We start from the raw sequence: 101204 nt of genomic DNA on the forward strand, positions 1-101204 counted from the left end.
AAAGTTATATGTGCCTCATTTGCATAAATACACCGGGTTCATTTGTGTAAATATGAATAAGTTAACTAACCTAAAGGGGGGAAATAGGGCTTAAGCCACCAGAAACTTGGTCTGTCTAGGCCTACCTGCACTCACAAGCACTGTCTCAACTGCCTCATTAATTACCGTTACTGTCACGTTGCATTATTCAACAAGTGTGTCAATAGCAGGATACCCTCAGATGAAAAACCAACAGGCTTGGCTCTAGACTACACCTATCTAAACATACTTTACATTGTTTGCAAGATCAGACATAATGCTACTATAATCTGAGTGTTCATTTTAGGAAGTTGCTTTCATTTCAGCGCATCTAATTTGTAAACATTTCAACTCCATTAAATTATGACTTTTTTTAATTGCACAAAAAATGGCCACCAAAATAAAGTGATCTTTCTTCTCTTTCTTGTGATGTAAGTGTAGAGACGGTGCATTAAAACCCCGATCAAGCTTTACTGTTCTTATATAGATGCAACGGAAAGACAATGAATTCCATTGAGCCCATTTTAGCCATTACCAGTGTGTATGACAGGTCATTACCAACGTTTCTGCGATCGTAACGTTAACGGGAAAAAACAAATGGCACAAGGAAGAGTGGGAAAGAATTTCCAGAGTAAAATGAAAGCAATCAATCCAGCAAGATATAAGTGACAAGTAGATTTTACAACACAGGAAATAAATGGCTGACAAAGACAGATCCTCAGGTGGGCGGGGCATTGCTATATGTAGTAGTAATAGCTTGATCTTGGTGGAATAGATCAAAGCACACACACCAAAGACTGACTCCGCTAGACTGACTCTGCCACCCTATTGGCTGTTGCAGGTGATGGAGGCGGAGACGGCGAGGACTCGTAGCGAATTAGAGCACAGAAAGACGGCGAACCACTACAACGCCTGCATCAGTCATATGAGACAGCTGGAGAATAAACTCAAACGCACCATCAACAAGTCCAGGTGTGTGTGTGTGTACGTATAAGGCTGTGTGTGTGTGTGTGTGTGTGTGTGTGTGTGTGTGTGTGTGTGTGTGTGTGTGTGTGTGTGTGTGTGTGTGTGTGTGTGTGTGTGTGTGTGTGTGTGTGTGTGTGTACGTATAAGGCTGTGTGTGTGTGTGTGTGTGTGTGTGTGTGTGTGTGTGTGTGTGTGTGTGTGTGCGTGTAAGGCTGTGTGTGTACGTATAAGGCTGTGTGTGTGTGTGTGTGTGTGTCTGTGTGTGTCTGTGTGTGTGTGTGTGTGTGTGTGTGTGTGTGTGTGTGTGTGCGCGTGTAAGGCTGTGTGTGTACGTATAAGGCTGTGTGTGTGTGTGTGTGTTTTGGTCCTGTTAATGTGACTGACACACTCAGCCGCCCCTATCTTGGGCCTCTTGTTGCTGAATGTGAGGACGTGCAGATGTTGGCCGGGTAAGCCTGTGCCTGCTGTGTATGAGTTTGGGCGTAGTGAAGGTATGTGTGTGTGTGATTGTATGTGTGTGAGTTTTGGAGTAGCGTGTGTGTGTGTATGTGTGAGTTTGGGTGAAGTGTGTGTTTCCCCTGAGGGCCTGTGGAATGTGGCAGCTGTTGGAGGTGGAGTGTTATTTTTCCAGAGGTTCATGGTTGCTCTGACGACTATACAGCGCCCTGAAAGAACTACTGACTCAAATCTCTCTCTCTCTCGCCTTCTCTCTTCCCCGCTCTCTCTCTCTCCACCTGCAGGCCATATTTTGAACTGAAGGCAAAATACTACCTACAACTTGAGGTATGTACAGTGTTTATTGTTGCCATAGATACACAATAACATGTTTGTGTGTTGTAACACCCTGTGTGTGTAACGTCCCTACTTTCTTCTCTCTCTCAGCAACTAAGACGACACGTAGACAAGTTTCAGGCCAAGCTGACCGTTACCAAGGCAGACTATCGCACAACGCTGCGTAACCTGGAGACCATCTCCGAGGAGATCCACTCCCGGCGACACTCCATCACCATGGGAACCAGAGGGAGGGGCGTGGGGGCTGAGGGGGAGGGGGGAAATGAGGACATCACCAACTTCAAGATGGAGTCAGACGGACTGTCCAGTGAGTGTCACACACACATACGTGCACAGAGCCAGGTTTTAATGTGTATATCTTTGTGTGTATGTTAATTTGTGTGTGTTTTCCAGTGGCATCTGTGACGTTTGATGAAGGCGGTAACAGTGGTGGATCAGAGGAAGAGACAAAAACACACTCCACTTCCGCTCCCCTCGATATGCCCTCCTCCCATAATCCCTCCTCTTCCTCCTCCTCTTCTCTCCATCCCTACCCCTCCACCCCTCTGGACCTGCCCTGCTCCTACCCCTCCTCCTCATTCTCAACCCCCTCTGCCTACCTCTCCCCCTGCCCATCCCTCATGTCCTCGTCCTGTCCCAGTGCCATGGAGGGACCCAGTCCTGGTGGCTGGCTAAGCCCAGAGTCGAGGTGTGGTTCTCCTCTCCTCGGGCCCCGCTCCCAGTGCAGTGGAGCCTCCTCCCCAGACTGCGACCAGGAAAGAGGTGTGTGTGTATGTGTGTTCCGGTGACTTTGTGTCTATAAATGTGATAATTGTTTGGATTATTGTTGGGCTACTGTTTATAGGATTGTATGTTAGAAAACAAGTTTATTCACCTTTAACTCTGCTTTTATGTGTGTGTGTGTGTGTGTGTGTGTGTGTGTGTGTGTGTGTGTGTGTGTGTGTGTGTGTGTGTGTGTGTGTGTGTGTGTGTGTGTGTGTGTGTGTGTGTGTAGGGGACAGAGCAGAGGGTGCGGAGCAGAAGTTGGAGGCAGGTCTGAGTAAGCTGACCCTGACAATAACACACCCACTGCATCCTGGGAACGACGACCCCAAGGATGACCCCAAGACGACCTCCAGCTCCGCCACTACAACCCATATTCCCAACCTTACCATCCTCCAGACCAACAGCGCCTAACAGACAGACAACTTCACCTCTTACCCATGACCCTTGACTCATGACCTTTAAGCCTGAACTCTAACTCTGAGCCTTTCTATGAATTTCAGTAACATTACAATGTGTTTTATTCACTCCAGTGACAAATCTGAAATCACACCCTATTCCATGCATAGGAAATAAGGAATAGTGGCAATAGGGTGCCATTTTGGATCTTGCCCAGAACTGATCTGGAATAACCTGGAAGGGGAAATAAACTTGGGGATTGTGGGGGATCATAGCCAGGCAAGTCTATTGTCAACACCTTAAAACACTGTGAACGAAGGAAGGGTGTGAAAGAGACATCGCTATGGCCCGATTCTCCAAAAAGGGTGGACTATGTCATGGATTTAAAAGCAATGGATTGGTCTAAGCTGGCGGGAGTTTCCACTATTGTGACATGTTGGAATGACCCTGGAGAGAAATATGTAAATATGGCTGATGGGCCAACGGCCTGTGTGAGGGGCAGAGGTTACTGCAGTCTCAGCACGTGCGTGTGTGTGTGTGTGTGTGTGTGTGTGTGTGTGTGTGTGTGTGTGTGTGCGTGCGTGCGTGCGTGTCAGAGGAACAGCATGTTACTGCGGTTTTTCTCCCTCACATAGACTGACTGGGGTTGTTACTGCGGATATTCACCCTCACATAGACTGACTGGGGTTGTTACTGCGGTTTTTCTCCCTCACATAGACTGACTGGGGTTGTTACTGCGGTTTTTCTCCCTCACATAGACTGACTGGGGTTGTTACTGCGGTTTTTCTCCCTCACATAGACTGACTGGGGTTGTTACTGCGGTTTTTCTCCCTCACATAGACTGACTGGGGTTGTTACTGCGGTTTTTCTCCCTCACATAGACTGACTGGGGTTGTTACTGCGGTTTTTCTCCCTCACATAGACTGACTGGGGTTGTTACTGCGGTTTTTCTCCCTCACATAGACTGACTGGGGTTGTTACTGCGGTTTTTCTCCCTCACATAGACTGACTGGGGTTGTTACTGCGGTTTTTCTCCCTCACATAGACTGACTGGGGTTGTTTGCAATTACTATGTGTTGTAGGTGTTTGTGTGTGTCGCTATGCATGGTAGGTAGGGCGACAGCGTGTGTAGAGACTGTTTCAGTGCAGTTGTAGTGTTGGTGTATTACTCCTGTATGGTGTATGGTGAGAGTACAGCCTGACTCCAGTACAGAGACATTCTATATTTATGCTCTGTGTCTCTGACCTACACTGTATCTGTTCTTAGAATAAAACACATCTGACTCTTCATTGTGTGTGTCTGTGTGTGTCTGACACTGACGCATTGTAGCCTCACAAACAGGAACCTGCCCCCCAACACACTCACACACTTTAACCCCAAAGTCACCCAAAGTCACTCCCTCAATGCTAGTGGATGTAAACAAACCTGACACACAAACGCTGGCAAGAGTGTTTTCTTCCTGCTACTCTCTCAGCTGGTGTAGTGTTATCTCATGACTTGAGTCAGAGCTCTGAGACTTCCTGTCGGTGTGTGTGCACTTTTCTGGGCCGGAATCCAACCTGGATCTGCCTATCCCAAATCAGTCAGTTATTCCCTGTCCCAGTCCTAAAAGGCCTGATAGAGGCTGCACAACCTAATCAACAGGCTAGCCACAGCTAGGAACTATATCTCAACCTAGGCGATAAGGGCCTTAGCGGGCAATCCCCAGAGCCTAGTGCCTATGCTGCCTAACTCCTTCTCAACCTAACATGCTTCCTGCTGTTCAGGTCAGAGCTTTCACCTTAGACATTATAAGGATAATCTCTCCTGTCTGACAAGGCCTAGATGAAATCCTTCACAGACTCCTACCAATGTTCTAGTACTATAGTCTGGTGCTAGGTCCTTTATTCCAGAATGTACGATTCCCATTTAATTAACCAGATTCTCAAAATCCTCAATTGATCTAATTAATTAGAAGTTAGACAACAACATGTACTTGTATGACTCTTTGACGACTCCAGGTTTGGAACATCAAAGCAAAGTTTATTCAAGTTCTAGTTTATTATAAAAATTCATGCCAACATTATAAATGTAAATTCAAGATACCCTCAGGGCTTTCACCTAAACTTCCTTATGAAAAATGCTTTTAATAACAAGAAAAGTAGTCTTACCTTCTAAAACAATACAATAGTTTCTAAAGGTTTCTAAAAGGTGAAAAATGTAATAAATACAAATATATATATATATATATATATATATACACTGCTCCAAAAAATAAAGGGAACACTTAAACAACACAATGTAACTCCAAGTCAATCACACTTCTGTGAAATCAAACTGTCCACTTAGGAAGCAACACTGATTGACAATAAATTTCACATGCTGTTGTGCAAATGAAATAGACAACAGGTGGAAATTATAGGCAATTAGCAAGACACCCCCAATAAAGGAGTGGTTCTGCAGGTGGGGACCACAGACCACTTCTCAGTTCCTATGCTTCCTGGCTGATGTTTTGGTCACTTTTGAATGCTGGCGGTGCTTTCACTCTAGTGGTAGCATGAGACGGAGTCTATAACCCACACAAGTGGCTCAGGTAGTGCAGCTCATCCAGGATGGCACATCAATGCGAGCTGTGGCAAGAAGTTTTGCTGTGTCTGTCAGCGTAGTGTCCAGAGCATGGAGGCGCTACCAGGAGACAGGCGAGTACATCAGGAGATGTGGAGGAGGCCGTAGGAGGGCAACAACCCAGCAGCAGGACCGCTACCTCCGCCTTTGTGCAAGGAGGAGCAGGAGGAGCACTGCCAGAGCCCTGCAAAATGACCTCCAGCAGGCCACAAATGTGCATGTGTCTGCTCAAACGGTCAGAAACAGACTCCATGAGGGTGGTATGAGGGCCCGACGTCCACAGGTGGGGGTTGTGCTTACAGCCCAACACCGTGCAGGACGTTTGGCATTTGCCAGAGAACACCAAGATTGGCAAATTCGCCACTGGCGCCCTGTGCTCTTCACAGATGAAAGCAGGTTCACACTGAGCACGTGACAGACGTGACAGAGTCTGGAGACGCCGTGGAGAACGTTCTGCTGCCTGCAACATCCTCCAGCATGACCGGTTTGGCGGTGGGTCAGTCATGGTGTGGGGTGGCATTTCTTTGGGGGGCCGCACAGCCCTCCATGTGCTCGCCAGAGGTAGCCTGACTGCCATTAGGTACCGAGATGAGATCCTCAGACCCCTTGTGAGACCATATGCTGGTGCGGTTGGCCCTGGGTTCCTCCTAATGCAAGACAATGCTAGACCTCATGTGGCTGGAGTGTGTCAGTAGTTCCTGCAAGAGGAAGGCATTGATGCTATGGACTGGCCCGCCCGTTCCCCAGACCTGAATCCAATTGAGCACATCTGGGACATCATGTCTCGCTCCATCCACCAACGCCACGTTGCACCACAGACTGTCCAGGAGTTGGCGGATGCTTTAGTCCAGGTCTGGGAGGAGATCCCTCAGGAGACCATCCGCCACCTCATCAGGAGCATGCCCAGGCGTTGTAGGGAGGTCATACAGGCACGTGGAGGCCACACACACTACTGAGCCTCATTTTGACTTGTTTTAAGGACATTACATCAAAGTTGGATCAGCCTGTAGTGTGGTTTTCCACTTTAATTTTGAGTGTGACTCCAAATCCAGACCTCCATGGGTTGATAAATTGGATTTCCATTGATTATTTTCGTGTGATTTTGTTGTCAGCACATTCAACTATGTAAAGAAAAAAGTATTTAATAAGATTATTTCATTCATTCAGATGTAGGATGTGTTGTATAAGTGTTCCCTTTATTTTTTTGAGCAGTATATATATATATATGTATATATGTTTAAAATATACTCTAATCATACAACTACAATAATACAAAAATAATGGTTAAAAAAGCAGTCTTCAATAACAGCAAATTATTCCTATCCCCAACTGAACATCAATACCCCTACTAAACTCCTCTACTCAGTACATACCCCAACTTCACCAAATATATATTTTTTTGCTCTCATCGTATTTTCCATAACATGTTTATTTCATCAACCCAGTCATAGTTTATTCATTTTCAACAACACTCTCTGCATGTTCTTTTATTTCATCAATACAGTCATAGTTCCACCCATTTCATCAACACTTCTCAATTCCTTTCTGTCCCCATCAACTACCCAACCACTCTGTACTGTGATCGTGTATTTTTCTAAGTGTGTCTGTCCTTGTAATATCTGGGCCCAAGCTGGTGTGTATTTAGGCTCTGGAAGACCTTATAAGGACTTCCCATGAATGAATGTTTGTGTGTGCGTGTGAATGTAATTCTGTGGGTGTATACGTACTGCGTGGGTGTGTAGCCATTAGCCTGTGTGTGTGTTGTGCCAGCTGTGACCTTGAGTTTGTGTGTGTGCGTGTGAGTGAATGTGCACGTGGTATTGTCTGTGTGTGTGTATGTAAAACTGTTAGCGAATGGAGAGTGTGTTGTGAACTGCTGTAACCCTAAGGATGAGGAGAGATGACAAAGGTACAAATGTTGAAAATTTGGACAGTGACCATTGAACTCGTTGAACTCATCGGTCCTCTATAATAAGTCAGAAGTTCCTGGGCACTGGTCATTCAGCCATGTCCCTCCGTGTCCTCCTGACAGTGGTGGTTTCTGTTCTCTATCTGTCCCCGGTAATGTTAACCCGGGCTGGGGACAGGACAGAGGGGACTCCCGGTCCATCTTACGTGGCAGCAGTCTACGAGCACCGGGTGATTTTGAACCCAGAGCCGCACGTGCCTCTGTCTCGGGCCGCGGCGCTCGAGCACATGATGAGGAACTTGAAGGTCTATGAGGAGCAGGCCGCGCGGGCAGCAGAACAGGTAGGTACACCTGTGGGAGGGACCGGGAGATGGTCTTCTCTTTCAGCTAATATAACTAGATTTGTTAATGCAGGGCTGGAACAAAGCCCGCACACCCTGCAGATAAGTTCTTGAGGACTGGATAAGACTTGCCTTTGGCAAGGAGGATAAACATCAATCTGAAGTTCTTGAGTTAATAGCTTTACAGCTCCATTTACCCCTTTCTATCACCTGTTACTGTTCCATCACAACACGCATAGAGAAACAACCTCCACATCTCTCTCTCTCTCTCTCTCTCTCTCTCTCTCTCTCTCTCTCTCTCTCTCTCTCTCTCTCTCTCTCTCTCTCTCTCTAATTCATAAGGCTTTATTGGCATGGAAAGTGTTGTACATTGCCAAAGCAAACATAGACACTCTGACTCTTTCCTCCAGGGGGCTCAGATCATTGTATTTCCAGAGGACGGTATCCATGGGTTCAACTTCAGTCGTCTGTCCATCTCTGGTTACCTTGAGACCATCCCTGACCCACTGACTGAGGACTGGAACCCCTGTACACAGCCTGACAGACACAATCACACTGAGGTATACGCACGCACGTGCACACACACCTTTACTTACCACTGTGGATCCATGTCTAATGTCATCAAATGTCTGTTAATGTGTGTTCTGCCCTGTTCTCTGTCAGGTCCTCCAGAGTTTGAGCTGCATGGCTCGACGTCACCAACTATACCTGGTGGCCAACATGCCTGACCTCCAGCCCTGCCCTCTGACCTCTCATCCCCACCTTGACCCCTCTCAAACCCCCTGCCCCCCCGATGGGCGCTGGCAGTTCAACACTGATGTAGTCTTCAGGTTGGTGATAAATGGGTTGTTTCGGTTTTAAACACGTTTCTTGATCCTGTGAGAAAATAATTTATTGTACAGGGAGCACTACAGGTATTCTAAACCTCCAGAGGTTCTCTTGGAATAGGGGAATTGATTTTCATTGATTTCCAAAACCTTTTTAGTTATACAGGAGGGACTTGGAATTATGTTTTTGCTTTTCATCCTAAGCGCACCCTACCAGCAACCATTTTCTACAGGAATTTATTTTATTTGTATAATAATTGTATTACTTTTACAAGGATTTGGGTTATATAGATGAAAATACATTTGGTTTTCTCATTCACTGCAGGTCTGATGGTTCCCTGGCGGCTCGCTACCACAAACAAAACCTGTACTTCGAGAAGGAATTCGATACCCCGCCCAGACTAGAGGTGGTGACCTTTGACACGCCGTTCGCCGGACGGTTTGGAGTGTTCACCTGCTTTGACATCCTGTTTCATGACCCTACTGTCAGACTACTGGAGAAGGTACACAAAGTCGCACAATGTTTCATTATGGATGCAAATGAATTCATCAAAAGTCTTAATGTTTATCTGCATCTCTCTCAGGGTATAAGACAGATGATCTTCCCCACAGCCTGGATGAATCTGCTTCCTCTACTAACAGCGATTCAGATCCAGAGAGCGGTCAGTCTGGGAGCTAACGTCACTCTGCTGGCGGCTAACCTCAGGCATGACAGCAAGGCTATGACGGGCAGCGGCATCTTCACCCCTAGTACTTCCATCTATCACCACGCCTTCCACCACCCTGGGGGGCCAGAGGAGGGGAAGCTGCTGGTGTTGAGGATACCTGTACTGGACAGTGACTGGCTGGCAACACAGAAGCAGGCAAAGAGGCAGGGGGAGAAAGGAGGAAAGGGTGAGGCAAAGGAGCAGATAGGAGAAGAGGGTGAGGCAAAGGGGCAGGGGGAGACAGGAGGAGAGGGTGACAGTGAACCTCTCTCTGCTTCTCTTCCTACTCGCTCTCCCAATCCCTCCCCATCCCCCTCTCACTTCATCTCCTCTATGATGTGTGACCCGTTCTCCTTCGTCCTGCTGCATGGTTCAGAGGGCCAGCTGACTGTGTGTGACGGTCCTCTCTGCTGCCACCTGCAGTACCGACGGTCCCCACAGGGTGGCAATACGGAGCTCTATGCTCTAGGGGCATTCGCTGGCAATCACACGGCTGAAGGACACTTCGCCATGCAGGTAGGGAGAAACATTTACATTACACGCATGCATTACAACCAGGGTTAGGTTCAATTCCATTTAAATTCCAGTCAATTCAGGAAGTACACTGAAATTCAAATTCCAATTTTCTTCAATGCTTCTTAATGAGGAAAATTCAGAATTTGGTTTACTTTCTGAATTGACTGGAATTGAAAGGGAATTGACCCCAACTCTGATTACAGCTTACATTTGGAACTGGTAGGGATCCTGCCTTGTGCATACTTGCAATGTTTTACATTTTTTATTTAAGTCTACAAGTTCCTTTCAGTTTTAGTCATTTAGCAGATGCTCTTATCCAGAGCTACTTACAGATGCAATTAGCAATTAGTGCGTTGCTCAAGGGCACATTGACAGATTTTTCTCGTAGTCGTCTCATGGTATCAATGATTACCCCCCTCCCCCTCCAGGTGTGTGCGTTGGTCCGGTGCTCGGGGTCAGAGGTCAGCTCCTGTGGAAAGGAAGTGGAGGAGGCAGAGTCTAGAGTGGACTTCCGGTTGGAGGGGAAGTTCGGAACGCGTTATGTTTACCCGTCGTTGCTAGGTAGCGGCATGGTTGTAGATAAACCCGACCGGATCGAGAAGACCACCGATGGTCGAGTGACCATGGAACACTCAGGGATGTCTGTCGGACTGGTGACTGCATGTCTCTACGGCAGGGTGTACGACCAGGACTAGGGTGTGTGTGTGTGAGTGTAAGTGTGAGAGAGAGAGCGAGAGCGAGAGAGAGAGAGAAAGAGAGAAAATAAAGTAAATAAATGTTCTCCAATCTCTTTGTTCTCTGTACCGTTTCTGTATCATCTAAAGCAGCTATTCCCAAACTGGGGTATAGGGGTACGCCAAATAAAAATGTGATTCACTTAAAAAAAAATATATATATATATATACACTGCTCAAAAAAATAAAGGGAACACTTAAACAACACAATGTAACTCCAAGTCAATCACACTTCTGTGAAATCAAACTGTCCACTTAGGAAGCAACACTGATTGACAATACATTTCACATGCTGTTGTGCAAATGGAATAAACAACAGGTGGAAATTATAGGCAATTAGCAAGACACCCCCAATAAAGGAGTGGTTCTGCAGGTGGGGACCACAGACCACTTCTCAGTTCTTATGCTTCCTGGCTGATGTTTTGGTCACTTTTGAATGCTGGCGGGGCTTTTACTCTAGTGGTAGCATGAGACAGAGTCTACAACCCACACAAGTGGCTCAGGTAGTGCAGCTCATCCAGGATGGCACATCAATGTGAGCTGTGGCAAGAAGGTTTGCTGTGTCTGTCAGCGTAGTGTCCAGAGCATTGAGGTGCTACCAGGAGACAGGCCAGTACATCAGGAGACGTGGAGGTGGCCGTAGGAGGGCAACAACCCAGCAGCAGGACCACTACCTCTGCCTTTGTGCAAGGAGGAGCAGGAGAAGCACTGCCAGAGCCCTGCAAAATGACCTCCAGCAGGCCACAAATGTGCATGTGTCTGCTCAAACGGTCAGAAACAGACTCCATGACGGTGGTATGAGGGCCCGACGTCCACAGGTGGGGGTTGTGCTTACAGCTCAACACCGTGCAGGACGTTTGGCATTTGCCAGAGAACACCAAGATTGGCAAATTCGCCACTGGCACCCTGTGCTCTTCACAGATGAAAGCAGGTTCACACTGAGAAAGCAGGTTCAGACGTGACAGAGTCTGGAGACGCCGTGGAGAACGTTCTGCTGCCTGCAACATCCTCCAGCATGACCGGTTTGGCGGTGGGTCAGTCATGGTGTGGGGTGGCATTTCTTTGGGGGGCCACACAGCCCTCCATGTGCTCGCCAGAGGTAGCCTGACTGCCATTAGGTACCGAGATGAGATCCTCAGACCCCTTGTGAGACCATATGCTGGTGCGGTTGGCCCTGGGTTCCTCCTAATGCAAGACAATGCTAGACCTCATGTGGCTGGAGTGTGTCAGCAGTTCCTGCAAGAGGAAGGCATTGATGCTATGGACTGGCCCGCCCGTTCCCCAGACCTGAATCCAATTGAGCACATCTGGGACATCATGTCTCGCTCCATCCAATAACGCCACGTTGCACCGCAGACTGTCTCGGAGTTGGCGGATGCTTAAGTCCAGGTCCGGGAGGAAATCCCTCAGGAGACCATCCGCCACCTCATCAGGAGCATGCCCAGGCGTTGTAGGGAGGTCATACAGGCACGTGGAGGCCACACACACTACTGAGCCTCATTTTGACTTGTTTTAAGGACATTACATCAAAGTTGGATCAGCCTGTAGTGTGGTTTTCCACTTTAATTTTGAGTGTGACTCCAAATCCAGACCTCCATGGGTTGATAAATTGGATTTCCATTGATTATTTTTGTGTGATTTTGTTGTCAGCACATTCAACTATGTAAAGAAAAAAGTATTTAATAAGATTATTTCTTTCATTCAGATCTAGGACGTGTTGTTTAAGTGTTCCCTTTATTTTTTTGAGCAGTATATATACAGTGGGGGGAAAAAAGTATTTGATCCCCTGCTGATTTTGTATGTTTGCCCACTTACAAAGAAATTATCAGTCTATAATTTTAATGGTAGGTTTATTTGAACAGTGAGAGACAGAATAACAACAAAAAAATCCAGAAAAACACGTCAAAAATGTTATAAAATGATTTGCATTTTAATGAGGGAAATAAGTATTTGACCCCTCTGCAAAACATGACTTAGTACTTGGTGGCAAAACCCTTGTTGGCAATCACAGAGGTCAGACGTTTCTTGTAGTTGGCCACCAGGTTTGCACACATCTCAGGAGGGATTTTGTCCCACTCCTCTTTGCAGATCTTCTCCAAGTCATTAAGGTTTCGAGGCTGACGTTTGGCAACTCGAACCTTCAGCTCCCTCCACAGATTATCTATGGGATTAAGGTCTGGAGACTGGCTAGGCCACTCCAGGACCTTAATGTGCTTCTTCTTGAGCCACTCCTTTGTTGCCTTGGCCGTGTGTTTTGGGTCATTGTCATGCTGGAATACCCATCCACGACCAATTTTCAATGCCCTGGCTGAGGGAAGTAGGTTCTCACCCAAGATTTGACAGTACATGGCCCCGTCAAATGATGCGGTGAAGTTGTCCTGTCCCCTTAGCAGAAAAACACCCCCAAAGCATAATGTTTCCACCTCCATGTTTGACGGTGGAGATGATGTTCTTGGGGTCATAGGCAGCATTCCTCCTCCTCCAAACACGGCGAGTTGAGTTGATGCCAAAGTGCTCCATTTTGGTCTCATCTGACCACAACACTTTCACCAGTTGTCCTCTGAATCATTCAGATGTTCATTGGCAAACTTCAGACGGCATGTATATGTGTATTCTTGAGCAGGGGGACCTTGCGGGCGCTGCAGGATTTCAGTCCTTCACGGCGTAGTGTGTTACCAATTGTTTTCTTGGTGACTATGGTCCCAGCTGCCTTGAGATCATTGACAAGATCCTCCCGTGTAGTTCTGGGCTGATTCCTTACCGTTCTCATGATCATTGCAACCCCACGAGGTGAGATCTTGCATGGAGCCCCAGGCCGAGGGATATTGACAGTTCTTTTGTGTTTCTTCCATTTGCAAATAATCGCAACAAATGTTGTCACCTTCTCACCAAGCTGCTTGGCGATGGTCTTGTAGTGTAGGTCTATAATCTTGTCCCTGACATCCTTGGAGAGCTCTTTGGTCTTGGCCATGGTGGAGAGTTTGGAATCTGATTGATTGATTGCTTCTGTGGACAGGTGTCTTTTTTACAGGTAACAAGCTGCGGTTAGGAGCACTCCCTTTAAGAGTGTGCTCCTAATCTCAGCTCGTTACCTGTATAAAATACACCTGGGAGCCAGAAATCTTTCTGATTGAGAGGGGGTCAAATACTTATTTCCCTCATTAAAATGCAAATCAATTTCTAACATTTTTGACATGCGTTTTTCTGGTTATTTTTGTTGTTATTCTGTCTCTCACTGTTCAAATAAACCTACCATTATAGACTGATCCTTTCTTTATCAGTTTTCCCCAACTGTATATATATATATATATATATATATATATATATATATATATATATATATATATATATATATATAGTTGAAGTCGGAAGTTTACATACACTTAGGTTGGAGTAATTAAAACTATTTTTTCAACCACTCCAAACATTTCTTGTTAACAATTGTTTACAGACAGATTATTTCACTTATAACTCAACTGTATCACAATTCCAGTGGGTCAGAAGTTTACATACACTAAGTTGATTGTACCTTTAAACATCTTGGAAAATTCCAGAAAATTATGTCATGGCTTTAGAAGCTTCTGATAGGCTAATTGACATCATTTGAGTCAATTGGAGGTGTACCTGTGGATGTATTTCAAGGCCTACCTTCAAACTCAGTGCCTCTTTGCTTGACATCATGGGAAAATCCGAAGAAATCAGCCAAGACCTCAGATTTTTTTTTTTTGACTTCCACAAGTCTGGTTCATCCTTGGGAGCAATTTCCAAACGCCTGAAGGTACCACGTTCATGTGTACAAACAATAGTACGCAAGTATAAACCCCATGGGACCACGCAGCCGTCATACCGCTCAGGAAGGAGACGCGTTCTGTCTCACTAAAACCAACCACCCTTCCTCCCTCCCTCCCTCCAAACCACCCACCAAGGCATTTATAAAAATAAGTTAAATAGGAAAGAAGAACAGAAACAAACAGTAATAGAAACAAAAACAATGGGAAAAAAAGTTCAATAAACATTCTTATCAGCACAAATGGCCACTAGAACAGACATGACTGCTTACCAAACTATGCAAGTTACACTAAGTAAAAGACAGGCTCTCCACATGTTGTATTAATTAATGGGGACCAGGTTAAGTCTAACTTTTGTCGGGACCCATGCACAGTGTACCTAACCTTCTCCAGAGGCAGGCTCGAGTGGAAATGTAGGCTCAAGTGGAAATGAAGGGAAATGATTTTGGGCAAAGCTGCGAGTTTGCAGGTATCTAAAAAAGTGGGTATTGTGAATATTATGGTCAACCCTCAGAGTATCAAATGAGACTAATGTGTTATCAACAAATAGGTCACAAAAAAACACTAGACCGTTCCTATGCCAGAACTGGAATGCCATGTCAATCTGTGACGCTGGGAAGAGATGATTAGATGTTAATGGAGAGAAGCCGCTTGCTTGTTTAAGGCTAAAGTGACTTCGGAATTGGGACCAGATTTGAAGGGAGTTCTTAACAATGGGGTTCAACACATGGTTGCCAAGGTTCATGGACATTGGAGAGCACAGGAGCGAAATCGGAGAAGTTGGAAGGCTTGACTGTAACTCCATGATGGCCCAAGTTTGGGCCATCCTTGTTTTCAAATGTAGAAACCCAATATACACATTTAGACATATTTGCTGACCAGTAATAGTGTAAAAAACTGGGAAGGCCCAGCCCGCCTGCGGGCTTAGGTCTCTCTAGATATACCTTTCCAATTCGTGGATTTGACTTATTCCAAATGAAGTTGGAAATGTAGCTGTCCAGTTGTTTGAACATCAACTTTGGCAGAAAAATGGGAATAGTTTGGAATAAATACAAAGACCTAGGTAGTACAGTGATCTTAACAGAATTAATGCGACCTGCTCTTGAAATGGGAAGAGACGACCACCTTATGAAATCCTGCTTGGTGCGCTCCAGGAGTGCTTTGGAGTTATGTTTAAACAGAGCCTTAAATGAGCATGTGACCTTTATCCCCAAATCAGTAAAGACCTGATGCTCCACCTTAAATGGGAAATTGGCTTACCCAATTCCTTCTGCCAACTGATTAATGGGGAGTAGCACACTTTTTGTTAGTTTTAACTTATAACCAGAGAATGTCCCAAAATCTTGTTTCATGTCCAAGAGATAGGGAATAGACTCCACAGGGTTAGAGATGTATAAAATAAGATTGTCTGCATATAAAGACACCTTGTGAGTTATGTTGCCCCTTAATATTCCCTCAATCCTCTCCTCCGCCCGCAGGGCGATAGCAAGAGGTTCAATAGCCATATCAAATAGGAAAGGGAATAAACAGCAATAATATGCGCCGGCTATTTAATGTTCTTCATTCTGCCCACTCAACTCTACAGCCAGAGGACGTCATCTCTCTTGATGCTGAAAAGGCTTTAGAAGCTTCTGATAGGCTAATTGACATCATTTGAGTCCATTGGAGGTGTACCTGTGGATGTATTTCAAGGCCTACCTTCAAACTCAGTGCCTCTTTGCTTGACATCATGGGAAAATCAGAAGAAATCAGCCAAGACCTCAGAATAAAAATTGTAGACCTCCACAAGTCTGGTTCATCCTTGGGAGCAATTTCCAAACTCCTGAAGGTATCACGTTCATGTGTACAAACAATAGTACGCAAGTATAAACACCATGGGACCACGCAGCTGTCATACCGCTCAGGAAGGAGACGCGTTCTGTCTCCTAGAGATTAACGTAATTTCATGTGAAAAGTGCAAATCAATCCCAGAACAACAGCAAAGGACCGTGTGAAGATGCTGTAGGAAACAGGTACAAAAGTATCTATATCCACAGTAAAACGAGTCCTATATCGACATAACCTGAAAGGCCGCTCAGCAAGGAAGAAGCCACTGCTCCAAAACCACCATAAAAAAGCCAGGCTACGGTTTGGGGACAAAAATTTTACTTTTTGGAGAAATGTCCTCTGGTCTGATGAAACAAAAATAGAACAGTTTGGCCATAATGACCATCGTGTCACGACTTCTGCCGAAGTCGATGCCCCTCCTTGTTCGGGTGGTGCTCGGCGATCGACGTCACCGGCCTTCTAGCCACCATTGATCAGTTTTTAATTTTCCATTGGTTTTGTCTGGTCTCCTTACACACCTGTTTCTTATCCCAGTAATTACATGTTGTGTATTTAACCCTCTGTTTCCCCTCATATCCTTGTCGGTGATTGTTTGTTATGTTATGTACATGTTGTTTATGTATCGGTGTGCGACGGGTTATTGTTTACCCGGATTATTTACTACGTTGGTTTTGGAGTTAGTTTAAAAAAAAAAAAATACTCAATTTTTTACCACTTTGGTTTCTCCTGCGCCTGACTTCCCTGCCACCTACACACACGGATAATGACACATTGTTATGTTTGGAGGAAAAAGAGGGAGGCTTCCAAGCCGAAGAACACCATCCCAACCGTGAAGCACGGGGGTGGCAGCATCATGTTGTGGGGGTGCTTTGCTGCAGGAGGGACTGGTGCACTTCACAAAATGGATGGCATCATGAGGCAGGAAAATGATGTGGATATATTGAAGCAACATCTCAAGACATCAGTCAGGAAGTTAAAGCTTGGTCACAAATGGGTCTTCCTAATGGACAATGACCCCAAGCATACTTCCAAAGTTGTGGCAAAATGGCTTAAGGACAACAAAGTCAAGGTATTGGAGTGGCCATCACAAAGCCCTGACCTCAATCCTATAGAAAATGTGTGGGCAGGACTGAAAAAGTGTGTGCGAGCAAGGAGGCCTATAAAACCAAAATCAGTTACACCAGCTCTGTCAGGAGGAATGGGCCAAAATTCACCCAACTTATTGTGGGAAGCTTGTGGAAGGCTACCCAAAATGTTTGACCCAAGTTAAAAAATGTAAAGGCAACGCTACCAAATACTAATTGAGTGTATGTAAACTTCTGACCCACTGGGAATGTGATGAAAGAAATAAAAGCTGAAATAAATCATTCTCTCTACTATTATTCTGACATTTCACATTCTTAAAATAAAGTGGTGATCCTAACTGACCTAAGACAGGGAATGTATGTATATACACATACATATATACACATACATATACATACATACATACATGCACACATACTCCAAAAACATTTAATTAAATAAGTAAATAGGAAAACAAACCCAGTAAAATTCCCGATTTGTATAAATTTAACCCTCTGTTTTTTCATCCTAACAAGCCAGAACACAGAAAATTTACTGGCAAACGCTTGGTAATTAATACCGGTCCTGCAGAGCTGCAGTATTCTCTCGGCTATATAACCTGCAAACCCGTGCCATCCGCCATCAAGCACCAGGGCGGACCGACCAGTCAAATAGTAAAGAATAATACACATGGTCCTTTGGGAGTATGAACTTGTTCGTATGCAACATGCTCACAGTATGTTAGTAGGGTATCCTATTAAGGCATGGAAAGAGAGCTCAGTGGCTAGCCTTAGGTAGCGACTAGGCTAATTATTACCGCTGCACCTAGCACTGTGTCTGTACATCCGCAGCTAGTTGGTAAAAGCTAATTGCGCCATGTACTGTAAATAAAATAGTATTCAAACTGTGTGTGTGTGTGTGTGTGTGTGTGTGTGTGTGTGTGTGTGTGTGTGTGTGTGTGTGTGTGTGTGTGTGTGTGTGTGTGTGTGTGTGTGTGTGTGTGTGTGTGTGTGTGTGTGTGTGTGTGTGTGTGTGTGTAAGGGACAGAGCAGCGGGCACAAAGCAGAAGTTGATTAAGCTGACCCTGACAATAACACACCCACTGCATCCTGGGAACGACGACCCCAAGGATGACCCCAAGACGACCTCCAGCTCCACCACTACAACCCATATTCCCAACCTTACCATCCTCCAGACCAACAGCGCCTAACAGACAGACAACTTCACCTCTTACCCATGACCCTTGACTCATGACCTTTAAGCCTGAACTCTAACTCTGAGCCTTTCTATGAATTTCAGTAACATTACAATGTGTTTTATTCACTCCAGTGACAAATCTGAAATCACACCCTATTCCATGCATAGGAAATAAGGAATAGTGGCAATAGGGTGCCATTTTGGATCTTGCCCAGAACTGATCTGGAATAACCTGGAAGGGGAAATAAACTTGGGGATTGTGGGGGATCATAGCCAGACAAGTCTATTGTCTACACCTTAAAATACTCTGAACGAAGGAAGGGTGTGAAAGAGACATCGCTATGGCCCGATTCTCCAAAAAGGGTGGACTTGCACACTCTCTGTCATGGATTTAAAAGCAATGGATTGGTCTAAGCTGGCGGGAGTTTCCGCTATTGTGACATGTTGGAATGACCCTGGAGAGAAATATGTAAATATGGCTGATGAGCCCCCGGCTCCCCTGATCCCACAACGTGTGTGAGGGGCAGAGGTTACCCTGGTCTCAGCGAGTGTGTTTGTGTGATAGAGGAACAGCATGTTACGGCAGTTTTTCTCCCCTACATAGACTGACTGGGGTTGTTACTGCGGATATTCACCCTCACATAGACTGACTGGGGTTGTTACTGCGGATATTCACCCTCACATAGACTGACTGGGGTTGTTACTGCGGATTTTCTCCCTCACATAGACTGACTGGGGTTGTTACTGCGGATATTCACCCTCACATAGACTGACTGGGGTTGTTACTGCGGTTTTTCTCCCTCACATAGACTGACTGGGGTTGTTACTGCGGTTTTTCTCCCTCACATAGACTGACTGGGGTTGTTACTGCGGTTTTTCTCCCTCACATAGACTGACTGGGGTTGTTACTGCGGTTTTTCTCCCTCACATAGACTGACTGGGGTTGTTACTGCGGTTTTTCTCCCTCACATAGACTGACTGGGGTTGTTACTGCGGTTTTTCTCCCTCACATAGACTGACTGGGGTTGTTACTGCGGTTTTTCTCCCTCACATAGACTGACTGGGGTTGTTTGCAATTACTATGTGTTGTAGGTGTTTGTGTGTGTCGCTATGCATGGTAGGTAGGGCGACAGCGTGTGTAGAGACTGTTTCAGTGCAGTTGTAGTGTTGGTGTATTACTCCTGTATGGTGTATGGTGAGAGTACAGCCTGACTCCAGTACAGAGACATTCTATATTTATGCTCTGTGTCTCTGACCTACACTGTATCTGTTCTTAGAATAAAACACATCTGAGATGTTTGATTTCTCTAACACTTTGTTTGTGTGTATGTGTGTGTGTCTGACACACTATAGCAGGGATCATCAACTAGATTCAGCCGCGGGCCAATGTTTTCTTGAGCGGATGAAGCCTAAACAGATATAATATTTGACTAAAACATAATAATTTCAAATTTGATTACATTTGGGAACATTGTCCTGCGTATGGTGCCGTCTATTGGATGGGATGTTATTAACAGGTGTCCTGACTCTCTGTGGTCATTCAAAACTCCATGGTGCTGACTGTAAGAGTAGGGGTGTTCACCCCGGTGCCATGGCTAAGTTCCCAACCTGGCCACATTCCATCATGGCTACCTATTTAAACAAAAAAAACGATTGAACCTTTATTTAACTAGGCAAGTCAGTTAAGAACAAATTCTTATTGACAATCACGGCCTAAACCGGCCAAACCCGGACGACGCTGGGCCAATTGTGCGCCGCCTTATGGGACTCCCAATCATGGCCGGTTGTGATACAGCCTGAATTCGAACCAGGGTGCCTATAGTGACGCTAGCGCTGATGGTGGATGAGGTGAGTGTCCCCCTACTATGTAAAGCGCTTTGAGAACCTCAGTTGGTAGGAAAGTGCTATATCCATCCAATCAATTATTATTAATTATTATTATTTGTATACGATCACGCCTCTTTATGCTTCAGAATATTTGGGAACAGATTTCCGAAATTAAAATCATTTGGAGCTGATTTCCTAAAGTTCTTACAGACTTTTATGTCCAACAATGAAATGTGTTATTGTTATTGACATGTGTTTTTGCTCAGATAACTTTGGGCGCCAAATAAAGGGGAACCCTGCACTATAGAAACCGTAACCTGACACCTCCCCTCTCACACAACTTCAACACACTCACACACTTTAACCCCAAAGTCACCATTGTGTCACCCCCCCAATGCTAATGAATCTAAACAAACACTATCTGACACACACACACACACACACACACACACACACACACACACACACACACACACACACACACACACACACACACACACACACACACACACACACACACACACACACAGCTGATGTGTGATTTGACCTGGCATATACAATAAACCATCTCTCTCTCTGTCTGTGCACTTTTCTGGGCCGGAATCCAACCTGGATCTGCCTATCCCAAATCAGTCAGTTATTCCCTGTCCCAGTCCTAAAAGGCCCGATAGAGGCTGCACAACCTAATCAACAGGCTAGCCACAGCTAGGAACTATATCTCAACCTAGGCGATAAGGGCCTTAGCGGGCAATCCCCAGAGCCTAGTGCCTATGCTGCCTAACTCCTTCTCAACCTAACATGCTCACTGGCGATTTTAGTTGAGGCAAACTCAACAAAAACAAAAATTAGATGCATGCCAATAAAGCCATTGCACAACACAACACTAAACAATACATTAATTGGACTAAAACAGTGAAAAACGGTGCCCACAAACTATTAGGGCCTACATAAAGCTGTCCCAACAGCAGATCCAACACCTTACCACCGCTACACCTGGCTATCAGCGGAGCCTTGCCTGGCAGTGAAACAGTTCATTCAGCCTCATTTACTGCCTTTAAAAAAAACATAGCTGATATGGCTGACTTGCTTAAACAAATGTGGTTTCTAATGACAATTGAGATGTACAGTGGGGGAAAAAAGTAATTAGTCAGCCACCAATTGTGCAAGTTCTCCCACTTAAAAAGATGAGAGAGGCCTGTAATTTTCATCATAGGTACACATGAATTTATTTTCAAATTATGGTGGAAAATAAGTATTTGGTCAATAATAAAAGTCTATCTCAATACTTTGTTATATACCCTTTGTTGGCAATGACACAGGTCAAAAGTTTTCTGTAAGTCTTCACAAGGTTTTCACACACTGTTGCTGGTATTTTGGCCCATTCTGCCATGCAGATCTCCTCTAGAGCAGTGATGTTTTGGGGCTGTCGCTGGGCAACACTGACTTTCAACTCCCTCCTAAGATTTTCTATGGGGTTGAGATCTGGAGACTGGCAAGGCCACTCCAGGACCTTGAAATGCTTCTTACGAAGCCACTCCTTTGTTGCCCGGGCGGTGTGTTTGGTTTCATCTTCAATGCCCTTGCTGATGGAAGGAGGTTTTCACTCAAAATTTCACGATACATGGCCCCATTCATTCTTTCCTTTACACGGATCAGTCGTCCTGGTCCCTTTGCAGAAAAACAGCCCCAAAGCATGATGTTTCCACCCCCATGCTTCACAGTAGGTATGGTGTTCTTTGGATGCAACTCAGCATTCTTTGTTCTCCAAACACGACGAGTTGAGATTTTACCAAAAAGTTATATTTTGGTTTCATCTGACCATATGACATTCTCCCAATCCTCTTCTGGATCATCAAAATGTTCTCTAGCAAACTTCAGGCGGGCCTGGACATGTACTGGCTTAAGCAGGGGGACACGTCTGGCACTGCAGGATTTGAGTCCCTGGCGGCGTAGTGTGTTACTGATGGTAGGCTTTGTTACTTTGGTCCCAGCTCTCTGCAGGTCATTCACTAGGTCCCCCCGTGTGGTTCTGGGATTTTTGCTCACCGTTCTTGTGATCATTTTGACCCCACGGGGTGAGATCTTGTGTGGAGCCCCAGATCAAGGGAGATTATCAGTGGTCTTGTATGTCTTCCATTTCCTAATAATTGCTCCCACAGTTGATTTCTTCAAACCAAGCTGCTTACCTATTGCAGATTCAGTCATCCCAGCCTGGTGCAGGTCTACAATTTTGTTTCTGGTGTCCTTTGACAGCTCTTTGGTCTTGGCCATAGTGGAGTTTGGAGTGGGACTGTTTGAGGTTGTGGATAGGTGTCTTTTATACTGATAACAAGTTCAAACAGGTGCCATTAATACAGGTAACGAGTGGAGGACAGAGGAGCCTCTTAAAGAAGAAGTTACAGGTCTGTGAGAGCCAGAAATCTTGCTTGTTTGTAGGTGACCAAATACTTATTTTCCACCATAATTTGCAAATAAATTCATTAAAAATCCTACTATGTAATTTTCTCGATTTTTTTTCTCATTTTGTCTGTCATAGCTGACTTGTACCTATGATGAAAATTACAGGCCTCTCTCATCTTTCTAAGTGGGAGAACTTGCACAATTGGTGGCTGACTAAATACTTTTTTCCCCCACTGTACAAACTATGGTATAAGGGGAACGACGAGCGGATAAGAGGCAATCTGTAATTTCGATTAAGACAATGAGCGAGCTAGGACGGTCGTAGTCAATATGACTATTTGTTCAGCACTTTTGAAATGTACAGTGACAGAATTCAGAGCATGGGCTGTTCTTACCGTATTCTCCCTGTACACCAAGTCAGAACCGTAGGATAAATTAAGGGGCATATAAGAAGACAATGAAAGCTCTTACAATATGGAATGATTACATTTCTTTAAAACAGGTTATAGGCTACATGTGCACCACCAAGTCAGAACAGTAGGCTAAGTTATGAGGGGAAAAGGGACCAAATTATTAGGGTGAGGCACATGCTACTAACAGCTTACTACACAACATACACTATTACATTTTTAGCTACAGTATACATATCTGCCTGGCATATTACATAATTTATGCAGCACCATACAAGACATTTTTGGACTTACCTTGTTGTGCTGTGCTCACTTCAACAGGAAGGTGGCGCGGCAGTCCTTCGTGTGCAAGTTTTGTCATCAAACTTGGTCAAAGTCTGTCATTATCTGGATTTATGGTACTTTCAAGACAACTGGGAATTCTGAAATAAACAAGGTTGAATCATGACGCTTGTGATCCTCAGGTCGGAGCTCTACAGAGAGGCCTGAGTTCCCGACTTGGAATTCCGAGTTGAATGACTGAATGACTGCTACTGATTGCTTTGCAATGCCTGCAGTTAGCCACTGATTCCTTCCAAACCACTCATTGTTGAATTTGAGATTTCCAACTTGTTGTGCAATGTTTATGTCCAATGGCTGATATATTTTATATGACAAGGATTGAAAAGGTTTTGCCAGTAGATTGTCGACTTGATTCATGATGATGACTGCTAGCTTGCAAGCTAAGATTTTGAAGGAATGAGGCCCAATCAAATCTACTGTAGATATAACGTGATTGAATGTCATTTTATCTGTGTCCTATGACCTTGAGCCTTCTTAGATGGGCACTTCTAATGTAACTCTATGGCAGCACTCAAGGGGCTTGAATTTTCTAGCTTTCCCCATAGATTTTGCGGTGACGTAGTGTCCCCATGAGTGACAGAACACTGGGCCAATCACGGCGCAACTAGAGAACATTACCAACCCTTACTCTCTGTATTTTCCACTGGCTGCCTCACCACCACAAAAGGCACTGAGCAAGGCTGAACACCTGCATTTTGGAGCTGCCTTACTCAAGAAAGCAAATAAGAGACCATGTTTGTATGTGGCTTTATTAACTTATTTAAAATTATTATATATATTTTTTTACATTGTTTGCAAACTGATTTATGACATGTATTAATGCAAAAATAACATGCAAAACAGGCAAAAACTGGTGGGGCTCTGCCCCATCTGCCCTGACAGGTCGCCACAGAACATGCTAATTGTATTCCATACAGGTATAAAAATTCATGCCAGCATAATAAATGTAAATTCAAGATACCCTCAGGGCTTTCACCTAAACCCCCTTTATCAGGTTTGAAGATAGGAACCAGGTGCAGACAGTGTCGAAGTAACAAAAGTTTATTAAACAGAACACGGACAGGAAAAGGTACAGGACGGCAGACAGGCTCAAAGTCAGGTCAGGCAGAGGTCAGTAATCCAGAGTAGTGGGAGAGGGATCTATCAGACGACAGGCAGACTCAGACTCGGCAGGCAGAGAGGTCAAAACCGAGAGAACTAGAAAAACAGGAACTATAGACAAGACAGGAGCAAGGGGAAAACCTCTGGTAGGTTTGATGAACAAAACGAACTGGCAACAGACAAACAGAGAACACAGGTATAAATACACAGAGGATAATGGGGAAGATGGGTGACACCTGGAGGGGGGTGAAGACAATCACAAAGACAGGTGAAACAGATCAGGGTGTGACACAATTAGGGCTTCACTATGTCTATTATATAATTTTATGAGAAACACTTTTAATAACAAGAAAAGTAGTTTTACCTTCATAAAACAATACAATAGTTTCTAAAGGTTTCTAAAAGGTGAAAAATGTAATAAATACAAATATATATGTTTTAAAAAAACTCTAATCATACAACTACAATAATACAAAAATAATGGTTAAAAAAGCAGTCTTCAATAACAGCAAATTATTCCTATCCCCAACTGAACATCAATACCCCTACTAAACTCCTCTACTCAGTACATACCCCAACTTCACCAAATATATATTTTTTTGCTCTCATCGTATTTTCCATAACATGTTTATTTCATCAACCCAGTCATAGTTTATTCATTTTCAACAACACTCTCTGCATGTTCTTTTATTTCATCAATACAGTCATAGTTCCACCCATTTCATCAACACTTCTCAATTCCTTTCTGTCCCCATCAACTACCCAACCACTCTGTACTGTGATCGTGTCTGTGCCCAAGCTTGTATGTATTTAGGCTCTGGACGACCTTATAAGGACTTCTCATGAAGTAATGTTTACGTGTGTGTGAATGTGCACATGTAATTCTGTGTGTGTGTGTGGGTATTTGCAGGCTAAAACAAAAACAACTCAACTCAAATCTGCCTATCCAATAGCAGTCAGTTATTCCTAGTCATTAATCTCTCAGATCTGATAGATCCCTCTCTGCCTTACCACTCAGCTAGTTTACAGCTAGGGACTGTTCCTCAAACTCAACAATAATGGCCTTTACAATAAAGTGTGCTATCCTCAGAGCCTAGTGTCGTGACGTTGTATTAGTTAATGTGACGACTGTTGCTCATCGAATGATTAATATTTTTGGTCTATTACAATTTTATGAAAAGCCCAGAATTTAATAATAATAAAAACAATCTCTTACCTTCTACAACTATAAACAGTCTTTTGATATCCCCGAAGATGATCAGTCCCTCAGTTGGTGATTCAAAACTGTAATAGCTACTTAAAACTTCTATCAATAAGGTAACCTTAAGGATTCCTTCTAGAAGTTTACTTTAACACTAAGAATAAAACCAAGTATAGTAAAAAATAAAAATATTTATAAGCTAAAAAGCTACAGCAAAATTATTCTTCAGCAGACAAAGGTTCTTTTAGCGAGCCAAAGGAGACTTGTACCAACTAAACATTCCTGCCTCTTTTATGTCCTAATCCTTGTCCTAATGACGCCTCGCCTAAAAAACTCTTATGGTTTTGCTGACACCTCTACAAAATCTTGCACCTGCATCTGCAAACCCGCTCCTGACCCTTGAATGGGCTTTTTCAGCTAACCACTAACCACACATTTTTCCGTTAACCTAGGCTTTCTAAAACCACGGGCTCCTCCCCGCCCCAGGATCAAGTGAGTCGTGATGCAAGTAACCACTAACCCCCCAAGAAAGGTGCAGGTTATTGTAGGTCAAGATGGAACCCTTTGGCTTAACATCATCACCACTACTAGTTTTAAACATGAACACTTCCTTTTCCCTTCAAACCAACTGTCATGACTTCCCCCCCTCTCTCCCACCAGAGAGGAAGGGGGAGAAGTGGGCTGGAAGAAGCCACCGCTCCAAAACCACCATAAAAAAGTCAGACTACGGTTTGCAACTGCACATGGGGACAAAGATTGTACTTTTTGGAGAAATGTCCTCTCGTCTGATGAAACAAAAATATAACTATTTGGCCATAATGACCATCATTATGTTTGGAGGAAAAAGGGGGAAACTTGCAAGCCGAAGAACACCATCCCAACCGTGAAGCACGGGGGTGGCAGCATCATGTTGTTGGGGTGCTTTGCTGCAGGAGAGACTGGTGCACTTCACAAAATGGATGGCATCATGAGGCAGGAAAATGATGTGGATATATTGAAGCAACATCTCAAGACATCAGTCAGGAAGTTAAAGCTTGGTCACAAATGGGTCTTCCAAATGGACAATGACCCCAAGCATACTTCCAAAGTTGTGGCAAAATGGCTTAAGGACAACAAAGTCAATGTATTGGAGTGGCTATCACGAAGCACTGACCTCAATCCTATAGAAAATTTGTGGGCAGAACTGAAAAAGTGTGTGCGAGCAAGGAGGCCTATAAAAACCAAAATCAGTTACACCAGCTCTGTCAGGAGGAATGGGCCAAAATTCACCCAACTTATTGTGGGAAGCTTGTGGAAGGCTACCCAAAACGTTTGACCCAAGTTTAACACTTTAAAGGCAATGCTACCAAATACTAATTGAGTGTATGTAAACTTCTGACCCACTGGGAATGTGATGAAAGAAATAAATGCTGAAATAAATCATTCTCTCTACTATTATTCTGACATTTCACATTCTTAAAATAAAGTGGTGATCCTAACTGACCTAAAACAGGGAATTTTTACTAGGATTAAATGTCAGGAATTGTGAAAAACTGAGTTTAAATGTATTTGGCTAAGGTGTATGTAAACTTCCGACTTCAACTGTATCCAATAATTTTGCAACGTTCAGAATGAGACTGATATGATTAATGGATATGAATAAAGATTAATGGATGACTGGTATGATAACGATATATTCTGATATATTCTTGAGTTAATTGGGAATGGTAACTCATTAAACAATTTTTTTCTGTGGTGCTCCAAGTTACTAAGGAGTTAATTGTTACATTATTAATTTAATCACGTAATAATTAAACATAGTTAATTGATTTGATAAAATAGCCGTCATCACTTTAATGGTAGTCATGTCACGACACAACCTTTAATATTCTAATTTCACTCAATTCTTATTTCACTCTAGCCTAACTTATTACTCCAGTGACATCTTAAACATTCAACATCCCATCATCATCCTATTATTTCAACATTATAACATTTCACTATCAATCTTGTCATGGAAATTCTACACAGGGACTCTCAAAGTCAAGCTTAAATGAATCATTCTTTATGGTCAGTTAACTGGAGAGGTTCCAACAAACTTGATGCACCATAATACACATCTGTCTGGAGGTCCGACGGGGTAGTCCCGTTAGATCTCTTATATGCTGCTTACACAGACAAATTATAGTTGCATGATTTAGCTTATTCATTATTCATAATGAATTCATCATTAATGTTTGGTTTATGCATGTGACCGACCAATACCTCATAAGGCTTCCTCTCTCCAAGCTGAGACCTTAAAACTGAGATATCCCTTTTGTTTTCAAAACAAGGTTCTGGGTGTCGTGACGTTGTATTAGTTAATGTGACGACTGTTGCTCATCGAATGATTAACGGTTTATAATTGCGTGATTAAATGAATTAAGCAATGAATCAAGCAATTATTAACTCATCAACCTGGGGCACCATGGGAACAGTATTTTGATTGAGTTTCTATTTCCCAAATTAACTCAAATGATATCAGAATATCGATTTTACAACAGTCGCTAAATTAATCAATTTCCTCTACAGTCTCATTCTGAACGTCGCATAATCCGGGAATCTGCACGGACCCGGGCTTCACCAATGAGTTTACCACACCAATCTTAGTTGATTATTTATTTACTAGCAAGCTAAAATGATGATAAAAATACACATACACAAAACACAGTCTAGCTCTTGATTAGGACTTAGTATAACGGGCCAACACACTATGGCGCGTGTTACCCAAAATGGGGATTTAAAAGAGAGAGAAACCAAGAAAGTACACGAGAGAAATATACATTTGGGTTCATTTGTCAGCCATGCTTATTTAAACCTAGCCTTGCCCCGAACTGCCGCTCTTATGGGTCAGAATATAATGATGTAATTACGTGTTGGAGGTCTCAGGTGGGAAGCTCCGCGTGTGTCGTTTAGGCTTCTCAATGACGCACTTCTCCGGCGCAACTCTCTGGTTGTCCTCACGATGTCAGTGTCCTTCTTGGCTAAGTGGTCTGATCCCTCGCCCTTGATCTGAAAGGGGTCTTCTGAGGACAGACAGCTCTGTAGCTCAGAGCTCACAGCTTCGGACTCGAACGGTGTATATACCACGATTCAATGGAGAGTGGAGGCTGGGTGGTTCGGCTTGAATTCACCCGCTTAGACACAGCTACTCGTCCGTAGCTCGCGTAGAAAAATATTTCTTTGTCTTCAACCTTGTGTTTCATTTTGGGGTTCGTTGACTTTGTTAGACCTTCGCTGCAGCTTGGGGTCAATTAGTCTGATATGTTAATTCTTCACTCTCCTGTCTTATACCCTAGGGTCAGAAGTGGGCGTAACCGCCTTTAGGGCAATTCTCTGGGCGGACCAAGTTAAGGGACAAGGCCTAGATTTTGACTAAAATCCTATTTTCGACACTACCTTCACATCTCATCTTTACCAAAACATTCTCTTTGATTTGGATATTTTCCACACAACGTACAATGTATAAACATCAGGCATATACTGGGAAAACTCTTAAAGGTACAATGTTTTCATAATAACGTCATCTCTTAACCTTTAATAACAATTCAAAAGTTACATACATTTTCATATTCCACCTCTCGTCATGACCACCATTGTGGCTGACGGAAACCATTGTTCCAAAGTCCCTTTATTGCATGTTTTAATGTTCTGAGGCCAGTTCTCCATAGTGAGAGGACAAAGGAATTTCTCAGTGGCCTAAGGTTTATTATGGGCGTGAGGTGTCATAAAACCCCCCACATCTTCAGACCCCTAGATCTCTCCTCTTCTGTTGGGGGTTTGGGAGATAATCTGTAGGGTGGTGGTCTCCTGTACCCTGACCTGATCAGGACAGTCATGACATGGGCATACTGCCAAATTGCTCTACTGATAGTGAGGATTCCTCCCAGGAACATTCAATCAGTCACTTGCATGAACACAGATATGTGTTATTAGAAAAGCACAAACAAAGTTTTACATCACATTCCCTCCTGTTATCATTCACTCTGTGATAATTATCATTACATTTTATTCATTTGGTTATTACTTAAACTATCAAAGAAGTAAGTAAACCAAATCAACGCATAAAACCAGACACTTTCAAACCCTTCATTCTGGGTAGTAAACAAAATAAACACATAAAACCAGACATTTCATCCGTTCAAACCCTTCATTCTGGGTTGTACAATCCATCTTGTAAAACCATTGCAGTAGAATGTTTTAACTTAACCTGTCTGGGCTAGGGGGCAGTATTTTCACGGCCGGATGAAAAACGTACCCAATTTAAACAGGTTACTACTCTGGCCCAGAAACTAGAATATGCATATTATTAGTAGATTTGGATAGAAAACACTTTCAGTTTCTAAAACTGTTTGAATGGTGTCTGAGAGTATAACAGAACTCATATGGCAGGCAAAAACCTGAGAAAAATTCAAGCAGGAAGTGGAAAGTCTGAGAATTGTAGTTCTTCTTTTGATTGTCTATCGAAGCTACAGTGTCTGTGGGGTGACGTTGCACTTCCTAAGGCTTCCATTGGCTGTCTAAAGCCTTCGGAAAGTGGTTTGAGCATTCTCCTGTCACTGGGCAGAGTATAGGAGCTCATTCACTGAGTGGTCTGCCTGGCAACAAAGGGATTGGATATGCGCAGTCACGCGAGCACGCTGTTCCTTCTTTTTCTTCTTGAATGAATATGCTATTGTCCTGTTGGAATATTATCGCAATTTTACGTAAAAAATACCATAAAGATTGATTTTAAACAGCGTTTGACATGCTTCTAAGTACGGTAATGGAACATTTTGACTTTTCGTCTCTCGTTCCGCACTCGCTTTGGATAAGTGATCTGTACGCACGAACAAAACGGAGGTATTTGTACATAAATATGGATTATTTGGAACAAAAACAACATTTCTTGTGGAAGTAGCAGTCCTGGGAGTGCATTCTGACAAAGATCAGCAAAGGTAAGAGAACATTTCTAATACTAATTCTGAGTTTAGGTTGCCCCGAACTTGGCGGGTGTCTGAATAGCTCACCGTGATGGCTGAGCTATGTACTCAGAATATTGAAAAATGTGCTTTCCCCGTAAAGCTATTTTAAAATCTGACACAGCGGTTGCATCCAGGAGTAGTCCATCTATAATTCTTTCAATAATTGTTATATATTTTGTCAACGTTTATGATGAGTATTTTTGTAAATTGATGTGCACATTCACCGGACGTTTTGGTGGGAATACATTTTCTGAACATCACGTGGCAATGTAAAATGTTGTTTTTGGATATAAATATGAACTTTATCGAACAAAACATACATGTATTGTGTAACATAATGTCCTAGGAGTGTCATCTGATGAAGATCGTCAAAGGTTAGTGCTTCATTTAGCTGTGTTTTGGGTTTTATTGACACATGTCCTTGCTTGGAAAATGGCTGTGTGATTATTTTTGTCTATGTACTCTCCTAACATCATCTAATGTTTTGCTTTCGCTGTAAAGCCTTTTTGAAATCGGACAATGTGGTTACATCAAGGAGAAGTGTATTTTTAAAATGGTGTTAACTAGTTGTATGTTTGAGAAAGTTGAATTATGACATTTTGTCGTTTTTGAATTTGCCGCCCTGATATTTCACTGGCTGTGTCCCGTAGCTTGGACGCTAGCGTCCCACCTAGCCCATAGAAGTTAAGACCTTTTCTTCATACAGTTACACATATGCTTTATTACACAATTTCATTTATGGATTCTGCAATGATATTTCAGCTGGAGCTTTTGTCGTGAGTGGCATGTTAATGACAGATCGGTATATCAATCAGTGGAGGCTCCTCAGAGGAGGAAGGAGAGGACCATCCTCCTCAGTTAATTTCATAAAATAAAATGTTTAAAACATTTAAAAAGTTATCCTTTTTAGATAAAACAATGCTAAATATAATCACGTCACCAAATAATTGATTAAAACTCACTATTTTGCAAAGGTTCAACCCCCTCCATAGACTTACACAGTAATTATGACAACTTCCGGAGGACATCCTCCAACCTAATCAGAGCTCTTACAGCATGAACTGACGTTGTCCACCCAATCAAAGGACCAGATAATTAATCTAGTACTGAAAGCATAAGCTACACCTATCTAGCACTGCAATGCATCAAATGTGGTGAGTAGTTGACTCGAAGAGAAAGAAAGAAAATAGTTTAACAGTTTTAAACAAATAATTTTATTCCTAAATGAAGGAGAAACAGAGAGCGATTTTGGCATTTTCTTCACTTTCAGTTTCACTTAGCTAGCAAATGCAGCTAGCTAGTTAATCCTACTGAAACATCCTGCTCAAACAGAGGGATGCTATGTTAGCTAGCTGGCTATCCAACACAACACTGGAACTCTTCCAAGTCAAGGGAAGATTTTGGTTTTACTAATTTATTGCCACCAGGGCCCGCCGATGTAACTGCTAACTGACTGTACACTGTAACGTTACTGCATGATTGTAGCTGGTTTACTAACACATTAGTTCTATTAGCTATGCTAACTATGACTTTACTTTAGCTAATATGGTGACAATGATGTAGGCTGTGTCTCTCTACCTGTGTGCACCTACGTTGTAAACTTTCATTCATAGGCTAGGTTGTAGCAACCTCATGATGGTTATAGGGACAATCTGAGTATCATGTAGTAGCCTAAACCTATCGCTGTTACATTTAACTGGGTGAATGGAATATGAATGACAGTCATTCAATATGCTTTATTAGAAATAAGGCCACGCTCATGATAAAAAAAAATTGTCCTCCCTCATCTGAAACGACACTGATATCAATGAATTTTTGGGTCTAAATTACAATACATTTTGCAGTGTGCAGAACTCCACAATCAAGCAGATACCCCAAATAAACCATTTTGGACAAGTCTGAATCAATTACGGGCATGATTGACCACTCGCACCTCTCTGATTCAGAGGGGTTGTGTTAAATGCGGAAGACACATTTCAGTTGAATACATTCAGTTGTACAACTGACTAGGTATCCCCTTTCTCCCTTTCCATCACAGCACTCATTCTTCTGGCGTTTCTTCATTTTCTTATTCAGATAGTAGTTACGTTTGTCCTCCCAATGGCTCATGTTCAAAGTGGATGGCCCTTGATAATGTCCCGATTTCAATATCTGGGGAATAATCTGATTTACCCAAGCAGACAAATCTCTCACATGAGCCGCCACTGTCCTTTACGGTCTGTTATGTCTTGTCCATTTCCCTACCAGTACACCAGTAGCATGAGAGAAGGTTGGACGGGATCTCTCTCCATGCTCAATCCACATGGACTCATGTTGCACACATGAGAGAAAAGGCAGTTGACAGCTTTGACTGGATGCTGTGTACAGGTTGCTGGCTCGGACTCAGGTCTCTCGGTAGAAGTGGTGAAGGACCATAGTCGCCATTACTTCAGCCAGTTAGAGGGGGTGAGGTTCACACTGTTCTTGGTCAAATTATTCCTTCCTTGCGTTAGATACCATCTGTGTCACCTTCGCCATAACCTCGAGAGAGGACAGACCAGAAAAACTCTTTAGTTTAGGCCATTTCTGATTCAGGAAATCCAGACAAACTATTCACTGTATGACAAATTATTACTTCTACAAATATTCTTAATACAAATGTCTAAGACAAATGCCAAGGAGAATAACAACACACAGTTGAAACCATTTTTGCAAATTGGTTTATACTCCCCTATCATCTTGGCTATCTCACCGTTGAGTTAGAGGGCTAATCCTTAGAGAGAAATCCTGATCATCCAGTAGACCCAATCTGGTGAGATTTGTATTGAAGCAAGACAAAAACAAAACAGCAACAACAATACACTTCTTCATATAAAACTCCTTATCCTCCTTTGGACACATGACTCAGATCGTGATTCATGAGTCTCCAAAAAACAACACTTCCGGTTGAATCAAAATAACAAATCAAATAAAAATGACAACCCTTGATAACTCCATCTTAACATAATTGTATCCCATATTCCTGCTTACAAGTAAAAAGTAAAGCAGGAAGTACCAGTGCCTCGCTCAATACGGAAGTAGTCAGATGACGCAGATGCTAGCATTGTTTTGCTAGCACAGACTGGAATATGTTCCATAATTCATCCATTGACATTGAAGAGTATACCACCTCAGTCACCGGCTTCATCAATAAGTGCATCAACGGAGCGCCAAAGTCTAGGGCCAAAAGGCTCCTTAACAGCTTCTTCCTCAAGCCATAAGATTGCTGAACAATTAATCAAATGGCCACTCGGACTGTTTACATTGACCCCCCCCCTGTTTTTATAATGCTGCTACTCGTTGTTTATTATCTATGCATGGTCACTTTACCCATACCTACATGTACAAATTACCTCACCTAACCTGTGCCCCCTCACATTGACTCGGTACAGGTACCCCCTGTATATAGCCTCGTTATAATTATTTTATTGTGTTACTTTATTATTATTATTTTTACTTTTTATTTTTTGTAAATATTTTCTTAACTCTTTCTTGAACTGCGTTGTTGGTTAAGGGCTTGTAAGTAAGCATTTCACGGTAAAGTCTACACCTGTTGTATTCGGCACATTTGACAAATAACATTTGATTTGATTTGATCAGATGATACGGTGTCCCGTCAAGTGGAATAGGCACCTTCTAAAGTAAACAATCCCAGAGCCCCTCTCTTGTAATCTTATCAATTTTACCTGTTGCATTGACATATGATCTTGTGACATCAACTAGTCAAAATATAAAATCTGCTGTTTAACAAATCTGCTAGAAAATTCTGTGCTGGCTGGCTTATCAGCTCAATATTCGGTACAAAAAACATTTACTTGGATTTACTTCAATTCTGGACACAGTTCCACGTAATGGAAACAGATTGTTTTAGATGACATTACCTTCTTGCTTAAATCCTTGGTGCTACCCAAACTATAGATTTGAGTAATAATAATTGCAAATGGTCAAAATCATCTCTTATTTAATTATTCATACCTCTGTCCCAAATGTTCATACTGTGTCCTTTACAGTCTGTTTGAGTTCATTGAGTACTGGCGGCTATCTATTTGTCCACAGGAATCTTATCTCTAACCCAAACAATGCTCAATCCCTCTGTTCATCATGTGACCTTGTATTAAAACATTTACTTATTCAAGTTACAAAGACATTGCATTATTATGGTGCTATCTGAAAGCCACTAATATTACCATTCACTTTGTTATGTTCACTAGTCTCCATATGTTTCCTTAAACTAGGACTCTTAAGACCCTCTCAATCACTACTGCTAATACACACGGATCACTCTCAAATGTTCTGCTTTCACCCCTATTGTAAGGTTTAAAACAAAACAAACATGATCACTTTTTCCATATTGGAAGGCATTGTTTTCATATTAGTCTACCCTAACAATGTTACTCTTAATATTTCTTATCAATTTCTGTTGGATATTCACTTTCTACTTCACACTTATTAAATGCCTACTATTTTAAGATGAACATATAATGGGCAGATTTATAAAATGCACCGGTCAATTCAGAAGGGAAGAGAAAAAATGTCTGTGATCAACTTTCACTATAACTGGGCTGGCACTGTCTATCAGTCCCCTATAGATGGGGTGGCAGGTAGCCTAGTGGTTAGAGCGTTGGACTTGTTGCAAGATCAAATCCCTGAGCTGACAAGGTAATAATCTGTCATTCTGCCCCTGAACAAGGCAGTTAACCCACTGTTTCTAGGCCGTCATTGAAAATAAGAATTTGTTCTTAACTGACTTGCCTAGTTAAATTAAGGTAAAATAAAAAAATTGATGGCGTGCTCTGCCCACAATAAGTCTCTACCTAGCAACTTAAACTCTAGTACCCATTATACATTCATACATTGTTACTTTATCAAATCTAGTAACCCATTATACTATTAATTTATCTTAATACTTTTTACACCACTTACGTACGTCTATGAGTATCTATATGTGTATGTATATATGCATGTGTATATACAGTGAGGGAAAAAAGTATTTGACCCCTGCTGATTTTGTACATTTGCCCACTGACAAAGAAAGGATCAGTCTATAATTTTAATGGTAGGTTTATTTGAACAGTGAGAGACAGAATAACAACAAAAATATCCAGAAAAACGCATGTCAGAAATGTTATAAATTGATTTGCATTTTAATGAGGGAAATAAGTATTTGACCCCCTCTCAATCAGAAAGATTTCTGGCTCCCATGTGTCTTTTATACAGGTAATGAGCTGAGATTAGGAGCACACTCTTAAAGGGAGTGCTCCTAACCGCAGCTTGTTACCTGTATAAAAAGCACCTGTCCACAGAAGCAATCAATCAATTCCAAACTCCAAATTCCAAACTCTCCACCATGGCCAAGACCAAAGAGCTCTCCAAGGATGTCTGGGACAAGATTGTAGACCTACACAAGGCTGGAATGGGCTACAAGACCATCGCCAAGCAGCTTGGTGAGAAGGTGACAACAGTTGGTGCGATTATTCGCAAATGGAAGAAACACAAAATAACTGTCAAATCTCCCTCGGCCTGGGGCTCCATGCAAGATCTCACCTCATGGAGTTGCAATGATCATGAGAACGGTGAGGAATCAGCCCAGAACTACATGGGAGGATCTTGTCAATTATCTCAAGGCAGCTGGGACCATAGTCACCAAGAAAACAATTGGTAACACACTATGCCGTGAAGGACTGAAATCCTGCAGCGCCCGCAAGGTCCCCCTGCTCAAGAAAGCACATATACATGCCCGTCTGAAGTTTGCCAATGAACATCTGAATGATTCAGAGGACAACTGGGTGAAAGTGTTGTGGTCAGATGATAGCAAAGAGTTCCATTTTGGTCTCAACTCAACTCGCCGTGTTTGGAGGAGGAGGAATGCTGCCTATGACCCCAAGAACACCATCCCCACCGTCAAACATGGAGGTGGAAACATTATGCTTTGGGGGTGTTTTTATGCTAAGGGGACAGGACAACTTCACATCCGCATCAAAGGGACGATGGACTGGGCCATTTACCGTCAAATCTTGAGTGAGAACCTCCTTCCCTCATCCAGGGCATTGAAAATGGGTCGTGGATGGGTATTCCAGCATGACAATGACCCAAAACAAACGGCCAAGTCAACAAAGGAGTGGCTCAAGAAGAAGCACATTAAGGTCCTGGAGTGGAGGGAGCTGAAGGTTCGAGTTGCCAAACGTCAGCCTCGAAACCTTAATGACTTGGAGAAGATCTGCAAAGAGAAGTGGGACAAAATCCCTCCTGAGATGTGTGCAAACCTGGTGGCCAACTACAAGAAACGTCTGACCTCTGTGATTGCCAACAAGGCTTTTGCCACCAAGTACTAAGTCATGTTTGGCAGAGGGGTCAAATACTTATTTCCCTCATTAAAATGCAAATAATTTTAGAACATTTTTTGACATGCGTTTTTCTGATTTTTTTTGTTGTTATTCTGCCTCTCACTGTTCAAATGTACCTACCATTAAAATTATAGACTCATAATTTCTTTGTCAGTGGGCAAACATACAAAATCAGCAGGGGATCAAATACTTTTTTCCCTCACTGTATACATATATACACTACCGTTCAAAAGTTTGGGGTCACTTTGAAATGCATTTTTTTGTCAATTAAAAAACATCAAATTGATCAGAAATATAGTGTAGACATTGTTAATGTTGTAAATGACTATTGTAGCTGGATTTTTTTGCGGTGTTTTGCTGGTACTATTTAATGAAGCTGCCAGTTGAGGACTTGTGAGGCGTCTGTTTCTCAAACTAGACACTCTAATGTACTTGTCTTCTTGCTCAGTTGTGCACTGGGGCCTCCCACTCCTCCTTCTATTCTAATTAGAGCCAGTTTACACTGTTCTGTGAAGGGAGTAGTACACAGCGTTGTACAAGATCTTCAGTTTCTTGGCAATTTCTCGCATGGAATAGCCTTCATTTCTCAGAACAAGAATAGACTGACGAGTTTCAGAATAAATGTTTTTGTTTCTGGCCATTTTGAACCTGTAATCGAATCCATAAATGCTGATGCTCCAGATACTGAACTAGTGAAAAGAAGGCCAGTTATATTGCTTCTTTAATCCGAACAACAGTTTTCAGCTGTGCAAACATAATTGCAAAAGGGTTTTCTAATGATCAATTAGCCTTTTAAAATGAAAAACTTGGATTAGCTAACACAACGTGCCATTGGAACACAGGAGTGATGGTTGCTGGGGTCACGTTCAAGGAGCTCCTTTAGCACCTCAGATTCAGTGACTGCCTGCAGGGAGAAACTTTGTAGCGGGGCAGGGGAAAAAGAGGGAGGAGCGCCGGGGCTAGTCGCATTAAAAGGGGTGGGAGATTAGGAAATGTTGGACGGGCAAGGAGCCATGGCTGAGTCAAATAGGAATCCTGACTTAATGAAGTGGTGATTAAAGAGCTCAGCCATGTGCTTCTTGTCAGTAACAACCACATCATCAAGCTTAAGGGACATAACACAACCGAATATAATACCATATTATAGTAGGCCTATAATGCTACTGTTACACCAAAACACAGGAGGTTGGTGGCATCTAATTGGGGAGAACGGGCTCGTGGTAACAACTGGAGTAGAAAAAGTGGAATGGTAACAGATACAGTGCATTCGTTAAGTATTCAGACTCCTTGACTTTTCCCACATTTTGTTACGTTACAGTCTTATTCTAAATTTGATTAAATTGTTTGAGTGGCTTCCGTCTGGCCACTCTACCATAAAGGCCTGATTGATGGAGTGCTGCTGAGATGGTTGTCCTGGAAGTTTCTCCCATCTCCACAGAGGAACTCTGGAGCTCTGTCTGAGTGACCATCAGGTTCTTGATCACCTCCATGACCAAGGCCCTTCTCCGATGTCTCAGTTTGGCTGGGCAGCCAGCTCTAGGAAGAGTCTTGGTGGTTCCAAACTTCTTCAATTTAAGAATGTGTTCTTGGGGACCTTCAATGCTTTAGAATTGTTTTGGTACCCTTCCCCAGATCTGTGCCTCGACACAATCCTGTCTCGGAGCTCTACGGACAATTCCTTGGTTTTTGCTCTGACATGCACTGTCAATTGTGGGACCTTATATAGACAGGTGTGTGCCTTTCCAAATCATGTCCAATCAATTGAATTTCCCCTCGGTGAACTTCACAATTATCACAACACATACAGTAGGTTGTAATATAAAAAAAAATGTCTGCCATGGCTTCCCCAGTGATTTTACCCACGCAACACTACTGTTTATATAGCATCCAAAATATTTTTTACAATTGAGGAGTGCCAAGATGGGTGCGTGGTGGCTTCAATACAGCGCCCCCTGTCAGTCATCCAGGGTGTATACACATCATTGGTCCCAACCCACGTTTTGACAACTGAATGGGAACTTGCCTGCCTGCCCTCCCTACCATTTGAGTGATGCCAAATACATTTTATTGACAACGAAGATATGTGCTAACTGTGAATAAGTCGTTGAAGTGCAGCATAGCTATCTAGCAAAGTGATTCACATTTCTTGCTAGCTAACAACTGCACTTAACAACTGGGGACTTCTTGTCCATCCTGCTTGGCCGCAGTCTACGAGCATCAGGTGATTCTGAACCCAGAGCCGCACGTGCGTCTGTCCCTAGCCGCGGCGCTCGAGCACATGATGAGAAACCTGAAGGTCTATGAGGAGCAGGCCGCGCAGGCAGCAGAACAGGTAGGTATACCTTGTTCCTTCATAACACACAGAGAAACAACCTCCACATCCCTCTCTCTTGCTCTCTCTCTCTTTGTCTCGGTCTTTCTAATTCAAAAGGCTTTATTGGCATGGAAGGTGTTGTACATTGCCAAAGCAAACATAGACACTCTGACTCTTTCTTCCAGGGGGCTCAGATCATTGTATTTCCAGAGGACGGTATCCATGGGTTCAACTTCAGTCGTCTGTCCATCTCTGGTTACCTTGAGACCATCCCTGACCCACTGACTGAGGACTGGAACCCCTGTACACAGCCTGACAGACACAATCACACTGAGGTATACGCACGCACGTGCACACACACCTTTACTTACCACTGTGGATCCATGTCTAATGTCATCAAATGTCTGTTAATGTGTGTTCTGCCCTGTTCTCTGTCAGGTCCTCCAGAGTTTGAGCTGCATGGCTCGACGTCACCAACTATACCTGGTGGCCAACATGCCTGACCTCCAGCCCTGCCCTCTGACCTCTCATCCCCACCTTGACCCCTCTCAAACCCCCTGCCCCCCCGATGGGCGCTGGCAGTTCAACACTGATGTCTTCAGGTTGGTGATAAATGGGTTGTTTCGGTTTTAAACACGTTTCTTGATCCTGTGAGAAAATAATTTATTGTACAGGGAGCACTACAGGTATTCTAAACCTCCAGAGGTTCTCTTGGAATAGGGGAATTGATTTTCATTGATTTCCAAAACCTTTTTAGTTATACAGGAGGGACTTGGAATTATGTTTTTGCTTTTCATCCTAAGCGCACCCTACCAGCAACCATTTTCTACAGGAATTTATTTTATTTGTATAATAATTGTATTACTTTTACAAGGATTTGGGTTATATAGATGAAAATACATTTGGTTTTCTCATTCACTGCAGGTCTGATGGTTCCCTGGCGGCTCGCTACCACAAACAAAACCTGTACTTCGAGAAGGAATTCGATACCCCGCCCAGACTAGAGGTGGTGACCTTTGACACGCCGTTCGCCGGACGGTTTGGAGTGTTCACCTGCTTTGACATCCTGTTTCATGACCCTACTGTCAGACTACAGGAGAAGGTACACAAAGTCGCACAATGTTTCATTATGGATGCAAATGAATTCATCAAAAGTCTTAATGTTTATCTTCATCTCTCTCAGGGTATAAGACAGATGATCTTCCCCACAGCCTGGATGAATCTGCTTCCTCTACTAACAGCGATTCAGATCCAGAGAGCGGTCAGTCTGGGAGCTAACGTCACTCTGCTGGCGGCTAACCTCAGGCATGACAGCAAGGCTATGACGGGCAGCGGCATCTTCACCCCTAGTACTTCCATCTATCACCAGGGGGAGAAAGGAGGAAAGAGTGAGGCAAAGGGGTAGGGGGAGATAGGAGGAGAGGGTGAACCTCCCTCTGCCGCTGTTCCTTCCCTCTCTCCCACTCCCTCCCCCTTTCAATGCCTCTATGATGGGTGACCTGTTCTTCTTCAGGTTGCTGCTTGATTCAGAGGGCCAGCTGACTTTGTGTGACGGTCTGCTCTGCTGCCACCTGCAATACCAACGGTCCACACAGGGTGGCAATACGGAGCTCTATGCTCTTGGGGTGTTCGCTGGCAATCACACGTTTGCCGGACGCTTCACCTTGCAGGTAGGGAGAAACATTTACATTACATGCATGCATTACAACCAGGGTTAGGGTCAATTCCATTTACATTTCAATCAATTCAGGAAGTACACTGAAATGTAAATTCCAAATCTCTTCAATGCTTCTTAATGAGGAAATGTAGAATTGGAATTTTTACTTTCTGAATGAAATTGACCCCAACCCTGATTACAACTTACATTTGAAACTGGTAGGGATCCTGTGTTTATGTATACATGCAATGTTTTTTTATTTACTACAGCTGTGATCTTACATTTACATTTTAGTCATTTAGCAGATGTTCTTATCCAGAGCGACTTACAGGAGCAATTAGGGTTAAGTGCCTTGCTATCGACAGATTTGTCATCTATTTTTTTTTTTGTTGTCATTTTAGCAGACGCTCTTATCCAGAGCGACTTACAGTAGTGAATGCATACATTTCATTTTCATTTCATAAATTTTTTATTTTTTTTCCTTCTTTTTGTACTTGGCCCCCCATGGGAATCGAACCCACAACCCTGGCGTTGCAAACACCATGCTCTACCAACTGAGCTACGGGGAACTGAGCTAGTTGGCTCATGGCATTAATGAGCTAGTTGGCTCATGGCATTAATGATTACCCCCTCCAGGTGTGTGCATTGGTCCGGTGCTCGGGGTCAGAGGTCAGCTCCTGTGGAAAGGAAGTGGAGGAGGCAGAGTCTAGAGTGGACTTCCGGTTGGAGGAGAAGTTCGGAACGCGTTACGTTTACCCGTCGTTGCTAGGTAGCGGCATGGTTGTAGATAAACCCGACCGGATCGAGAAGACCACCGATGGTCGAGTGACCATGGAACACTCAGGGATGTCTGTCGGACTGGTGACTGCATGTCTCTACGGCAGGGTGTACGACCAGGACTAGGGTGTGTGAGTGCGAGAGAGAACAATAAAATAAATGTTCTCCAACCTCTTTGTTCTCTAGGAGACAGAACGCGTCTCCTTCCTGAGCGGTATGACGGCTGCGTGGTCCCATGGTGTTTATACTTGCGTACTATTGTTTGTACAGATGAACGTGGTACCTTCAGGCGTTTGGAAATTGCTCCCAAGGATGAACCAGAGTTGTCGAGGTCTAAAAAAAAATTCTGAGGTCTTGGCTAATTTCTTTTGATTTTCCCATGATGTCAAGCAAAGAGGCACTAAGTTTGAAGGTAGGCCTTGAAATACATCCACAGGTACACCTCCAATTGACTCAAATTATGTAAATTAGCCTATCAGAAGCTTCTAAAGCCATGACATCATTTTCTGGAATTTTCCAAGCTGTTTAAAGGCACAGTCAACTTAGTGTATGTAAACTTCTAACCCACTGGAATAGTGACACAGTGAATTCTAAGTGAAATCTGTCTGTAAACAATTGTTGGAAAAATTACTTGTGTCATGTACAAAGTAGATGTCCTAACCAACTTGCCAAAACTATAGTTTGTTAACAAGAAATTTGTGGATTGGTTGAAAAACAAGTTAATGACTCCAACCTAAGTGCATGTAAACTTCTGACTTCAAATGTAGTTGAATACATCATGACTGTTCCCTATAATATAGTTGAATACATAATGCCACCTAGTGCTCTACATGACACCCTTGGTCCTGAAGTGTGCACTACTAAAAGCATTGGCTTGGTTTAGGTATTTCCTTACAAATTGTTGAAGGAAAGTGAACAAGTGCACACTTCAGAAGGAGAGATTGGGACGCACCCTCTATTCCTTACATGTGCTTCATCTATTCCCACCATCATTTGGAGAACTCAAGCATTTCAAAATAATCAATCATTGTTTTATTCGTTATCAGTCATTATTAAGAACATTGCACCATATTAAGTCCATATTTTGTCTTGACTTCTCTCCCCTGGAAAAGGCAACATTTCACTCATGTTTCCTTTCTCAGGTAGTGTAGAAACATTCAGGGTGTGAAGTGTTAAGACTGACGATACCTTAGTGACTGAGGCCTTACTAACTCACTACTAACTCCTCTCCTGGAGGAATCAACTCTATGAATCAGACAGTAGTAACTAGTATTATAACTCTTCTGTGAGATTCAGTGACTTGATTCAGTATTGACTCCGCATTAGGTGAACAATGATAAGTTCTGTCTCTGTCCATTATAATAAATTAAACTTAACTAGAATAAAACTAGTCTGGGTACTAGTCTGTTTAGCTATCATTCCACTCCTGTCATGCTAAACAGCTTTGGCATATGACACAGAGTACAAGGAGTGGAATATTCACTAAACACACTGGTACCCAGGCTATAACAGACTGGTACCCAGGCTAGAAGAAAACCCCTAAAGGAAGAGCTCTGGAGATACAGAAGAAATTAGAGATGTAAAGTCTGTTGGTCCGTTTGGCTAGGATTGTCCCTCTGCTCTCTCCATACGTACAGCCCCAGCCCTTTCATTGTCATAGGGCAGATGTTTGGTAACAAGGACCAATCCTAGAGGACCGGAGCTACCCACCCTTGCCACTCAGTCCAGAAGACGCCAGTCCTCATTTTACTTTAGTATTAAACCTCTTCTTGGTAAGGGACGAGAGGACAGAATGTCGTGGAGTGAGTGGTTCAGAGAGTAGAGTCCTAAAATCCTGCCAAAGAGGAGGTGGTATATTCAAGGTAGGCGTGTCTTCAGTAGGTCTCAGAATCAGAGTCGTTAAACTCATTATCGTCGTCGGGGGAAACGCAGAGTAGGCGGTCCTGCCTGCAGTAGGAGGTGTGGTCAGTTCTTAGAGGGGGAGGGGACTCAAATGCTACTCCTTTTGATTGGTGATTGGAGTAGTGATTGACAGATTGTAGCGTTGCCATCGTGACACGAGGGGAAGCAGGACGCGTTGCTATGGAGACCAGGGGAGAGGCAGGCAGCATGGAGTTAAGAATGAGAGCAAGACAGTCGGCTACATCCCTGTTAGGTGCACAGGACAGGGCTGGAGTATAACCTAGGGGGGAGAGAGAGAAAGAGGGCGAGTGTGTGTGAGAGAGGGAATGTGTGTGCATAACACCTCACATAACTCTGCCCCAAAACAATGAAAACTTCCCACCCAGTGGCATATGGGCTATTAAAGTGAGTGCTGATGCAGAGCCATGATAAGCAGTACCCACTTTGCCAAAGGCAGGGGCGCAAAATATGTATCTTGCCCATTGCGTCTCCCCATGGTGCGGTTGGAGATGCTGCGCCAACAATGCTCTGTCAATGTCATCTAACATATCATGTAGGCTCGTCCAGGGTTTCCCAACCCTCTCCTCGGCCCCCCAGACGTTTCACATTTTGGTTTTAACCCTAAACTGGCACACCCGATTCAATTAGTCAAAGCCTTTGATTAGTTGATTAAATGAATCAGGTTTTCCAGTTTAGGGTTAAAACAAAAATGTGAAATGTCTGGAGTGGCCTTAAGAGAAGGTTGGGAAACCCTGGACTAGCCTATACGGTACAAATAACATATAGCCTCGGTGGCCTTTTCTGTAGCTTACAGACAGACCAAATTTATGACAATGTCATGAGAAACTTTAGGCCTACATCATGTGTTTCTCCAATCCAATAGCTAATCATGATAATTAGCGATTTCAAGTTTTTAGCTCTATTCATCAATTTATAAGCTGACCATGGCTGAGAAAAATACAAACCGCATTTTCCAATATAATGCGATGCTTGATAAAGCCGGAACAGTTTCCTTTCAATAATAACGTTTTGTTCCTCAAAATCATTGTCACGTGGTTAATAATACAATGAATAAAAATACAAATCTAAAATTCAACTAATGCGAGAGCACCAGCCTCTGTCATATATATGGACACACTGATACACCGTGAGCTATTGGCGGCTAAAGAAATGAGCACATGGAACTTATAGATTGCCTATAGGTCAATGCAACAGTGCTGTAGGCCTATAACTTTCATTGCCAACTAAGTAAAAATAAGTAAAAATCCTGATGAAAATACAGGTTCTTTCAATCGCATTCAACCCTCTACTCTGCCTGTCAGCCTCCCTTTCTATCGGTCTTGATTTGAGCATTTGCTAGTAAAGTGCAACATTGTATAGAATCAATCAACTGGGTCTGTCCAGAAGGGGTCACTATAGCGAACTCGCAACAACTAGCTGGGCCCTAAGAGTTTCTTGCACCAGTGAGCTTGGGACGGACACAGCTGTTTTTGGGCAAAGGATACGTTTTCAGGTATTTTATGACGTTTCCACTGGATATTTGGGATCCTCCGAGCGTGACATTTTGCTCTTTCACACGGAGGCTTGGTGATTATCGAGGGGGAGAGTGTTGGACATTCTTTTTCATATATTAGAGACCGATTTTCATACGAATATTCTAAAATTTACAAAGGCAAAAGAAATGAGCGCATTTTCCCACCACACAATCGTTTCCATCAAACTGACTTGTTGCGGATAAAAGTGCACCTACAAATACCTTTTGCGGTTAAATTCCCATGTACCGAATAAAACATTAGAAAGTTAAATGGGTTTCCATCACATTTGACTCTACTGATGGTTTACTCACAATACATGTTGTGTTATATAGTGAGTGTGCCCACTCTGGTATTGGCACGTGCACTCTAGCCAACAGCTCACGGACACAGTGCGGGTATAGCCTACATGATGAGATTAGACACAGTGCGGGTATATCCTACATGATGAGATTAGACACAGTGCGGGTATATCCTACATGATGAGATTAGACACAGTGCGGGTATAGCCTACATGATGAGATTAGACACAGTGCGGGTATAGCCTACATGATGCGATTAGACACAGTGCGGGTATATCCTACATGATGAGATTAGACACAGTGCGGGTATATCCTACATGATGAGATTAGACACAGTGCGGGTATAGCCTACATGATGCGATTAGACACAGTGCGGGTATATCCTACATGATGAGATTAGACACAGTGCGGGTATAGCCTACATGATGAGATTAGACACAGTGCGGGTATAGCCTACATGATGCGATTAGACACAGTGCGGGTATATCCTACATGATGAGATTAGACACAGTGCGGGTATGTCCTACATGATGATATTAGATACAGTGCGGGTATAGCCTACATGATGCGATTAGACACAGTGCGGGTATAGCCTACATGATGAGATTAGACACAGTGCGGGTATGTCCTACATGATGATATTAGATACAGTGCGGGTATATCCTACATGATGAGATTAGACACAGTGCGGGTATATCCTACATGATGAGATTAGACACAGTGCGGGTATATCCTACATGATGAGATTAGACACAGTGCGGGTATATCCTACATGATGAGATTAGACACAGTGCGGGTATATCCTACATGATGATATTAGACACAGTGCGGGTATATCCTACATGATGAGATTAGACACAGTGCGGGTATATCCTACATGATGAGATTAGACAGTGCGGTTATAGCCTACATGATTACATTATTATAGACAAAATAACTAAATTATTTTTATTTGTCAAATGGGAGCCAAGCATCGATGATCATGTCACTAGAATAAGACCCTCAATATTTATTGGAAAGGAGCATCAAGCTCATCACCTTGCACTTTCCCCGGCCTATGTGGGAGAACCACACAACCTGTCATCGCGTGACTCCAAGTTTACATCAATATGATGGGTTATTATAACAATATTTGAGTTTCCGCCGATATTTATCACATAATTCATTTTACCGACACAAAAACATCCCACCTTGTCTAGGGCATTTTGTTTTATCGACATTTGGAAAGTTTACTGACATATTTTCTGTTTCCATCGGGCCTGTCTGTGATGTCATTTTTTTATCCAAGATGTACTTTACGCGCATAAAAAGGTTGGCTGGAAACATGATTTGTGAGGAACTATTATCGTTCACAATGGATAAAAAATAAAGACGACTTACTGTGGTGGTGAATTATAGCTGCAATATGTAACTTTTTGGGCAACCACCAAATTCACATAAAGGTGAGTTATAGATCTGTCATTCTTCATTGAAAGCAAGTCTAAGAAGCGGTAGATATTTTCTGTGTGTGCTATTTCTGTGCTTCCCATTCTTAAATTTAGTTTTTGCATCTTTAACTTTCAGTTTTCTACAGCAGCTTCAAACAGCTGAAAATACATATCTTTGGTTATGAAAAACATATTTCACAGCAGTTTAGCGGGTACAATTATTCTTTAGACTATACCTGCTTGTTTTGTCACAAACAGAAATTAGGCAAACTATTTGAATTTTAGCAACAAGGAAACGGCAGAGAAATTCTGCATAGTGCAGCTTTAAGACTAAAAATCTGACATCCCCAAATGGGCACTTTCCTGCAGCAGGCCAGGTAGGGTCAATTCAGAAAACGTGGGACATCATATAAACTGGGACAGCTTAATCTGACATGTTTATTTCTTGTTCTGAAAATCAAAACTATTGTTACTAAGCCTTTGCAGAGAAATCACAATACTTCATTGGTGTGACAGAGGGTGGCAGAGCAATCTTCAACCAGGGAGCTCACCCTCAAAGTACATAGATCAGTCACATAGCCTTTTTCCCTGTTTCGATGTTAAAGTTGTAAAAATGGTGATGTATGTGCATTCTATGTTCTGGTGCATCAAAATAAAATAAGTTGCCAATCTAATGTTTATATTTTGTACATTTCTGAAATCCTCAAGATGTTTCCTAAATCACACAAAATGGAATTATCATTGGGGTACAATTAGGACTGTCCCAGTTTATCTAACCTGCTGTCCTAGTTTATCAAACGCAAACTGAAAATATGGTTTTGGTTCAGCGTACACAAACGGGTGTGTCATGCAGTCTGTAAATATGATAAACATTTGTCATTCTTGTGTGATTAGGAAACATCTTGAGGATTTCAGAAATGTATCATGTGTTGGGCTAATATGTTGGATAGATGTCGAAACATGTTACAGAAGAGGGAAATGCAAAAAGTGTCCCATGTATTCCCAATTCCCCCTATTATGCGTGCTCCGGCATGCGCAATAATTGTCGGGAGACAGGTGAGTACATTCTGGAGAGAGACTCGCCTATATCTTCGCTACACACCCCTCCCCTTCCTCGTCTCAACATTTGACATTTTTATAAAAAAAATGATATTTCAGATCCTTATCACCAACAGCTACAACTCAATGAGCTAGGTCTATTGTCGCGCACGCGGCCCACATTTACGGCCTTTCCAACTCGGCATAGGCTCGCCCGCTGGTGATTTGAAACAATACACAGCAATTTTGTTAAAGAAGCTAATGAGCCTCTGGCTAAGTCATGCTCTCTGGTGAAGTATTTTATTTATTTATGTATAGATGAGTAATTATATCATTTTGGCAAATGTATAAAAATGTACTTTAGGGGAAGTTTAGCGGTAGCTGATTTTCAGAGTTTGAATAGCAAAAATGATTAGTCTTATGTCTGTCAGGTATCAGGACTATAAAGCCAATGCAACTGCATGTTTTACAAATGGTAATAAATGCATGGATGTGCATTCATAAAAGTGCATTGCGGGCCGACACTGAAGGCCAGGGTTCCCCAACTGACGGCCCGGGGGCCGAATTAGACCCGCGGGTGATTTTATTTGGCCCCCCAAGTTTTCTGAGCATTTTTGATTTTGGAAAACTGTTCCAAAGTATAACACATAAGAGAGAGATATGTCATAAACACATGTCAGCAAGGTTTGAAATGATTGTGTCTAATAAAATATATCTGTTTGGGCTTCTTGCGGTCAATTTACAGTTTACAAATTATTAGTAATTATGTTCTGGCCCCCTGACCATCCACTCCAGAAAATAAATCAGGCCACGGCTGAATCTAGTTGATGAACCCTTCTGTAGGCTATAGTCTAGGCTACTATTCTACTTTGCAGGGATACGAGGATGGTTGGAATTTTTTGGTGTCTTGCCTTGCGCAGCATACTGGCCAGGACCGGGCCTGTGTGTGTATGCTTGCGTGTCAGTATGTGTGCTTGTATGAGAGTTTGAGGGTGTGTGTGTGTGACAGTATTATGATACTGACCGTTCTCATCCACCGCTAGAACACTGGCTCCTTTCCCCAGCAGCTCCTGAACTACGACGGTCAGACCATTCCTCGCTGCTACATGGAGGGGCCTGAGAGAGGCCGCGAGAGAGAGAGGAGAAAGAGGGAGAGAGAGACAAACACACACACCTGCAGAGTGAAGTCATACTAGCCTAATAACATGCTCACTAATAACACTATGTTGGGTTGTGGTGTGTTCCATTTCTGAAAATCATTTGGGGTACGTACGTCTGTAGAGAAGTGTTGGTGCAGTTGATAAAGTTTCTGTCTGATATCTTCTCTAGTATCAACAACGCACTGGTCTCATGGCCCTGATGGTGAGAGAGAGATGGAGGAGAGAGGGATAGAGAGAGGGTAAAACATTTAACAAACAGTAATTTGATTAACAATATATGGTGCATGTGTGAGTATTACCTTGCTACAGGCCAGGTGAAGAGCTGTGTTCTTGTTAGTATCCTGTAGTGTGAGGTCTGCCTTAGCACTCCTCACCAACACCTCTATATGAGAGAGACACCAGAAGAGGTAAGGCGTGAGGGATAGGTAGAGGGGAGGAGAAGGGTAGAGAGTGTGTACTGACCCACAGCGTTGGTCTGTCCGTTGTGAGCTGCCATCATCAGCGGCGTGGTCTGTGTGTGTGTGTCGGAGGTGTTCGCCTGAGCTCCGTGACTCAACAACAACGACACACACTCCACGTGGTCCGAGAATGCTGCCGCATGGAGGGGAGACCTACAAAAGGGTGACAATATTCACTGTTACATACACTACCTCACGTTCTGCGAGTCTGTAGGGGTGGACCTCCCAACACCTCCCCAAAAAACTCAGTCGGGTCTCAACTTAGAAGGGCTCGTGCGCATGGGCTCTGACATCCTGGGGGCCCACATTGATTTTATTTACTCTCACTAAGATATCATATTAACATGGTCATGGCAAAATTCATGGCAACATTTGGAAAATTGCAGGAAATTTGCTTTAAACTGCAAAAATGTCTCAACCCTATGGCAAAATGTGTAGAGTTTCATGAAATTAACTATAAAACTGCTTAATGTTCTCTGCCCCATTGCAAAATTTGTAGAATTGCATGAAATTGGAAAAACACAAAAAAAAAAGGGGGGGGGGGCTAACATGTTTTGCCCGTTAGGTACGACATTTCGCTTAGGGCCCCCAAAAGACTAGTGTGTGTGTTTAATAGTGTGTAATAAAACACTACTGGACAGTTTATTAGGTACACCATCCCATTCACAAAAATGGATCGCTCCTACAGACAGTGAGTCACATGGCCTTGGCTTGCTATATAAAGCAGGCAGACAGGCATCCAGTTACTGTTTGATTGAATGTTAGAATTGGGCAAAACAAGTGACTGAAGCGACTTTGAGCGTGGTATGATCGTCGGTGCCAGGCGCACCAGATGCACTACCTCAGCAACAGCTGCGCTCCTAGGCTTTTCATGCACGACAGTGTTTATCGTTTACCGAGAATGGTGCAACCAAAAACATCCAGTCAGCGGCAATCCTGTGGGTGAAAACAGCTCGTTGATAAGAGAGGTCGAAGGAGAATGGCAAGAATTGTGCAAGCTAACAGGAGGGCCACAAACTGACAAATAACAGTGCAGTACAACAGTGGTGTGCAGAACGGCATCTCAGAACAAACTATTTGTCGGTCCTTGTCACAGATGGGCTATTGCAGCAGACGACCACACCGGGTTCCACTCCTATCAGCTAAAAACAACAAGAAACAACTTCAGTTGGCACACAATCACCAACACTGGACAATTAAGGACTGGAAAAACATCGCCTGGTCCGACAAATCCCGGGCCCTGTTGCGTCACGCTGATGGCAGAGTCAGGATTTGTCCATGGCCCCATCCTGCCTAATACAGGCGGGGTGGTGGTGTAATGGTGTTGGTGGTGTAATGGTGTGGGGAATAGTTTCCCGGCACACGTTAGGTCCCTTGATACCAACTGAGCAATGAACGTTTCCGACAACTTGTAGAATCCATGCCCCGAAGAAGTCAGACTGTTCTGGAGGCAAAGGTGGGTCCGAGCCAGTACTAGATGGGTGTACCTAATAAACGGTCCAGTGAGTGTATATATGCGTGTAATAATGTGTCTCACCTGCCCTTGGTGTCTGTAGTGTTGACTATAGCAGAACCCAGAGAGTTGATCAACATCTCAGCAACTCCCTCGTTGTCATTCATACTGAAACAAGCAGAGAGGAAACACTTTCTTTCTCCTTTAGGTGCTAGATCAGCTTTAATATTACAGATAGATTGAGGCTTCTATCAATGTCATTGCCTGGATGATTTCCAATCACACTTTTACACTCATTTAATATTTTATTTACCCGATGTAACACAAATGACACCTTTTTAGTGATCATATATTTATTTAAGTGGTCATACACATACTAGGACCTGTGAATCTCAGCACACGAGTGACTGACTGGGTTCGAACCCTCAAGACTGTGTTAGCACCCTGAGCTTAAGCCTAGACATTAGTTGTGAGAGTTGAGGCTTACACAGCACAGTGCAGAGGGCTGAAGTTGTTTCCCTGTGTCTTCTTGAACACGTCCTGTTCCAACAACAACTCTACACACCCATCATAACCTGGAGCGACAGAGAAACAGTCAAGAGCAAATCACCGTATTGTCTATATATCATTCTAGTTGATCATTCATTCAGATCAGTTAACCAACATTAATCTGATGATTCTCTAACGCTGTGTGTTTACCATTGTAGCAGGCCCAGTGCAGAGGTGTGTATCCGTGGTTGTCGGTAAGAAGTGTGTGTGTGTGCAAAGCATTAGTAGCCTGTAGTAGTGCTCCCAGCACCCCGGTGTGTCCGCAAGCTGCTGCCAGGTGTAGCGGAGAGCGCCCTGCCCGGTCACATACACACACACTCGCCCCGCGCTGCAACAACGCCTCCACACACTCTTCATGACCCGACACCGCCTGGAGAAACAAAACAGATCATTAAAAGTGTGTGTGTGTGTAGTGTGTACGGTGTACAGTGCATTCGGAAGGTATTCCGTTTTTCACTTTGTCATTATGGGGTATTGTGTGAAGATTGATATGGGGGAAAAACGATTTAATCCATTTTAGAATAAGGCTGTAACGTAACTAAATATGGAAAAAGTGAAGGGGTCTGAATAATTTCCAAATGCACTGTATGTGTATATGGTGTGTGTGTGTGTGTGTGTTTCTGCGTTTGTTCTTGTGTGTATGTGAATATATAGTGTGTGTGTGTTTGACTGTATAGGGACTAGGGAGTTTGTGTGTCTCACCCCGCGGTGTAGTGCAGTCCTGCCCCAGAGGTCTTTAGCCTCTACATCAGCTCCTCTACTCAGTAGAGAATACACACTCTCTGTGTGTCCGCTCAGTACCGCCAGCATCAGAGGGGTCCTACACACAATCAATATATTTACCAATCACTCAATCAATCCATCATTGATTAATCAGGCAAATCTAAAAGTTAGCTAGCTCACACAGTCAATACATTAGTCTCTCACACACACTTACTGTCCGTTGGCATCTTGTACGTCTACAGAGTTGTGTGTGTCTGTGTTGTTGATGAGGAGACGGAGACAGTCAGAGTGGCCGTTCATCGCTGCAGGAGACACACACTCAGGGTTAGGGAAAAAGATGGGTATGCAATGTGTGTGCGTGTAGTCATTGCGCGCCTGCTGGCGCTGTGGCGCGCCTGCTGGCGCTGTGGCGCGCCTGCTGGCGCTGTGGCGCGCCTGCTGGCTCTCATATACATATAATACCTGCAGCATGTAAGGCTGTCCTCTTCAGTGTGTAATCCTTGGTGTGTGTGTGAGCTCCATGGTGCAGTAACAGTGACACACACTCCTGGTGGCCCCTGGAGCAGGCTAGGGAGAGCGGGGTCCAGCCCTCAGGGGTCCGAATGTCCACCTCCAACAGACCGGCAGCCAACACCTCCAACACGCCACAGTGACCATGGTACGCCTGGAGAACACACACCAATCAATACAAATCTATATGTTTATCACAGTGCTTCCCAAACTCCCTTGCATTGTGCCCCATGTAAAGCATTTAGGTTTTTCTAGTAACCTACAGACTAACTGGCAGCAGAGTGTGTGTGACTCACCGCGAGGTGAAGGGGGCTGATGAGGGCGTGGTTATCAGAGTCACTCAGGATGTCTGTTCCTGATGTCTCCATCAGCTGAGAGACAGAATGCCTTCGTTATTATTCTCTAAAAAGCTAGAACATTAGAACAAGCAGCAGGGTACTCCTCTCCCGTGTCATCAGACCACTAATGTAGTCCAGCTACTTACCACGTCTAGAGGAGTCTCCCTGGATATCTGAAAAACAACAAGACACCATGTCAAACCCAGTCACTACTTGTAGTGGGAAGTAGGTAATGGTGTCCAGGTAGGTCATGTACGAGCAGGATGTACTAACCAGTTCAAGGCAAAGTGTGTGTCCGTATGCCGATGCATAGTGGACTGGGTTGTAGCCCTGTCGGTCTCTGATCCCTGGGTTGGCATCGCTCCTCAACAGATACTCTACACACCTGACACACACACACACACACACACACACACACACACACACACACACACACACACACACACACACACAGAGGGTCAGACAGGACAGACAGGACAGGCAAGACAGACAGACAGGACAAACAACTACTAACTTTCCCTCTGTGCCAGCAGCAGCATAGTGTAGAGGAGAACAGCCCCTCTCATCCAGCTCGTTGACTCCAGCACCAGACCCCACGAGGGCAAACACACACTGAGATTTACTGTTACAACAGGCATAGTGAAGAGGAGTCCTGGAGAGAAGAGAGTTACTGTCACAACAGGCATGGAGTCCATTTGCTTCCTTTTAAGAAATGTTTTGCAACAGAATCGACATAATGAATACACCCCTGGAGAGAAGAGGAAGAACAATACTTCATCTTCTTTGCATAGAATGGAAAAGTGTCTTTATGCAGGCATGTACGCACACAAACACATAGGCTGAATGTAAAGCTGACTTTTCCACTGACCTTCCAAACCTGTCCTTTCTGTTGAAATCTGCTCCTGTATTCAACAACAGATTCAAACACTCCAGGTTCCTGATGGAGAGAGGGAGACCGAGAGAGAAATGGAAATTGTACAGTAGAACATTGGATAGAACAGCTAACTGCAGAAAGGACTTAAAAATCCAAGAGCAAAGGACAGAGAGAGACTAAAAAAGGGAGGGTTTAAAGAGTTCTTGTTTCACCCTCCTGCAGCTGCAGCATGAAGACATGTCCTTCCAAAGTGGTCAGGAGTGTCTATGTGGAAGTCTGAGGAGAGCAGTTTCCTGCAGCAGTCAGAGAAGCCACTGAGAGCTGCCAGATGGAGGGGGAACATGCCATGGACGCCACGCCTGTAACAAACATCACGTCAGCGGTGCTTAGCCAGGTGTGTGTCACAATGATAGTCTCCACTCCGTCTAGTAAGTGAGTGTAGACTTAGCGGTGTTGTCGCCATGTGTGATAAGTCTGTCTGTGTGTATACATACAGTATATATACAGTACCAGTCAAAAGTTTGGACACACCTACTCATTCAAGGGTTTTTCTTTATTTTTACTATTTTCTACATAGTAGAATAATAGTGAAGACATCAAAACTATGAAATAACATATGGAATCAAGTAGTAACCAAAAAAGTGTTAAACAAATCAAAATGTGTATATTTGAGATTCTTCAAAGTAGCCACCCTTTGCCTTGATGACAACTTTGTCACCTGGAATGCATTTAAATGAACATATGTGCCTTGTTAAAAGTTCATTTGTGGAATTTCTTTCCTTCTTCATGCATTTGAGCCAATCAGTTGTGTTGTGGTGGTATACAGAAGACAGCCCTATTTGGTAAAAGACCAAGTCCATATTATGGCAAGAACAGCCCAAATAAGCAAAAGAGAAATGACAGTCCATCATTACTTTAAGACATGAAGGTCAGTCAATAAGGAACATTTCAAGAACTTTTAAAGTTTATCCAAGTGCAGTCGCAAAAACCATCAGGCACTATGATTTAACTGGCTTTCATGGGGACCGCCTCAGGAAAGGAAGACCCAGAGTTAACTGTAAGTTCATTCGAGTTACCAGCCTCAGAACGTGTAGCCCAAATAAATGCTTCACAGAGTTCAATTATCAGACACATCTCAACATGTTCAGAGGAGACTGCGTGAATCAGGCCTTCATGGTTGAATTGCTGCAAAGAAACCACTACTAAAGGATACCAATACTAAGAAGAGACTTGCTTGGGCCAAGAAACACGAGCAATGGACATTAGACCGGTGGAAACTGGTCCTTTGGTTTGATGAGCCCAAATTTGAGATTTTTGGTTCCAACTGCCGTGTCTTTGTGAGACGCAGAGTAGGTGAAAGGATGATCTCCGCATGTGTGGTTCCCACCATGAAGCATGGAGGTGGTGGTGTGATGGTGCTTTGCTGGTGATACTGTCTGTGATTTATTTAGCATGTTTAGCACAGCATTCTGCAGCGATATGCCATCCCATCTGGTTTGCACTTAGTGGAACAATCATTTGTTTTTCAACAGGACAATGACCCAACACACCTCGGCAGCTGTGTAAGGGCTATTTGACCAAGAAGGAGAGTGATGGAGTGCTGCATCAGATGACCTGGCTTCCACTGTCACCCAATTGAGATGGTTTGGGATGAGTTGGACCGCAGAGTGAAGGAAAAGCAGCCACCATGTGCTCAGTATATGTGGGAACTCCTTCAAGACTGTTGGAAAAGCATTCCAGGTGTAGCTGGTTGAGAGGCAAAGGGTGGCTACTTTGAAGAATCCAAATACAAAATATATTTTGATTTGTTAAATAGTTTTTTGGTTACTACATGATTCCATGTGTGTCATTTCATAGCTTTGATGTCTTCACTATTATGCTACAATGTAGAAAATAGTAAAAATAAAGAAAAACCCAGGAATGAGTAGATTTGTCCAAACTTGAACTACCGTTCAAAATTTTGGGGTCACTTAGAAATGTCCATGTTTTTGAAAGAAAATACAAAAAATTGTATTTTAAAATAACATGAAATTGATCAGAAATACAGTGTAGACATTGTTAATGTTGTAATTGACTATTGTATCTGGAAACGGCTGATTTTTAATGGAATATCTACAGGGCCCATTATCAGCAAACATCACTCCTGTGTTTCAATGGAAAGCTGTGTTAGCTAATCCAAGTTTATCATTTTAAAAAGGCTAATTGATCATTAGAAAACCCTTTTGCAATTATGTTAGCACAGCTGAAAACTGTTGTTCTGATTAAAGCAATAAAACTGGCCTTCTTTAGACTACTTGAGTATCTGGAGCATCAGCATTTATGGGTTCAATTACAGGCTCAAAATGGCCAAAAACAAAGACATTTCTTCTGAAACTTGTCAGTCTATTCTTGTTCTGAGAAATGAAGGCTATTCCGTGCGAGAAATTGCCAAGAAACTGAAGATCTCGTACAACGCTGTGTACTACTCCCTTCACAGAACAGCGCAAACTGGCTCTAACCAAAATAGAAAGAGGAGTGGGAGGCAAGTTCAGCCGTTTCCAGCTACAATAGTAATTTACAGTATTAATGTCTAGACTGTATTTATGATCAATTTTATGTTATTTTAAATATACTTTTTTTTGTGCTTTTCTTTCAAAAACAAGGACATTTCTAAGTGACCCCAAACTTTTGTATGGTAGTGTGTATCCATCCATCTATCGATATACAGTGCATTCGGAAAGTATTCAGACCCCTTACCTTTTTACATTACAGCGTTATTCTAAAATTGATTTTTAAAAGAAATCTCAAACTACACACATAAGGACAAAGCAAAAACAGGTTTATATAAATGTTTGCAAATGTATTAAAAGTAAAAAACAGAAATACCTTATTTCCGTAAGAATTCAGACCCTTTGCTGTGAGACTCAAAATTGAGCTCAGGTGCATCCTGTTTCCATTGGTCATCCTTGAGATGTTTCTACAACTTGATTGGAGTCCACCTGTGGTAAATTCAGTTGATTGGACATGATTTGGAAAGGCATACACCTGTCTATATAAGGTCCCACAGTTGACAGTGCATTTCAGAGCAAAATCCAAGCCACGAGGTAGATGGAATTGTCCGTAGAGCTCCGAGACAGGATTGTGTCGAGGCACAGATCTAAAGAAAGGTACCAAAACATTTCTGAAGGTCCCCAAGAACAGTGGCCTCCATCATTCTTAAATATAAGAAGTTTGGAACCACTAACACTCTTCCTAGAGCTGGACTGAGCAGTCGGGGGAGAAGGGCCTTGGTCAGGGAGGTGACCAAGAACCCGATGGTCACTCCGATAGAGCTCCAGAGTCCCTCTGTGAAGACGGGAGAACCTTCCAGAAGGACAACCATCTCTGCAGCACTCCACCAATCTAGCCTTTATGGTAGAGTGGCCAGACGGAAGCCACTCCTCAGTAAAAAAGGTACATCACAGCCCTCTTGGAGTTTGCCAAAAGGCACCTAAAAGACTCGAAGACCACGAGAAACAAGATTATCTGGTCTGATGAAACCAAAATTGAACTCTTTGGCCTGAATGCCAAGCGTCTAGAGGAAACCTGGCACCATCCCTACAGTGAAGCATGGTGGCAGCATCATGCTGTGGGATGTTTTTCAGCAGAAGGGACTGGGAGACTAGTCAGGATCAAGGGAAAGATGAATGGAGCAAAGTACTGAGTGATCCTTCATGAAAACCTGCTCCAGAGCCCTCAGACTGGGGCGAAGGTTCACCTTTCAACAGGACAACGACCCTATGCACACAGCCAAGACAACGCAGGAGTGGCTTCAGGCCAAGTCTCCAATGTCCTTGAGTGGCCCAGCCAGAGCCCGGACTTGAACTCGATCTAACATATCTGGAGAGACCTGAAAATAGCTGTGCAGCAACGCTCCCCATCCAACCTGACAGAGCTTGAGAGTATCTGTAGAGAAGAATGGGAGAAACTCCCAAATACATGTGTGCCAAGCTTGTAGCGTCATACCCACGAAGACTCGAGGCTGTAATCTCTGCCAAAGGTGTTTCAAAAAAGTATTGAGTAAAGGTTCTGAATACTTATGTAAATGTGATATCATTTTTTATTTTATTTGCTGAAATGTCTAAAAACCTGTTTTTGCTTTGTCATTGTGGGTTATTGTGTGTAGATTGATGAGGGAAAAAAACTTTAATCCATTTTAGAATTAAGGCTGTACCGTAACAAAATGTGGAAAAGGTCAAGGGGTCTGAACACTTTCTGAATGCACTGTATATACACTTAACAGAAAAATAAACACAGAATGCAACAATTTTAATGAGTTACAGTTCATAGAAGCAAATCAGTCAATTGAAATAAAATGTATTAGGCCCTAATCTATGGAATTCACATGACTGGGCAGGGGTGCAGCCATGCGTGGGCCTGGGAGGGCATAGGCTCACCCACTGGAGAGCCAGGCCCAGCCAATCAGAATTTGTTTTTCCTCCCCAAAAAAGGTCTGTATTACAGACAGAAATACTCCTCAGTTTCATCAGTTGTCCGAGTGGCTGGTCTCAAGACAATATCGCAGGTGAAGAAGCCGGATGTGGAGTTCCTGGGCTGGCGTGGTTACACTTGGTCTGCGGTTGTGAGGCCGGTTGGATATACTGCCAGATTCTCTAAAACGGCGTTGAAGGCGGCTTATGGTAGAGAAATTCCCATTAAATTCTCTGGCAACAGTTCTGGTGGTTAATCCTGTAGTCAGCATGCCAATTGTACGCTCCTTCTAAACCTGAGACATCTGTGGCATTGTGTTGTGTGACAAAACGTAACATTTTAAAGTGCAGTTGTGTATTGATCAGGCTGTTAAAACCCTTCCTACAATTGAGGAGTAGAAAAACATTGCCTGTTCCGATGAATCCCGTTTCCTGATGAATCATGCTGACAGGCAGAGTGAGAATTTGGCTTAAGCAGCATGAGTCCATGGACCCATTTGGCCTGGTGTCAACGGTACAGGCTGGTGGTGGTGGTGGTGTAATGGTGTGGGGAATAGTTTCCTGGCACACGTTAGGTCCCTTGATACCAACTGAGCAATGTTTGAACACCACAGTGCATCTGAACATTGTTGCTGACCAGGTTCATCTTTTCATGGCTACAGGGCGGTCCGACACAATAATAGATGGGTGAACCTAATAAACTGACCACTGAGTGTTTATATATGTGTGTGTGTGTGTGTGTCTTACTTGGCGGTGTTGGCTCCGTGTGTGAGCAGAGTGTTGATCAGTAACTGGTGTCCGTAGCGAGCAGCGATGTGAAGAGGAGAGTTCCCATTCTTATCCTCACAGTCCACCTCCGCACCTACACACACACACGCACACGCACACACACGCACAGACAGACAAAGAGCAAATAGTAGGATGTTTGAAATATTAATAGACCAATAGAAGTGAGTGTGTGTGTGTGGTGTTTTGGGGCGGGCCTCACCGTTTTGAATGACAGCCTGAGAACGAGAGAACCTTCCATGGACCGCTGCCATGTGGAGAGGGGTCTTTCCATCCTTACTCTGGAGGGGGGAAAGAGAGAAAGAAAGCAAGACATTTCATTCTGTTTGTCAAAAGAATTAACTATTAGCTGTGATGTCCCCTGTGTTATAAACCTTCCTATTCAGATCAGGACTGGGTGATGTTCCCTGTGTTATAAACCTTCCTATTCAGATCAGGACTGGGTGATGTCCCCTGTGTTATAAACCTTCCTATTCAGATCAGGACTGGGTGATGTTCCCTGTGTTATAAACCTTCCTATTCAGATCAGGACTGGGTGATGTCCCCTGTGTTATAAACCTTCCTATTCAGATCAGGACTGGGTGATGTCCCCTGTGTTATAAACCTTCCTATTCAGATCAGGACTGGGTGATGTTCCCTGTGCTATAAACCTTCCTATTCAGATCAGGACTGGGTGATGTCCCCTGTGTTATAAACCTTCCTATTCAGATCAGGACTGGGTGATGTTCCCTGTGTTATAAACCTTCCTATTCAGATCAGGACTGGGTGATGTCCCCTGTGTTATAAACCTTCCTATTCAGATCAGGACTGGGTGATGTTCCCTGTGTTATAAACCTTCCTATTCAGATCAGGACTGGGTGATGTCCCCTGTGTTATAAACCTTCCTATTCAGATCAGGACTGGGTGATGTTCCCTGTGTTATAAACCTTCCTATTCAGATCAGGACTGGGTGATGTTCCCTGTGTTATAAACCTTCCTATTCACACCCCACACCATATGTCCCACTACTACCCTGTGTGCCTAGGAGCAGTGTGTGTGTGTGTGTGTGTGTGTGTGTACCCTGATGTTGACGTTAGCTCCGTTCCCAAGCAGTAGTTCCAGACACAGCGCCCCCTGGCGGGAACAGGCTGAGAAGTGCAGCGCAGACAGACCCCTCTCATTCACCTGTTAGAGAGAGAGATAAAGTTACAATATACACACCAACACACGTACACACGTACACACACACACACACACACACACACACACACACACACACACACACACACACACACACACACACACACACACACACACACACACACACACACACACACACACACACACACACACACACACACACACACACACACACACACACACGTGTACCTGGTTGATGGAGGCTCCAGCCTCTATGAGTTCGTTGACCACCACATCCTGGCCATTATAACTGGCCATATGGAGAGCAGAGTTACCATAAATATTACCCTGGTTTATCTAGAGAGATGCAGGGAGAGAGCGGGAGGGAGCGGGGAGAGAGAGGGAGCAAGCGCGGGGGGAGAGGGCGGGGGGATAGGGAGCGAGGGCGGGGGAGAGAGGGAGCGAGGGCGGGGGAGAGAGGGAGCGAGGGCGGGGGAGCGAGGGCGGGGGAGAGAGGGAGCGAGGGCGGGGGAGAGAGGGAGCGAGGGCGGGGGAGCGAGGGCGGGGGAGAGAGGGCGGGGGAGAGAGGGCGGGGGAGAGAGGGCGGGGGAGAGAGGGCGGGGGAGAGAGGGCGGGGGAGAGAGGGCGGGGGAGAGAGGGAGCGAGGGCGGGGGGAGAGAGGGAGCGAGGGCGGGGGGAGAGAGAGAGCGAGGGCGGGGGGAGAGAGAGCGAGGGCGGGGGGAGAGAGAGCGAGGGCGGGGGGAGAGGGAGCGAGGGCGGGGAGAGAGGGAGCGAGGGCGGGGAGAGAGGGAGCGAGGGCGGGGAGAGAGGGAGCGAGGGCGGGGGGAGAGGGCGGGGAGAGAGAGGGCGGGAGAGAGAGGGCGGGTGGAGAGGGCGGGGGGAGAGGGCGGGGGCGAGGGAGCGGGGGGAGAGGGCGGGTGGAGAGGGCGGGGGGAGAGGGCGGGGGGAGAGGGAGCGAGGGCGGGGGGAGAGGGAGCGAGGGCGGGGGGAGAGGGAGCGAGGGCGGGGGGAGAGGGAGCGAGGGCGGGGGGAGCGAGAGCGAGGGCGGGGGGAGAGGGAGCGAGGGCGGGGGGAGAGCGAGAGAGGGAGCGAGGGCGGGGGGAGAGCGAGAGAGGGAGCGAGGGCGGGGGGAGAGCGAGAGAGGGAGCGAGGGCGGGGGGAGAGCGAGAGAGGGAGCGAGGGCGGGGGGAGAGCGAGAGAGGGAGCGAGGGCGGGGGGAGAGCGAGAGAGGGAGCGAGGGCGGGGGGAGAGCGAGAGAGGGAGCGAGGGCGGGGGGAGAGCGAGAGCGGGAGAGAGGGCGGGGGGAGAGCGAGAGCGGGAGAGAGGGAGAGGGCGGGGGAGAGAGCGAGAGCGGGGAGAGAGAGAAGCAGTTAGTTTGTGTATCTCAATAAACAAATGTACACCCAGCCCCAGCAGGTATTGGATGATGTGTGTGTACCTGTACACCCAGCCCCAGCAGGTATTGGATGATGTGTGTGTACCTGTACACCCAGCCCCAGCAGGTATTGGATGATGTGTGTGTACCTGTACACCCAGCCCCAGCAGGTATTGGATGATGTGTGTGTACCTGTACACCCAGCCCCAGCAGGTATTGGATGATGTGTGTGTACCTGTACACCCAGCCCCAGCAGGTATTGAATGATGTGTGTGTACCTGTACACCCAGCCCCAGCAGGTATTGAATGATGTGTGTGTACCTGTACACCCAGCCCCAGCAGGTATTGAATGATGTGTGTGTACCTGTACACCCAGCCCCAGCAGGTATTGAATGATGTGTGTGTACCTGTACACCCAGCCCCAGCAGGTATTGAATGATGTGTGTTTACCTGTACACCCAGCCCCAGCAGGTATTGGATGATGTGTGTGTACCTGTACACCCAGCCCCAGCAGGTATTGGATGATGTGTGTGTACCTGTACACCCAGCAGGTATTGGATGATGTGTGTGTACCTGTACACCCAGCCCCAGCAGGTATTGGACAGTGGTAGTCATCCCACTAGAGGCAGCAGCATGTAGAGGAGTATAAGAGTTCTTATCTTTACAGTCTATCTCTGCTCCACTCGACACCAACAACCTCACCACCTCCATATGACCTGGAGGGAGATGTAGAGAGAGAGGAAGAGAACATTTTGTTAGCATACCATTTCATACCATTTTGTTAGCATACCATTTCATAACATTTGTTAGCATACCATTTCATAACATTTGTTAGCATACCATTTCATACCATTTTGTTAGCATACCATTTCATAACATTTGTTAGCATACTATTTCATAACATTTGTTAGCATACCATTTCATAACATTTGTTAGCATACCATTTCATAACATTTGTTAGCATACCATTTCATACCATTTTGTTTCTAGAAAAAAATCTAATCATCAAATCAAAATGTATTGATACAAGCGTTTTAACATTATAATCCCTGTGTAGTCTATATCTCTTACCCATGTAGGCAGCCCAGTGGATGGCTCGCCTGTCTTTCTTATCAAAGGCGTCGATGTTAGCTCCTCTGGAGAGAAGCAGCTTCACCATCTGAGACACACACACACACACACACGTGAAGTCATACTAGCCTCATGAAACGGAAACAAATTTGTCTGTGAATGTGTGTGTGTTACCTCCAGGTGTCTGCTGAAGGCAGCATGGTGCAGGGCTGTGTGAATGTGTGTGTGTTACCTCCAGGTGTCCGCTGAAGGCAGCATGGTGCAGGGCTGTGTGAATGTGTGTGTGTTACCTCCAGGTGTCTGCTGAAGGCAGCATGGTGCAGGGCTGTGTGAATGTGTGTGTGTTACCTCCAGGTGTCCGCTGAAGGCAGCATGGTGCAGGGCTGTGTGAATGTGTGTGTGTTACCTCCAGGTGTCCGCTGAAGGCAGCATGGTGCAGGGCTGTGTGAATGTGTGTGTGTTACCTCCAGGTGTCCGCTGAAGGCAGCATGGTGCAGGGCTGTGTGAATGTGTGTGTGTTACCTCCAGGTGTCCGCTGAAGGCAGCATGGTGCAGGGCTGTGTGAATGTGTGTGTGTTACCTCCAGGTGTCCGCTGAAGGCAGCATGGTGCAGGGCTGTGTGAATGTGTGTGTGTTACCTCCAGGTGTCCGCTGAAGGCAGCATGGTGCAGGGCTGTGTGAATGTGTGTGTGTTACCTCCAGGTGTCCGCTGAAGGCAGCATGGTGCAGGGCTGTGTGAATGTGTGTGTGTTACCTCCAGGTGTCCGCTGAAGGCAGCATGGTGCAGGGCTGTGTGAATGTGTGTGTGTTACCTCCAGGTGTCCGCTGAAGGCAGCATGGTGCAGGGCTGTGTGAATGTGTGTGTGTTACCTCCAGGTGTCCGCTGAAGGCAGCATGGTGCAGGGCTGTGTGAATGTGTGTGTGTTACCTCCAGGTGTCCGCTGAAGGCAGCATGGTGCAGGGCTGTGTGAATGTGTGTGTGTTACCTCCAGGTGTCCGCTGAAGGCAGCATGGTGCAGGGCTGTGTGAATGTGTGTGTGTTACCTCCAGGTGTCCGCTGAAGGCAGCATGGTGCAGGGCTGTGTGAATGTGTGTGTGTTACCTCCAGGTGTCCGCTGAAGGCAGCATGGTGCAGGGCTGTGTGAATGTGTGTGTGTTACCTCCAGGTGTCTCGCTGAAGGCAGCATGGTGCAGGGCTGTGTGAATGTGTGTGTGTTACCTCCAGGTGTCTGCTGAAGGCAGCATGGTGCAGGGCTGTGTGAATGTGTGTGTGTTACCTCCAGGTGTCCGCTGAAGGCAGCATGGTGCAGGGCTGTGTGAATGTGTGTGTGTTACCTCCAGGTGTCCGCTGAAGGCAGCATGGTGCAGGGCTGTGTGAATGTGTGTGTGTTACCTCCAGGTGTCCGCTGAAGGCAGCATGGTGCAGGGCTGTGTGAATGTGTGTGTGTTACCTCCAGGTGTCCGCTGAAGGCAGCATGGTGCAGGGCTGTGTGAATGTGTGTGTGTTACCTCCAGGTGTCCGCTGAAGGCAGCATGGTGCAGGGCTGTGTGAATGTGTGTGTGTGTGTTACCTCCAGGTGTCCGCTGAAGGCAGCATGGTGCAGGGCTGTGTGAATGTGTGTGTGTTACCTCCAGGTGTCCGCTGAAGGCAGCATGGTGCAGGGCTGTGTGAATGTGTGTGTGTTACCGCCAGGTGTCCGCTGAAGGCAGCATGGTGCAGGGCTGTGTGAATGTGTGTGTGTTACCTCCAGGTGTCCGCTGAAGGCAGCATGGTGCAGGGCTGTGTGAATGTGTGTGTGTTACCTCCAGGTGTCCGCTGAAGGCAGCATGGTGCAGGGCTGTGTGAATGTGTGTGTGTTACCTCCAGGTGTCCGCTGAAGGCAGCATGGTGCAGGGCTGTGTGAATGTGTGTGTGTTACCTCCAGGTGTCCGCTGAAGGCAGCATGGTGCAGGGCTGTGTGAATGTGTGTGTGTTACCTCCAGGTGTCCGCTGAAGGCAGCATGGTGCAGGGCTGTGTGAATGTGTGTGTGTTACCTCCAGGTGTCCGCTGAAGGCAGCATGGTGCAGGGCGGTACGTCCACCCCGGTCTGACACATTGACGTTGCTAAGCAATGGGACGAGTGCCTCGGCAACGCGGATAGCCTTGTTGTTGGCAGCAACATGGAGAGGAGTCTGCCAGTTCTTATCCCGCGCGTTCACATCAGCACTGTGTTTTATCAACATACACACTGCATCCTGCGTACACACACACACACACACACACAAAGAAAGAGAGTTGACATAATCACTGTTTCAACAAGACTGATGCAGTATGATCTAGAGAAAGAGCATTGATGAAGGTGTGTGTGTGGTGTGAGTGACAGTCTGTTACCTCGCTGCAGGAGGCAACAGCTCGGTGAAGAGGAGTTAACCACTTATTGTCTTTAGCATTTACTCTGGCTCCTAAAAAAACACAGGGAGAGAAAAGGTTAACTTTCCTCGGACAGAGAGTGGGTGGGGACCCACGAGCTACTAGGGGAAACCCCCATGATCCTTTGAGAGGCCCATACGTGTAAGGGGTTAAAATAGACCATCGCATCACCTGATACTGTTCCATCACAACACACAGGGAAACAACCTCCACATGTCTCTCCCTATCATTTCCTCTCCATCAATGGCTGATGTCAACATTGGCTGCTGTGACCAAATTCTCATACTAAGTCTTCCAATTGAATAGGCATCTTAGTTTTTTCAGGTATAACAGGCAGACGGGTACAACAAACAGGCAGACGGGTACAACAAACAGGCAGACGGGTACAACAAACAGGCAGACGGGTACAGGTATAACAGGCAGACGGGTACAATATAACAGGCAGACAGGTACAACAAACAGGTAGACGGGTACAGGTATAACAGGTCCAGTACAACAGGCAGACAGGTACAACAAACAGGCAGACAGGTACAACAAACAGGCACAACATAACAGGCAGACGGGTACAACATAACAGGCAGACGGGTACAACAAACAGGCAGACGGGTACAACAAACAGGCAGACGGGTACAACATAACAGGCAGACGGGTACAACATAACAGGCAGACGGGTACAACATAACAGGCAGACAGGTACAACATAACAGGCAGACAGGTACAACATAACAGGCAGACAGGTACAACATAACAGGCAGACAGGTACAACATAACAGGCAGACAGGTACAACATAACAGGCAGACAGGTACAACATAACAGGCAGACAGGTACAACATAACAGGCAGACAGGTACAACAAACAGGCAGACAGGTACAACATAACAGGCAGACAGGTACAACATAACAGGCAGACAGGTACAACATAACAGGCAGACAGGTACAACATAACAGGCAGACAGGTACAACATAACAGGCAGACAGGTACAACATAACAGGCAGACAGGTACAACAAACAGGCACAACAAACAGGTACAACAAACAGGTACAACAAACAGGCAGACAGGTACAACAAACAGGCAGACAGGTACAACAAACAGGCAGACAGGTACAGGTATAACAGGCAGACAGGTACAGGTATAACAGGCAGACAGGTACAGGTATAGTATAACAGGCAGACAGGTACAGTATAACAGGCAGACAGGTACAACAAGCAAACAGGTACAGTATAACAGGTACAGTACAACAGGCAGACCGGCACAGTATAACAGGCAGACCGGCACAGTATAACAGGCAGACAGGCACAGTATAACAGGCAGACAGGCACAGTATAACAGGCAGACAGGCACAGTATAACAGGCAGACCGACACAGTATAACAGGCAGACAGACACAGTATAACAGGCAGACCGACACAGTATAACAGGCAGACCGACACAGCATAACAGGCAGACCGGTACAGTATAACAGGCAGACCGGTACAGTATAACAGGCAGACCGGTACAGTATAACAGGCAGACAGGTGAGATGTGTACCTGAGAGGATGAGGAGTTCGATGATGTCAGTGTCTCCTAGGTAGGCTGCAGCGTGGAGCGGGGTCCTTTTCTCACTGTCCTGGTAGAGACCAGAGCAGAAACAAATGTCACACACACACCTTTTATGTTAATTTTAGGAGGGAGGTACATCTAATTTCAAACTAGCTTCAATGTTCATAATAAACTTGAACACACACACACACCTTCTCACTATGCTGCCAGTAGACAAGAGGGAGCACAACTATGTCCCACACAACAGCGCAGCCAGCCAAGTGTGACAGGGTAGCTTCCTGGATCACAACCAAGTGGATGACTTGACTTCCCCTCTCTCCCTGTCCCCCTCTCTCCCTGTCCCCCTCCCTCCTCATTTCCAGGAGTCTGGTAGACACTGCAGGGCAGCTGGGAGGAGGGTCAACTACTACTGTACTTGGCAGGGATCTCACTAGAAGCCAGACTAATGACAGCATCACTCCTCCACTCCTCTTACCCAACATCTTTGGGCAGCTTTCCCGGACAGAGATTAAGCCTAGTCCTGGACAAAAAAAATCTAGCTCAATGGAGAGTCTCCATTGACATTTCTTTGTTATCCAGAACAAGGTTTAATTGGTATACGGGAAACCGCCAAAAGATGTCACAATCAACTGTTTAAGAGAGCATCTTCATTTTCACCTGCAATTAACTCAGGAAAGGTTGACAACAGTGTGTTAGATTGTTGTGGCCAATCATTGGTCAGTGTGTGTAGTTTTGACCAGGGTTCTGTCAGACCACCAGGGAGCCAGGGAACAAGGTAATAAAGGCAGGATGACAGGATGATGGAGGGATTTCTCTCCTCCCACTGCTCTCCCTGGGGGGTGGCCTATCGACCAGTGGTCCTGTGTGTGTGTGTGTGTGTCTCGCTGGTGTGAGAGTGACCGATGAGTGAGTACAAGAGTACCTCTGTCGCTGTCCCTCTTCATTTCTGTAATGAGGATGTTTTACCGTCTGTCTCACCATACAAAGCAGGTCCTCTGTAGAACTAACTAACCACGCTAGTCAATCTGGATGGACGGAACAATCAATTCCAGCTCTTTCTCTCCCTCCCTCCCTTCCATGCCCTCCCCCTCTTCCTCTGCATTTCTCCATTACTTGCCTGCCGCCCTCTTCTCTTTCTCTGCATCTCTATCCCTTGCCCATTCCTCTCTCTAACCCCCCCAGTCTAACTCCCTCCCTCTCTCTTTCTCTACTTCCCTCCATCTCTTGTTCTCTCCATGCAGCAGAGGGCAATCAGGGGAGTACCGTAGGTCGTAAACAAAGTCACATGACGGAGAGGGAGGCCTGTAATAGGTCAGACTGAAAACTGCTGACTCAAACAATATAGAGACAGGGGGAGTAGATAGAGAGGGGTTGGGAGAGAGGGAGAGAAAGAGGGCGCGCGGGTGAGAGGGAGGGATGACGGGGGAGTGAGAGGGAAAGAGAGTGGGCTGAACAGAAAGGGAGTTGAAAAGAAGAAAGGTAAGGGCAGGTTAGTTCCTGATTGATTGGCTGAAAGACTCTGGCCTCTCAACATTGATTTAGTAAGACACCGAGAGTACAGACACATTGGCTATTCCTCAATTGTCTAAAAACTCTGTCCTCTCTTCCTGTCCTTCAATGCACTGGTCTGAAAGAACTGACCAGGAAAGCCAGCCTAATAATGAGAACTGACCAGGAAAGCCAGCCTAATGATGAGAACTGACCAGGAAAGCCAGCCTAATGATGAGAACTGACCAGGAAAGCCAGCCTAATGATGAGAACTGACCAGGAAAGCCAGCCTAATGATGAGAACTGACCAGGAAAGCCAGCCTAATAATGAGAACTGACCAGGAAAGCCAGCCTAATGATGAGAACTGACCAGGAAAGCCAGCCTAATGATGAGAACTGACCAGGAAAGCCAGCCTAATAATGAGAACTGACCAGGAAAGCCAGCCTAATGATGAGAACTGACCAGGAAAGCCAGCCTAATGATGAGAACTGACCAGGAAAGCCAGCCTAATAATGAGAACTGACCAGGAAAGCCAGCCTAATGATGAGAACTGACCAGGAAAGCCAGCCTAATAATGAGAACTGACCAGGAAAGCCAGCCTAATGATGAGAACTGACCAGGAAAGCCAGCCTAATAATGAGAACTGACCAGGAAAGCCAGCCTAATAATGAGAACTGACCAGGAAAGCCAGCCTAATGATGAGCTTCCACCTGTCAAGTCTTTGACAATCATTGCAGATGAAGGGTGAAGAGGAGATGAGGAGTGGATGGATTTGCACGCAATTCAGAGCAAGAGATACTTATGGACTGACTGACTCCTGTCTGTGTGTGTGTACAGTAATGTTACCTGTACGTTGACATCCTCCTTCTTGAATATGAGGGAGCGGACTTCATTAGGGTCCACACTGAAGATGGCTTTCAGCAGAGAGGGCTGTATGGGAGGACAGAGAGAACTCAGTCACTGTGTGTCTGTGAAAAAATATATGTATTTATTTTGGATTATTTAGTATTATAGCTACTATTATTATTGTTGTCGCTGTCATAATATTTAGGTGCATCACTTCACCTTGGCAACATTGACTATCATTCATGTCATTAAAGCAGATTGAATTTGAGTGAGTGAGAGAGAGAGACACAACAAGAGCAAACAATGGAAAGAATAGATAGCGAGAAAAACAGAGAGAGAGATGGAAAGGTGTTAGATAATTTTCCTCTGAATGACTTGGCTAGATGACTAACAAGACAGAACCTGTTAACATCCTGCTTGCTAACGTTACTACAGTTTGGTTACATGCTGACGATTACGACAGGGCTTTCTCATCTAAAAGGACCCATGAGCACCAACATCTGAAGGTCATAGGAGCAAAAAGCTAAGAGTCTATATTTGAGATATTAATTCATATAAAAAATGTTCAACCATTTCCCACAGTTATAAGCATAGGCTTTGATTTCTGGTCAAACAGTTGTATTAGACAGCATCTACCAGAATAAGTATTAAAAAGGCATAAAAAAAAAGACCCCTGGCAATGAATAACAACAATTATATTTACACTAAACAAAAATATAAACGCAACATGTAAAGTGTTGGTCCCATTTTTAATGAGCTGAAATAAAAGATTTCAGAAATGTTCCACACAAAAGGCTTTTTCTCTCAAATGATATGCACAAATTTGTTTACATACATATGAGCATTTCTCCTGTGCCAAGATAATCCATCAAGACACTGATTAAACAGCATGATCATTACACCTTGTGCGGGGGACAATAAAAGGCCACTCTAAAATCTGTTTGGTCACACAACACAATGCCACAGAGCGTGCAATCGGCATGCTGACTGCAGGAATGTCCACCAGAGCTGTTGCCAGAGAATTTAATGTTAATTTCTCTACCATAAGCCGCTTCCGTCGTTTTAGAGAATTTGGCAGTATGTCCAACCGGCCTCACAACCGCAGACCACGTGTATGGCATCACGTGGGCGAGCAGTTTGCTGATGTCAACGTTGTGAACAGAGTGCACAAACAAGTGCATTTTATCAATGGCAATTTGAATGCACAGAGATACTGTGACGAGATCCTGAGGCTCATTGTTGTGCCATTCAGCCACTGAAATCACCTGTTTTAGCATGATAAAGCACAGCTAAATGTTGCAAGGACCTGTACACAATTCCTGGATGCTGAAAATGTCAAGGTTTTTCCATGGCCTGCATACTCACCCATTGAGCATTTTTGGGATACAGCGTGTTCCAATTCCCAGCAACTTCACACAACCACTGAAGAGGAGTGGGACAACATTCCACAGGCCACAATCGACTGCCTGATCAACTCTATGTGAAGGAGATGTCGCGCTGTATGAGGCAAATGCTGGTCACACCAGATACTGACAGATTTTCTGATCCACACCCCTACCGTTTTTTTAAGGCATCTGACCAACCGATGCATATCTGTATTCCCAGTCATATAAATCCATAGATTAGGGCCTAATGAATTTCAATTGACTGATTTCCTTATATGAACTGTAACTCAGTAAAATCTTTGAAATTGTTGCATGTTGCGTTTATATTTTTGTTCAGTATAGTTTTGGAAAATTATTATCCTTCTGTTTAAGAAACATTGCCTTGCCCCTTTCTGTTACCAGTAACCCACATACACCACATGGCCAAAAGTACGTGGACACGCATTCAAATGAGTGGATTCGGCTATTCCAGCCACACCTGTTGCTGACAGGGTATAAAATCGAGAACACCGCCATGCAATCTCCATAGACAAACATTGGCAGTAGAATGGCCCGTAATGAAGAGCTCAGTGATTTTCAACGTGGCAATGTCATAGGATGCCACCTTTCCAACAAGTCAACTGTAAGTGTTGTTATTGTGAAGTGGAAACATCTAGGAGCAACAACGGCTTAACCGCGAAGTGGGAGGCAACGCAAGCTCACAGAACAGGACCACCGAGTGCTAATGCGCGTAAAAATCGTCTGCAACACTCACTACCAGGTTCCAAAATGCCTCTGGAAGCAACGTCAGCACAACAACTGTTTCGTTGAAATGGGTTTCCATGGCTGAGCAGCCTCACTCAAGCCTGAGATCACCATGCACAATGCCGAGCATCGGATAGTGGTGTAAAGATCACCGCCATTTGACTCTGGAGCAGTGGAAACAGGTTCTCTGGAGTGATGAATCACGATTCACCATCTGGCAGTCAGACGGACTAATCTGGGTTTGGCGAATGCCAGGAGAACGCTACCTGCCTGAATGCATAGTGCCAACAGTAAAGTTTGGTGGAGGAGGAACAATGGTCTGGGGCTGTTTTTCATGGTTCGGGCTAGGCCCCTTAGTTCCAGTGAAGGGAAATCTTAACGATACAGCATACAATGACATTCTAGACGATTCTGTGTTTCCAACTTTGTGGCAACAGTTTTGGGAAAGCCCTTTCCTGTTTCAGCATGACAATGCCCCTGTGCACAAAGTGAGGTCCACACAGAAATTGTTTGTCGAGATCTGTGTAGAGGAACTTGGCTGGTATGCACAGAGCCCTGACTTCAACCCCATCGAACACCTTTGGGATTAATTGGAACGCAAGATCAGTGCCCAAACTCACTAATGCTTGTGGCTGAATGGAAGCAAGTCCCTGCAGCAATGTCAGAAAAGTGGAGGCTGTTACAGCAGCAAAGGAGGACTAACTCCATATTACTGCCCATGATTTTGGAATGAGATGTTCGACATCCACATAGTTTGTTATTGTACAGTGCATTCTGAAAGTATTCAGACCCCTTGACTTTTTCCACATTGTTACGTTACAACCTTATTCTAAAATGGATTAAATAGTTTTTTCCCCTCAACAATCCACACACAATACCCCATAATGATAAAGCAAACAGGTTTTTATATTTTTTTTGCAAAAATAAAAAACGTAATATATTTACCTAAGTATTCAGACCATTTACTCAGTGCTTTGTTGAAGCACCTTTGGCAGTGATTACAGCCTTGAGTTCTATGGGTATGATGCTACAAGCTTGGCACACCAGTACTTGGGGAGTTAATTCCATTCTTCTCTGCAGAGCCTCTCAAACTCTGTCAGGTTGGATGGGGAGCGTCGCTGCACAGCTATTTTCAGGTCTCTCCAGAGATGTTCGATCGAGTTCAAGTCTGGGCTCTGGCTGGGCCACTCAAGGACATTTGGAGACTTGTCCTGAAGCCACTCATGAGTTGTCTTGGTTGGGTGCTTAGGGTCGTTGTCCTGTTGGAAGGTGAACCGTCGCCCCAGTCTGAGGTCCTGAGGGCTCTGGAGCAGGTTTTCATCAACGATCTCTCTGTATTTGCACCGTTCATCTTTCCCTCGATCCTGACTAGTCTCCCAGTCGCTTCCGCTGAAAAACATCCCCACAGCATGTTGCTGCCACCACAGTTCACCGTAGGGATGGTGCCAGGTTTCGAGCAGATGTGACTCTTGGTATTCAGGCCAAAGAGTTCATCAGACCAGATAATCTTGTTTCTCATGGACAGAGTCCTTTAGTTTCCTTTTGGCAAACTCCAAGCGGGTTGTCATGTGCCTTTTACTGAGGAGTGGCTTCCGTTTGGCCACTCTACCATAAAAAAACCAAGATTGGTGGAGTGCTGCAGATGTCCTTCTGGAAGGTTCGCCCATCTCCACAGAGAAACTCTAGAGCTCTGTCAGAGTGACCATTGGGTTCTTGGTCCACTCCAGACCAAGGCCATTCTCCCCTGATTGCTCAGTTTGGCTGGGCGGCCAGCTCTAGGAAAGGTCTTGGTGGTTCCAAACTTCTTCCATTTAAGAATGATGGAGGCCACTGTATTCTTGGGGACCTTCAATGCTGCAGACATTTTTTGGTACCCTTCCCCAGATCTGTGCTTCGAAACAATCCTGTCTCGGAGCTCTACGGACAATTCCTTCCACCTCATGGCTTGTTTATTTCTCTGAAATGCAGTCAATGGTGGGACCTTATATAGAAAGGTGCGTTCCTTCCCAAATCATGTCCAATCAATTGAATTTACCACAGGTGGACTCAAATCAAGTTGTAGAAACATCGCAAGGACGATCAATGGAAACAGGATGCACCTAAGCTCAATTTCGAGTCTCATTGCAAAGGTTCTGAATACTTACAGTTTAAGTCGGAAGTTTACATACAGCTTAGCTAAATACATTTAAACTCAGTTTTTCACAATTCCTGACATTTAATCCTACTAAAAATTCCCTGTCTTAGGTCAGTTAGGATCACCACTTTATTTTAAGAATGTGAAATGTCAGAATAATAGCAGAGAGAATGATTTATATTAGCTTTTTTTTTCTTTCATCACATTCCCTGTGGGTCAGAAGTTTTAATACACTCAATTAGTATTTGGTAGTAGAGGTCGACCGATTAATTGGAATGGCCGATTAATTAGGGCCGATTTAAAGTTTTCATTTAAAAAAAAAAAACGATATCGGTAAATCGGCATTTTTGGACACTGATCATGGCCGATTACATTGCACTCCACGAGGAGACTGCGTGGCAGGCTGACTACCTGTTATGCGAGTGCAGCAAGGAGCCAAGGTAAGGTGCTAGCTAGCATTAAACATATCTTACATATCTTACATGGCATATATTGCACTTTTATACTTTCTTCAACACTTTGTTTTTGCATTATTTAAACCAAATTGAACATGTTTCATTATTTATTTGAGACTAAATTGATTTTATTGATGTATTATATTAATAAGTTAAAATATGTGTTCATTGTTCATTCAGTATTGTCATTATTACAAATATATATATATACTGCTCAAAAAAATAAAAGGGAACACTTAAACAACACAATGTAACTCCAAGTCAATCACACTTCTGTGAAATCAAACTGTCCACTTAGGAAGCAGCACTGATTGACAATACATTTCACATGCTGTTGTGCAAATGGAATAGACAACAGGTGGAAATTATAGGCAATTAGCAAGACACCCCCAATAAAGGAGTGGTTCTGCAGGTGGTAACCACAGACCACTTCTCAGTTCCTATGCTTCCTGGCTGATGTTTTGGTCACTTCTGAATGCTGGCGGTGCTCTCACTCTTGTGGTAGGATGAGACGGAGTCTACAACCCACACAAGTGGCTCAGGTAGTGCAGCTCATCCAGGATGGCACATCAATGCGAGCTGTGGCAGAAAGGTTTGCTGTGTCTGTCAGCGTAGTGTCCAGAGCATGGAGGCGCTACCAGGAGACAGGCCAGTACATCAGGAGACGTGGAGGAGGCCGTAGGAGGGCAACAACCCAGCAGCAGGACCGCTACCTCCGCCTTTGTGCAAGGAGGAGCAGGAGGAGCACTGCCAGAGCCCTGCAAAATGACCTCCAGCAGGCCACAAATGTGCATGTGTCTGCTCAAACAGTCAGAAACAGACTCCATGAGGGTGGTATGAGGGCCCGACGTCCACAGGTGGGGGTTGTGCTTACAGCCCAACACCGTGCAGGACGTTTGGCATTTGCCAGAGAACACCAAGATTGGCAAATTCGCCACTGGCGCCCTGTGCTCTTCACAGATGAAAGCAGGTTCACACTGAGCATGTGACAGACGTGACAGAGTCTGGAGACGCCGTGGAGAACGTTCTGCTGCCTGCAACATCCTCCAGAATGACCGGTTTGGCGGTGGGTCAGTCATGGTGTGGGGTGGCATTTCTTTGGGGTGCCGCACAGCCCTCCATGTGCTCGCCAGAGGTAGCCTGACTGCCATTAGGTACCGAGATGAGATCCTCAGACCCCTTGTGAGACCATATGCTGGTGCAGTTGGCCCTGGGTTCCTCCTAATGCAAGACAATGCTAGATCTCATGTGGCTGGAGTGTGTCAGCAGTTCCTGCAAGAGGAAGGCATTGATGCTATGGACTGGCCCGCCCGTTCCCCAGACCTGAATCCAATTGAGCACATCTGGGACATCATGTCTCGCTCCATCCACCAACGCCACGTTGCACCACAGACTGTCCAGGAGTTGGCGGATGCTTTAGTCCAGGTCTGGGAGGAGATCCCTCAGGAGACCATCTGCCACCTCGTCAGGAGCATGCCCAGGCATTGTAGGGAGGTCATACAGGCACGTGGAGGCCACACACACTACTGAGCCTCATTTTGACTTGTTTTAAGGACATTACATCAAAGTTGGATCAGCCTGTAGTGTGGTTTTCCACTTTAATTTTGAGTGTGACTCCAAATCCAGACCTCCATGGGTTGATAAATTGGATTTCCATTGATTATTTTTGAGTGATTTTGTTGTCAGCACATTCAACTATGTAAAGAAAAAAGTATTTAATAAGATTATTTCATTCATTCAGATCTAGGATGTGTTATTTAAGTGTTCCCTTTATTTTTTTGAGCAGTGTATATATTAAAAAAAAATTGCTGATTAATCGGTATCCGCTTTTTACAATTATTTTTAAAATCGGTATCGGTGTTGAAAAATCATTAAAAAAAAATAAAAAAAATAATAATAATAAAAATCAAAAATATATAGAAAAAAAAAAATAATCGGTCGACCTCTATTTGGTAGCATTGCCTTTAAATGGTTTAACTTGGGCCAAACGTTTCAGGTAACCTTCCACAAGCTTCCCACAATAAGTTGGGTGAATTTTGGCCCATTCCTCATGACAGAGCTGGTGAAACTGAGTCAGGTTTGTAGGCCTCCTTGCTCGCACACGCTTTTTCAGTACTGCCCATGGGATTGAGGTCAGGGCTTTGTGATGCCCACTCCAATACCTTGACTTTGTTGTCCTTAAGCCATTTTGCCACAACTGTGGAAGTATGCTTGTGGTCATTGTCCATTTGGAAGACCCATTTGCGACCAACCTTTAACTTCCTGACCGATGTCTTGAGATGTTGCTTCAATATATCCACGTAATTTTCCTTTCTCATCATGCCATCTATTTTGTGAAGTGCACCAGTCCCTCCTGCAGCAAAGCACCCCCACAACATGATGCTGCCACGGTGGTGTTCTTCAGCTTGCAAGCGTCCCCCTTTTTCCTCCAAACATAACGATGGTCATTATGGCCAAACAGTTCTATTTTTGTTTCATCAAACCAGAGGACATTTCTCCAAAAAGTACAATCTTTGTCCCCATGTGCAGTTGCAAACTGTAGTCTAGCTTTTATTATGGCGGTTTTGGAGCAGTGGCTTCTTCCTTGGTGAGCTGCCTTTCAGGTTATGTCGATATTGGACTTGTTTTACTGTGGTTATAGATATCTTTGTACTCGTTTCCTCCAGCATCTTCACAAGGTCCTTTGCTGTTGTTCTGGGATTGATTTGCACTTTTCGCACCAAAGTACGTTCATCTCTAGGAGACAGAACGCGTCTCCTTCCTGAGCGGTATGATGGCTGCGTGGTCCCATGGTGTTTATACTTGCGTACTATTGTTTGTACAGATGAATGTGGTACCTTCAGGCATTTGGAAATTGCTCCCAAGGATGAACCAGACTTGTGGAGGTCTACAATTATTTTCTGAGGTCTTGGCTGATTTCTTTTGATTTGAGTTAAAGAGTTAGAAGGTAGGCCTTGAAATACATCCACAGGAACACCTCCAATTGACTCAAATGATGTCAATTAGCCAATCAGAAGCTTCTAAAGCCATGCCATCATTTTCTGGAATTCTCCAAGCTGTTTAAAGGCACAGTCAACTTAGTGTATGTAAACTTCTGACCCACTGGAATTGTGATACAGTGAGTTAGAAGTGAAATAATCTGTCTGTAAGCAATTGTTGGAAAAATTACTTGTGTCATGCACAAAGTAGGATGTCCTAACCGACTTGCCAAAACTATAGTTTGTTAACAAGAAATTTGTGGAGTGGTTGAAAAATTAGTTTGAATGACTCTAACCTAAGTGTATGTAAATTTCCGACTTCAACTGTATGTCAATAAGGTATTATTTTTTATTTGAAATTTGCACACATTTCAAAAACCTGTTTTCGCTTTGTCATCAAGGGGTATTGTGTGAAGATAGAGGATTTAAAAAAAATGTAATACATTTCAGAAGACTAACAAAATGTGGAAAAAGTCAAGGGGTCTGAATACTTTCCAAATGTACTGTATCTTTAAGATATTTTCTAATTTCTCTCCCTCATGAGGTAGAATAAAAAAAGTTCACAGAAGTAACAAGGTAGACCTAATAATTAGTTATAGTTTTGACTGATATCAAGTTTGTTTATGAATTATTAAGTGAATAAAACTCGTAATTCTGTAACAAATCAGTTTCGGAATTACTGCAATTGAATTAGCTACAATGGGAAATCATAGTAGTCACAAACCACAGTTGGGTTATCAGCTACAGTCCACTGGAATACTGTTATGTTCAGCTCATAACAGTTTTTTACCCCTCTTTCTGTCGTCTGCTGGTCAAAGCATATTATGACAACAACATCTCAAATAAGCAAAGAGAAACGGCAGTCCATCGTTACTTTAAGACATGAAGGTCAGTCAATCCGGAACATTTCAAGAACTTTCTTCAAGTGCAGTCACAAAAACCATCAAGTGCTATGATGAAACTGGCTCTCATGAGGACCGCCACAGGAAAGGAAGACCCAGAGCTACTGCTTCTGCAGAAGATAACTACACCTCGCAGGCCAAATAAATGCTTCACGGAGTTCAAGTAACAGACAACATCAACTGTTCAGAGGAGACTGCGTGAATCAGGCCTTCATGGTCGAATTGATGCAAAGAAACCACTACTAAAGGACACCAATAAGAAGAAGAGACTTGCTTAGGCCAAGAAACACAAGCAATGGACATTAGACCGGTGGAAATCTGTCCTTTGGTCTGATGAGTCCAAATTTGAGGAGATTTTTGGTTCCACCCGCAGTGTCTTTGTGAGATGCAGAGTAGGTGAACGGATGATCTCCGCATGTGTGGTTCCCACTGTGAAACATGGTGGTGGTGGTGTGATGGTACTTTGCTGGTGACACTATCAGTGATTTATTTAGAATTCAAGGAAAAAAACACAGCATTCTGCAGCGACACGCCATCCAATCTGATTTGCGCTTAGTGGGACTATCATTTGTTTTTCAACAGGACAATGACCCCAAAAACACACCTCCAGGCTGTGTAAGGGCTATTTGACCAAGAAGGAGAGTGATGGAGTGGTGACCAAGAAGGAGTGGTGCATCAGATGACCTGACCCCCACTATCACCTGACCTCAACCCAATTGAGATGGTTTGGGATGAGTTGGATCGCAGAGTGAAGGAAAAGCAGCCAACAAGTGCTCAGCATATGTGGGAACTCCTTCAAGACTGTTGGAAAAGCATTCCTCACAAAGCTGGTTGAGAGAATGCCAAGAGAGTGTGCAAAGCTGTCTTCAAGGCAAAGGGTGGCTACTTTGAAGAATCTCAAATGTAAAATCTATTTTGATTTGTTGAACAATTTTTTGGTTACTACATGATTCAATATGTGTTATTTCATAGTTTTGATGTCTTCACTATTATTCTACAATGTAGAAAATAGTACAAATAAAGAAAAACCCTTAAATGAGTAGGTGTGTCTAAACTTTTGACTGGTATTCTATATTCAAGCATGGTGGTGGCTGCATCATGTTATGGGTATGCTTGTCATCGGCTAGGACTAGGGAGTTTTTGGGGATAAAAAGAAACGGAATAGAGCTAAGCACAGGCAAAATCCTAGAGGAAAACCTGGTTCAGTCTGCTTTCCAACAGACACTGGGAGACAAATTCACCTTTCAGCAGGACAATAAACTAAAACACAAAGCCAAATATACACTGGAGCTGCTTACAAAGACGACATTGATAGGGCTTGAACAATTTTTGATAGGGCTTGAACAAATTTTGTACAATCCAGGTCTTCAAAGCTCTTAGAGACTTACTCAGAAAGACTCACAGCTGTAAATTGCGGCCAAATGTTATTCTAAAGTTTATTGGCTCAGGGATGTGAATACTTACGTAAATTAGATATTTCTGTATTTAATTTTTAATACATTTGCAAAATGTTCTAAAAACATGTTTTCACTTTTTCATTATGAGTATTGTGCAATTGCTTTAAATGTAATCTATTTTGAATTCAGGCTGTAACAACAAAATATGGAATACGTCAAGTGGTATGAACACTTTCTGAAGGCACTGTATGTTTCCATCTTAATTCGGAACAGAGTTTTTGGCAAACCTGGTCACATAAAAAAATTAGGGAGATTACCCTAATTTTGTTACCAAACTTTGCATCTGCACAGTTCTTCCAGTAAATGTGTTTTTGTTATATTCTCTGTGTAAATTGTTCAAAGTATTGTTCAAAGTAGTCCTTGTGCATGGAGTTGTATGGTTTGTCAAACTTTGAAATCAATGGTTTTGGTTTAGAATACATTTTAAAGTGAACATTGAGTCAAAGCATCATTCCGTTACAGTGGAATTGCCCTATAGCAGCTTTATTCTGGGCTACAGTAGTGAGTTTGTGTGTATCAAACAGCATACTGGACCACAGTCCCCATGTTTTTCTATAAACCACCTCAATCCATTCTGACCCTAAAACCAACTCTGCCAGTCAGCACTGCCGCCCCCCTCTTCTCAGGTGTCTGGCATAACAGGAGTACAGGCACGGGGGGGGGGGGGGGGGGGATCAGTCAGTGTATATGGGAAGGGGGTCAGTTTTATGACACTGGCAGCTGCAAAGCCCAAAAGAATTCACTCACAAACACACACATGCCTGACACGCACTCTCTGAAAGGTCCCCCCTCCACACACACACACACCACACACACACACACACACACACACACACACACACACACACACACACACACACACACACACACACACACACACACACACACACACACACACACACACTAGCCGTATCACTCTGTTTGCCACTTGTGTCTGCAACAGAAAGCCAGCCAGGCTGTAAGGGGTTAAAACACAACCTGGCCACCTGGTCTGTCAGACTCCAGCTGGTCTGAGGAGAGAAGGAGTGTAAAAGAGGAATGAAGGCTTCTGTCTGAGGAGTCCTTATTGAGAGAGAGAGAGAAAGGGTGAATGAATCTCCTCCATCCATTCATCTCTCACTCCCTCCTTTTGCGGGTGTGGGAGAGCATGGTGATGCCTGATACTGACTGTGATTAGTACACAGATGTGCCCCCCACACACACACACACACCACCAATGTTTAACATGGGGTTATTTAAATCAAAGCATAGCTATCATTTTCTCGCCTATAAATAACAATACAACAGTGAGGCATGTTAGTATCTGTCTGTACAGGCCATTATAATTATGACACTGACTGACTACAAGACAAGAACCAACAACACTCCTATTCTTCTCTCTAATAGGCAATTCTCTAACTTCCCATGGAAAGCTATATGGACTAGTCAATGGAGTCCCCATTTAAATCGTTTTTTAGTCCAGGACTAGGCTTCATCTGTGACCGGGAAATCTTTAGAGTGGCAGGTTCTACCCTCTTATCTAAAACTCCATACCGGATCTGCAGCCACATTGGTTGGGTCTCTTTTAACAAATGTAGTTCATTATGCAGAGGACTATGCAAAATGTTAGGCCCATGTCAAAACTACAAATGTAAATCTTCTACTGGCAGCCAGTATCTTCCTTATCACTACCAGTTAGGATGTTTGAACCATTATAACACTAGCCATAACCAAACACTAGCTAAAGGCTTGGTGCATAGTTCACTATTAGCAACATTCAACCTTATATTGTGTGTGCTGTGCAGTATACGCATCTGTATTGTTTTGCCGGGTGCTATTTAAATTGTGCGTGACAGATTCCCTCTCGAGGACAACAAATTATTCTATTGAAAACATTCACAAGCTAAGTGCATCTCTAACCCTGGCAAAAACGTTAGGCTAATCCACAGCCAACCAAAACAGCGGATGTGGTCCCTCAGTCTCACCTTGTCTTCCTGAGCTCTGCGACATACGGCATGATGGGACTTGCGGTCCGGAGAGGGTTTGGGGTGAAGGAGGGGAGAGGGGTGAGGAGGAGAGGGACGAGGAGGAGAGATATGTTCATCTTCCTCCTCCTCCTCCAGCACCACGATACACACACGGCTCGCACGCTCCGACCGCATCGTTAACACACATATACAACGTACCCCCCTTATACAGACACACACATTGTACCGCTCACATACACACACGGCTCTGTAGTTCCAACTGCCCTCGTTCTCTTAAAAACACACTGTACCCCCTCTCCACACACCAGCCCCCCCACTGTAACAGTGCAGCTCCTGGGGTATAATATAATCCAAGCTGAAAGCAGCTCTGTCCTCTCGATGTCCTCCACTGTTCCCGAGCTACAGCAGTCTGGCAGCTCCCTCTCCCTCACACACACACACTCTCTCTCTCTCTCTCTCTCTCGACACACAGTGGCTAGGGATTCCTCAGTATAATGGCAGCAGCGGCATGCGGCAGACTGATCTGCCTGGCTAGCACACAGGAAGCTACATATCCTCACTGCCGCCTGTGCTGCTGTAGCCAAACACACGCTCACATACATACACACACACACACACACACGCCCTATGATTAGTGAGGACAATGCTGTGAGCCGGAGCTGTGTGTATTTGTCTGCATTTGTTGCTCTATTCAGAAAGCTGCTGAAACCAGCGCTTTCAGAGAGACAGAGAGAGAGAGAGAGATGAGAGAGAGAAGGGGGAGGGGGCGAGAGATAGAGAGAAAAAGAGGGGATGGGGTATGGTGAAAGGGGGAGGGGAGAGGGAGAGCGAGGGGACAGCTAGCAGTAGGTAGGTAGCTCAGCAGCATAGCTATCCTCTTGTTCTCAGTCCAGACAGACAAGCACTGACAAAAAGGTCACATCCTGGATCTGGTGCAGCAGTACTGGTCTACACTGTAGAAGTCTGCATTGTTCTGTAGTGGTCTGTACTATATAAGTCTGTATTGTTCTATAGTGGTCTGTACTATATAAGTCTATTGTTCTATAGTGGTCTGTACTATATAAGTCTGCATTGTTCTATAGTGGTCTGTACTATATAAGTCTGCATTGTTCTATAGTGGTCTGTACTATATACAGTGGGGCAAAAAAGTATTTAGTCAGCCACCAATTGTGCAAGTTCTCCCACTTAAAAAGATGAGAGAGGCCTGTAAGTTTCATCATAGGTACACTTCAACTATGACAGACAAAATGAGAGAAAAAAAATCCAGAAAATCACATTGTAGGATTTTTTATGAATTTATTTGCAAATTATGGTGGAAAATAAGTATTTGGTCAATAACAAAAGTTTAATCTCAATACTTTGTTATATACCCTTTGTTGGCAATGACACAGGTCAAATGTTTTCTGTAAGTCTTCACAAGGTTTTCACACACTGTTGCTGGTATTTTGGCCCATTCCTCCATGCAGATCTCCTCTAGAGCAGTGATGTTTTGGGGCTGTTGCTGGGCAACACGGACTATCAACTCCCTCCAAAGATTTTCTATGGGGTTGAGATCTGGAGACTGGCTAGGCCACTCCAGGACCTTGAAATGCTTCTTACGAAGCCACTCCTTCGTTGCCTGGGCGGTGTGTTTGGGATCATTGTCATGCTGAAAGACCCAGCCACGTTTCATCTTCAATGCCCTTGCTGATGGAAGGAGGTTTTCACTCAAAATCTCACGATACATGGCCCCATTCATTCTTTCCTTTACACGGATCAGTCGTCCTGGTCCCTTTGCAGAAAAACAGCCCCAAAGCATGATGTTTCCACCCCCATGCTTCACAGTAGGTATGGTGTTCTTTGGATGCAACTCAGCATTCTTTGTCCTCCAAACACGACAAGTTGAGTTTTTACCAAAAAGTTATATTTTGGTTTCATCTGACCATATGACATTCTCCCATCCTCTTCTGGATCATCCAAATGCGCTCTAGCAAACTTCAGACGGGCCTGGACATGTACTGGCTTAAGCAGGGGGACACGTCTGGCACTGCAGGATTTGAGTCCCTGGCGGCGTAGTGTGTTACTGATGGTAGGCTTTGTTACTTTGGTCCCAGATCTCTGCAGGTCATTCACTAGGTCCCCCCCGTGTGCTTCTGGGATTTTTGCTCACCGTTCTTGTGATAATTTTGACCCCACGGGGTGAGATCTTGCGTGGAGCCCCAGATCGAGGGAGATTATCAGTGGTCTTGTATGTCTTCCATTTCCTAATAATTGCTCCCACAGTTGATTTCTTCAAACCAAGCTGCTTACCTATTGCAGATTCAGTCTTCCCAGCCTGGTGCAGGTCTACAATTTTGTTTCTGGTGTCCTTTGACAGCTCTTTGGTCTTGGCCATAGTGGAGTTTGGAGTGTGACTGTTTGAGGTTGTGGACAGGTGTCTTTTATACTGATAACAAGTTCAAACAGGTGCCATTAATACAGTTAACGAGTGGAGGACAGAGGAGCCTCTTAAAGAAGAAGTTACAGGTCTGTGAGAGCCGGAAATCTTGCTTGTTTGTAGGTGACCAAATACTTATTTTCCACCATAATTTGCAAATAAATTCATTCAAAATCCTACAATGTGATTTTCTGGAATTTTTTTCTCATTTTGTCTGTCATAGTTGACGTGTACCTATGATGAAAATTACAGGCCTCTCTCATCTTTTTAAGTGGGAGAACTTGCACAATTGGTGGCTGACTAAATACTTTTTTGCCCCACTGTAAGTCTGTATTGTTCTATAGTGGTCTGTACTATATAAGTCTGTATTGTTCTATAGTGGTCTGTACTATATAAGTCTGCATTGTTCTATAGTGGTCTGTACTATATAAGTCTGTATTGTTCTATAGTGGTCTGTACTATATAAGTCTGTACTATTCTATAGTGGTCTGTACTATATAAGTCTGTATTGTTCTATAGTGGTCTGTACTATATAAGTCTGTATTGTTCTATAGTGGTCTGTACTATATAAGTCTGCATTGTTCTGTAGTGGTCTGTACTATATAAGTGTACTGTTTTATAGTGGTCTGTACTATATAAGTCTGCATTGTTCCATAGTGGTCTGTACTATATAAGTCTGCATTGTTCTATAGTGGTCTGTACTATATAAGTCTGCATTGTTCTATAGTGGTCTGTACTATATAAGTCTGCATTGTTCTATAGTGGTCTGTACTATATAAGTCTGCATTGTTCTATAGTGGTCTGTACTATATAAGTCTGCATTGTTCTATAGTGGTCTGTACTATATAAGTCTGTATTGTTCTATAGTGGTCTGTACTATATAAGTCTGCATTGTTCTATAGTGGTCTGTACTATATAAGTCTGTACTGTTTTATAGTGGTCTGTACTATATAAGTCTGCATTGTTCTATAGTGGTCTGTACTATACAAGTCTGTATTGTTCTATAGTGGTCTGTACTATATAAGTCTGTATTGTTCTATAGTGGTCTGTACTATATAAGTCTGTATTGTTCTATAGTGGTCTGCACTATATAAGTCTGTATTGTTCTATAGTGGTCTGCACTGGTCCTTAATGGTGTCTATGTTGCTGTGTCTATGTTGCTTTGTAGTGGTCTATAAGACTGTAGGGGCCTGAACTGGTCTGTAATTATGTCTGCACTGGTCTGGTCCATAGTTTCTGTACTGCTGGTTTGTAGTGGCCTGTACTGGTTGGTGTTTTTATTCAGGCACAAAGGCTCTGCTGTGTTCTCCATTAGGATAAGAGAGGCTTTATCCCGCTCACAGAACTTAAAGAGAAGTGTATGCCAGTGTGTGTATGTGTGTGTGTGTGTGTGTGTGTGTGTGTGTGTGTGTGTGTGTGTATGCCAGTAACCCCATTGGTGCATTGGTGGCTGAGCTTCCCCTATTCCCTCATTATAAAAACTGGAACAAACTGGCAAGACAACTAGAGCAGTGTGTGTGTGTGTGTGTGTGTGTGTGTGTCTGTTGTAACTGTTTTCATATGGGAGGCAGAGCCTGAGAGCCTAGAGGAGCATTCTAGCCTAGCCACAAAACCCCATTAAATCAGTGTGTGCGCGCGTGTGTGCATGCATTCTCCCGCTTTGCTTTGTGTGTGTGTGTTGGAAGACTTGCAATAGAGCAGATGTAAATCATATGACCAGTCTGTGTCCCCAGTCTGTCTCTATGGTATAGACATCGGAGGGGCTATCAACACCAGATTTGGTCCATTTACAGAAAAACAGCACCAGTTAGAAGAACCACAGAACATGTCTATTCTGGGAAACATTGTCCCATAAGGGTGTACTGACATATAGTAACATCCCACGGATGATCAAAAGAAATAGGATGCACCTGAGCCCAATTTGGATTTTCATAGCAAAGAGGTGTGAATACTTAGGTAAAGAGATGTGTGTGTGTGAGAGAGAGAGAGAACAGGCATGCTTACCCTGATCTTTTCTCTAACCCTGCTCACAGGAATCTGTGTGTGTTTGTAATGTAAGACTCATTCACACATGGATGCTCACACGTACCCAAACACACCCAAGGCCTACACACCCACGGCAACGGGTAAGTATTTGTATTCAGTAACATAGGGACAACCAGCTCCAGCCTCATGTGAACGGATCCACACACAGTCCTGCATCAATCAATACAATTTGGGTTCGCGCTTTGAGGCTTGAAAACTGACAAACCACATGTGTGGTTCCCATTGTGAAGCATGGAGGAGGAAGCGTGATGGTGCTTTGCTGGTGACACTGTCAGTGATTTATTTAGAATTCAAGGCACACTTAACCAGTATGGCTACCACAGCATTCTGCAGCGACACACCATCCAATCTGATATGTGCTTAGCGAGACTATCATTTGTTTTTCAACAGGACAATGACCCCAAAACACACCTTCAGGCTGTGTAAGGGCTATTTGACCAAAAAGGAGAGTGATGGAGTGCTGCATCAGATGACCTGGCCTCCACAATCACCTGACCTCAACCCAATTGAGATGGTTTGGGATGAGTTGGACCACAGAATGAAGGACAAGACTGTTGTAAAAGCATTCCAGGTGACAACTTCATGAAGCTGGTTGAGAGATTGCCAAGAGTGTGCAAAGCAGTCATAAAGTCAAAGGGTGGCTAATTTAGATATATTTAACACTTTTTTGGATACTACATGATTCCATACGTGTTATTTCGTAGTTTTGATGTCATCACTATTATTCTACAATGCAGAAAATAGTCAAATAAAGAAAAACCCTTGAATGAGAAGGTGTGTCCAAACTTTTGACAGGTACTGTGTGTGTGTGTGTATGTCACACACACACACACACACACACACACACACACACACACACACACACACACACACACACACACATATATCCTTATTTTTGGCACTAAACAGTCTAAACCCTGTCTACGCCAGGGGAAGGGTTCTACTAAGCTATATGGAATTGTTTTAAGGTCATACCAAGGATAATTTTACTATTTGATTTAGAATTTTAAGACCCCTTGAAGTATCAAAATATATATACATTTGTATATTATTTGATGAAAATGTGTATTTCTTCTTACTGCTATTAGCCCATACAAACGCATTGAATAACAGATACTTTTTTGGGGACTATCTAATAAGGAAGTTTGTTCTCAAGTCCGTCCTATATAAAATTCAGAAAGCATTCAGAATCCTTGACTTTACACATTTTGTTGTTACAGCCTTATTCTAAAATGTATTACATAGTCTCCCCCCCCCCCCCAATCTATACACAATACCCCACAATGAATAACCAAAAACAGGTTATTCAAATTCTTTGCAAACGTATTAAAAATATAAAACTGAAATATACCATGTACATAAGTATTCAGACCCTTTACGCAGTACTTTGTTGAAGCACCTTTGGCAGCGATTACAGCCTTGAGTCTTCTTGGTTATGACGCTACAAGCTTGGCACACCTGTATTTGGGGAGTTTCTCCCATTCTTCTCAAGCTCCGTCAGGTTGGATGGGGAGCGCCGCTGCACAGCTATTTTCAGGTCTCTCCAGAGATGTTCGATCACGTTCAAGTCCGGGGTCTGGCTGGTCCAATCAAGGACATTGAGACTTGTCCCGAAGCCACTCCTGCCATGTCTTGGCTGCGTGCTTAGGGTCGTTGTCCTGTTGGAAGGTGAACCTTCGCCCCAGTCTGAGGTCCTGGGGGCTCTGGAGCAGGTTCTCATCAAGGATCACTCTGTGCTTTGCTCCGTTCATCTTTCCCTCGATCCTGACTAGTCTCCCAGTCCCTGCTGCTGAAAAACATCCCCAGCGCATGATGCTGCCACCACCACGCTTCACCGTAGGGATGGTGCCAGGTTTCCTCCAGAAGTGACGCTTGGCATTCAGGCCGAAGAGTTCAATCTTGGTTTCATCAGACCAGAGAATCTTGTTTCTCATGGTCTGAGTCCTTTAGCAAACTCCAAGCGGGCTGTCACATGCCTTTTACTGAAGAGTGTCTTCCGTCTGGCTACTCTACCATAAAAGGCCAGATTGGTGGAGTGCTGCAGAGATGGGAGAACCTTCCAGAAGGACAACCATCTCCACAGAGGAACTCTAGAGCTCTGTCAGAGTGACCATTGGGTTCTTGGTCCACTCCTTGACCAAGGCCCTTCTCCCCCGATTGCTCAATTTGGCCAGGCGGCAAGGTCTAGGAAGAGTCTTGGTGGTTCCAAACTTCTTCCATTTAAGAATGATGGTGTTCTTGGGGACCTTCAATACTGCAGACATTTTTTGGTACCCTTCCCCAGATCTATGCCTCGACACAATCAGGTCTTGGAGCTCTACGTATAATTCCTTCGACCTCATGTTTTGGATTTTGCTCTGACATGCACTGCCAACTGTGGGACCTTATATATAGATGTGTGTGCGCCTTTTCAAATCATGTCCAATCAACAAAATTTACCACAGGTGGACTCCAATCAAGTTGTAGAAACATCTCAAGGACGATCAATGTTTTTGCTTTGTCATTATGGAGTATTGTGCGTAGATTTGTCCTCATCAATATATATTTAATCAATTTTAGAACAAGGCTGTAACGTAACCAAATGTGGAAAAAGGGAAAGGGTCTGAATACTTTCCGAATGCACCGTAAGAAAGATCAAGATTTTTCATTTTATATTTAACCCATTATTTTTAGCACTAAACAGTCCCAATACATTCACTGTACTTCCATTCATTTTTTCAACTGGTACCTGGGGACCTTCAGATGAGTCTTGTGAGCATCCTAGAGCAAAACATGTGCGTGTTCGTGAGAGAGGGGTCATATTAGTGTGTAACCCAAACTGGTCGGACGCTACAGACAAAAGTTGGCAGATCAGCTGTACCAAATTCAGGAAAGTCCTAAGACGCTTGTGTGTGTGTGGGGGGGGGGGGGGGGGTCTTGGCGCAAAACGGAGACCACCATTGTGTTCGTGAGAGTCTCATCTATATATACTGAATAAAAATATAAACGCAACATGCAACAATTTCAATGATTCATATAAGGAAATCAGTCCATTTAAAATGCATTAGGCCCTAATCTATGGATTTCACAAGACTGGGAATACAGATATGCATCTGTTGGTCACAGTTACCTTACATTTAAAAAATAAAATAAAACCAGTTCCTGGTGTGACCTCCATTTGCGTCATGCAGCGCAATACAACTACTTCGGAATAGAGTTGCTCAGGCTGTTTATTGTGGCCTGTGGAATGTTGTCCCACTCCTCTTCAACAGCTGTGTGAAGTTGCTGGATATTGGTGGGAACTGGAACACGCAGTCGTACACGTCGATCCAAAGCATCCCAAACATGCTCAATAAACATGCTCAATGTGTGACATGTCAGGTGAGTATGCAGGCTATGGAATAACTGGGACATTTTCAGCTTCCATGAATTGTGTACATATCCTTGAGACATGTTGCCGAGCGGAGGATGAATGGCACAACAATTGGACTTAGGATCTCGTCACGGTATCTGTGCATTCAAACTGCCATAGATAAAATGCAATTGTGTTCATCGTCCGTAGTTTATGCCTGCCCATACCATAACCCCCCGCCCCCGTCGGGCACTCTGTTCACAACCTTGACACAATGTCAGCAAACCGCTCGCCCACACAACGCCATACACGAGGCCGGTTGAACATACTGGCAACTTTATGTTGGAGGCGGCTTAAATTCTCTGACAACAGCTCTGTTGGACATTGCTGTAGTCATCATGCTAATTGCACAATCCCTCAAAACTTGAGACATCTGTGGCATTGCGTTGTGTGACAAAACTGCACTTTTTAGAGTGGCCTTTTATTGTCCTCAGCACAATGTGCACCTGTGTAATGATCATGTTGTTTAATCAGTTTCTTCATATGCCATACCTGTCAGGTGGATGGATTATTTTGGCAAAGGAGAAATGCTCACTAACAGGGATGAAATACAAATTTGTGCATTTGAGAGAAATAAGCTTTTTGTGCATACGGAACATTCCTGGGATCTTTCATTTCAGCTTATGAAACCAAAACTTTACATAGTGTTTGTATTTTTGTTCAGTGTAGTTTGTAGGCCAAACCGTTCGGACGCTACAGACGATTTTGAGCGAAGAACGATTTTCGGGATGTCTCATGGTCTGACAAACACCGTTCTAGTTCTGACACCTTTTACCGTAGATGCGGAAGTGCGACATCGGCGGATTGAGACGCATCAGATCTCTAGCTTAAACTAATATATTTTTATGGGGATTTTCTGATTATGCTAACTCAATTTCCGCAGGGGCGCAGACATCAAATCTAGGGGGGTTAAGTTAGATGGAGAGTGGCGGTAAACAGCAACTTTCAAGTCTTTCCACAGATTTTCAAAGGGATTTAAGTCTGGGCTTTAGCTGGGCCACTCAAGGACTTTCACATCCTTGTTCTGAAGCCATTCCAGTATTGCTTTGGGTGTATGTTTGGGGTCATTGACCTTGGGCAAAGATTTACATTCCAGTCTCCCAGGTTGTTTGCACTCTGAAGCAGGTTCTAATCAAGGATTTGCCTATATTAGGCTCCATTCATTGTTCCGTCTATCCTTACCAGTCTCCCAGTCCCTGCCGCTGAAAAGAATCACCATAGCATGATGCTGCCACCACAATACTTCACGGTAGGGATGGTGTAGATGGGTGATGAGCTGTGCCTGGTTCTCTCCAGACATAGTGTTTTTTATTCAGGCCAAAGAGTTACATTTTTGTCTCATCAGATCATAGAATCTTTTGCTTTATCATCGGTCTTTCACATGCCTTTTTTTGTTGCAAACTCCAGGCGTGATGTCATGTGCCTTTTTCTCAGCACTGGATTCCATCTGGCCACTCCCATAAAGCCCAGATTGGTGAGGTGCTGTAGAGACTGTTGTCCTTCTGACAGGTTCTCCCATCTCAGCCGAGCATCTCTGTATTTCTGTCAGAGTGGTCATTGGGTTCTTGGTCATCAACATGACTAAGGTCCTTCTTGCCCGGTTGCTCAGTTTGTTCGGACGGCAAGCTTTAGGCAGAGTCTGGGTAGTTCCACTCTAGAAAAAGTTTTATACCCTTCCCCAGATATATGCCTCATCACAATTCTATCTCAGAAATCTACAGACAGTTCCTTGGATTTCATGGTATAGTTTGTGCTGACATGCACTGTCAACTGTGGGACCTAAATCATGTCCAAACAATTGAATTGGCCACAGGTGGACTCCAATCAAATTGTAGTGACATCAAGGATGATAACAAAAATAATTGGATGCACCTGAGCTCAATTTGGAGTAAGTGTCATAGCAAAGGGGAGTGAATACATTTATAAAAACATGTTTCCACTTTGTCAATATAGTGTAGTGTGTGTATATGGGTGATACAAATCTATGTAATCCAATTTGAATTCAGGCTATAACACAAAATGTGGAATAAGTCAAGGGGTAGGAATACTTTCTGAAGGCACTAAGAACACAAACAGCACAGAAATACAATATGAAAAAAATAAGGAACAGCATGTCAGAAATTGGCTCAATGTTATTGGAACACACTAAACAAACAAAATGAAGATGTATGGATAAATCACTTCTGAAATATTTTTGGCTCTATAACAAAGAACAAAAACATATACATGATCATTTACAAAACTTAGAATTAGCTATTAAAGACTACCAGAACCCACTGGATTCTCCAATTACCTTGAATGAACTACAGAAAAAAAATACAAACCCTCCAAACCAAAAAGGCCTGTGGGGTTGATGGTATCCTAAATGAAATTATATAATATATTGACCACAACTTCCAATTGCCTATACTTAAACTCAATAACATCATCCTTAGCTCTGGCATCTTCCCCAATATTTGGAACCAAGGAATGATCACCTCGATCCACAAAAGTGGAGACAAATTTGACCCCAATAACAACCGGGGGATATGAGTCAACAGAAACCTTGGGAACATCCTCTGCGCCTTCGGAAAGTATTCAGACCCCTTGACTTTTTCCACATTTTGTTACGTTACAGCCTTATTCTAAAATTGATTAAATAAAAAAAAATCCTCAGCAATCAACACACAATACCCCATAATAAGAAAGCAAATTCAGGTTATACATTTTTGCAAATGTATTAAAAATAAAAAACAATTAACATTATTTCTTGAGACGTTTCTACTAGAGGTCGACCGATTATGATTTTTTTTCAACGCCGATACCGATTATTGGAGGGCCAAAAAGGGCCAATACCGATTAGTTGGCCGATATTTTACCGATGTATTTACTTGTAATAATGACAATTACAACAATACTGAATGAACAACTTATTTTAACTTAAAATAATATATCAATAAAATCAATTTAGCCTCAAATAAATAATTAAACATGTTCAATTTGGTTTAAATAATGCAAAACAAAGTGTTGGAGAAGAAAGTAAAAGTGCAATATGTGCCATGTAAGAAAGCTAACGTTTAAGTGCCTTGCTCAGAACATGGGAACATATGAAAGCTGGTGGTTCCTTTTAACATGAGTCTTCAATATTCCCAGGTAAGAAGTTTTAGGTTGTATTTATTATAGGAATTATAGGACTATTTCTCTCTATACGATTTGTATTTCATATACCTTTGACTATTGGATGTTCTTATAGGCACTTTAGTATTGCCAGTGTAACAGTATAGCTTCCGTCCCTCTCCTCGCTCCTACCTGGGCTCGAACCAAGAACACATCGACAACAGCCACCCTCGAAGCAGCGTTACCCATGCAAAGCAAGGTGAACAACCACTCCCAAGTCTCAGAGCGAGTGACGTTTGAAACGCTATTAGCGCGCACCCGCTAACTAACTAGCCATTTCACATCAGTTAAACCAGCCTTATCTTGGGAGTTGATAGGCTTGAAGGGGTGTGTATAATTTGTGGAACGTTCCAACAGGAATCTGTTACAAAAAACGTAAAGTAAAAGGTTGCCAACCAACAACGCATACAAAGTAGCAACGCATACAAACCTAGCTAACTAGCTGCCGAATAGGCATCAACTCAACACGTAGCTTATTCTTAATTTTTGTCCATAGGCATCCAGAGTGAGGACAGACATTTTTCGGAATAAACGTGATGAGTGAAAAACGCAATGAAATAGACCACTCCCTACCCGGTATCTCATTCTGCCGCTATACAACTTTGTATGCGTTGTATTTTGGCAACCTTGTTATTTACGAAGTTTTTGGAATAGATTCCTGTTGGAACGTTCCACAAATTATACCCACCCGGCTTGAAGTCATAAACAGCTTGAAGCACAGCGAAGACCTGCTGGCAAAACGCAGGAAAGTGCTGTTTGAATGAATGCTTACGAGCGTGCTGGTGCCTACTACCGCTCAGTCAGACTGCTCTATCAAATATCAAATCATAGACTTAATTATAACATAATAACACACAGAAATACGAGCCTTAGCTCATTAACATGGTCGAATCCGGAAACTATCATCTTGAAAACAAAAACGTTTTTTCTTTCAGTGAAATACGGAACCGTTCCGTATTTTATCTAACAGGTGGCATCCCTAAGTCTAAATATTCCTGTTACATTGCACAACCTTCAATGTTATGTCATAATTACGTAGAATTCTGGCAAATTAGTTCGCAACGAGCCAGGTGGCCCAAACTGTTGCATATACCCTGACTGCATGCAATGAACACAAGATAAGTGACACAATTTCCTGTTAGCAGGCAATATTAACTAAATATGCAGGTTTAAAAATATATACTTGTGTATTGGTTTTAAAGAAAGGCATTGATGTTTATGGTTAGGTACATTGGTGCAACGACAGTGCTTTTTTCGCAAATGCGCTTGTTAAATCAACACCCGTTTGTCGAAGTAGGCTGTGATTCAATGATAAATTAACAAGCACCGCATCGATTATATGCAACGCAGGACACGTTAGATAAACTAGTAATATCATCAACCATGTGTAGTTAACTAGTGATTATGTTAAGATTGATAGTTTTTTTATAAGATAAGTTTAATGCTAGCTAGCAACTTACCTTGGCTTCTTGCTGCCCTCGCGTAACAGGTAGTCAGCCTGCCATGCAGGCTCCTCGTGGAGTGCAATGTAAGGCAGGTGGTTAGAGCGTTGGACTAGTAACCGGAAGGTTGCAAAAACGAATCCCCCCTGAACAAGGCAGTTAACCCCCGTTCCTATGCCGTCATTAAAAATAAGAATGTGTTCTTAATCTGACTTGCCTAGTTAAATAAAGGTGTAAAAAAAAAAAATTATTCATTCATTCATTCATTTATATATATATATATATATATATATATATATAAAAAATGATAAAAAAAAATGAATACCACATTTTTGGGGGCCAAATCGGTGGCCCAAAATACCGATTACCGATTGTTATCAAAACTTGAAATCGTCCCTAATTAATCGGCCATTCCGAGTAATCGGTCGACCTCTAGTTTCTACAACTTCGAGTCAACCTGTGGTAAATTCAATTTATTGGACATGATTTGGAAAGGCACAGATCCTGTCTGTATTTGGAAAGGCACGCACGTCTAGAGTAAACTTGGTACCCTCCCTACGGTGAAGCGTGGTGGTGGCAGCATCATGCTGTGGGGATGTTTTTCAGCAACAGGGACTGGGAGACTAGTCAGGATCGAGGGAGAAATTAACAGAGTAAAGTACAGAGAGCTCCTTGATGAAAACCTGCTCCAGAGCCCTCAGACTGGGGCGAACGTTCACCTTCCAACAGGACAACGACCCTAAGCACACAGCCAAGACAACACAGCAGTGGCTTCGGGACAAGTCTCAATGTCCTTGAGTGGCCCAGCCAGAGCCTGGACTTAAACCCGATCGAACATCTCTGGAGAGACCTGAAAATAGCTGTGCAACAATGCTCCCCATCCAACCTGACAGAGCTTGAGAGGATCTGCAAAGAAGAATGAGAGAAAATCCCCAATTCCACGTGCCAAGCTTGTAGCGTCATACCAAAGAAGACTCGAAGCAGAGTATGATAGCTAAGGAGATGGAAAAAATGTGGGCGTTTGATTGCAAATATGCAGAGGGATTCGAAAAGGGAACACACTAGAAGGCTGTTGTAATCTGGAGACAGGTGTTTTATACATCTTCAAACTAAGGGAAACCATGGCACCCATGACAGAGGGAGAATCGTTCATCCATGGTTGTGAGTGTTCATGATGTCACTGCAACAACTGCCTTTAGTCTTCAAATATTTGGTTGTTTAGTGCACTACAGTACTCGCTCTGTTTAGCACATGGCCTCACGTGAACCCTTAAAGAGATGGGTGGGGATAAGGCTTAACAGGGTGTGAACGATGCTGAATGGATGTAGACAAAGAGCTCTCCAGTAGGTATACCAAAACATTCCAGGGCCATTTTCTCAAAAGTGGGTTTAAAAGTTTATCAACTTTCAAAGCATAATTACTTTCCTATGGTTCCTCAACTGTAGTGTATGATATACCATTTTCTAGAGTCTCAACTTTTGTCCAATGTAAAAAACACAATTTCAAATTTTGCTACGTAAGACCGAATCGAGCCGGTCGGTCACATTTGTATTGTTTATTTTCTTTTGAAACTTTTGTGAGTTTACTGTTCATTTCTGAATGTTTACATTTACTGTACATTTGAGTCAGGGGATTTGGTAATGTTCTCTAGTTGCGCCGTGATTGGCTCAGTGTTCTGTCAGTCATGGAGACATTACGTCACTGCAAAATTTACAGGTAGAGCTAGAAAATTCCCAGCCCCTTGGGTGCTGCCATAGAGTTATATTAGAAGTGCCCATCCAAGAAGGCTCAAGGTCATTGGGCACAGATATACCGTGATTTCATGTCATTTTATCTACCGTAGCTTTGATTGGACTGATCATGTCAACGTCATACTTTCAAAATCTTAGCTACCAAGCTAGCAGTCATCATCATGAATCAAGTCGACAATCTAATGGCAAATCATTTCATGAAGAGAAATTATAGATAAAAACGTATCAGTACGAAATGGCAAATTCAACAATGAGTGGTTTGGAAGGAATCAGTGGCTAACTGCAAGCCTCGCAAAGCAATCCCTAGTCTGCTATTCAGTGGAGTGGGTGTTAGGTCCACGTCTGGGTTTAAGGGTCTCTTTTCCAAGCTTCAAAGGATAAACATTCAACACTGGCCATGCTGTCAATCCAGCATGATTTCTGCCGCATTCAAAACAACTGGAAACTCAGAACTGGGAAATCTCAGATTTCAGTGAGTTCAAGACAATAGGGAACTCTGGGAAAAAAAACAGTCATCCAACTCGGTATTCCAAGTTGGGAATTCAGGCCTCTTTCTATAGCGCCGACCTGAAGATCACTGACGTCATGATTCAACCTTGTTTATTTCCCCAGAGTTCCCAGTTGTCTTGAAAGCACCATAAATCCGGAGAATGCCAGACTTTGATGACAAAGTTTGATGACCAAATTTGCCCACGAAGGACCACCGCGCCACCTTCCTGTTGAAGTGAATACAGTACATCAAGGTGAGTCCAAAAATGTAATGTATGCTGCTGCAAAAATGATGTAATATGCTGTGTATGTTGTGTAGTAAGCTGTTCGTAGCCCATGTGCCTCACCCCCCCAAAAAAAATCCCTTCCCCCACACAATTTAGCCTACTGTTCTGACTTGGTGGTGCACATGTAGCCTATAGCCTGTTTTAGAGAAATGTAATCATTGAATATTGTAAGAGCTTTCATTGTCTGTTTATATGCCCCCTTTATTTATCCTATGGTTCTGACTTGATGTACAAGGAGAATACTGTAAGAACAGCCCATGTTCTGAATTCTGTCGCTGTACATTTCAAAAGTGCTGAACAAATAGTTATATTGACTACATCCGTCCTAGCTCATTAATGCCTTAATTAAGCAATAAGGCCCGAGGGGGTGTGGGTATATGGGCAATATACCATGGCTAAGGGCTGTTCTTAAGCATGACGCAACACGGAGTGCCTGGATACAGCCCTTGGCCATGGTATATTGGCCATATACCACAAACCCCCAAGGAGCCTTATTGCTATTATAAACTGGTTACCAACGCAATTACAGGGGTATAAATAAATGTTTTGTCATATCAGTGGTATTCGGTCTGATATACCACGGCGTTCAGTCAATCAGCATTCAGGGCGTGAACCACCCAGTTTATAATCAAAATTACAGATTGCCTCTTATGCGCTCGTTGTCCACTTATGCAATAGTCAGTAGAAACCACAATTGTTTAAGCAAGTCTAACTACATCGACGGGTCAGCAGTGGAGAAGCTGGAAAGTTCCTCGGTGTACATATCACCGACAAACTGAAATGGTCCATGCACACAGACAGTGTGGTGAAGAAGGCGCAACAGTGCCTCTTCAACCTCAGGAGACTGAACAAAATGTGGCTTGTCACCGAAAACCCTCTAACTTTTACAGGTGCACAATCAAGAGCATCCTGTAGGGCTGTATCACCGCCTGGTACGGCAACTGCACCGCCCACAACCGCAGGGCTCTCCAGAGGGTAGTGAGGTCTGCACAACACATAACTGGGAGCAAACTACCTGCTCTCCAGGACACCTACAACACCCGATGTCATGGGAAGGCAAAAAAGATCATTAAGGACAATATCCACCCGAACTACTGCCTGTTCACCCCGCTTCCATCCAGAAGGCGAGGTCAGTACAGGTGCATCAAAGCTGGGACAGAGATGGTAAAACAGTTTCTATCTCAAGGCCATCAGATTCTTAAATAGCCATCACTAGCACAGAGAGGCAGCTGCCCACCTACAGACTTGATATCATTGGCCACTTTAATAAATGGAACACTTGGCACTTTAATAATACCACTTTAAGAAAGTTTACATATGAGATAAGTAATGCGAGATATGTATCCTGCATTATCTATTCTATACTATCTATTGCATCTTAGCCGCTCTGTCACTGCTCATCCATATATTTTATATATTCTCATGCCATTCCTTTACTAGATTGTGTGTATTAGGTTTTGTTGTGGAATTGTTAGATATTAGGTTTTGTTGTGGAGTTGTTAGATATTACCTGTTAGATACTGCTGCACTGTCAGATCTAGAAGCATAAGCATTTCACTACACTCGTAATAACATCTGCTAAACATGTGTATGTGACCAATAAAATGTGATTTGAAGTCTGGTAAATCAGCTTTGTTTTTTTATAAGGCAGTAAATAAGCCTTAACGAACAGTTTGTGGGCGCCGTTTGTCACCGTTAGTGTTGTGGCTTTGCTGGCATGCATCGATATTTTTGTTGTTGTTGAGTTTGGCCCACCAAGATTTACATGCTGAAATTGACACTGGTGTGTGTATTCCTAAAAACACATTTCAGAAGAATCAAAACACCCTAGGAACTGGAGAATAGACTAGCCGACTACAACAGACAGGGAGTGTTAAGGCAAGTGTGTGTATATTGGAAGGATATTGGCAGACAGAGGGTGCATACTCTTGAGTAGGCAGTACACTAAACAACTTGTAGAGTGTCAAGGACCTTTGGATACACTCACGTGCAAACACCCCTTTTGGACTTTACACCTGTTGCTGACCAGCTGAGAGTTATCTGTCATGACGCCAGGTGACTTTACATGTAGTTATGCTTTGACAAAGTCATTTTCTGGCAAAAATAAGTTGGCTAAAGCAATATAACTTACATATATACCAGGCTTTAACTTCGGCTAAATATATAGCTAGCTAATTATGAGAGTTTCGAGTCGTTTGTACTTTATGCAAACGACCCAAATGTAGGCTAATTTAGCTAAACGACAGGCTGTTTCTTTAAGTAACGTTAGCTCGGATAGTTACTAATAGCTAATTAGCCCTCAACTTACCTGGTCTCGAATCTTTAGAACCATCGTTTTTCTTGGTTCGCCGATGTCTTAGATTTACCGGCGTGTCTAGCTAACCGGCTGCTGAGGGTTATGGCCCGTTATAGTCCCGTTTGCATCACGCTCTCTCCTTCCAAAGACAGGAACGCAAGAAACCAAACAAACCCAACAACATAACAGCCGCTAGTAAGAAGACTATTGATTGGCTAGAGGCAAGTTCCCCCCAGCAGCAATAACGATGCTGGTTAGCCAGCTGCAGATGAGCGTTGCGAATAAGGGATTCGTTTATCTGTCCCGGGTTACCAAGTGTGTGGAGTTTGAACCGGGTGAAAAGTGATTGCATTTGTTTTGGAACCAGGCTGCCTGCCTGCCTGCCTGCCTCCAGGGCGTGAGCCGAGTGCCCCGCTCTGGCCGACTGCGATGTCGACTCAAAACTACAGTGACGCAAAAAAGCATGTGGAGTGATGAGTAGGATTCTGTGTTTTCACATGCAAAAGTGATTGGTTTTGACAAAAATGCTTTTATCTGCCTTCCCAAGGAAAACTAGCTTGAAAATTCAAACATTTATTTTATGGAAAAGAGATGTTGTATGTTTCTGGACGATGCACAATGATGACTTCCTTGTTGACAACATGACCAAGCCAGATTTTGAGAAGGGCATTCCTCCCTGCTTTCCCCGATGGTGACGGGCAATTTCAAGGTTCAGCCCTGGCCAGCCCCAGCCAGCGTAATATAACTCCTTCCGTGTTTCATTGAGAAAATCCATTTAGAAAATATTTGACATAATGGACCTAGAATAAAAATGTGGGATAGATAGGCGCAGGGGAGCAACTTTCACTGGGGATGGGAACGGAGACGACATGTCCCCCACATTATGAAATTGCATTTTTGTCCCCCCAGGTTTATCATTGGAATGGGATACAACACGAGGCTAGGGTGTGCTTTAGGACCAGGCGGACTTCTCCGAGCGGGCTGATGTTTAGAGTGTAACAGAACTGGAGAAAACAACTATATATATATAAGTTATTTGCCCCCACTTCTAAAACCAAAGTTGCGCCCGTGGTCATAGGTCTACTGTATGTGCATCTCTCAGATTTGACAATTGATTGAAAACTCCCACTATTAATCATTATGAAATAGATTAGTTCAACTGTAAACGTTAACTGTAGCTAGTACCTCTACACAGCAATTCTAATAACTACTTTTGCCCTTCCCTGTAGCTCAGTTGGTAGAGCATGGTGTTTGCAACGCCAGGGTTGTGGGTTTGATTCCCACGGGGGCCAGCACAGAAAAAAACAAAAATGTATGAAATGAAATGTTTGAAATGTATGCATTCACTACTGTAAGTCGCTCTGGATAAGAGCATCTGCTAAATGACTAAAATGTAAAAATGTGAGGAGATCTTGTGAAATAAAAACCCTACAACCTGTCAAGCACTAAGGGGATTCGATAAAGCTGGGTGCCCAGGTAAGCAAAGTTGGCACAAAACAAAAGTGACGTAACTAAGTACGTGTGGAGTAATGAGTATGTGTATGTGTTTTCACATGTAAAAGTGATATTGCTTTTGATACAATACAATATTACTATACTTCCCAATGAAAACTAGTTTGAAAATTCAAACATATATTTTATGGAGAAGAGATGTATAGACCATGCACTATGCTGCCTTGTTGAACACTTCCAAGCAGCAGATTCTTGCTTGATTTGAGAAGGGCGCTCCTCCCTCACCGCTTTTGACATGAATGTCACGGGCCATAGACTGGTGCTCTGCGGCAAAACAAAACTACCTCATGAAGCTGGTTGAGAGAATGCCAAGAGTGTGCAAAGCTGTCATCAAGTCAAAGGGTGGCTACTTTGAAGAATCTCACATATAAAATATATTTGGATTTAACACTTTTTTAGTTACCACATGATTAAATATTTGTTATTTCATAGTTTTGATGTTTACAGTATTATTCCACAATGTAGAAAATAGTAAAAATAAAGAAAAACCCTTGAATAAGGACAGTGGGGGAAAAAAGTATTTGATCCCCTGCTGATTTTGTACATTTGCCCACTGACAAAGAAAGGATCAGTCTATAATTTTAATGGTAGGTTTATTTGAACAGTGAGAGACAGAATAACAACAAAAATATCCAGAAAAACACATGTCAGAAATGTTATAAATTGATTTGCATTTTAATGAGGGAAATAAGTATTTGACCCCCTCTCAATCAGAAAGATTTCTGGCTCCCGGGTGTCTTTTATACAGGTAACGAGCTGAGATTAGGAGCACACTCTTAAAGGGAGTGCTCCTAACCGCAGCTTGATACCTGTAAAAAAGACACCTGTCCACAGAAGCAATCAATCAATCAGAATCCAAACTCTCCACCATGGCCAAGACCAAAGAGCTCTCCAAGGATGTCAGGGACAAGACTGTAGACCTATACAAGGCTGCAATGGGCTACAAGACCATCGACAAGCAGCTTGGTGAGAAGGTGACAACATTTGGTACGATTATTCGCAAATGGAAGAAACACAAAAGAACTGTCAATATCCCTCGGCCTGGGGCTCCATGCAAGATCTCACCTCATGGAGTTACAATGATCATGAGAACGGTGAGGAATCAGCCCAGAACTACACAGGAGGATCTTATCAATGATCTCAAGGCAGCTGGGACCATAGTCACCAAGAAAACAATTGGTAACACACTACGCCGTGA

At 43.8% G+C, this 101204-nt stretch overlaps 3 protein-coding genes and 1 pseudogene across 6 annotated transcripts in view; 3 read left to right on the plus strand and 1 right to left on the minus strand.

The window, feature by feature from the left end:
* LOC106588751 (SH3 domain-binding protein 5) overlaps nucleotides 1-4227 on the plus strand; it is a 14719-nt gene extending 10492 nt beyond the window's left edge. Inside the window, exons 5-9 of the mRNA XM_014178091.3 lie at nucleotides 860-990; nucleotides 1725-1767; nucleotides 1867-2083; nucleotides 2170-2538; nucleotides 2771-4227. Of these exons, the coding sequence (XP_014033566.1) occupies nucleotides 860-990; nucleotides 1725-1767; nucleotides 1867-2083; nucleotides 2170-2538; nucleotides 2771-2952 (942 nt within the window). The 3' untranslated portion in view covers nucleotides 2953-4227. The remainder of the gene's footprint in view (nucleotides 1-859; nucleotides 991-1724; nucleotides 1768-1866; nucleotides 2084-2169; nucleotides 2539-2770) is intronic.
* Nucleotides 4228-7521: 3294 nt separating this feature from the next.
* On the plus strand, nucleotides 7522-10632 carry LOC106588750 (biotinidase-like). The gene is made up of 6 exons (XM_082970195.1): nucleotides 7522-7792; nucleotides 8203-8352; nucleotides 8456-8622; nucleotides 8945-9122; nucleotides 9204-9842; nucleotides 10271-10632. Exons 1-6 carry the CDS (start codon nucleotides 7550-7552, stop codon nucleotides 10535-10537), a joined length of 1644 nt encoding a protein of 547 aa, XP_082826321.1. The 5' UTR covers nucleotides 7522-7549; the 3' UTR covers nucleotides 10538-10632.
* A 28643-nt stretch (nucleotides 10633-39275) lies between these two features.
* LOC123730898 (biotinidase-like) lies at nucleotides 39276-41962 on the plus strand (annotated as a pseudogene). The gene is made up of 6 exons (XR_014382934.1): nucleotides 39276-39410; nucleotides 39578-39727; nucleotides 39831-39994; nucleotides 40317-40494; nucleotides 40576-41062; nucleotides 41686-41962. The product of XR_014382934.1 is annotated as a biotinidase-like (transcript).
* Nucleotides 41963-42835: 873 nt separating this feature from the next.
* Nucleotides 42836-98717, minus strand: LOC106588741 (serine/threonine-protein phosphatase 6 regulatory ankyrin repeat subunit A). 3 transcript variants are annotated; one of them, XM_045709295.2, is made up of 28 exons: nucleotides 98507-98717; nucleotides 69199-69282; nucleotides 66852-66930; nucleotides 65285-65355; nucleotides 64948-65148; nucleotides 62913-63000; nucleotides 62415-62557; nucleotides 60695-60802; nucleotides 60386-60490; nucleotides 59529-59607; nucleotides 59288-59402; nucleotides 54305-54451; nucleotides 54087-54155; nucleotides 53733-53870; nucleotides 53492-53603; nucleotides 53365-53391; nucleotides 53177-53251; nucleotides 52833-53034; nucleotides 52585-52672; nucleotides 52350-52467; nucleotides 51798-52017; nucleotides 51586-51673; nucleotides 51183-51266; nucleotides 49650-49798; nucleotides 49487-49569; nucleotides 49301-49383; nucleotides 49052-49143; nucleotides 42836-44008 (listed from the first exon to the last, which is right to left on the minus strand). In XM_045709295.2, exons 1-28 carry the CDS (start codon nucleotides 98528-98530, stop codon nucleotides 43701-43703), a joined length of 3180 nt encoding a protein of 1059 aa, XP_045565251.1. In that variant the 5' UTR covers nucleotides 98531-98717; the 3' UTR covers nucleotides 42836-43700. The 3 variants fall into 3 exon arrangements, with proteins under 3 accessions (XP_045565251.1, XP_045565250.1, XP_082826320.1); XM_045709294.2 differs by lacking the exon at nucleotides 98507-98717 and adding an exon at nucleotides 81218-81755; XM_082970194.1 differs by lacking the exons at nucleotides 64948-65148; nucleotides 65285-65355; nucleotides 66852-66930; nucleotides 69199-69282; nucleotides 98507-98717 and adding an exon at nucleotides 63145-63193.
* Nucleotides 98718-101204: the final 2487 nt, after the last annotated feature.

Source organism: Salmo salar, chromosome 27 (assembly GCF_965601325.2).
Source record: "Salmo salar chromosome 27, fSalSal1, whole genome shotgun sequence".
NCBI lineage: Eukaryota > Metazoa > Chordata > Actinopteri > Salmoniformes > Salmonidae > Salmo > Salmo salar.

Coding starts and splice junctions, on each gene's coding strand:
- LOC106588741 (XM_045709294.2), bottom strand. CDS start 81,394: ATGCGGTCGGAGCGTGCGAGCCGTGTGTGTATCGTGGTGCTGGAGGAG. Junction 65,356..66,851: donor CGAACTCCTCATCCTCTCAG/GTACACATCTCA, acceptor GTGTTTTTTTAG/GAGCCAGAGTAAATGCTAAA. Junction 65,149..65,284: donor CTGTTGCCTCCTGCAGCGAG/GTAACAGACTGT, acceptor GTGTGTACGCAG/GATGCAGTGTGTATGTTGAT.
- LOC106588750 (XM_082970195.1), top strand. CDS start 7,550: ATGTCCCTCCGTGTCCTCCTGACAGTGGTGGTTTCTGTTCTCTATCTG. Junction 8,353..8,455: donor ACAGACACAATCACACTGAG/GTATACGCACGC, acceptor GTTCTCTGTCAG/GTCCTCCAGAGTTTGAGCTG. Junction 9,843..10,270: donor AAGGACACTTCGCCATGCAG/GTAGGGAGAAAC, acceptor CTCCCCCTCCAG/GTGTGTGCGTTGGTCCGGTG.